Source organism: Lynx canadensis, chromosome X (genome assembly GCF_007474595.2).
Source record: "Lynx canadensis isolate LIC74 chromosome X, mLynCan4.pri.v2, whole genome shotgun sequence".
In the NCBI taxonomy this organism is placed as follows: Eukaryota; Metazoa; Chordata; class Mammalia; order Carnivora; family Felidae; genus Lynx; species Lynx canadensis.
The window spans coordinates 109148714-109292892 of record NC_044321.2 but is presented as its reverse complement, the minus strand read 5'-3'; the positions used below and the strand labels follow the sequence as shown (position 1 = coordinate 109292892).

At 44.8% G+C, this 144179-nt stretch overlaps 1 protein-coding gene across 9 annotated transcripts; it reads right to left on the bottom strand.

The window, feature by feature from the left end:
* Window positions 1–54915: 54915 nt before the first annotated feature.
* Window positions 54916–111599, bottom strand: LOC115506955 (integrator complex subunit 6-like). Of its 9 annotated transcripts, XM_030304923.1 has the most exons (19): window positions 111581–111599; window positions 111149–111234; window positions 110930–111007; window positions 87800–87949; window positions 86937–87026; window positions 86528–86711; window positions 86140–86268; window positions 83542–83705; window positions 80737–80889; window positions 76592–76724; window positions 67772–67866; window positions 66619–66729; window positions 64151–64369; window positions 63381–63504; window positions 61670–61812; window positions 59814–60048; window positions 56994–57371; window positions 55814–55907; window positions 54916–55212 (listed from the first exon to the last, which is right to left on the bottom strand). In XM_030304923.1, exons 2-19 carry the CDS (start codon window positions 111218–111220, stop codon window positions 55104–55106), a joined length of 2661 nt encoding a protein of 886 aa, XP_030160783.1. In that variant the 5' UTR covers window positions 111221–111234; window positions 111581–111599; the 3' UTR covers window positions 54916–55103. The 9 variants fall into 9 exon arrangements, with proteins under 9 accessions (XP_030160783.1, XP_030160782.1, XP_030160785.1 ...); XM_030304922.1 differs by lacking the exon at window positions 111581–111599 and having other exon boundaries at window positions 111149–111524; XM_030304925.1 differs by lacking the exon at window positions 111581–111599 and having other exon boundaries at window positions 59946–60048; window positions 111149–111524.
* Window positions 111600–144179: the final 32580 nt, after the last annotated feature.

Here is a 144179-nt window from a genome sequence, read left to right as displayed (position 1 = left end):
TTCACCAGAAGGTCTACGTGTTTTTCCTAATATGTGTATGTAAAAGCCTGGAGAGTTTGAGTGGAATGTTTTTAAGAGGCGTGTCTGAAGGTGGAAGGAAAATACTCAGGGAGGAGATCAAGTTCATGACACGGGATCCTTAAGGGAGGATATAGATTCAAAGCTTTCATTTTTGGAGCTAGGGATGCCTCTCATAGTTTGCTTGGTTAGTTCACTGAAACAAGCCCCAAAGGTGGCCTGCTATTAGGGAGAAATGCACGAAGCTCCCTGGTGCACTGCGGAGGAAGATACCCTCAAGCAGATGAGAGTGTTAACCTGAGTTCTCCAGACAGACGGGCTCACCTAGGGTGGGAGGTCCAGAGGACACGACATTCGTGACGGCTGTGGTACGTTGTTTTCTAACAGGAGCCCAGGCATCTGTCAAGAGCTCTGTGTGGCTCTGCTCTTCTCTGCTGGTCAGAAATGACTGGGCTTCCCCTTGAGGGAGGACCGTGCCGCACTGCCAATTATTTATGCTGTTAATGGTCACCCCCTCCTTCCCTGTAGCCTGTGGACCTGTAGCCGGGAACTAGCAGGACAGTGCATGGGGGAAAGGGAAGTAATCGGACTCTCGAAGACTGATCAATACTGGATCCCAATGACACTAATTCCAGGAGACCCAAAGCATCCCTGTGGCCCACCAGCCACTGCGAGGGACGATGGTCATCAGGTCTTCGATGGAGTTCTACCTCAGTCCTGTCTCTCAGTGGTGTCAGGGTTTTCCCAAATCCATCCAGTGGTTTGTGATGTGTGATATGTGGCACCATCAAGAACTTGAAAGCTGCATGGTGGTAACTCTGAGCATGTCCCTTTCATCTTACCTATTTGGTCCGTGCAGAACTTTTACATCTTGGGCAATGACAGCAAAGCGTCATAAACTTAGTTGGCTGTTTATTCAATTATAGCTGCTGTTTTCCTTGAAGCTCCATTCTTTAGCAATTAACACATTCCTGGGCATCTGGTAAGTACATTTGAATGAGCAAATGCTTTCTTCTCTTTTAGAAAACCTAGCCAGAAAGAGTTTGCCTTCAGTTGGAAAGGGCACCCTCACTTCCTACCTCAGGCTTGTATCAACTCTCTAAGCTTATGTCATAAACTACTCCTCACAGGCCTTCACCGCCTGTCCCTTACATCGGGCACTGCACTATTCCTTTACCTCCATGACGTTATTGTCATTGAGAAGGAAGGAGAAACTAATATAGACACATTGGCAACACACGTGAAAGACAGAACGTAGGAAAGAATTCTCACAAAATCAGAGGCCTTGCAATTTAGTGAAATGCTTAGCGATGTAGTAGTCTGGGGCATGTCACGATTATGCTTGTACGGTGGACAGATAATTGGGAAATCTCAGCTTTCTTCCCATTCAAAAAGAGACATGTAGCAGAGTTAGCCTATCAGGTGCTGGTGATAACACGGTTTATGGTTTTGTGGTTTTGTGGTTCTATGACCCACTGACATGTTACCTGAAAATCTGCTATCTTGGAGTGGTACCCAGAAGAAGAAAGTTCTCTGAGGTTCCACCATGGCCACATACATGGGAGGTCCCTGTGACCACTTGACTAGAAAGGAAACACATCATGCCTGATTTTCGGTTGTTATTTCCAATATGCAGGCATTTCTTAGATATTAGTTTTCTTTTTTTTTAAATATATGTTATTGTCAAATTAGCTAACATACAGTGTTTAAAATGTGCTCTTGGTCTTTTGGGTAATTCCCATGGTTCATCGCTTACATACAACAGCCGGTACTCATCTCAACAAGACCCTCCTCAATGCCCATAACCCATTTTCCCCACTCCCCCAAACCTCCATCAACCCCGAGATTGTTCTCTGTACTTAAGAGTCTCTTATGGTTTGGCAAACTATAAGAGACCCATATTACCCTTATAATTTTGCATAATAAATTTACCCATATTTAGCAGTGTGAAATGACACAAATGTATTCTCAAGCAGTTCCGTAGTTCAGAATTCCAGGCAGGTACTATGAGTTTTTCTGCTCAGGGGCTCATGGAATTGAAGTCAAGTTGTTGACCATGCTAAGTCATTAACTGGAAACACAAGAGAGAAAACCTGCTTCCAAGCCCTGTCAGGTCAATGTCAGGTCTAGTTTCTTCAGGTTATAAGGGTGAGGTCCCCATTTCCTTTCTGTTTCTCAGTTGAGTCCACTCTGAGCTCCTAGAACCACCCCCATAACTCCTCAGGTGTACCTCTCGTTCCTCCAAGTACTAATGGTGCATCATGGTCATGGAGGCAAGGATGAATGTTATGCATGGCCCATAAACATGAACATCCTCTCACCAGGACTGATGTTGTTGCAGACACTGCTGACTGCTCCTTGCGCCAGTCACACAGACCCACGCGGAGCACCCGATATGACGCCATTCCCCCACACGGTCAGTCAGCTACCAGGTGGCAGGTTGATCGTTTTGGTCTCTTTCCTCAGGGAAAGGTAGCTGCACCTCGGTTCTGCCGATGGATCTTCCTTCCCACCCATCGATTTTTGAGAAACCCAACATTCATGGACTTAGAAAATGCCTGATCTCCTGTCATGGATTTCCAGGCAGCATCACTTAGAAACAAGGATATTGCTTCTCGGGGCGCATGCTCACGGAATTCACTGGGGTTATGACCTGCCTCATCATCCCCAGGCAGAAGTTTCAAAACAAAAATCATAGAAGGATCTTTCAAAGCCTCAGTTTTGGTTCTAACTTGGAGACGGTACCTTGAGGGGCTGGGGCATTATAGTTTAGAGGCTGTCACGCTCTCCCTCATTTGCCAAGAGAGAGAGCTGTCCCTCCCGTAGGCGTGATGACGTCTTCCTCACTGAAGGGATGGCAACGTGAGGGGCTCCGCTCACTCTCACTCCCACGCATCCAGTAGCGAAATCTTGCTTCCTGTCCCCACGGCTTCAGGCTTCCCCGGACCGGAGGTCTTTTCCCAAAGGAGGACTGTTTTCCACCAGAGCCCCTACACTGACTCCACCGAGATGGAAACAGACGCTGCCCGGCGGTCAGTCCAGATGCTCGTCTCTCCCCACCGTCAGGCAAACACGGGGCGCCTGCACAGGGTGGGGAGACGGAACCCGAGTGTTAAGGACACTGGCTCGCCACGACACGAGACACTGAGGAGGACTATGTCGGCGAGGTTTGGGTGTCTCCCGGCGCTCTCACGGTGCTGACTCCAGTCAAAGGAAGTTATGACAACTCGCTTCAGTGAGGACATCCACTGGTCAGGTCCATCTGTAATTAAGGTGTGAGTCATCCCCTCAGGAGGAGCCCACTGACCCCTCGGGCTGAGACAGCTCTCAGGCAAAACGAAGAAGAAATGGCTAGTGGACAAGACAGTTATGAATGCCAGCTACAGGCCTGGGACCCGCTGAGGAGGAGGATTCAGTGCAACCTGATGACTTCACGGGGTCCCCCATTTCAGGGGGAAGGCAAACACAGACACACACACACACACACACACACACACACACACACACAGAGTGCAAGTGGGGGAGGGGCATAGAGAGGGAGACACAGGAACCGAAACAGGCTCCTGGTTCTGAACTGTCAGTACAGAGCCCGATGCGGGGCTTGAACCCATGAACTGTGAGATCATGACCGCAGCCATGAAGAAGGTCCTTTAACCAACTGAGCCACTTGGATGCCCCAAGGGGGTTCTCCCACTTTAGAGGGAAGACAAACATACACACACAACAAATTGTCCGTTCAAACAAAATACTTAGGGCAGATGCCCAGCTTTTACTAACAGAAACTTATTTCATTAAAGTTCTAATGATTTTTCTTAGCCTCAAGAAAACAATTTTCATAACTAACACATATGAAGAGGCATCAACAATACCGGGATCCACTCTGCGGCAGAGAACTGCTTCTGGTTTCTCATGGATCATTTATCAATAGGATTATAAATTTGGGTTGGGATTGTCTTCGTTGAGGTGGTCAGATTCTAGTTTTTCCAGTATGTTCTTAAGGTGGCTTATTAAGTCTTGTTTTTTGTAGCTGAAAATAAAGAGACAGGCCATTCACCAAAAGATATCCAAGAACCCATAATTTCGGGGGCTTTGGGGGAATAGAAAGAGAAGAAAGAGAAGCTTCCAATCTACATAGGAATAGAAAATGAACCAACATGGTAAGGAAAATCCAGCAAATAAGACGAGTGTCAGTTCAGGGTCCACGCCCACCTGAAACTCTGTGTGATCAGAAGTCTCCCTGAGCTTGGAAGAATGAGTGAGACTCAGACGATATCAAAATAAATAACTGCAGACACAGCAGGACCTCTGAGTGAGGACCAGGGTTTGAGAAACGCCAGGCAGACCCATCCCCACCCCTCCCCCAACGCCTCACTGGGCCCCAGTGTGAAACGTACTGGAGAGTTCCCCACACTCACCTCGCTGCTTCCTTCATGGCATATAAGACAAACTTTTTCTGCACTTTTGGAGGCCCTTGCACCTCTTGAAGCAATTTGAAGATTCTACCATATTCTGGAGATATTAAAAAAAAAAACCTGTCAGTATTGCTGAAGTATAAAGAGTACGTAGAAGTCAATCTTGGTGTATGTGCTGCCTCCGCAATCATTCAAGGCCTACAATGTGACAGGATACATTTGCTTTACATGCTTACATCCAGACACCGGAACATCTACCAATGGCACGCTGGCACACAACAACCAATGGAGAGATAGAAAAGAATCCCCCCAAAAAAGTTTTCCTGGGACATTTCAGTCCAGACAAAGAGGAACCATTCTAATTGGGAAAACCCAATTCTGGCAAAGGATGTACCTCAAGAGTTCTTTTGAATCGAGTTTAAATCATAGAATGAGTAAGACTTACCGTGGTTTCATGGTTAGAAATTCCTGTTCTACTTACTTCGTCCAAACTGCCGGATCTCTCTCTTCAACTGATCTCTTATTTCTATATTGATTTCCATTGGTATTGGTATTTTATCTGGCACTTCTCCCAGCACAGATATTGCTGTGACCTTGGGGTCATCTGTAGAGAGACAGCTGGGAATGATTCGTCCCGCCAGTGAATTGCTACCAGGTTTGTGACTCAGCCCACCTTTGCTGAGACGGGTTAAGTCATGAGACAGAGAATCCAACTGGTTGGCGTGGAATGCCATCTCCTGCCATATTCAAAGGTTCTGAGGGAACGGATTTTGACAAGGGGTCAAGAAGGGGAGGGAGACAGACATCCTCACCTTCTTCCAAGAACACGGCTGAGCCCCCAGCCTGGGATGCTCCCTCTGCTTCCGGTTTCAGTGACAGCAGCGCCATGGTCGGCCTTCTCTTAGATGGAGCAGGAGTCATGGGTTCTCCATGACGTTTCATTTGGTTCTCGGGTCCGAAAGCAGACTCCTCGGCTTTATTGGTCATCATTTCCTGACAAGTAGCAAGATACATGTTTCATTAATGACAAAAATGCAACCATTCCAAAACAGTATGGAGTTTCCTCAAAAAGTTAAAAATAGAACTTCCCTATGATCCAGCAACTGTAATACTAGGTATTTACCCACAGGCTACAAAAACACTGATCCTAAGAGGTACATACAACTGAATGACTGTAGTAAGCACTATCAACGATAGCCATGTGGTAGGGTCCCTCCCTAAGGAAAGAATTGAAAAAACTCAAGGCAACCTGGCTATAAGTGTTTGTGACAACTTCCCTCATGACCTTGTAACATGAGGCCAGTTAATCAGACTGCCTGTTTGTGTGTCACCATATATGAGAGACAAAGAGGTAAAAAATTTATAAAAAGCTACACCACGTGGCATTCGGGGCTCAGTGCTTTGGGTATGCACCCAACTGAGCAGTGCCGGCACAAAAAAAGTTCTTCCTGGGAATGAAAAGTCTCGGGTCACGACTCTCTGTGCGAGAATCCTGCTACATTATTTGGGGGCTCATGTCCGGGATTCAGAGGTGGTGCGTTTCCACCTCCTTTGCCGCCGGGGGTATGGATTGAACCTTGAGGTGTCGGGAGACAGCTCACCTGGAGCCAGTGGACCGCTTGATCTGCAGGAGACTAGCCCTCCAGGTGCACCGGGGCGAGGACCCTGTGTGGGCCAATGGGACCCTGTGTGGGCCAATGGGACCCGTGAGGCCCAGGAGCCAGCTAAGGGAGCGCCCGTCAGACTGGTAAGAACGCGGGTTCGCTTTGGCAGATCTGTCCCTACGAGGCCGAAGGGGAGCCTGATTACCTCCCAGAGTTGCCCTAGTGGTTCCACAAAGGGCAAGGAATGAAGCTGCCACTCTAAGGCCCTGAATGTAGGGCGGTGGGTTGGAGTCCTTGTGTGACTGTGGGGGGGGGACCTGTCTCTCATTCACTTCCTGGGTCCATGGCGGTGATAATTAGAGCCACGTGTCTCTGGTTAGCCCACCTCAGCACGGGGACTTTAAGGAATATTCCCAAGCAGCAGCTGAAACTCCCTTTGTTTCGGGAACATTCCCTGTATTCGCCAGACTGACATGGACTGCCTGATTCCACTAGTGGAAAACAAACCAAAAAAAAAAAAAAACAAAAGAAACCTAGGGTCGGGTCCTCTGTGTGAGTGGACAAGATTTAAAGCTGGGAATTCTCTTCCTCTGACTTCTGCTGGCACCTCTCCTCTTCTGCCTTCTCTCGCCCTCCCCCACTCCTGTTTCTGCACCCCCTGGGGGGGCAACCTGTATAACGGGCTCCTTAATGCCTCATGCACTAGCGGCTCCTCCTCCCACTCTAGATGTTGAGGAGGGAAGACCACCTACGTCAGGTTTCCCCACCAATGTTGCAGGTAAAAATTAACCAGGGGGAGCAAGTTGCCCTACGTGGACCCAAATAAAACCGATTCAGTGTTTAAGCTAATTTAAGCTTGTTGGCTTGATGTAGACAATGTTTATCAACATTGAAAACAAATCTTTTATTCTACCTAGATTTGTTGAAGGTCAAAGAAGCTCGTGTTATCTCTGTTCCAATTTGTTAACGAAAGGATGACTGAAAGCGATGGTTAACTTTGTCTGTCTCATAGTTTCCATGGGTAATTGTTAAGATGGTTTTCAAAGTCTTTGGTAACCTAAAATGTTAAAGTTTTGCTTGCATGATAAACTAAGATTGAATTCATTGGATATCTAATGAGATAAGCTAAAGCACTAATTACTAGAAGTAGGTGTGTGCTTTTGACTTGTTGCCAAAAAAACTAAGGATATTTGGAACTGTTGACAAACATGCTTTGTGCTTAATGGATTCATAAGCACATAAAAAAAATTCTGATATAACATAGAGTTCGCAATTGGTTACTACTTAGTTTTCACTGGAGACTAAGGTTTCTAAGAGTTAAAATGATGCTAAATATAGTTAAAACTGATAAAAATAAAAAAAAAAACTCTGTATGTAGAAAAGTAGTAGATATGAAAGAAAGATATATATATAAAAGATATATATAAAAGAAAATATATTTTTGTTAAAGGTCAAAGAAAGTAACGTCGTCCTAAATGAGACTGTTTAGTTGGAGAAAAATGGCTCGGGACAAAATCTAAATGCAAAGAAAAGTTGTAGAAGGTTCATGAAGGAAAATCTTTAAAAAGAAATTTTATGTGTGGTCAGGATGGACTAAGGTTAAAATAAATGGATTTTAAATGTGCGCTGGATTAAGATTAAAATTCCTCCTCCTTTGATCCAAAAGCTGGGGAAATGATGGCAGTACCCTTGGTGCCGGCCTCCAAACCCTACACATTTGTGTTGTTCCTGTTTAGCAGAGGACTGGATGCCTGTGCCATATGAGGGAGGGATGATATATGAAGCGCTTTTACTAAGATACATGGGAACCATTTTACTAAACTTAGTCCACTGTATGCCCAAAATGGATATCCACATGGCTGAAACATGTTTATATGGGCATTGTTGACAAAGGCAGGGGAATAGACCTTGACTTTGGCCCTTTAACCCCTTCCCTCAATGGCCAATGATCAATATGTAAGTTACTGTTAGGCCACAATAAAATTAGTGCATCCTACGACAACCAGGAAAGTCTTCCTTGGTCACAGTCCATATCCCCAAGGTCCTATAGGTGGGAAATGGAGGGGTAAGTTAAGAAAAACAAAACAAAACAAAACAAAACAAAACAGGAAAGACCAGGCCAGTGCTCAGAGGTAGAGTCAAGCCTGGGTAAGAATGACTACTCCCAGCACCTCACGAGACTGACAGGGCTTTTGGCTGCTAGTCACATAGCCAGCCAAAACACAGGGACAGGAGATGAGGTTTCTCCTGGCCAGCTACCGGAAATTGAGATGAGGGACATCTTTCTTCCTTTTTCCTATAGATGGGTAACTCCCCAACCAGGGCCATTACTCCTTTGGAATGCATTATGATTCATTTTCTTTTGCCCAAAGGCTTGGTCCCAATGGAAATTGGAAGAGGAACCTGGCCTCGAGAGGGAAATATCAATGACAATATTATCCTACAATTGGACTCGTTTTGCAAATGCGAAGGGAAATGGCCTTGAAGGGGAGGAGCTCTTACAGCTGCCAATTGGGTATATTACAAACAAAACAGAAAAGGAGGCTTAAAAAAAAAAAATCTGAGGCCTTAGTTGTGGCCTTAACGTACTATGTCAGACCAGACTACCCAAGGTCCTGGCACCAAGTGCCAGTTATATGGCCATTCAGAGCACTAACAATGAGAATTTCCTCAGAGGGGACAACCAAAATGAAAACCCCATGAGCCCTGCCTCTAATGTGGAGACAGTCACTGGAGATCTGAATGCCCTCGGGGACCTGTATCTGTGAGGGTTCGGATAACCAGTGTTCCTAGAAGGGACTAACTGGGGCCTGGGGCTCTTCACGGTGAATCCCCTAAACCAACTGTCTATCAGAAACCCAGAACCTCGGGTAACTAAATTCAGAAGGAAAACCGGTTGATTTCATTCTTAACACCAGAGATATCTTTTCTGCCTTCCTTTCCACTCCAGCCCAACTATACAAACAAGGCATGCCGATTAGAGGCATCTCCGGAAAACTTCTAACTGTTTCTCTCGGCCCCTGGGGTGTGTATGGGGAAACCTAATTTTTTCCCATTCTTCCCTGATAACTGCCAGAGAGCCTTACTCCCTTGCTAGAAAGGGACATTATAACTGTATTAGAGACTATGGTGCTACTCACTCCAGGACAGATAAACCATTACGTGTGATTTTGAAAATTACTGGATATTGTAGGCTATAGATACCAGGGTTCAGGAAAATAGTTTGCTGCTATATCAATTATTAAAGGAAACTCAACCCCACCTACTCTCCCCCCTCCAAAAAAAATGAATACATAAACTGGGGTCTGACTGATAGACACTTTCTCCAGCCCTTGGAATGGTTACAAACAAAGCAGGGCAATTACTATTACGAAGCTCACAGAACTAAAAGATCATTAAAACACAACATCAGCCCTTTCATTTAGAGAGGGACAAAACTTATCAAATGGCCCAAAGATGTTTACAGGAAAAAAAAATTGTCAAGGACAATTCTGCAAGTTGTATCAGCCTGTGAAGTATGTCTTAGAAACAATCCTTTTGGGGTGCCTGCATGGCTCAGTCGGTTGGGCGGCCGACTTCAGTTTGGGTCATGATTTCGAGGTCCGTGGGTTCGAGCCCCGCATCAGGCTCTGTGCTGACAGCTCAGAGCCTGGAGCCCACTTCGGATTCTGTGTCTCCCTCTCTCTCTGTTCCTTCCCTGCTCGCACTCTTGTCTCTCTCTCTCTCTCTCTCTCTCAAAAAGAAAGATTAAAAAAATTAAAAAAAAAAAAAGAAACAATCCTTTCAACCACAAACTTGCTGTCCCAGGCAATCAAGGAACTGAAGCTGTCCAGAAAAGACTAACAATTAGGTTTCACTCCTATGCCACGGTCAAAGAAATTCCAACGTCTGTTGGTATGGGTTAATACTTTTAGTAATTGGGTAAAGGCCTTCCCCTACAAGACAGAAAAGGCACAAAAAGTAATAAAAATTCTGCTTTATAAAATAATACCCAGGTTTGGCTTACCTATAAATTTAGAAAATAATGGTAAATGGCTGCCTTGATTCTTTCTCTCGTAGAACTCCTGGCTGTTGGGAAGGTTTTATCCATCAAAATAAAACAAACTGTCTGCTTATACTCAGCAAAACGGTAAATAACACCTCACAAGCATTAGGGGCTTTGAAATTTTTTTTAATTAAATTAGGGCCAAACTCTTGGAAATAGAGCCATCACTGATTATTTACTGCGCCTGCTTCTCCATCACTTGGGTCATGAGAGATCCCCTGACATGTTGTTTACAAAGTCAGGGTCTCTCCTAGATTATTTGGCAGGTTTGGAAAGTGTAGACATGATCTGAAGATGCCATCTTGTTGGTCACTATAACCAAGTTCACTTTGTGTTTTTTTCTCTTGGTGTCTGCCAATGTTAATGCCGCCTCCTGCCTGCCAGCCTTCCTGTAGAAGCACAGTGTGGGCCACTCAACCAACCCGTGGGTGACTCTCACTGCTGTAGCCCGACACCATCCCTTCTTGTCAGCTTGAAGAAGCCAGAGCGGTCATCGTCCCCGTTCCCTAACAGCAGTTACAACCCTGTTCCAGGGGAGAAATAAATAGGGAAAGGGTTACATTAGGCAGGGAGAGATGAGGGACCTTCAGGGAGGCAGGCTGCAGCTACAAGTGGGAGGCCGAAGAAGCAGATGGGGTTCTCCCCTTAGGAAATCCTTTATGGGCACCCTCCCCCCATGATCAAGGGCATGAGGGGGAGGATCTAAATGACATAGGCAGTCTAACCCGAAAACAACAGATGCGGGCCCTTGGCTTTACCCTAACCACTTTACCCCACTGGGTCAGGGAGCGATTACCTGTGAATCCGACCACAGGCACTCACCCCTTTAAACTAGGAGATGCTGCGTGGATAAAGGAGTGAAATGTCCAGCCCCTAAAACCCGTCTGGAGGGGCCCATTCACTGTCATCTTGTCCACCCCTACTGCAGTAAAGGTAGACGAAGCACGTCCCTGGATTCACTACGGCAGAGTGAAGGCAGCCTCTCGAAACTGGGAGTGCGTTCCTGATCCATCAACGCCGCGCGAGCTGACCATACGGAAGAAGCAATCTGCAACTCCAGAGGCTCTGGGAGACGGCAGCCCTGCCCTGGTCACTCTGGAAGCTGACTTATCCACGCACGGCAGAAGCTTGAGAAATCGGCGGTCCGGTAGAACAAATAGACTGTCCTTATTTTCTATATGTTTCCTTACTGTGATGCACTATCACTCCTTGTTCCTCGCTAGTATTGTGATTCTTGCTCTACTCTTTGCCGTAGGATTCGTGGAGGCCGCCCTGGCCGGCTGGAAACGTGGTAAGAAGTTTCTGTTAACCCTCACCTTCCTCTTACGGCTAGGATACTTCGTTGGTACCAACGTGGGGAAACAATGGCCCTAAGAGCCTAGAAAATTAGATCCCCACAAACCTTAGAGTAAAACAAAATACCCCCGTCCTAATACTGGGGTTTGGCTTCTCAAAAGCTCAATTATTGGGAAAGGCTGTCTTTCCTGGTGGGGAAAAAGTTCATTGTCGTCTCTGTTAAAAATGTAACATGCCTAGGCCGAAGGTTTTATAACTCAGTTGCCCAGAAAATCCAATGGTGGGGGTCCCCAGATCCCCTTGAGCCAGATCCCAACCCCTTGTCTAACTTCTCTCGTCTCCGAGAGACCTGGGACAATGTCAACACAGTCATCAAACGGCAGGTCCTGGGTGGATTATGCTAGATATGTGGAAGGACAGCCTACATAAACCTCTAAGCCAAGATGATGCTCTTTGACCCTAAGTAGAGGGGTCCGAGCACTAAAGGGGGGACGTGGTAGGGTCCCCTCCCTAAGGAAAGAACAAAAACCTCAAGGCAACCTGGCTATACGTGTATGCCACAACGTCCCTCACGACCTTGTAACACGAGACCACTTAATCAGACGGCATGTTTGTGTGTTACCATATATGGGGGACCGAGCACTTCCCCTGGCTCACACGCGTGAAGTGTAACACACACATCCTGTGAGACGTCCCATCGTAAATTCCGGAAGATAACGGCTCTCCCAGGCCCGATGGCACTTGGAGTCCTCGGCGGCACGGCACACCGATCCTCCGTGAGAGTCGGGGCAATGGCTGCCTCCCGAGCCTTCCATACCTTTATGACGCTAGGTGTCTCGTCAGGGTCTCCAGTCTGCTGTGTGGGGTAACACACAGGCCCTACTAGTTGCTCATTCAAATGTATTAAGGCCTGGGACAGTACCTGAGTCCACCAGACCAAGGTGGTTTTACCTGTCAGCAGTTTAATCTGCTGCTTTAATATCCCAGTCTTCGTCTTGACCAAACTGCTGCCCGCGGGCCACAGGGCAGCTAGAAACTCCATCCCAGGTCACGGTCCTTTGCCTAGTCTTGCATGTCATGACCCTTAAAATGTGACCCCGGTCACTGTTTGACAAGGGCATCCGTACTCTGTCCTCGGCCTCTGCGATCCCCTAATCATGGTGGCCTGGTTTGCCCTACTGGGTAAGGCTCCCATTAGGCCAGATGTTTGATCACGCAACGCACGGCCACTGTTGATCCCTCACTGGGAGGGAGGGGGCCCATGTAATCAACTTGCCAACCCCTCACCAGTTGGGAACTCGGGTGGAGGGCCCCAGATGCCTTTGGCAGTAGCCCTGGGTTTTGTTTAGAATACACAAGACATGCTGTTGCTGCCTTAATCTAGTCGCTGTATTTTCAAGCCCCCCCTTCCCATGCCCGAAATCTGCGAAGGGTCAGTTGCTAGGGCTCAGCTCGTGCTAGGGCATCAGCTTCCTGATTGCCAGCGGTGTCAGTGCCTTAAGAGCCAGAAAGTGGAAAACAGGAAAGACTGCCTCAGGCTCCTGCAGGCATCCCAGAGATGTCTGTCCACATACCCTGACCCCAGAAGGGCTTATTCATGATCGCCCACCCTAGCTTCCCATTGGCCACGCCTGGGGTTCATCCCTGGGGATTGGGCCAACTGTCAGCACAAAGGGTTCTGGGCCCTCAGTCAAGAATGCCATGACCCTGTATCCCACGGCCACACTAACCACACGTGGATGCCTGCCTGGGCTGGGTGGGCAGCTTATGTCAGTGAGCTCAGCGGGCCTATGAGCTCTCCTCAAGCGTTTACCAACTGGGATTCCGCGACCCGGGCTGTGCTGCTGAGTTTGATTTCCTTGGTATCAGGGGTCCGAGAGCACAGGGCACACATCCGTGTCCTCATGCATCACCAGCGTCTCCTCCTCCTCGCTCCCTGCACTTTCCCAGGGGGCTTCCCTCTCAGCGGTCTGTCAGCTTTGTCCCAGTCTTCGGACCAGAATCCGCAGACGGCCCGTGCCTCCTAACTTTGCAAAACTGTGCCTAAACTCTCCAACAGGCCGTCCTGCTGTCCTGCCTTGTCTGCCGCCCCCAGGCCTCGGAGCAGTGCATCCGGGCAAGTCCTTCTCTACCCTCCGCTCTTCTGTCTCCCTTGTATCCAGGCTGTATGGAGCCTGTTGCCAGGCACGGGTGACCACCGATATGCCCACAGCAGAGGCCAGCCTGCCACGCGGCTGTGGCGTATGTCCCTGTCATGGTGACCTGGTGCTGCTTCCCCCACAAGGACATCAGCCTGGCCGGTGCGGTCGGGGTGTCCCCATCCCCACGGGGGGGTCCCCAAGCACCTGATGGACGTTCACACCTCCCCACACAGAGGTCGATGGCCAACCCCGAGCTTCCCCAAGGATGCCTCCTTCTCCAGACCCATTTCTCTGGTCTCCTGGCCGGCTGGCCCCTTGTGAGCTCCTTCCAGAGCTTCTGGGTGAACTCAGACACTGGCCCCTTAAAGGGAGGACAAGGAGAGACCGGGAAGAGACAGGCCACTCCACGTGGGTCGTGGCAGGTTTAAGAAGCAAGGAATTACATACCAGGTGGCCCAAGACTGGATCTGTCCTGCCTTCCGAACCTTTACAGTTCCTATGGATGCCTTCAGGGATTTCACCCCGACAACAACGGCCAGAAGGGCGGACCCCTGCTTGCCCTCAGGCTGTGACCTTGCAAAAGCTCCCAAGGTACAGGAAACTTACATTTCAAGCACTAGGGAGGGGGTGAGGGGGTGAGGGGCCTCCAATGGCCCAGGGCCAGCTTCAGGTCAACAGGAGGTCACGTTCTCTTAGGAATGCCTTCAACAAAGGCATAATTCTGGCAAAGACTAGGGACAAGGTAAGGCAGGGAAATGTAGGGGTCAAGAGGAATCAGCAAGCCCAAGATTGCCTGGATGGGGGTGGGGGGTCGGGGGGTGGCCTGACAGGACAGGGGCCTTACCCGGGTCCCTCCCATCAGCCTACAGTATCATCCATTCATCAAAATCCCTTTACTTGAGAGAGGACCGTCTTGTGAAAGCAACCAGGTGAGGAAGGGGCTGGTCAACGTTAAAAGTGGCCAGAACGAGAACTGAGAGTCACTGGAATCCGTGGCCGGAGGCCCCAACGTGCCTGTTCCACCAGGGTCACAAGGAACCTAGGAAACAGGAGTCCCGGGAAAGCATGGCCGTCAGCTTGTTACTATTTCCCCCGCACCCCGCAATTGACAGGCTTGTTTGTCTGAGCGAATCTTGTGAAGGTGCTGAGTGTGAACCCGTCTTTCTGAGATCTCTCGTTCCGGGACACTCCCTTAGCGACATTGTAACTGCAAAATTGTTACTCCATTTCACTTTAAATGCTAAGCTGTAATGGCAATTGAACCCGAAATGTTACAGGTCACTGAAGACCGGGGCCTAGATTAATGTGACCCTGTGAGGGGTGAGCAGCGCTGGGGCCCGCTGAGTCCTCACAGCTGAGTCCCCCACCCAGGGGCCGCCCCCTCCAGGTGCTCAGGGTTCCCGCCTGGCCTCCTCCGTGGTGTCCACCCGCACAAGTGCAGAAAGGAGCCCTTCTTCCTCTCGGGGCTGCTCTGCAGTCTCTCACTTGTCACAGCAGAGTGGGGGCCCCCTGGGGGGACGCACTAAACAGAATCTTCACACGAAGCGCAAACTGTACTAAGAGCCCTGCCTTGTTCCGAGAGGACCCCAGGCTGTGGTAATGCTGAATGTGCAAACTGCTTGTGGCCAAGTGGCAATTTCGGGTGATTTCCACCTGCACCCTGTGTTTTCTCTTCGACTTGCCGCTGTGAACGCTGTTTTGCAAAGGTTGCTTTCAGGCGCAGGAGCACAGAACTCCCCCGTTTGGGCTAACGTGAGACAAGGAGCCAACAGCTAAGTGGAGACTAGCATCAAGTGAGGCCAAGTCCTATATTAATAGTATGACCAAAGTCCTGGCCTCTTCCCCACGTTCTCTTCTGCTTTCTGGAAGCCGTTTTCATCCCCGTTCCGGCTCCTCCTCATGATCGCAAAGTGGCTGTCAGGGCTCCGCAGTTACGTGCTACTTAAGTCCTGTGTCCTGGGAGAATACGGTGGCATCTTGCCTGGCGTTCCCAGGTGGGGTCCTAGGCTTTGCTTGATGGAATCCTTTCATGCACCTGTCCACCTGCACCAGTTAGTTTGCTCAATGGGGCCTCAATCAGAATGTGCCAATTTGCTCAGTTCAGGCTCCAAATAGCAAATGTATCGATTGAAAGATACCATGAGACTTGATCATGGCCTCACAACGAAACCTGTATTCAATAATCAGGATATTGTTTCTCTCAGGGCGTCTGGGTGGCTCAGTCAGTTAAGCAGCTGACAGTTGATTTCGGCTCGGGTCATGATCTCACGGTTTGTGAGATTGAGTCCCTGGATAGGGATCTGTGCTGACAGCCTGCAGCCTGCTTGAGATTCTTTCTCTCCCTCTCCCTCTTTCTCTTCTTCTCTCTCTGCACATCTACCTCTCGCACACTCTCAAAATAAATAAAAAAGATTTTTTAGATAGAGAGAAAAAGAGAAAAAAAAACCAGTTTAAACACAGGTCTGTGTCGCCCACTGTTGCCATCATAAGGAACTTTTGGTGGGAAGTGATAACTCTATTCCTCTTCTTATGCTCCCTGACCATCACTTTTAGTGATTCCATGAATTGGATAATGAGCTGGTGGAAAGTCTACTGGAAACAGAACATCAGGTATAATAAGCAGAGATCTGGGGCGCCTGGGAGGCTCCGTAGGTTGAGAGTCTGACTTCGGATCAGGTCATGATCTCACAGTTCGTGAGTTCAAGCCCTGCATCGGGCTCGCTGCCATGAGCACGGGGCCCACACCGAACCCGCTTCAGATCTTCTGTCCCTCTCTCTCGCTGCACCTCCCCTGCTCATGCTCTCTCTCATAAAAGTGAATGAACATTTATTTAAAAAATATAAGCAGAAACCTGCTGCACATCCAAGGGCACAATTACATGGGACCCTGATTTTTGTTCATCCCACATGATCTACTTGTCATGTATTCGCTCTTTCCTGAATCATCAGGGTAGTTGTCATGGAAGGAGGGCAGGGAGATTAGCACCTGGGGTTAATTTCCCCCCCCCCCCCCCCGCCCCATCAAAGCTCCTAAAACCATTATCTGGCTCCAGCGTCCCTGCTGGTTGTCTGTCCCCAATCAGTAAGAGTTGGCTTTGCCACTTACTGAGAGAGCTGCCTCAGCTGTCCCCTCACCTGCCTTGGCCTGAATTTCCTCATAACAGCAGGGGTGAATAATCTCCACCACATGGATCCTAAGGAGACGTGGAAGAAGTCAGATGTTCTCAGGGCTTTGAGTGCCTGGACCCAGTGGCACCCAGAAATTTGTGGATTCATGATGAGGGTGATGACGAGGGGCAGCTGGGCTCCTTAGTGCTGGTGACCGCTACATGGAGACACACTCTGGGGAACCCAAAACATGAGGGAGACACTCTAAACGTGCAGAGAGCTAGGCCACAGGTCAGCATGCTCTTGGGGGGCAGGAACACCGTCCCAAGTGAGATGTCCGCTTTAGCTCAGCAGACTCTCCGCTGTCAATGTGAACTGGATTTCTGAGTCAGTCCCCTTGAAGGGACGTTGTTCTAGGCGCAGGCTCTCAGAAGTTGGGCCATCCGTATCCCTTGACCCGCTCCGTGTTGCAGAAACTCCAAGTGTCTGCCTAGGGGCACTCAGCCTTCTGTGCTGCTCTCTTGAACCGGGGAGGCCTCAGGCTGTACTTGAAGATGAAAGGGGGGACTTGCCTTGGACTTCTTGAAGTTTAATAAAGGGAAACTTCACTACGTTGGAGCCAAGAGACCAGAAGGGGGAGCTCTCGCTCCCTGCCATCCGGGGCCAATAGTGAATCCAACAAGAAGACAGGTACCTGGCAAAGCAACAATTTCAGCCACTGTGTTACCATCCCAGCAGGAGGCAGAAAGATCTTCCTCCGCCCCCAGCAACAGCCCAGCCAATGAGAGACCGTCACAGCTCAGCCAATGAGAGACCGTCACAGCTGGGAACTGTGACTTTACTGCTGGGGACTCGCTGTTTACCGTTGTCCCTTCTCCTCTATAAGAGAGCCGGCCTCTGCTTTGTTCTCTGAATTCGCCTGTGGTTTTGCTGGAGCTTGCTTGGCCCGGATCGCAATTCTCGGCTATTCCCAAATACGTGCATTTTGCTGGCGAAATAACTGACGGGTTTCTTTTGAAGGTTAGCAACTTCTTCACCCCGCGAGGCAAAGTCCGCACGCTCTTTGGACTTTACCTCTCAGTTTAGTAAGGAATGGAGTTTCCCTTTTGTGAGGTCCGGGCCCAGAGCTGCACGGCTCTCAAGAGCGCACGCAGTGGAGGGAGGGACGCCCGGGTTGAACTCTGGCTTCAGCTCCCAACCAGCTAGCTGTCTGACCTTGAGCAAGGACGTGCTCCCTGGGGGCTCCGGTTCCTCGGGTGTTGAGGGGAAATCGCAGCCCCTGCCTCATGAGGTCGCTGTGGGGTTGAGGTGAGCGGGATGGGCAGAAGCCCCAGCCCATCCTGGCACGATGTAGGTGCTCTGCAAATGTGCTGCTCGGGGTTGGTGCTGCCTATGGGAGACAGTCGTGGCCCAGAACCCAGGAGAGGCTACCAGCTCCGGGGCAGAGAGCAGTGCACGGTGGGTCATTCGCTGATGGGCAGGGATCTCCTTTGGGGCACACACGGAGAGCAGACTCCCCTACGGGCCCGGCACTGGCTGAGGGACACAAGCTTAGGCCTGTGTGACAGGACAGGTGTCCCTGGGAGTCCTCAGCGCTGAAGGGCTGAGGCCGAGGCTGAGGCAGGTGAGAGCCAGGCCCTCCCTCCCCTGGGAGCTCCCATCAGGGAGGGAGAGTGAGCAGAGAAGGTTCCAGATCCAGGGTCAGATGACAAATAGGGACCAGTGGGAGGCTGTGGAGTCCAGGGGCAGCATCGGAGGCGTGGAAAGAACTTGGCTTCCAGGGAGACCCGGCTCCCAGTGGTTCCTCCAGGGACCCCCTCGTTTGCTCCTGAACGGGGGCTCCGTACCCAGAGTCTTTGATTCCGCATCCCCTTTGGTGAACTGAGGCTCCTGACACCATCCACCTCCCATACTTGTTGTGACGATTAAAAATAACTCATTCAATGTTTGCCAGAAACCATTTTAGCACCATCCGCTTCACTAGGTGTGAAAGAACCATGAACTAGACCCTCTTCTCACGGATCATCCGTTCCAGGTGGGAGATAAAGACACTAGATAAGCAGAAGAGCTGTCAGATAAGATTAGTGCAGTGCGGAAAAAAAAGGTGAAATCATAGATGTGAAATAAGTATTGTGGAGCGTGTCCGATTGTGAACAACAGTCTGTGACAACTATCCTTCCTACCATTATAAGGGACACAAAAGAGCAATGGGACTTGGTGGCTCCGGTGGTACCCTATTCCTCATTGTTGTGCTATTTTGAGCCATTTAGCAAGTAACCTGAAAGCCTGCTAGTTTTGAGTGGGGCCTGGTTCATGAGAAAGTCCTCTGCCCCTGCACCTATGGCCTCAGGGGAGTTTCTTATGAACAGGTGGCTGGAGAACAGAAGCAAACCCCCTCAGGGGCGCCTGGGTGGCTCAGTTGGTTAGGCGTCTGACTCCGGCTCAGGTCATGGGATCGTGGTTCGTGAGTTCGAGCCCCACGTCAGGCTCCGTGCTGACGGCTCAGAGCCTGGAGCCTGCTTGGGATTCTGTGTCTCCCTCTCTCTGCTTCTCTCTCTCTCTCTCTCTCTCTCTCTCTCTCTCTCAAAAATAAACATTAAAAAAAATTTAAAAAGCAACCCACCTCAGCCCTGGCTTACCGTCATTCCCTCACAGCAGGCATGCAACACAGTATTGATTTCATTTTGGCACATGACAAATCATCACAACTGGGGCAGCTGAAAACACCATGCATTGATCGCCTCACTATTCTGCACATCACAAAAACCCAGAAGGCTCATCTAGTATCTGCTGAATGACTCACAAGGCCAAGTGAAAGCATCAGCTAGGCTGGTGCTTACCTAGAAGCTGTGGGATCCTCCTCTTTGACTCATTCAGACCTGACCCTTGAAGGGTGGAGAACGAGGTCCCCATTTCCTTGCAGCTGCCAACGAGGGGCTGCCTTCCCAGCCACCCCCATGCCTTCTCAGGGGCGCCGCTTTCTCCTCATAGTGGTCACTGCGTGTTGTGTGCTTCTTGTGCTCTGAGGCTCTCTGACTTCCTCTTCCCTTCCTCGGTAGGGCAAAGCTTTGAAAGGACTCCCTGAGTGGGTCAGGCCCGCCCGCATTCTTTCTGTATCTCAGGATCAACTGACTTGGGATCTTAATGACATCAGCAAAATGCCACCAGAACGGCACTCGTGCATTGTACTCGTATGTTCGATACGAGAAACGGGAATACGGGAGGCCATGATGAGAATCTTGCTGTCTTTGTCTGCTCGGGCGACTATAATAAAGTACCATAGCCTGGGTGGCTTCAACCACAGAAATCTATTTCTCACTGTCTGGGAGGCTGGGAAGTCCAAGATGAAGGTGCTGGCGGATTCAGTGTCAGGTGAGGGCTCTCTTTCTAGTTTGCAGGTTGCTGCTGCCATTGTCTGAATGTGTGTGTCCGTGCCCCCAATGCATACGTTGAAATCCCGATTCTCAGTGTGATGGTACTTTGAGGTGTGGGCCTTTGGCAGATCTTCATGAATAGGCTGTGTGCCCTTGTAAAAGGGGCCCCGGAGAGTTCCCCCATCCCCTCAGCCACGCGAGAACATGACAAGAAGACAGCTGTCTGTGAACCAGGAAGCAGGTTCTCCCCATACACTGAATCTGCCAGTGCCTTGATGAGGGCCTTCCCAGCCTCCAGAACTCCAAGAAACTCATTTCTGTTTTTTCAAGTCACCCAGTCTATGGTGTTTTGGTAGAGCTGCCCTAATAGACTAAGACAGCTGCCTTCTCGCTGTGTCCTCACAGGGTGGAGGGCGAGAGCAAGCTTTCTATTTTCTTCTTATAAGGGCACCAATCCCATCGTGGCTGTCCCACCTTCATGACCTCTCCCAAACCTAATTACCTCCCAAGGGGCCCACGTCCAAACACCATCACACTGGGGGTTAGGGCTTCAACACATGAATGTGGAGGGGGAGACACAGACATTCAGTGCATAGCACTTGCCTACCACACAAGCCAAAAGTGGACAGCTGCCGTACTACGGTCCCACCTGGGACAGCCCTGAAGGACAGTGAAGGGTAAGCCTCCCAAAGGGAAGATTTTGAGCAGAGGTACAAGTGTATGGCCATGCACAGGCTGTGTTTGAGTCATTGGCTGAATGGGCGGGGACTTTGAGGATCCGTGGTTGAAAGTGTGGGACAAGGAGGTCTGGAGAGGATGTATGTGGATATACACCCACCCAGACAGACATCCGATGTGAAGATACGTGTGTCTCATGAGGGTGATCAGCGAAGAATAACCTTACCGGTGCAGAAGTTTAGTGATCTAATGAATAAAGTATCCATTGTGTAGATCTCAATCAGCCTCTTCGACCACACTTGCATCCTCCCCAGTGGGCTCAAATGTAAAGTCGCCAGTGTGGCAGGGGTGGAGATTATGCTAAAAGTAATAACTTCTTTTTTTAATTTTTTTTTTTAATTTTTTTTTTCAACGTTTATTTATTTTTGGGACAGAGAGAGACAGAGCATGAACGGGGGAGGGGCAGAGAGAGAGGGAGACACAGAATCGGAAACAGGCTCCAGGCTCTGAGCCATCAGCCCAGAGCCTGACGCGGGGCTTGAACTCACGGATCGCGAGATCGTGACCTGGCTGATGTCGGACGCTTAACCGACTGCGCCACCCAGGCGCCCCTTCTTTTTTTAATTTTTAAAAATTTTAATTTCTTTAAATGTTTGTTTATTTTTGAGAGAGAGAGAGAGAGAGAGAGCATGAGCAGGGGAGGGGCAGAGAGAGAGGGAGACACAGAATCCGAAGCAGGCTCCAGGCTCTGAGCCGTCAGCACAGAGCCTGATGTGGGGCTTGAACTCACGAGTGGTGAGATCATGACCTGAGCCACAGTGGGATGCTTAACTGACTAAGCCACCCAGGCGCCCCTAGAAGTAATAACTTCCAATAAGCAGTATTTGCTGTATATAAGCATCTGACATCATTTGTTTTTTCCTCCTGTAGTCAGGATTCACAGGCGTTGAAATCAAAGGGTGGAATGGAAGTACCCTCCTGTCACTTTATCCCTAAAACCTTCCCATGCCTCTTGCTTTAGGCTTTTCTGAACCAGAGGTCTTCATCCCAAAGGGAGAAAAGCTTTCACTGAGGAACACAGTCGTGATTCCATGGAGAGGGAATTGAGACTGCTAGCTGGCCATTTTGGTTCCCTCAGCCCTCTCCATCAAAAGCCAAAGAAGGGGGTCCCATACTGGCTGGGGTGATGAAAGCAGACAATCAAAGGGAATGGGTTCCTGCTACTCAAGGAGCTAAGAAAGAGTATGTCCAGTACGTCCAAAGAGCTTACTACTCTCACTTCGTGTGATTCGATTGTGGAAAATTGCAACAACCCATTTAAGGCAGGACATCTTAGTGGCCCAGATGCTTCAGCAATTAAGTTTTGAGTCATGCTACGAGGCAAAGAACCCTGACCATGACCTGAGATGCTACCTCGGGGGGAAGGGAATGAGAAATGGGTAGTGAAAGAAAGCAGGTTTAAATACCAGCTACAACCATGGGACCTGCCACAGAAACCGGTACTGTAATAATATTCAGCTTGATGAGTTAATACCTCCCTCTCCCCAGGTAAGAAAACAAAGAAACAAACAACAAACTAGGCTTTCATAAGAAATTCTTAGGGCCATAGCCCAGCTTTTATTGATGGAGAACCATAAAATTAAAAGACTCCATTCCTTTTTATCTTAGCCTCTAGAAGGGAATTTTCTTGACTACAACATTTTGGGGAGCTTCAACACTACCCTATTCCATCTTACAACATAGGAAATTCGCCTTTGCTTCTCAGTGGTCTTTGCAAGAACACAATTCTCTGCTTTTCTTGTGATTAACGTTCTTGAGATGGCAGCAGGATTCCAGGTTTTCTAGTACCTTCTCAAGCTGCTGAATCAAGACTGCTCTTTTAAACCTGAAAATAAAGACAAATTTAAGGAACCAGAAGATACCTAAAGCATCTATAATGTGCTAGTCATAGTAGTGGATACAAAATAGAGCCTACAATCTCCATGGGAATAGAAAATGCATCCTCTTGGGAAAATGTAGTCTAGCAAAATACCAAGAGTGTCATCAATTGAGGGCCCATGCCCTCCCCTGCCCAGACTATGATGGCCAGGGCTTGGTTTTGCCCCTGTTCAGCATTGGGCACAACTGCTTTAAAAAAAATGAGGAGTTCTTAAAAAAAAAAAATGGAGAGTTCTTTTTTCCACCTACCTTGCAGCTTCCTTGACGGTAAATTCAACAAATTGTTTCTTGACTACAAGAGGCCCTTGAACTTCTTCAAACAAGGTGAAAATCCTTTCATACCCTGAAAATAATTTTTAAAATTCAGTATTTTTAAAAACACAAAGATGGCTTAGAACTCATTCTTAGTGCATCCACTGCCTCAGCAATCGTCCCTCATGGGCTAGAGGGCTCCATAGTGTTTGTGTTTTGAATGCTCACTAAGGAAACTATTGTAAACACCAAGCAAGCCAAACAGACAATTTTAAGAGGTGTATCGGGAATTTCGAGACCAGTTAAAGAGAAACCATCCTAAATTCTGTAAAAACCCAATTCAGCCAAAGGATGAGTCCAAGAGGTGGGTTGGATCTATTCTAAATCATAGAATGAGACTTCCCATGGTTTTATTAAGAGCCATCCTGTCACTACTTACTTCGTCCAAACTTCCGAACTCCCTTCATTAATTGATGTTTTATATCATTATTAATTTTCTGTGCCAGAGCAGCACTCATTGGCACTTCCTTTGGCACAACTCCTGTCGAAGGCACCGCTGGGACTTTTGGGTCACCTACGGAGACACTGCTGTTTTTGGCTCCTCCTCCCGGTGAATTACTACCAGGTTTGTGAGACAGGCCGTCTTTAGCGAAGTCATCAGAGAGCGAATCCTGTTGGTTGAGTGGAATACCATTTCCTGCCACATTCGTAACCGCTGGTGCAGCAGCATTTGGCAAGAAGCCATCAGGTGGGGTTGGATTATTTTTCATCTTCTTGTCACGGACTTTGTGAGTGACGGTGGCTCCTGAAAACCAAATTAAGAGATTGAGCTGTGAGGCAGGTGCATTTCATCACCCCCAGGGGTACGTCCCCGGGCTCTGCACTTTTGAGAAAATTGTTTGTTTCTTAAAGCGGAAGTAGATACCAAGTGGAAATATCAGATCCCACGAGTAGGTCTCCATAAAGATCATACCATAAGTCACTTTTTCTCTCTTGGCACTAGGAATACATACAGAAATGCAGTTTGACAGTACAACTAACACTCACAGAGCTCTGACACTCGTGATTTAATGCCTCCTCGATGCCCTTTACAAGGTGGAAAGCAGAATATCTATCTTACTTGATGCCAAGATATCTGATATTGGCACTCCATCACGAAGAATCCCAGTCCGTATATGATCCTCCCCATTTGTCTTTTCTGTCTCAGAAAGGTGAATTTCCTTTTGTTCCAAGTCTGACACCCCTGCTTCATATACTCAGCCCCCTCCGTGCCAGACACTGCCGAGTGCTGGGCGATCGGCATCGAGACAATCCCTGCCCTTATGGAACTTAGATCCTCGTGGGGAGGTCAGGTGGTACAAGTAAAAAGGGGAAAGGAAATAATAAAGTGTGAATTCGCGTTGGGAAGGAAGACATTGGGGATGTGACAGAGAGTAGGAGAGGGAGCCTCCAGGACCCTGTGGTCAGGCAGGGCCCTCTGAGGAGGTGACCCCTGGGCAGAGTCTGGAACAGGAGACAGGGCGGCCTGTGCACGTGAGGAGGACTTCTGGCTGCCGTGCAGGGCCCTAGGAGGGGACGAGCCGGAGCCATGGAGCAAAGAACTGAGGCAGAGAGAACAAGGAGGACACCCAGAGGACGCGTGCAGGAGAGGAGGGCAGGCCCGGGTCCTGCAGAGCGTGTAGACCAGCGTCGGCAGCTCCGATTCTGTTCTGAGTGCTCGAGGGAGTTGGTGGCGGGTTTCGCGATGGACGTGGCAGGATCGGATTTCCGTGCGCACGGGGTCAGTCGGGCTGCAGGGCGGTGATGGGTCAGGAGGGTCAAGTGGGAGAGCAGGGAAATCAGATGAGAAGCTGTTGTAGCAGCTTGGGGACAGACGGTGGCAGCACAGACTAGAGGGATAGAGACCAAGGGTGATCCAGGCAAGGGTGATACAAAGGGTGATACTGGGAGTTAAGCTGCCTGTACTTGCTAAGGGGTGGAGGTGAGAGATGAAGAACAGAATAACAAGAGGAGTCATGAGTGAATCTAAGTGTTTTGTCCTGAACCCCTGGAGAAATAATAGTGCCAGGTGTGTGCAGGCTGTTAGGCAATCGCTCACAAGTGTCACAGATGTGGTCAATCTGTCCTGATTCTGGTTCAGTGACCCCAGGTTGGTAGCTTGAACTAGTCTATGGTGGGGCTATTTACACTATGGATATCTGCAAATCTAAGTATTGGAGCTTCTAGGCCTTCCATGGCTCCCATAACGCTGGACAGCAGGTTGTTACACCTTTATAAATATTACACGAATGGGGTGCCTGGGTGGCTCAGTCGGTTCACCTTCTGACTTCGGCTCAGGTCATGATCTCATGGTTTGTGAGTTCAAGCCCTGCGTCTCACTCAGAGCCTGGGGCCTGCTTTGGATTCTGTGTTTCCCTCTCTCTCTCTCTGCCCCTCCCCCCACTTACGCTCTGTGTGCGTGTCTCTCTCTCAAACATAAATAAACATTAAAATTTTTTTAAATTATTAAATAAATAAATAAATAAATGTATGTTACACCAATGGATGGTATTATTTGCTGAGATCGAGAAGGCTGAAAGTAGAGCATTTTTGGAGAGGAAGAAGGTCAGAAGTTCAGGCAGAACCAATTGTATTTTAGGTATGTAGTAGACGCTGATTGGAGGGGTCATGTAAGCTGTTGTATTTGAGTCTGAAGTTCAGGAGCAAGTTGTAGTCTAGAGGTATAAAGGTGAGAATTCTTGCAGTATGAATAGTATTTAAAGTTCTAAGACTGTGTGGAATCGCCTAAGGGGAGAGCGGGTTGAAGAGACAAGGGCCCAAGATCCAGCTTTGGGCCCCTGCAGAATTACAGGTGGGAAAGAAGAGGAAAAAATCAGAAAAGGGAGCAGGAAAAGGGGTCACTAGCCAGGGGATAAGGAATCCAGGAGAACGCGGTGTCTGGGAACCAAGTAGGTTTCCACGGAGCCCAGAGTGAACAAATACATCACATGCTTCTGAGAAATGAATGCCAAAGTGTAGCAGCCACTGGTGAAATTGACGCTAACAGCTTCACTAGACTATGGTAAGAAGCAGCCAGACTGTACTGGGTTAGAGCAGGAACACAACGTGAAGACAAGGAGAATATGAGCAGATCCATCCTGGTGGTGAGCCCATCATCTTTTTGTGTGTCCGGAACCTGCTTATTCTACAGCTTTTTAAAAAATGTTTATTTATTTGAGAGAGAGAAAGAGAGGGAGAGGATCCAAAGTGGGCTCTGCTTTCGGTTGACAGCTGAAACCCCGGTGTGGGGCTCAAACTCGCAAACCGTGAGATCGTGACCCAAGCCAAAGTCAGACGCTTAACCAAATGAGCCACCCAGGTGCCCTGGGAACCTGCTTGTTCTAACTCTTACACTGCCCAAATGGTTGGACCCAACGTACAGACCTGCCCCTCCGCTTGCAAACATGTTCGTACCTGTCCATCCCTCAAGGACATAACTATATATTTCCTTTGACCTGGCTGAGCCCTAGAGATGGGGTTCCCCTCTCTTTCCTGTTCGCTTAACCTTGGTGACGTACTTGGCCTTCTCTTAGATGATGGGCAGCTGCTGGGCTTCCTAGGACATTTCATTTGTTTTTGTTGCCCTGCTTCAACCTGATATCCTTTGTCATTCTTTATTTGCTGAAAAACATCAGTGAACACATTCCATTAAAGACAAAATCCAATCATTGCAAAATTGCACTCTTCATATGCACAGACAGCCATGCGTTTATATTATTAATATAAGTTTTAATCATGGTCCAAAGATTTATATTCACTTAGCCCGCACCATGTTTTCAGAAAATGCGATCCAATTTTAGTATAACCTAAGTGAAATAAGGAGAAGGTAAAATACAAGGTTTTTGTACAAAACCAAACATGGGACAACCACGTTTGCTAAGATTGCTGGAGAATGAGTGGCTTTCATCAATCAAGCTTATAAACCCACGGTTATCTCTTTGGAGAAGTACACACCATTTTGCTTCAGCTTTTGTTGGGGAAAAAAGAAAATACCTTTTTTGTCCTTTTGTGCTTTAACTCTATTAACAAATACTGATTAACACTTTATTAAATGATACATGGAGACGGTAAAAGGTAGAATAGATTGAACGTGTAAATCTCCCCACCTCTAACCTTATCGAGATTTAAATATGTCATCCTTGGAGCTGGGTGGGTACAGGGAGTTCTTTTCAGTGTTGGTGGATAAAACAGGAAGTCAAGGGTGTAATAGGTTAGCTAAAAGCTGTTTTCATCAAAGGATAACTGCCTTATCTGAATACAGTTGTGATAAAAAAAATATTTTCCCAGCACGTTTTGCGCTTCCCATAAAAGAGGAATCCAGAATCGTGAAAACATTTTCATTGAGCATTTAGTCTCCAATAGGTACTGTTCTAAATGCTCTACACTAACTCAATCCTCCACCAAGCCCTCTGACTTAGGTGTGATTATTATCTCTCTTGTGAAAAATGAGGAAACCAAGGCACAGGAAATTAAGAAAAACTCCAGTTAACTGAGGAGTTTGGGGTGAGGTGGCTAACTTTAAGTCTTGTGTTGTTACCGAAGAATTTGTTGCATGTTCTGTGCCTTTATGTCAATGATCTCTCCAATGAGAGCAGCTATGATCCTCTTTGCCCGCGTGCTTCAATAGTCAAGTCAGTATGTCTCTCTCATGCACACTATACACATCTCCCATTAAGATGTCCATAGGACAATCCAACTATGGCAACATCAGCTAGTACTTCAATTTCAAGAGGAACACTTATTTTCTAGATAGAGCACTAATGACTTGAAAAATGGAAACAGAGAAAGTAAACTGTGATCTCAATACGAAGGGAGTTACTGGGGGGTGGGGTGGGAACAAATATAGACTCTGGAGCCAGAAAGATGTGGATTCAAATCCTGGCTCTATCTTTTGTCAGTTGTGTCATTCAGAGCAACACGTTTGACCACTGTTAGCCTTGATTTCTTATTATGAAAGGGGGGATAGTAATACTCATCTACAAAATGGTGGTAAGTATTAAATGGGATCATTTAAAACACCAGCTTCTACTCCAATAAATGGCAACCACTCTTTCTGTTCACATGAGATTCCTTGTATCATACTTTGTCCCTTAAATAAATAGAAGTAGAGCACATGACTTACATTCATCGTTTGAAGAAGAAAATAATTATACAAAGAATACCACAATTTAGGCAGAAATAGTCATAGTTATCTTACCTTATTATCATCTTGAAGCAGATAGCTGAGAGTATAAAGTCTTTTAGGTTGTTCTGGATTAGTCTTTTGAGATGGAGAAGCTGTTGTCTTCAGATTCTTCTCATAGTTAGCTATTTGTTTGAGTAGAGCACTCCAATGGGAAAGTGGATAATCAGTGGAAAAGACTTTGATGCTATACAGCTTAAATGTACTATCCATTAGGGAGGACATGGCCACTGCTGGCGATGTGCACCATGGCAACAGAGTTTAGAATCTCATCTACGATCTCTATTATATTTTAGAATCTAGAATCATCACCCCTCAGCTAAGTCATTATTCAGTCCACCATCACTACTCCCTATAGGCTCACCACTAGGTCCAGAACAATTCCCTTTTGCTTCAAGCTAGGTTTAAGAGTGGGCTGACCTCCCTTATACCAGCATCCCAACTAAAGGACCATACTTGTTCTCCTTTTGGAAGAACCTAAGCTCCATGGAATTCTTTTACACTTAGTCCATAGAACCTTGAGTACTGGGCCTTAATAACTCTTTGGATGATTTGATTAAACCTACATTCTTCTCAGAAAGACCCCTTACAAACAAAACTCGATGTATAATTTCAAGGGTGTGCCCAGCCTAAGATCTGTTAAACTTAATGGACGGATGATCCCACTGAAAATCAACAAATGGGGCAAAGAAGCTTTACAGACTGACACAAATTATCCTGCATACTATCAGTTAAATTATTTTCATGTAAATAAGGAATTCTCTGCTGAACTCATAACTATAGGCAGTGTGACATAGTATTAGAGTGTGCAGTCTCTGGAATCTTATAGATCCACATTCCACCACTTTTCAATTGGCTAAACCTGGCAGAACCAGTTAAATTCTTATTCAAAATTTCTATTACCATAAAATAAGCGTAAAGCAGTATCTACCTCATTGGGCTGCTTTAAGGATTACAAGAGATAAAGCATGAAGAAGATAGTGTATGTGACGCTTAACACACATCTCCCCTTATGCTTGAGAAAAATAAACGTGGACTGGGTAGATGTAGGGATTCAGTGAAAAAGGGTATTCTAAATATTAAAGTATTACAAAGTAACCTACTCATGCAATAAACATGCAAGCTAAACTTGATATTTTGATAATCCACAAATGTCCTAAACAAAATCTTGTCTGTCTTTAGCGGATCAATCACCTTCTAGTTAAGTAGTCTGACTACCATATGCAACATCATAAACATTTCCAGATTTCAAAACTTGCTACAAAGCTACAATAATTAAGACCATGTTGTACCGACATAAGAATTGACATAGAGGCCAAAGGAACAAACCTGAGAGTCCAGAAATAAATCCTTAATCTATGATCCGTTGAAATTCGACAAGGGTGCCAAGACTATTCAATGGGAAATGAAGTCTTTTCAACAAATGTTGCCAGGAGAACTGGACATCCATAAATAAAGGATGAAGTCAGACCCCTTCCTCACACCATAAACAAAAATGACCCAAAGTGGACCATAGACCTAAATGTAAGCAAATAGTAAGTGCCAACCACAAAAGAGCTTTGTTAGCAGGAAAAAAAACAACAAGAGCATTCACTCATGTTTTAATTCATTGTCAAAAATCTAAATTAAAAAATTAAAAATAAAGAGAAAATAAGCCTAAAGAAATACAAAGGGGGCTCCTGGGTGGCTCAGTCGGTGAAGTGCTGATTCTCGATCTCGGCTCAGGTCATGATCTCACAGTTTGTGAGTTCGAGCCCTGCGTTGGGTTCTGTGCTGACAGCGTGGAACCTACTTGGGTTTCTCCTTCTGGTTCTCTACCCCTCCTCCACTCTCTCTCACTCTCAAAATAAATAAACTTAAAAAAAGAAATACAAAGTAAAAGCACAAATTAACTTGCTAAATACAGTCCAAATATTATCTGTAATTATAATAAATATAAATAGACTACACTTGCCAGTAAAGGTTGCCAGTAAGGATTTTTTAAATATAATTTATTGTCAAGTTGGCTAACATACAGTGTATATAGTGTGCTTTTGGTTTGGCGGGTAGATTCCCGTGATTCATCACTTACATACAACACCCAGTGTTCATCCCAACAAGTCCCCTCTTCAATGCCCATCAGCCATTTTCCCTTCTCCCTCACCCCCATCAACCCTCAGTTTGTTCTCAGTGTTTAAGAGTTTCTTACGGTTCACCTCCCTCTCTCTCTGTTTGTAACTATTTTTTCCCCTTCCCTTCCCCCATGGTCTTCTGTTAAGTTTCTCAAGGTCCATGTATGAGTGAAAACATATGATATCTGTTTTTCTCTGACTGACTTATTTCACTTAGCATAACACCCTCCAGTTCCATCCACATTGCTGCAAATGGCAGGATTTCATTCTTTCTCATTGCCAAGCAGTATTCCATTGTATATACAAACCACGTCTTCTTTATCCATTCATCAGTTGATGCACATTTGGGCTCTTTCCATAATATGGTTATTGTTGAAAGTGCTGCTATCAACATTGGGGTACAAGTGCCCCTATGCACCAGCACTCCTGTATCCCTTGGGTAAATTCCTAGCAGTGCTATTGCTGGGTTGTAGGGTAGATCTATTTTTAATTTTTTGAGGAACCTCCACACTGTTTTCCAGAGCAGCTGCACCAGTTTGCATTCCCACCAGCAGTGCAAGAGGGTTCCCATTTCTCCACATCCTCTCCAGCATCTTTTGTTGCCTGAGTTGTTAATTTTAGCCACTCTGATTGGTGTGAGGTGGTATCTCAATGTGCTTTTGATTTGTATTTCCCTGATGATAAGTGATGTTGAACATCTTTTCATGTGTCTGTTGGCCATCTGGAGGTCTTCTTTGGAAAAGACATGTCTATTCATGTCTTCTGCCCATTTCTTCACAGGATTATTTGTTTTTTGGGTGTTGAGATTGGTAAATTCTTTATAGATTTTGGATACTAGCCCTTTATCCCATGTGTAATTTGCAAACATCTTTTCCCATTCCAGTGGTTGCCTTGTAATTTTGATGATTGTTTCCTTTGCAGTGCAGAGACTTTTATCTTGATGAGGTCCCAATAGTTCATTTTTGCTTTTATTTCCCTTGCCTTTGGTGACATGTCGAGCAAGAAACTGCTTTGGCTGAAGTCAAAGAGGTTGTTGCCTGTATTCTCCCCTAGGGTTTTGATGGTTTCCTGTCTCACATTTAGGTCTTTCATCCATTTTGAGTTTATCTTTGTGTATGGTGTAAGCAAGTGATCCACTTTCATTCTTCTGCATGTTGCTGTCCAGTTCTCCCAGCACCATTTGTTGAAGAGACTGTCTTCTTTCCATTGGATACTCTTTCCTGCTTTGTCAAAGATTAGTTGGCCATATATTTGTGGGTCCATTTCTGGGTTCTCTGTTCTGTTCCATTGGTCTATGTGTGTGTTTTTGTGCCAACACCATACTGTCTTAATGATTACAGCTTTGTAGTCGAGGCTAAAGTCTGGGATTGTGATGCCTCCTACTTTTCTTTTCTTTTTCAGGATTGCTTTGGCTATTCAGGGTCTTTTGTGGTTCCATACAAATTTTAGGATTGTTTGCTCTACCTTTAAGAAGAATGCAGTGCAATTTTGACTGGGATTGCATTGAACATGTAAATTGCTTTGAGTAGTCATGACATTTTAACAATATTTGTTTTTTGAATCCATGAGCATGGAACGTTTTTCCGTTTCTTTGTGTCTTCTTAAGTTTCCTTCATAAGTTTTCTATAGGTTTCATCATACAGATCTTTTACATCTTTGGTTAGGTTTATTCCTAGGTACTTTATGGTTCTTGGTGCAATTGTAAATGGGATTGATTTATTGATTTCTCTTTCTGTTGCTTCATTATTTGTGTATAGAAATGCAAATGATTTCTGTACATTGATTTTGTATCCTGTGACTTCCTGAATTCATGTATCCTGCAACTTTGCTGAATTCATATATCAGTTCTAGCAGCCTTTTGGTGGAGTCTTTCTTGAGGGTTTTTATTAAGAAATGATGCTGTATTTTGTCAAATGCTTTTTCTGCATCTATTGACAGGATCATATGGTTCTTATCCTTTCTTCTATTAATGTGATGTATCACATAGATTGATTTGTGAATATTGAACCAGCCCTACAGCCCATGAATTAATCCCACTTGATCATGGTGAATAATTCTTTTAATATGCTGTTGAATTCAATTTGCTAGTAACTTGTTGAGAACTTTTGCATCCATGTTCATCAGGGATATTGGCCTGTAATTCTCCTTTTTGTGGGGTCTCTGTCTGGTTCAAGAATCAAGGTAATGCTGGCTTCATAGAATGAGTCTGGAAGCTTTCCTTCAGTTTCTATTTTTTGGAACAGCTTGAGGATAGGTATTAACTCTGCTTTAAATGTCTGGTAGAATTCCCCTGGAAGCCATCTGGCTCAGGACTCTTATTTGGTAGGAGATTTTTATAACTGATTCAATTTCTTCACTAGGTATGGTTCTGTTCAATTTTCTACTTCTTCGCGTTTGAGTTTTGGTAGTGTGTTGGTGTCTAGGATTTGTCCATTTCTTCCAGGTTGTCCAGTTTGTTGGCATATAATTTTTCAGAGTATTCCCTGATAATTGCTTGTATTTCTGAGAAATTGGTTGTAATAAATCTATTTTCACTCATGATTTTATCTGTTTGGGTCCTCTCTCTTTTCTTTTTGAGAAATCTGGCTAGGGGTTTATCAATTTTGTTTATTTTTTTCAAAAAACCAGCTCTTAGTTTCATTGATCTGTTCTACTGTTTTTATTTTGGATCCTATATTGTTTATTTCTGCTGTAATTATTTCTCTTCTTCTGCTGGCCTTGGGGTTTCTTTGCTGTTCTACTTCTAGTTCCTTTAGGTGTGCTATTAGATTTTTGTATTTGGGATTTTTCTTGTTTCTTGAGATAGACCTGGATTGCAATGTATTTTCCTCTTAGTACCGCCTTTGCTGCATCCCAAAGTGTTTGGACTGTCGTGTTTTCATTTTCATTTGCTTCCATATGTATTTTTTATTTCTTCTTTAATTGCATGGTTGACCCATTCATTCTTTAGCAGGATATTCTTTAGCCTCCATCATTTTGAGGTTTTCCAAACTTTTTCTTGTGGTTTCTTTGAAGTTTCATAGCATTGTGATCTGAAAATATGCATGGTATGATCTCAATTCTTTTATATTTATAGAGGGCTGTTTTGTGACCCTGTTTTGTGATCTATCTTGGAGAGAATGTTCCATGTGCACTTGAGAAGAATGTGTATTCTGCTGCTTTTGGATGAAAAGTTATGAATATATCTGTCAAATCCATCTGGTCCAGTGTATCATTCAGGGTCATTGTTTCTTTATTGGTTTTCTGCCTAGATGATCTGTCCATTGCTGTTAAGTGGAGTATTAAAGTCCCCTGCAATTACAGTATTCTTATCAATAAGATTGCTTATGTTTGTGAATAATTTATTTATATATTTGGGTGTTCTAAATTGGGGGCATAAACGTTTATAATTGTTAGCTCTTCTTGATGGATAGACCCCATAATTATGATGTAATGCCCTTCTTCATCTCTTGTTCCAGTCTTTAGTTTAAAATCTAGTTTGTCTGATATAAGTATGGCAACTCCAGCTTTCTTTTGACTTCCAGTAGCACGATAGTTCTCCAGCCTCTCACTGTCAATCTGAAGGTGTCCTCAGGTCTAAAACAGGTCTTTTTTATTTATTTATTATTTTTTTTTTTATTTATTTTTTTTTCAACGTTTATTTATTTTTGGGACAGCGAGAGACAGAGCATGAACGGGGGAGGGGCAGAGAGAGAGGGAGACACAGAATCGGAAACAGGCTCCAGGCTCTGAGCCATCAGCCCAGAGCCTGACGCGGGGCTCAAACTCACGGACCGCGAGATCATGACCTGGCTGAAGTCGGACGCTTAACCGACTGTGCCACCCAGGCGCCCCAAACAGGTCTTTTTTAGATAGCGTATAGATGGATCTTGTTTTTCATCCATTCCAATACCCTATGTCTTTTGACTGGAGCATTTAGTCCATTTGCATTAAGCATTATTATTGAAAGATATGGATTTAGAGTCATTGTGTTATCTGTAGGTTTCATGCTTGTAGTGATGTCTCTGGTTCTTTGTAGTCTTTGCAGCATTCCACTCACAGAGTCTCCCTTAAGATCTCCTACAGGCTGGTTTAGTGGTCATGAACTCCTTCAGCTTTTGTTTGTCTGGGAAAGCCTTCATCTCTCCTATTCTTAATGACAGCCTTGCTGGATAAAGGATTCTTGGTTGCCTCTTTTTCCTATTCAGCACATTGAATATTTCCTGCCACTCCCTTCTGGCCTGCCAAGTTTCAGTGGCTAGGTCTGCTACTACCCTTATGTGTCTACCCTTGTAGGTTAAGGCCCGTTTGTCCCTAGCTGCTTTCGGAATTCTCTCTTTATCTTTGAATTTTGCCAGTTTCACTATAATATATCACTGAGAAGACCTATTCCCGTTACGTCTGAAGGAAGTTCTCTGTGCCTCCTGGATTTGGATGCCTGCTTGCTTCCCCAGATTGGGGAAGTTCTCAGCTGTAATTTGTGCAAGTACACTTCTTCCCCTTTCTCTCTCTCTCTTCTTCTGGAACTCCTATGATATGGATATTATTACATTTCATTGAGTAACTTAGTTCTCTAATTGTCCCCTCGTGGTCTAGTATTTTTTCTCTCTCTCTTTTTCTCAGCTTCATCATTTTCCATAATTTTATCTTCTATTTCACTTATTCTCCCCTCTGCCTCTTCCAGCCTCGCTGTCCCTGCATCTAGTTTATTTTGCACCTCATTTATAGCATTTCTTAATTCATCATGACTATTATTTAGTTCCTTGATCTCTGCAGCAATAGATTTTCTTTCTTCTATGCATTTTTCAAGTGGAGTGATTCATCTTCTGACTATTATTCTAAATTCTTGATCAGATATGTTGTTTATATCTGTTTTGAGAAATTCTTTAGCTGTCATTTCTTCCTGGAATTTATTTTGAGGAGAATTCTTTTGTTTCATCATTTTGGCTAGTTTTCTGTCCCTTATGTGTTTTAAAAGCTTGTTAAGTGTCCTGCACTTGCAAGCACTACTATATTAAAGAGGAATCATACACTGTCCAGGCCCTGGCCCTTCAGGGAGTGTTTTGGGAGTGTGTTACATGCTCTCTGCTGTTGTGACTCTGGTTGCTTTATCTTCCTACTCATAGTGGTGGTTTGGACCCTCCACCACGTGTGGTTTGATTTGTTAGTTGAAGTAACCCTGGGAAAAAAATTTTAAATGGGGGTGGTGGTGGTGGAATAAGCCTTATCCCATACAAAGAGACAAATGACAGGGACAAGGAAAAATAAAAGAAAAGAAAACTGACCAGGTAGAGAAACTATATGGCTTAATCCAGAGAGAAAGAGGAAAATAAAGAAGAAGATGCAGAACAGATGTAAAGAGAATAGATTAAGTATGTCTGCTTAAACAAACTAATAACCAGAATAACCAGACTAGAGAAGGAGAGAAATAAGAGGAAGAAAAGGGAGAAAAAAAAAAAAAATATATATATATATATATATATATATATATATATAAATGTAATAAGAATTGCCCCCAGATTAAATCAGAAAATGCAAAACTGCTGGGTGCCTTGGAACCAGTGGCAGCACTGGTCTGGAGGAGGGGTTGTCTGGTTGGTCAGCATCAATCTTAAATTTAAAAAAAGTTCATGTTTATTTATTTTTGAGAGGGAGAGAAAGAGAGCAAGAGCAGGGAGACACAGAATCCAAAGCTGGTTCCAGGCTTTGAGCTGTCAGCACAGAGCCCGACAGGGGGCTCGAACCCAGGAGCCATGAAATCTTGCCCTGAGCTGAGGTCAGATGCTCAACCAACTGAGCCACCCAGGCGCCCCAGGTCAGCAATGATCTTGCTTGGGTAGACACGTAGTTACCAGGCATGGAAGGGCGTGGTTTGGTGTAAGCGGGCCGCCTCCACCCTGGCCCCTGGCCCGTTCCCTGAAGCCCCCCACCTTGCTGGTGATTGGGAGAAAACTGGCGACACTCCATTCTCTCCTCCCTGGACTGGGTGTCCCAAACCACCCTGTTCAGGGTGTCCTCACAGTGCTTGCTGTGTGGGCGTGAGCGGCCATTTTTTTTTTCACTCCACAGTCCCCCGCGCCTCCCAGGTGCTCGGCTGGGACCTAAACCCCGATGTCTTAAAGGGTCCCACTCTGTGCTCCCTGGTACCAGGAAAGTGCCGCTCTGCCCAGCCAATAAATGGCCTCTGGCTGGCGGGCGCAGTCAGTCTTTGTCCTTTGAGTGGTTATATACCTGCTTCCCCCAGCACTCGAGGGAGGGGACTGCTTTCGCCGACTGCCGACTGCGCCTCTGAACTAGTTACCAGTTCCGGGGCTGCCTCCCTCCTCCCCAGGGGCGCCAACTGGGCAGCCGGCCCCAGTCGGGAACGAGCCCTGCAGTTAGAGATTGGGTCTTTCTCCGTTTTTTTCCAGTCCCCGGTCCCTGGTCTTTCTCTTGTGCAAATACAATCCTACACCCCCACAGCCTCTCTTTCTCTTCCCTCTGTCTGTCTGCAGAAGGGGATCCCTCCCCTGCGTGCCTACGCCACCCATTTCTCTCTCCCAGTTCGCAATCACACACCTGTGGCCCACCAAGTTGTCCCCGTGGGCCCCTGGAGACGTCTCTGTCACTCTTCAGCCCAGACTCTTGGAATTCCAAGTCCTCTGGCCTCAACACTGCTGTGTTTGAGGGACAAGGGCACTTCGGTCCCCCTACTTCCCCGCCATGTTGATCACCTTCTCTAGTAAGGATTTTTTTTTAAATTCTAGTTATATGTTTTTTAAAAGAGAAACATTTAAAATATGAGAACACAGAGTGATTATTAAAAAAATAACATTTTTTACCAGGCAAATATTTTTTATACCAGGCAAATATTAAGCAAAATAAAGCTGAGGTAATTATATTAATATCAGATAAAAGAGACTTTAACAATGCATTATTACAGGAGCGCCTGGGTGGCTCAGTGGGCTGAACATAGGACTTCGGCTCAGGTCATGATCTCACAGTTTGTGGGCCCAACCCCCTTGTCGGGCTCTGTGCTGACAGCTCAGAGCCTGGAGTCCGCTTTGGATTCTGTGTCTCCCTCTCTCTCTGCCCCTTCCCTGCTCACTCTTTCTCTCTCTCAAAAATAAATAAACAATTGCAAACAAACACTGCATTATCACAGTGCAAAAGACACTATAAAAGAACTACATTTTATTTCACCAGAAATGTTTGACGACTGTCCACTCACATAAACCTAATAAAATAGCCTCAAAGATACATAAAGCAAGAACAATCAGAACTACTGAAGGAAGTTGAAAAATTCACCTTTATTGTGGAAGATTTTTTAACACAATTCTCTACATTATTGTGAGTTCAAATAGACAAAAGATAAGTAAATGCATAAATGTTAACAATGCAAGTAACAAGTTTGATCTGTGGCCATTTATGGAAACCTATATACAACAGTAATAGTGTAAATTCTTCTCAAGCATATATATATAAAAATGGGCCATGGTCTCAATGATGTTCAAATACATAGTTTCATGCACCCCATACTCTCTCAACAAAATGAAATTAAATTAGAAGTCAAGAACGGCAAAAGAATGTATTTTGAGATTTTAAAACACTTTTCTAAACACATAGAAATGATTAAGGAAAATATTACATAACAAAACTTTTTGGATGCAGTGAAAGTGGACCTCAAAGGAATAGCCTTCCTTATGCTCTTTTGTTAAAAAAGAAAAAAAAGCCTGACAACCGGTTATCTGTATCCAATGTTAGAAGTTGGAAGAAAAGTAGAATAAACCCAAAGAAAACAGAAAGAAGGGGCTAGTGAAGATAAAGCAGAAATTCATGAAATAGAAACTGCAATAAAGTCAACAAAATCAAAAGTTTGTCCTTTGAAAACAGCAAAAACACAGATAAAGCTTTAATGAGATTGACCAAGAGAAAGATAATCCACCAATAAATAATATTAGCAGTGAGAAAGGAAACATAACGATGGATCCAGCACGTATTTTTAAGAGGGGATGGTAGGGGCCCCTGGGTGGCTCAGTCGGTTAAGTATCTGACTCTTGATTTTGGCTTAAGTCATGATCTCATGGTTCGTGGGTTCAAGCCTTGCATCAGGCTCTGTGCTGACAGCTCAGAGCCTAGAGCCTGCTTCAGATTCTACATCTCCCTTTCTCTCTGCCCCTCCCCTGCTCATGCTCTGTCTCTCAAAAGTAAACAAACATTTAAAAAAAGAAGAGATGGTAAATACTGTGAGCTTTATATTAAATTTGAAAACTTAGGTGAAATAGACAAATTCACAGAAAAATATAACTGCATATCTGTGTGGAAATGATAATCTTTTTAGTGAGTCCACTAGATGACCATATGGTAAAAATGAACCTTGATCTTTAGATCATTCCATACATGAAAATTTATTTCAGATGCATCAGAAATCTAGAAGAAAGCTTGGGACTCCATGACTTTGGGATAGACATAGATTTTTAAACATGATACACAAAATAAATCTAAGATTGATTAATTGGACCTAATTAAGAACTTCTTTTTCATTAAAAGACACTATTAAGAGAGTGAAAAAGTAAACCAGAGACTCATAGAAGGTCTTCATAATATATACATCTGACAAAGGAGTTGATTTTAGAACTCCTACAAACTGATAAGAAAAAGACAACCCCCAAAAAATATGGACAAAAGGCCTGAAAAATACTTCATAAGAACATTCCCCAAATGGCCACTAAATATATTAATAAGTATAGCTCATTAATCATCAGAGGCACATAAATTGAGGCCACAAAGCAATGCCATTAAACACCCACCAGAATGGCTAAAATGTAAGACAGACAATGACCATATGTTTGTAAGAATTTGACATAACCAGAACTCTAATGCATTTTTGGAACCAGACTGATACACTGGTTCCCCAGTTCTCCAGTTGGCACTTTATCACAATCATCCATTGTGACAGTGTGACAAATTGTGAAGTTACGGCATGCCATGGATTACATTTATCCCATTTACCACTGGCAGGAAGCAGAGCACTGCCCCCAAGCCCAAAGGCACAATCAAATAAACTCCAAAGTCTTATCTTAAGGGTCTACCTCAAGGACCATCCTACCCACAACACCAGCTCTGTTTCAGAATGCATCACATCAGTAGAGAGAAACCACAGAGTAATTTGAACAGTGAATGATTAATATAAAGAATTATGAACTATAATGGGGGGAGAGGGGGAGTAAAGTAACAAGAGACTGGCTAGTAAGAAGGAGAACTCTAGGAACACCTGGGTGGCTCAATCAGTTAAATGTTCGAGTCCCACGTTGGGATCTGTGCTGACTGCCCAGAGCCTGCTTGGGATTCTGTCTCTCTCTCTCTGCCCCTCCCTTTCTCTCTCTCTCTCTCTCTCTCTCAAAATAAATAACAATAAACTTAAAAAAAAAGTAAGGAGAACTCTAAATATAGAAAGAGCAAATATAAGGAGCAGCTACTGTCCCCAAAACTGAAATAGAGCATCTATCTGCAATGGACTGAATGTTTGTGTCTCGCTCCCATAAATTCATATATTGAAATCCTCATCCCAATACCCAATGGTATTTGCAGGTGGGATCTTTGAGAGGTAACTACATTATAAGGGCTCCACTTTCATGATAATTACATTATGAGGTCTCCTCCTTTACGGGAGTGGGATCAGTACCGGTGTAAGAACATTCTCTCTGCTATGTGAGGATGCAAGAAATCAGCTGTCTGCAAGCCAGAAGAAAGCCCGCACCAGAACCTGCCCCTGTTGGCACCCTGATCTTGAACTTCCAGCCTTCAGAACTGTAAGAAATTAATTTCTGTTGTTTCTTAAGCCACCCAGTCTATGGTCATTTGTTATAGCACCCAAGATCGTCTATTCCCCTCCAACTTCCCCCTGCCATTGTGAAAATAGATCATTCAAGGAACTGCCCCTCCGCCCGCCTTATTCTTTGGCCAAGTTAAAGCACTCAGAGAGGAACCTCCCAAGAATTGAGTTTGATCCCACAAGGAAGACTCTCCTGCTCAGAGCTGAGGAGCACCCAGGAAGTATCCTGTCTAGGCTAAGATAGAGAATACAAGGCAAAGCCCTTCTCACCAGAAGGCTCTGATATATTATTATGGCCCCATGGAGGTGTAAGCGAAACTGCAGACTCCCAGAGTGTTGCGGGCACACTGCCCTGCAGCACCCCGCCCCGGAGAAGCTGCACGATGCAGAGCCTGGTGCTGGGGACACCCAGGGCCCCCAGGAGCCGGCTCTGCCGGCCATCCAGCTCCAGGATGCAAAGTGTCCCTTTCATTGTCTCTGGCGCCCTCTATAGACAAGCTTCTGTAACAACTGCTGCAAGAAAACATTTCAACGACGCAGAACATTTCCATAGAGCAGGACAAGAGTGAATTTGGAGCTTATAGACAATATAACCAGGCACTTTATTAACACATCGGAAGAGGCATGTCACACAGTCATCCAAGAGAATGCAAAAAAACACCACATGGAATAAAAAGCAATGACTATTCATGAAAAAAATTGTAAAGCATTTGTTTAGAAGGGTATACAAATCTACAGAAATCTACAGCAGACACTATTCCTAGGTGAAGAATTAGAAGTAGTCCTTGTAAGATCAGAAATGAAGATGCCCACTGTTGTCCCTTCTATTGAACACTCCCTACAGGGGTCCTGCCTGGCACCTTAAGATGGAGAACAGGGCTGTACACAAAAAGCAAGCTGTCAGACTGTTCAATTATGGGACAAGCCCCTGGAGTGGTGCTTTTCAAGGAGTCACCAGGCACGTCAAACAGTGACAATTGTCTAGGAATAGAGATTGCTGGGGAGCTGCAATCACTTCTGTCCCCTCCAGTGGCGGACAGCTTGCTGGCGTTCAGAGCTACCCTGGATGTGAGGTCATGGGTTTCAAGACCACCGCAGAGCTGGGGAGGGGGCGGTGGGAATAGTGCTGTTACCACAGCCCAAGGCTCGCTGTTCCTACTGGGATGTAGCCAGGTTTCGGGAGTAAACGCTCTTCTGGCCTGGCAAGCCTTGGGTTACTTTGCACAGTTGTGAGCCAGTTCATTTAGATACGATGCCTGTGTTCCTATTGCTTTCATGCTGGAGTGGATTTTCCCAGGATCTCATTCCACTAACCCCCGCGCCTCTTCGTGTATGTTACATTTTGAACAAAGTCTAAATCCAGTGTATCCGGTTGTAAATTACACTCTTTCTCTTCTTGTTTTCGAAGAAACTAGAATCGGCAGTCCTGCCTGTTAGGAAGAACTCCCCAATCCAGGCCTCATGCATTGCTTCTCTAGCCAACTGATTTTCGTGAAATCCACATGGGCATATGTGAATCCCCTTTCGGAGAGGGTATTAGTTTTTTTTATTTTGTGTCACAATTTGCCCCCAGTTTAGTGACTTCAAAAGGTATACCAAACTTGGTGGATTGAAACAGTGTTTGTTATTTCTTCTCCCACAGTTCTGTAGCTTGAAGTCTGGATAGTTTTGACTTGGTTCTCTCCTTTGGGGCTTGAAAGGCCGAAGTCAATATTTTAGCTGCGCTGGGTTCTCATCTGGAAGATCCGGGATGGAATGAGCTTCCAAATTCACTGGGATTGTTGGCCGAAGTCAAGTCCTTTGTCCCGTGAGACCGGTCCTGCATTTCTCACGGGCTGTTAGCTAGGGCTCAGGGTCACCTCTAGAGGCCACTGTCAGGCCCTTTTCAGGGGCTCTGTCCATCTCCAAGTGAGCAATGACACATCAGATTCTTCTCGAGCTTGCTAACTTCCTCGGCTGCCTGCAATGCTACCAGCTGGAGGAAACTGCAGAAAAGGCTCAGGAGGGGAGCTCTGGCACTCCCATGAATCCCACTCTAAAGGTCAGATGGGAGGACACCAGTATGACGATGGGAGAACACCAGAGGGCAAAGGTCACGGGGAACATCTTCAAATTCTTCTCTTCTTTCCAAGAGAAAGAAGTTAAGGTAGCAGGAGTCAGAGCCATGGGTTTTGGGCCCACTTCCTCGTGCAAAGCCCTTGTGGCTTCAGGACCTGCTTGAGTTGATCTTGTACAGCCACTTGCATTGGAAAAGGGGTGCTTCTCTGCACACCCACTGCTGTGACTGGTGGGTCACCCAGGTTAGGACGGGCAGCTCAGGTGGCCTGGGAACTCGGTGTCCCTTGGTCAAGCATTCGTTCCTGCTAAGTCCCAGTGGTAGGCCAAATGTTGTTCAAAAGGACCAGGATGACATTTAATGTGTCCAGAAAAGTAGTGCCACTTTGGAGCTGGGGTCCTGTGATCTTGGATAAATCTGATAATTTCTTGTCCCCAGTGCACAGTCACACTGGTAAAGGGTTGCAGTCCCCTTTGGGTATGAATGGGAGAAAGATTAACAGTAGAAACTTTTTATTGTAGAAGGGTCTTTCTTCAAGAGGCCTCCCCTTTATACATGAGTTTTTGGATCTTTAACCAATCAAGGTTGGGCTTTGATTGACTGAGGGACCCTTCGTTGTAAGGGGAGTAAGCAGGTGTATGTCTGTAATGCCAGAGATCCTGCAGGGCATCTCCTAATACTCCCATGTCCACTCACTACGGTCAATGCAAACTACACCAAGCTAATTCACTTAGGACTGCTAATGGCCATGAACCTCGGGAATGAAGGTTTAGGTCACCCCAGTACAAACAGGACCTCTCCGGGAAAGATGCTTGCCAAGGGCTAAGGGAGTGTGGAATGGGTAATTAGAAAAGTAACCACACAACCATTTGCAGAATCAAGGACTGTAATGATTCTGAGTGTTACTTCTTTATTTTAATATGAATAAGTTTACATACATATTAACCAAATATTTTGGGGTTTTATCCCCTCTCATCCCCTTAGCTGCTAACATGAAATGTGGTAATGAGAGCTAACTTTATTCTCAATAAATAAGATGCAGGATATTAAAGGCAGGGGTGGTTTAGGTAGCAAAAGAATGACAAAGATCTAAAGGCAAAAGTTGAACATTGTATCCTCTTTAGGAAAAGCGTTAACATGATATCAGTTATAAGCAGGGAGTCTTGTTGGCCCAGGAATATGGTTTTGTTGCTGCCTTTATTTAAAGATTAAGTGTGGTTTAAAGAGTTGGTCACTTGGGGCGCCTGGGTGGCTCAGTCGGGTAAGCGTCTGACTTGGCTCAGGTCATGATCTCACGGTTTGTGAGTTCGAGCCCTGTGTAGGGCTCTCTCCTGACAGCTCAGAGCCTGGAGCCTGCTTAGGTTCTGTGTCTCCCTCTCTCTCTGCCCCTCCCCTGTTCACTCTCTGTCTCTCTGTCTCTCTTTCTCAAAAACAAACATTAAAAAAAATACCATTATTATTGTATTTTTTTTGCTGGTGTCTTTGCCTCTTTCTGTTTTTTAAATTTTAATTTTTTAATTTACATCCAAATTAGCGTATCGTGCAACAATGATTTCAGGAGTAGATTCCTTAATGCCCCTTACCCAGTTAGCCCATCCCCCCTCCCACAACCCCTCCAGTAACCCTCTGTTTGTTCTCCATATTTATGAGTCTCTTCTGTTTTGTCCCCCTCCCTGTTTGTATATTATTTTTGTTTCCCTTCCCTTGTGTTCATCTGTTTTGTCTCTTCAAGTCCTCATAGGAGTGAAGTCATATGATTTGTGTCTTTCTCTGACTAATTTCACTTAGCATAATACCCTCCAGTTCCATCCACATAGTTACAAATGGCAAGATTTCATTCTTTTTGATTGCCCAGTAATACTCCATTGTATATATATATATATATATATATATATATATACCACATCTTCTTTATCCATTCATCCATTGATGAACATCTGGGCTCTTTCCATACTTTGGCTACAGTTGATAGTGCTACTATAAACATGGGTGTGTGGGTGTCCCTTCGAAACAGCACCCCTGTATCCCGTGGATAAATGCGTAGTAGTGCAATTGCTGGGTCGGAGGGTAGTTCTATTTTTAGTTTTTTGAGGAACCTCCATATTGTTTTCCAGAGTGGCTGCACCAGCTTGCACTCCCACCAACAGTGCAAAAGAGATCCTCTCTCTTCACATCCTTGCCAACATCTGTTGTTGCCTGAGTTGTTAATATTAGCCATTCTGACAGGCGTAAGGTGGTATCTCATTGTGGTTTTGATTTGTATTTCCCTGATGATGAGTGATGTGGAGCATTTTTTCATGCGTCGGTTCTCCAAAGAAGACATCCAGTTGGCCAACAGACACATGAAAAAAAATACCATTATTGATTGGAAGTGTCTTAGTTCAGGCTGCTGCAACAGAATACCATAGACACAGTGGCTTAAAAACAACAGAAACTTCTTTCTCGCAGTTCTGGAGGGTGGAAGTCTGAGATCTGGGTGCCCGCATGACTGGATTCTCATGAGGGCCCTACTCCAGGCTGCAGACGGCTCACTTCTCGTTGTGTCTTCATACGGCAGAAAGAGCACAAGAGAGGTCTCCGAGGTCTCTTTTATAAGGGCACTAATCCCATTCATGAGGGCCCCACCACCATGACTTCGTCACCTTCCAAAGGCCCCACTTCCTAATACAATCACATTGGGGGCTACGATTTCAATTTGAATTTGGGGGTCACACAAATATTCAGTCCATTTTAGTAAGTACATTTTTTAAACTTTGTATTTTTAGAGAAGTTCTAGGCTCACAGCAAAACTGAGCAGATACAGAGAGTTCTCAAGTATCCCCTGCCCCACAGATGCATAGCCTCTCACCATCAGCATCCCTCCCAGAGGGATACATGTGTTACAACTGATGAACTTACTTTGATGCATCATAATCACCCAAAGTCTGTAGTTTACATTAGGGTTCAATCTTGGTGTGGCACATTCTACAGATTTGGGTAAATGTATAATGGCATGTATCCACCATTATAGTATCATGAAAAGTATTTTCACTACCTTAAAAATAGCTTCTGTGCTTGGCCCATTCATTTCTCCTCAATCTCTCCAACTTCCAGCAACCGCTGGCCTTTTGTTGTCTCCATAGTTTTGCCTTTTCTGGAATGACAGATAGTTGGAATCAGGCAGTAAATGGCCTTTTCATATTGGCTCCTGTCACTTATTAATATGCATTTAAGGTTTCTCTATGTCTTTCCATGGCTTGATAGTTCATTTCTTTTTAGCACTGAGTGACATCCTGTTGTCTGGAGGTACCAGCTTATTTATCCATTCACCTACTGAAGGACAATGGTTGCTTCCAAGTTTTGGCAATTAAGAGTAAAGCTGCAATAAACACTCATGTGCAGGTTTTTGTGTGGCCGTAAGCTTTAAACTCCTTTGGATAAATACCAATGAGAGTGACTGCAAGGTGGGATGGCTAAAGTGTGTTTAGTTTTGTAGGAAACTGCCAAACTGTCTTCCAAAGTGGCCGTACCATTTTGTGTTCCCACCAGCAATGAATGAGAGTTCCTGTGGCCCCACATCCTTGTAAGCATTTGGTGGTGTCAGTGTTCTGGATTTTGGCCAGTCTATATGAGTGTAGTGGTATCTCATTGCTGCCTTATTTTGCAATTCCCCAATGACATATACTGCGGATCATCTTTTCATATACTTATTTCCTATCTGTATATCATCTTTGGTGAGATGTCTGTTATCTCTGGCCCATTTTTTTTGTTGGCTTGTTTGTTTTCTTATTGTAGGGTTTGAAGAGTTCTCTGAACATTTTGAAGACTAGCCCTTTATCACATATGTCTTTTGCAAATATTTTCTCCCAATCTGTGGCTTGACTTCCCATTGTCTTTCACAGGGCAGAGGCTCTTAATTTTAATGATGTCCAGCTTCTCAATTTTTCTTTTATTAGTTGTGCTTTTGGCGTTGTATCTAAAAAGTCATCATCATACCCAGAGTCCTCTAGGTTTTCTCCTGCATGATCTTCCAGTAGTTTACTACTTTTGTATTTTACATTTAAGTCTATGCTCCATTTTGTGTTAATTTCTGTCAAGGATGTAAGGTCTGTGTCTAAATTTGTGGTGTGTGTGTGTGTGTGTGTTTGCACGTGGATGTCTAGTTGTTCCAGCACCATTTGTTGAAGAGACACCTTTGCTCCATTGTATTGCTTTTGCTCCTTTGTCAAAGATCACTTGACTAGGAGGGGGAGTTAAGATGGCGGAGGAGTAGGGGGACCCCAAGCTTGCCTCATCCCTTGAGCACAGCTAGATAAATATCAAATCATTCCTAACGCCCAAGAAATCAAGCTGAGGACTGACAGAACAAAACCGCAAGTCCACAGGTAGGATCATGGAAGGTAGGAGTTGCGGAGAGTTGATTTGGGGGAGATAAGAACTGCAGGTGCCGTGGGTGTTGTGGACGGCAGGGAGCCCTGCTTACAGAGACTACCAGAAGGTATTATATGCAGCAGGACGCAAAATCTGAAGCGTTAGAAGTCCTCCACAGCCAGGGTCGTGCCTGGCGTAGTGGTGTTTCCGAGGGGAAGGGGGGAAGAGTCCCATGAGCAGACAGCATGGTCTGAGGATCCCTTGGGTCACTAGGGGAGAAACAGGTCCTCTGCTTGAAGTGCATTTGGGAGTGGCAGCAAGGCTTCTCCAGGGACAGAACAGGTGGTGCCAGGTGCCACACTGTTCCCAGGCATAGGAGCAGGGATGCCGGCTGAGGGCATTGAGACTTGGTGCCAGCTTTCCGCTCCACTTTACCATAAACTCTGAGCCACTGCGTGGTTGTGGGACCACTTGCCTGGGACCAGCCCGCAAATGGCGAAAGCGCGGGGAGATCCTCCCCCAGAGGATCCCCGCGGGGACCTGCTGCGCAAGTCCCTAAAATTGGGGGTTTAGAAACCCAGCTGTGTGCTGAGATAAAACAGCTTGGACACCAGTAGGGGGTGAAGGCAGGGATCTGATGGAAGCTGGGGACACAGGAGGGGTGACTGCTCCTCTTTGAGGACTTCCTGAAGAGTGTGGCAGGTGCGAGCTTTCTGCTCTGGGGATCACAGAGCAGGGTGAGGCCAATTTGCCCCCTGGCCATCAGCCCTGACTGACCCCAGTGAGCTAAGCAGCACCACCGAGTGGAGACTGGAGCCTCTTACACCAAGCCCAGCCCTCCTGCACTCTGCGGGGGCATCTCCATAAGGGCAAGTAGGCGTGAGAATCAGGACAACGGGTGCATCCTCCAGAAGATCACCACAGACCCCTCACATGCACCAAGCCTACTGATCACAGAGTGCTGCAAAGCTTCAGCTCTAGGGGAAAAGAGGATCTGGCTTCCTTTTTGCTTTTATTTTGCAATTTATCTTATTTTTGATTAAAACATTGTTTTCTTATATGTGCTTTTACTTTTAATTTTTAGATCTAGCTTCTTTTAGCAAGCAGACCAAAACACACCTAGGATATCCCCCCCCCCTTTTTTCCTGGACAAAATGACAAGCTGGAGGAATTCACCCCAAGAGAAAGAACAGGAAGTAGAAGTAATGGCCAGAGATTGAATGAACACAGTAATCAGTCAGATTTCTGGACTAGAATTTAAAACAACAATTATAAGGATACCAGCTGCTTGGAAAAAGTATAGAAGACCCCAGACAATCCCTTATTGCAGAGACAAAAGAGGTAAAATCTAGTCAGGCCAAAATTAAAAAGCTATAACCAAGATGCAAACCCGAATGGGTTGCCATAATGAGGATGAAAGAGGCAGAGGAATGAATCAGTGATGTATACGACAAAATTATGGGAAATAATGAAGCCAAAAATAAGAGGGAAAGAAAGGTATTGGATCACAAAGGTATATGTAGGGAACTCAGCGACTTCTTAAAACATAATAATATTTATATCATAGGAGTCCCGGAAGATGAAGAGGGAGAAAGAGGGGAAGGAAGTTTATTTGAGCAAATTATAGCTGAAAAGTTCCAACTGGGGAAGCACACAGACATTGAAATTCAAGAAGCACAGAGAACTCCATTAAATTCAAAAAAAGCCAGCCATCACCTAGACATATCATAGTCAACCTCACAAAATACACAGACAAGGAAAGAATCCTGAGAGCAGCAAGGAAAAAAAAGCTCTTAACCTCCAAGGGAAGACAGATCAGGTTTGCAGCAGATTTGTCCACAGAAACTTGGCCAGCTGGAAGGGAATGGCAGGATATATTCAACGTGCTGAATGGGAAAAATATGCACCAAGAATCCTTTATCCAGCAAGGCCATCATTCAGAATGGAAGGAGAGATAAAGAGTTTCCCAGACAAACAAAAACTAAAGGAATTTGTGACCACTACCCCAGTCCTGCGAGAAATATTAAAGGGGACTCTTTGGGGGGGGGGGGAGACAAAAAGCAACAAAGACTAGAAAGGAAGAGAGAACATCACCAGAAATACCAGATGCCATTAAACTCATATCTTTCAATAACCATTCTGAATGTAGATGAACTAAATGCTCCAATCAAAAGACATAGGGTATCAGAATGGATTAAAAAAAAACAATACCCATCTATATGCTGCCTACAAGAGACTCATTTTGACCTAAAAACACCTGCAGATTGAAAGTGAGGGGATGGAGAACCACCTATCATGCTACTGAATAATGTCTTTCAAAAGATAGACAGCATAGCCATACTTATACCAGAAAAAACTAGATTTTAAAACAAAGACTATATAACAAGGGATAAAGAAGGGCATTATATCATAATTAAGGGATCTACCCATCAAGAAGATCTAACAATTGTAAATATTTATGCCCCCAACTTGGACACATAGATCAATGGAACAGAACAGATAACCCAGAAATGGACTCACAACTATATGGTCAACTAATCTTCGACAAAGCGGGATAGAGTATCCAATGGCAAAAAGACAGTCTCTTCAACAAATGGTGCTGGGAAAACTGGACAGGAACATGCAGAAGAATGAAACTGGACCACTTTCTTATACCATACACAAAAATAAATTCAAAATGGATTAAAGACCTAACTGTGAGACAGGAAACCATCAAAACCCTAGAGGAGAATACAGGCAGCAACCTCTTTGACCTCAGCGGGAGCAACTTCTTCCTAGACATGTCGCCAGAGGCAAGGGAAAAGCAAAAATGAACTATTGGGACTTCATTAACATAAAAAGCTTCTGCACAGCGAAGGAAACAATCAACAAAACTAAAAGGCAGTCTACGGAATGGGAGAAGATATTTGCAAATGACATACCTAATAAAGGGTTAGTATCCAAAATCTATAAGGAACCTATCAAACTCAATACCCACCCCCAAAATATGCAGTTAAGGAATGGGTAGAAGACATGAATAGACATTTTCCAAAGAAGATATCCAGATGGCTAACAGACACATGAAAAGATGCTCAACATCATTCATCATCAGGGAAATGAAAATCAAAACCACAATATGATACCACCTCACAACTGTCAGAATGGCTACAATTAATAACACAAGAAACAACGAGTGTTGGTGAGGATATGGAAAAAGGAGAACCCTCTTGCACTGTTGGTGGGAATGCAAACTGGTGCAGCCACTTTGGAAAATAGTATGGAGGTTCCTCAAAAAGTTAAAAATAGAACTCCACTAAGGTCCAGCAATTGCACTATTAGGTACTTACCCAAAGGATACAAAAGTACAGATTCGAAGGGGCACATGCACCCTGATGTTTATAGCAGCATTATTACCCATAACCAAACCAAAGAGACAGCCCAAATGTCCATCGACGGATGAATGGATAAAGCAGATGTGGTATATATGTGCAGTGGAATATTACTCGGCCATCAAAAAGAATGAAATCTTGCTGTTTGCAATGACATGGATGGAGCTAGAGAGTATTCTGCTAAGTGAAATAAGTCAGTCAGAGAAAGACAAATACCATATGATTTCACTCATATGTGGAATTTAAGAAACAAAATGGATGAACATATGGAAGGGGGGAAAAAAAAGAAAAAGGCTAACAAACCATGAGAAACTCTTAAAGATAGAGAACAAACTGACGGTTGATGGAGGGAGATGGGTGGAGGATGGGCTAGATGGGTGGCAGGTATTAAGGAGGGCACCTGCTGTGATGAGCACTGGATGTTCTAAGTGAGGAATCACTGAATTCTACTCCTGATACCTCTATGGCACTGTATGTTAACTAACCATAATTTAAACAAAAATTTGAAAAGATAAAGATCATTTGACTATTTTATGTGGGTCTATTTCCAAGTTCTCTATTATGTCCCACTGATTGGTCTATTCTTGCACCAATACCACCCTGTCTTGATTATCGCACCTTTATAGTGAGTCTTGAAATTAGGTAGTGTTAGCCCTCCAACTTTTGCCTTTGTTTCTTATTGCGTGGCCTCTTCTGGATCTTTTGCTTCTCCATATAAATCTTAGAATCAGTTTATCAATATCCAGAGCATAACTTGCTGGGATTTTGATTGGGATTGCACTGAATCTGTAGATCAAGTTGGGAAGAACTGACATCTTGACGATCAAAGACTGGAGTTTTTAACTCTCAGACTTGTGCACACTAAGCATCCAGAAATTTGTCAATCATAGTTCAGGTTTTTCTACCCCATTCTCATGGTGGTTTTCTATCATTAATCTCTGCTCCAGCAAGCCATGCCTCGCTGTTATTGACGTATGTCTCGCTAATCTTGGGGGTAGCGGTTTGCCCTGTGTCCTCCCCTCACTTATAGATCCAAGAAGAGTTGTTGATTTTTCAGTCTGTTCAGCCTTGTACTTGTTGGGAGGGAGTAGCAACTTCCAAGCCATGCGGGACCAGAAACCAGAAGTCAATGATTTTTTTTTTAAAGTTATTACACTTCTCAAAAAATTTAAAATAAAATTATCATATGATCCAGTGATTCTATTACTATTCTATACTATTACTCAAAGAAAACAAAAACACTAATTTAAAAAGATATATACTCCTATGTTTACTGCAGCATTATTTACAATAGCCAAGATATGGAAGCAACCCAAATGTCCATCGGTAGATGAAGGGATAAAGAAGATGGATATGTGGGGGGCGTGTGCATGCGTGTGTGTAATGGAATATTTTTCAGCCATAAAAAAGAATGAAGTCTTGCCATTTGTAACAACATGGATGGAGCTAGAGAGTATTATGCTAAGGGAAATAAGCCAGTCAGAAAAAGACAAATATCATATAATTTCACTCATATGTGTAATTTAAGAAATAAAACAAATGAACCAAGGCAAAAATACAAACAAATAGCCACTCTTTTTTTGGTTTATTTATTTACTTTGAGAGATTAAGAGAGAGAGAGAGAGAGCAAGGAAGGGGCAGAGAGAGAGAGAGAGAGAAAACAGACTCTTAAATGTAGATAACAACCTGGTGGTTGCCAGAGGTAAGGTCAGAGGGGGATGTATAAAATAGGTAAAGGGGATTAAGAGTACACTTACCATGATGAGCACTGAGTAATGTATAGAATTGTTGAATCACAATATTGTACATCTGAAATTAATGTAACACTGTGTGTTAATTACGCTGGAATTAAAAAAAAAAGACATGACACTTCATAATTTTGCATGTCAGGAATTTGAGCAGGGCTGAGATGGCAACCATTCTGCTCCATATGGCATCACGTGGCACCAGATGGCACCTGGACTGCTCCAGAGCATTTTGTTGTTGCTGTTGGTGTTGTTGCAAATGACACGTAAAATGCACCACTTTAAAATTTCCCACTCAATGGCATAAAGTTGTGCAACCCTTAAGGAACTCTCTGGTTCTAGAACTGTTTTACTCTCGCAAAAGGAAACTACGCTGCCAGTCATTGCCCATTTCTTCCTTTCCCCACGCTCTCAAAACCAGTTATCTATTTTGTGTCTCTATGCGTATGCCAGTTCTTGATATTCTGCATAAGTGGAATCACACATATATGCCCTGTTTTGCCTGGCTTCTTTCACATTCTTTCTTCCACAACGCTTTCGATGTTCATCCATGCTGTGGCACGTGTCAGTACTTTATTCCCAGTGATGTATGAGGGCTCCAGTTACTCTATATCTTCAACACACTTATTTCCTTTTTGACGATGACCGTCTTGGTAGATGTGAAGTGTTCTCTTATTGTGGTTTGGATTTGCATGTCCCTGATTACCTGTTGACCATCTTTTCATGGGCGCGTTGGCCATTTACACTTCACGTGCTCCTTTGTGTGTGTTCTTTGGAGATGGGTTTTTTCAAAAGTTTTTTGGCCTATTTTTCCTTAGATTGTATCTTTGTTGTTGAGTGGAAAGAATGCTTTTTATATTATGGATACTGGACTCTTATTAGATGTATGTGTTACAGGGGGCGCCTGGGTGGCGCAGTCAGTTAAGCGTCCGACTTCAGCCAGGTCACGATCTCACGTTCCGTGAGTTCGAGCCCCGCGTCGGGCTCTGGGCTGATGGCTCGGAGCCTGGAGCCTGTTTCCGATTCTGTGTCTCCCTCTCTCTCTGCCCCTCCCCCGTTCATGCTCTGTCTCTCTCTGTCCCAAAAATAAATAAACGTTGAAAAAAAAATTTTAGATGTATGTGTTACAAATATAAAATACTCCCATCTTATGGATCATCTTTTCACTCTCTTGATAGTCCTTTGAGGTACAAAAGCTTTTAATTTCCTTTAATGTTTATTTATTTTGAGAGAGACAAAGACACTAAAAGAGGGGGAGGTGCAGAGAGAGAGGGGGAGAGAGAGAATCCCAAGCAGGCCCTGCGCTGACAGCCTCACAAAGCGTGAGATCATGACCTGAGCCAAAATCAAGAGTCGGACACTCAACCAACCGAGCCGTCCAGGCGCCCCTAAAAGCTTTTAATTTTGATGAAGACAAATTATCTATACTTTTCTTTTGTTGCTTGTGCTTTTGGTGCCATATTCAAGAAACCATTGTCAAATGCAAGGTCATGAAGGTTAACTCCAAAGTTTCCTTCTAAGAGTTTTAGGGATTTAGCTCCTATTGATTTATTGTTCGTTGATTTTTGTGTCTGGTATGAGATGAGTATCCAACTTCTGTTATTGATTTCTAGTTTGATTCCATTATGGCAAAGGAGCTACTTTGTATGATTTCCATCTTTTAAAATTCATTGAGACTTGTTTTATGGCTTAGTATACGGACAACCCTAGAGAGTACTTTGTGAGCACTTGAGAATATGTACCCTGCTGTTGTTGGGTGGGCGCTCTACAGGCGTCTGTTAGACCTAATTGATGTATAGCATTGCTCAAGTGCGCTCTTTCCTTACTGATCCTCTGACTAGTTTATCCACTATGGTGCTGAGCCTAACGCTTCACCAGAGGTGAAATCTTATGGTCTTCTCAGGTCTTTTCGACTCTGAGCCCTGCCCCGGGCATGCACATGGTTTTCTAGATATCCAGGTACACACACAGGAGCATTTCAAAGCCCTCATTCTCCAAGGTAACTCATTCCCCAGTTTTTCCTTCCAGGAGTTGGGTGAACCAGAAGCAATTGCCCCCCTTGCGTCAATCCTTCAGGGAGCTCCAGACAGGTTCAAACAGACAAACATAATTTCTTGGGACTGAGGTCCACTCTCCTCCCTCCAGAAGCGAGAACCCACACATAGAACGTAAGCTGTCATCCTCAAGACTGGGGGGGGGGGCAAGAATACGTTCAAATGCCACAAAACTCTCTTATCATGTTTCACTGGCTTTTCTCCTGATTCAGTGTTCGCTTGGTTGCTATAAACCTTTGCTATCTTCCAGAGTCCTTCATTCTGACAGGTGTCTTTTTCAGTGTTTTCAGTGTTTCTGGAGAGGGACTGACCCCCAGAATACCCTGCTCTGCCATTTCCCCCAACATCGCTGGGTTCTGTGAGTGATGTTTTGAAGTTTCAATCCTTCTGTTAACATCTTCACTTTATAATGTGCACTCTGTTTTCTGAAAGGAGTAACAAGTCACAGGAAAGATAAAACTAGAAATGTCTCCAGAATTAACAAACTTGTGAAAACCAATAAAATGATTTATTTTATATATGCAAACTCAAAATCTCTTTGTACACTTAAATTTCTGCAAATTAATCCAGACAAAACAATACTGCTCCATATAAACCTTTGTATAAACCTTAAAGGAAATATATACATTATTTTGTTTTCTTTTAGTGCTCCCAAAGCACAGAACGTACAAGTCTGCCTGAAGACTTTCGGTCATCACACGCAAGAACAAATGTCAGGGTTGGGGTAGCCTCAGGTGCACTTTGTAATGTCTCTAGACAAAATAGAAGAGAGTTGGAGGTAGATCATTTGTGACTCACCCTGCCCCCTCCCACAGAGAAATAAGTTACCCGAATAGCAGCTTTCTTACTCTTTGTTTCAAACTGTCCTGAATATTGCATGGTTTAAAAGGCACAACTAGGAATTGTTGAAAACTCTGTTCGGCACACACAAGATGACCACCAAGCAGTGCTCCACGTTACCGGTGGCTCTTAGTCACTCTGGAAATGCCCAGAACAGCAAAGTTCATATGAGGAAACCCTTGTCACATCTAGAAGGGGTGACAGTGGGGCGCCTGGGTGGCTCAGTTGGTTGAGCGTCCGACTTCGGCTCAGGTCATGATCTCGCGGTTCGTGAGTTCGAGCCCCGCGTCAGGCTCTGTGCTGACAGCTCGGAGCCTGGAGCCTGCTTCGGATTCTGTGTCTCCGTCTCTCTCTGCCCCTCCCTTGCTCACATTCTGTCTCTCTCTCTCTCTCTCTCTCAAAAACAAATAAAGATTAGAAGGGGTGACAGTGCTTACTGAAGTTGACCTGCTGAATTAATAATATCACCTTCCTCAACTGGGAAAAAAAAAACAACAAAACAACAAATTAATACTTTCAGAAAAACCCTTAGCCAGCTTTTACTTCCAGAGAATCATAAAAAAAAAAAAAAGCTCCATGGCTTTTTCTTAGCTTCGGGAAGGCAATTCCCTTGCCTAAAACATTCTAGGAAGCTTTGACAATATCATCTTCCATCGTACAGCATAGAAAACTTGCCCTTTTTTCTCCTTGGTCTTTGCATTAACATGATGATCTTCTGTTGATGTGATTAACGTTGTTGAGGTGGTGGTGGGAGTCTATCTTGTCTAGTACCTTCTCAAGGTACTGGATTAAGACTCGTCTTTTAAACCTAGAAATAAAGAGAAATTTTATTAACCAGAAGATACTCGAAGCCTTTCCAATGTGCAAGGCACTGTGCGGGGCACAAGGTGGAACTGGTGGTCTACATGCGGCTTAGCAGGGGCGCCTGCGTGGCTCAGTCGGTAGAGCATCTGGACTTCGGCTCAGGTCATGATCTCGCGGCTCGTGAGCTTGAGCCCCGCGTCGGCTCTGTGCTGACAGCCTGGAGCCTGCTTCGGATTCTGTGTCTCCCTCTTTCTCTACCCCTCCCCCGCTCATGCTCTGTCTCTCTCTGTCTCAATAGACATTCAAAAAAAATTTACCAAAAACAAACAAAAAAAGATGCGGCTTAGCAAATACTGACAGTGCCAGCTTGAGGGCCTGAGCCCACCTCAGGCTGTGGTGAGCTTAGAAGATTCCACAGACGTGGATGAATGAGTTGGACTCCGATAATACCAATCTCAATGCCTCTGGAGACAGCCTTAACTACGAGAGAGAGCCAGGGTTTGAGAAAACCGAGGGACAGCTCATTCCACCCCCCGCCCCCCATTCTGCATTGGGCCCTACCGCTTAACGACAAGCGGAGACGAAGGTCTCCACTTTACACCCACCTTGCAGCTTCCTTGATGGTAAACTCAACAAATTGTTTCTTGACTGCAAGAGACCCTTGCACTTCTTCAAGCAGAATGAAAATCCTTTCATACTCTGAAGATATTTAAAAAAAAAAACCCAAAACCTCAGTATTCTTAAAAAATACGAATAGGAAATAAAATTCAATCCTTACACATCCTCGGTAATCAATCCTCACAGGTGGAAAGTTATCATTTGTATTTTAAACACTCGAACCCAAACATCCGCGCATCAGCTACTAAGGAAACTCTTGTAAACACTGAACAAATGTGGCAGACTGAATAATGGCCCCCAACGTTGTCCACATCTTACCTCCTGGAACCTGTGAACATGTTGCCGTATACGGCAAAAGGGACTTGACTTTGCAGATAGAATTGAGCTGTGGATCTTGAGATGGGGAGATTATCCAGGCTTATGCATCAGTGTAATCACAAATATCCAAATAATAGGAGGTGGGGAGTAGAATTGGAGCCAGAGAGAAAAGATGTAAGGACGGGAGCGCGGCTAGACAGGAGAGAAGGCCCTGACGTTACTGGCTCGAAGCTGAAGGAAGGAGCCAAGAGCTAAGGAGCACAGACAGCCTGTAGGAGCTGGAAAGGGCAAGGAGACAGATTCCCCCTCGAGTCTCCAGAAGGAACACCTTTCTGTTAGCCCAGTGAAAATAATTTCAGAATTCCGACTTCCATGACTGTAAGGGGAGTACAGTTTTGAGCCACGTGGTTTGTGGCAACTTGTTACAGCAGCAAAAGGAAACTATTACAATCAGTAAGGTGCAAAAAGAGAAAAGGGTGTATTGGGTCCTTTTAGTTAAAGCAAGAGGAATCACTTTAAATTATGTGAAAACCCAGGGTGCTTTGGCTCAGGCCATGATCTCATGGGTTCATGAGTTTGAGCCCCACGCACGTCAGGCTTTGCGCTGATAGTGTGGAGCCTGCTTCATTCAGATTCTCTGTCTCCCTCTCTCTCTCTCTCTGCCCCTCCCCTGCTCGTGCTCTCTCTCAATCTCTCTCAAAAATAAACATTAAAAAAAATAATAATAAATTATGTGAACACCCAATACTTCCCCAATACCTCCAGAGATAGCATGAATCTATCCTGAATCACAGAATTATGAGAAGGACCTCCCATTATATTATTGATACTTGTGCTTTCATTACTTACTTCGTCCAAACTTTCGAACTTCCTTCATTAACTGATGTTTTATATCAGCATTGATTCCTTGCGCCATAGCAGGAGTTATTTGCAAGGTGTTTGGTACAGTTCCCAAAGTGGGTGTCACCGAGGCTTTTCGATCATCTACAGAGACACTGCAGTGTTTGCTTCCTCCTAGAAGTGCATGCGTACCAGGTTTGTGAATCAGGCCGTCTTTCCTTAGACTAGTGAAGTCGTCAGATAGAGAATCCAACTGGTGGTGGTGTGGAATACCATCTCCTGCCATATTCATAAGCTCTGGGGGAGCAGATTTTGACAAGAAGCCATCGGGTGGGATCTGACCATTTTCCCTCTTCTCCTCATGGACATCAGGAATGACAGTGACATCTGGAGGCCAAATCAAGAAGGTAAACTGTGAGGTGGGTGAGTTCTATCAACCACACAGGCAGATCTTCACGTTTGAGGAAATTGTTTCAAAAAGCAAGAAGGTGTACAGATGGGAGGCTGAGACCCCTCAAACCGAGCCCAGGAAAATAATACAACAAAACCACCTTCTCTTCTTCACGGCACTCCCAATACATATGGAAACCGAGTCGGGCAAGACAACTACTGAGCGTTCTCAGGTCCCTGGCACCTGTGGTTTAGTGGCTGCTTGTGCTTTACGAGCTTAAAGGCAGCGAGTCTCACTTGATGTCATGATTTCTGTAATTTACATATCAAATGCCATGCTTAAGAAAATAAAGAAAATGCCAGGCTTCACCGAGCTTGGCACCAGACTACATGGGCCCCCTTCAATTTCTCTCCTATCTCAAAAGTTCTAAGAAAACAGAGGTGGCCGTTAGGCCTCGAGATTCTACATGTAGTCCGTCACCAAAAATCTTTGTGTGTGATTCTCATCATTCCCTTCTGTGACAAGGAAATGGGTTTCCTTTTGCTCCAGTCCTGACACCTCTACTTCATATGCTCTGCCTCCTTCCTGCCAGGCACTGAGCCAAATGCTGGGAGATCGGCAGTGAACGAGACAGACGAGGACAATCCCTATCCTTACGGAACTTACATCCTCACGGGGAAGTCAGATGGTATGTGTCATTTGGGCAAGGGGAACAATACAGTTTGAAGTCTTGTCGGGAAGGAAGGTATCAGGGATGTGACAGAGAGCAGGAGGGGGAGTCTCCGTGACCCCGGGGTCGGGCAGGGCCCTCTGAGGAGGTGACCCCTGGGCAGAGTCTGGAACAGGAGACAGGGCGGCCTGTGCACGTGAGGAGGACTTCTGGCTGCCGTGCAGGGCCCTAGGAGGGGACGAGCCGGGGCCGTGGAGCAAAGGACAGAGGCAGAGAGAGCAAGGAGGACACCCAGAGGACGCGTGCAGGAGAGGAGGGCAGGCCCGGGTCCTGCAGAGCATGTAGACCAGCGTCGGCAGCTCCGATTCTGTTCTGAGCGCTCGGGGGAGTTGGTGGCGGGTTTCGGGATGGACGCGGCAGGATCGGATTTCCGTGCGCACGGGGTCAGTCGGGCTGCAGGGCGGTGATGGGTCAGGAGGGTCAAGTGGGAGAGCAGGGAAATCAGATGAGAAGCTGTTGTAGCAGCTTGGGGACAGACGGTGGCAGCACAGACTAGAGGGATAGAGACACAGGGTGATCCAGGAATCGGACTGGGTGTCAAAGTGTCTGCACTTGCTAAGGGATGGAAGTGAGAGAAGAATAAAAGAGAAATCATGGTGACTCCGAGGATCTCCACTGAACCCCTGGGGAAACAATGGTGCCAGAAGTGTGCTCTTCCTGATCTGGCCCAGTGACCTCATGTTGATGGCCTGACAGCGATCACGTTGGCATCCTTTACGCTGTGGAAACCTGCAAACGTTATAATCCAGGGCTTCACCCCCCCCCCCGGCCCCCACACACTCGGACAGCTGGCTGTCGCACCTTTCCCAGCATACTGCCGGATGGTGTCACTTAACATTAAGAGTCATGCCCGCGGCAGGCGGCAAGCAGAGCTGTTTTGGAGAGCGCGAAGGTTAGGAGTTCTGATGAAACACGTGAAACCGAATTTTATTGGTCTATGGGGCACCTCAGTGGAAATACCATGTCCATGGTTAAATTTAGGTCTGGAGTTTGAAGCAAGGTGTAAACACCCGAGTTGTTGACATGTAAATGTCCTGGAAAGCCCAAGACTGCATGGGATCACCTGGGGTGGGGCGGGGTGGTGTCTGGAATCCAGATTTGGGTCCCTACGCTATTTACAGGTGGGAGAGAAGGGGAGAAACCAGAAAAAGAGGGTGAAGAGGAGTTGCCATCAAAGGGAAAAGAAAACTAGGACGTGTGGTGTCTGGGAACCTGAGAAAGTTTCCAGGGAGGAGGGAGTGAACAACTGTGACAAGTGACGCGAAGAAGCAATGGCAACACGCAACAGACCCTGGGGGCCGTGATGACGCCTGTCTCAGTGCGGTGGGGAGGCAGAGCCAGACCGCACTGGGCTAGAGCGGGAGCAGGAGTTGAGGACACAGAGAGCCGGTGCAGACCCAGCCTCGTATTAAGCTGGTTCGCTCTTGCTGCGTCGAGAACCTGCTTCCTCGTTCTGACTCACGCAGCAACATGTTCCTATCCCCATGTCTCCCCCTTGTGCTAGTTACTACATAAGTATGGATCTTCTCGCCTCAGACAGTGACTCTGCTCCCCACGGGGCCCTTTGTACCTACCACATTGATGATTTAATAATGGTTTACTTAACGAACAAAAAGCGGATACAAAGGAAATGAACACAAAGGAAAATAAGGCTGTTTAGTGTTAGTCTTCTAGGAGCCATAAGGAAATCACAACCACTACTCTATACCTGTATGTACAAGGGTGGGTTTTATGAGGTTTGGATAAGATGGGAACCACGAGGCTGAGGGTGGTCCCTTTCCGCCCACATGGTTAGTTACAGTGGGTGGTGTTTGCGGTTTCGCCAACAGCAGGGACATACTCCGCCTTCTCTTAGATGACAGAGGACTGTTGGGTTCTCCGGGGCGCTTCACTTTGTTCTGTGGCCCTGCCACGAATTCATCTGCTTCATCAATCATCATTCCCTAGAAAACACCAATGAACACTCTCCATTAAAGAGCACAGCGCCCGCACGCGGCACGCGCACACTCAACCATACATCCTGTTACCAACACACGTCTTCATCACGGGCCAGAGATTTACCGTGCCCCACCTAGACCCTGTTCTCAGAAAGTGCTACTCCAGTCCAATCTTGACCTAGTCTCGGTGGAACAAGGAGGAGATGAAAAGATAATGTGTTGCCAAGGTCAAACACAATACAATCATGATTAACCAGAAAGCTCGAGAAATGAGCAGCTCGCATCAACCGAAGAGGTTACTTTTCGGAGGAAGTACAGACCATCTGGAAGCGACCCTTGGCAAGTGAACCAATTCCCTTTTGTGTGCTTTTGTGCTTTAAATGCATCATGAAGAAATATTGACTATCACTGTACAGAACGCTGCATGTGGACGGTAGAGAGCAGGTTGACAGAAAATGTCACAGCAACCTCACGGAGGTTCAAATATGTCCACCTTGGGGGCTTTTCATTCTTGGGGGTAGGTAAAGGATGACAGCCAGCAGTGCAGAGGGTTAGCTAAAAGCTGTTCCCATCCAAGGATAACCCGAGAATATGAAAATATTTTTCATAAAATCATGATAAAAGACTCTTCCAAGGCATTTTCCAAAGCAACACGGTACAGAAAGGGGAAACCATACACCCTGCGCATTTACTGCATGTAGGTCATGTTTGAAATGGGTACATGCACTAACTCAATACTGCACAGGACTCTGGTAAGTGTAATCATTATCCCCAGGGGTTCAAATGAGGAGCCCAAGGCACAGAAAGATTAAGAAAAAGTCCAATTAATTGAGGATTGGGGTGAAGTGGAATATCTCTCAGTCTAGTTTTGTTACCAGATTATTACATGGTCTGCAGCTTAACACCAATAGTCTTCTCCATGTGTGCAAAGAGAATCCCCATTTGTCTTCATCCTTAGATGGTCAAATCGGCATCTCTCTCTCTCTCTCTCTCTCTGTCTCTCTCTCTCTCACACACAAACACACACACACACACACACACACACACACACACCTCACATTTAGATCTCTACTAGGGCAATCCAAAGAAAGCAGCATCACGTAGTACTTCCTATTTCAAGATGAACACTTCATCACCGTCTGGCTAGAGCGCTAGAGATCCGAGTAATGGAAACAGGAAATAACTGGTGATCTCAATATTAAAGGAATTAGTGTGCAGAGGTGGGAATGAATACAGACTCTGGCGCTGGAAAGATGTGGGTTCAAATCCTGGCTCTTCTCAGCTGTGCTACTCAGAGCACACCACTTGACCACTGTGAGCCTTGATTTCTTCTTATGAGAGGACAGATGGTAACACTCATCTGCAGAACCGTTGTGGCCATTAAATGTGATCGCGTAAAACAACAACTCCTACTAGGTACTCAGTAAATGTCACTTATTCTTTTCTTCAAGCAACACACCTTTGTATCAGGAGGCTCCCGCTTTCCATTTATGGAGAGCCCTGGAGTCCTATTTTATCTTGTCAACCAACAGAGGGAGAACCTCTGATTTATATTCACCTTGCCCAGAAGAAAGGAATTATAGCAAGACTATCACAACTTGGGCAGACTTAGAAATAGGTATCTTACCTTCTTATCTTGTTTGAATGGATTGCCAAAAGTATGTAGTCTTTTTGGTTGATCTGGATCAATCTCTCGAAGCGGAGAAGCCAGTGTCTTTAGATATTCCTGATAGTTACCCATTTGTGCGACTGGAACACTATGAAGGGAATCTGTAAAACCACCGGCAAAGAAACAAATGGTACACAGCTGCAGTGTATGCATCATGAGGACAAGGGGACACGATCAGGGGCTCAGTAGGTTGAGCATCCTATTCTTGATTTCGGCTCAGGTCATGATCTCACGGTTTGTGGGATCGAGCCCCGTGTCAGGCTCTGCGCTGGCAGCATGGGGCCTGCTTGGGATTCTCTCTCCCTCTCTCTCTGCCCCGCCCCTGCTCACATGTGTGCATGTGTGCTAAATAAATAAATAAATAAAACTTTAAGAGGGCATGATCATAGTCTGGTTTGGCAACGTGTACCTTGGCATCCAATAGTCTAAAATCTCAACTTTTGGGGGCACCTGGGTGGCTCAGTGGGTTAAGCATCTGACTTCAGCTCAGGTCATGATCTCACGGTTCATGGGTTGGAGCCCTGCGTCAGGCTCTGTGCTGACAGCTTGGAGCCTGGAGCCCGCTTCTGATTCTGTGTCTCCCTCTCTCTCTGCCCCTCCCCTGCTCGTGCACGCGCTCTCTCTCTCTCTCTCAAAAATAAATATAAACATTTAAAAGCATCTCAAGTTCTAAGATCTAAAATTATCTCTCTTCATCCCACTCACTACTCAGGGTACCATCACTACTCCCTACAAGCTCAAATCACTAGGCCAAGTACAACATCCTTAGGCCTCAAACCGGGTTTGAAAATGGGCTGACATCCTGTATGCCACCACCCAGCCTGAAACACCATATTTGTGCTGCATTTCAAAGAGCCTGGCCTCCATGGTTCTCTCTTATCATCCAGAGACCTTGGTTAGTAGGCCTTCCATTCTTGGGGAATGTGACTAAATCTATAGGCTCCCTTCCTAGAGAAGCTTCCCTCCTCTCCACAGAACTCAGTATATAATTTTAGGAGGTCGACCAGGCTAAGATTTAACTCCTTTTAATGGACAAATGACCCTGTTTCAAATGAACACAATGGAGTAAAGGGGAATTGTACACCATCACCAACTGTCCTACGCACTACCAGCTTCATAATTTTCATGTAAATGAGGAATTCCGGACTGAATTCATCACGACAGGCTGGGTTGTGCCATTTCCAAAATCTGACAGACCTAGGTCCCGCCACTTTCCAGTTCACTAAACCTGGAGTGGCTATCAAAATGCTCGCCCTTGAGAGAGATATACCAAGAAACAGACTCTTAATCATAGAGGACAAACCGATAGTTACCGGAGGGGAGGTGGGTGGGGGGAATGGGTGAAACAGGTGATGGGGATGAAGGAGGGCACTTGTCACGAGGAGCACCGGGTGAGGTAGGCAAGTGTTGAATCACTGTATTATACACCTGAAACTAATATGACACCGTATGTTAACTGTACTGGAATTCAAATAAAAACTTTAAAAAATGCTCACTCTCAGTGAGCCAATTAATGCACACCTGCCCTACAACCTGAGAACAGGTGAAAATGAGCATTCTAAGCCTGAAAGTATTACAAAATAACCTACCCGTTATGCAATAAGCACTTTCATGTAAGTCAGGCTTGATATTTTCCCAATCAACAAAAAATACTTCTTTGTTCATTTACCTTCATCTTGTCCAACAATAAACTTGTGTGTTTTCAGCAGATTGGATCTCATTCTGGTTAACTGGTCTAAAAGACCTCTACGTGGAATATCATAAGCATTTCTATATGTCTGAGGTTTCAAATCCTGTTTGAAATGGAACAAATAATTTCAGTTACTCCTGAGGCTTTTAATATAGAAATGTAATTCTTAATGCTGCAGTGTATGTAAAATCGTAGTGAAGAGAGGGATATTCAATACAATAACTACCATAGAATTTTGCCAGTGGAAACCTCGCCTTTGCTGGCCTTGTTCCAAATTCTAATATAGCCACAACATGCTCAAACCACTGAGAATATCCTTTCCCAAGTATGTCAACTGGCCTGGCCACCTCTGCCCAACGTGGACCTCCTCTATGGGAAATCTTGGTGTTAGACGTCCCTGCTGGGCTGGCCAAGACTTTCTCGAAGCTGCACTCCTGCCTGAGACCCTTCACACCCAATTCTCTTCCTCGTCCCCTCCTCTCACAGGTGCTAGATCAGCTGTGTGGCCTGAAGGTTCCCCCGCCAACTCCTGTTCTCTCTCCCCTTTATCCTTCACAGACATTACCCCCAAACATATCTTGCACATTTAATTCCATATTGGCGTCTGCGGGCAGGGCAATTCCTAAACTAAACCGTTGATAAGTATGGAGTCCAAAACAGGATCGTAATTATTTCAAAACTAAAATACTATGGCATAAATGCATCAGACAAGCTCAAACAAATACAAAGTATTTATGTCCACAATTTACCTTGTTTAAGAGCCCTACTTGGAAGCCAGCAAATTCTTTGGTATTCAATTCTGTCAGTCTTGGTGCACTTTCCCCTATGATTTCTTTCAATAGTTTTCTAAAATTTTTACTGTGGGTAAAGGACACGCCACCTCCAGAATGATTTTTCACTTTGATTCCAATTTCCTGGGGAGGTTTCTTCCCCACGGATGCTAGTATCCGTTCTGACTCTAGTTTGGTCTAAAATGGAAGTACATAGTATGTTATGAAAAGATCTATATTATCACTGTTGTTTTTACTACTTAAGAAAGGGAACACTTTAAGAACCCCACAGAACACTTTTCAATTGTAAATCACAGAAAAATGGGTAATTAAACATTTCCCTGTGCTTCTCTGCACTAACACAGCAAACAGGGAGGTGGGGGTGAGAAAAATAACTTACTACATTTTTTCTCTTGTCTAATGGCAAAATTATGATTGGATCATGGAGAGAATGGAAACCATGGATAAGAATTACATTCATAGACATTTAAAATCACATTTTGTTGCCGTAAAATCTAGTCTAAGTCAGTATATTTATTTCAGACCCAGACATAAAGGTTTAAGACTCTGTATTTATAAATGTAAACTAGGGCTAAAATTCAGATTACACAGATTGGCATTACATCTGGAAATAATTCAGCTGTTTGTTTCTAATATCGGACCACCCCCCAAAAAAGTAATGCTTAAATTTAACAAACGTTACCACGCAAATGATTTGTAATATCTGCTCAGTAAGTTTCTAGCTAACTTACAAAAAAATCCTAATGGACGCTATTAAACCGCATTGATAAATAGTGCCTGACGGTGACTCGTAGCAATATATTGGGCATATCTGGTGATTCACATACATGGTTCAAGGAACACTGGCGACATAGTTGTTATTAAATTAGTAATTAAATTAGTGATTAGAGTGATTACAAATTAGTAATAATTTTTTTCTTTAGAAGAAGGGATTCCACCAGTGCCCAGTAAGCCCAAAAGGATTTTTCATTTCTTACGGTTAGGTCGGAGAGATTCATTAATTCTCACTATGATTGGAATTAAGTATGTTTCTTATCTTTGGCACAAAATTAAGTCATGAAATAAGGGATAAGAGCAAATGAAGGGTCTGTTTCCAGAAATGGTCCCGAAATCTCATTTAGAAAACTACACAAGCAACGTGTTCCAGAAGGTCCCGGAACTTGCACGACTCAACTCTGCTCACTATTCTTCCTGGTGGCCATACCCTGCTGACACAGCCTTAAAGGCCTAAGGTAGACATCAAATAAAAAAATATATGTAAATCAACAGGTCAATCAATCAATAAATAACCAAAACAAAACATTCACAACAACAACAAAAATCTATTGGCGGAGAGGAAAGGGGGTCACGGGGACGCTCGGTGGACCAGAAATCTAGGTCTGCCTGTGCTTTCTTTTGCATTCATGAGCACACTGGACCGGCAGGAGCTGGTAAACTCCAGACCATACTTCTGTTTGTGCCGGATCCTAGCAAGGTGTGTCAGCGTCCCCAACTGCGGAGTCATTTTGGTTCTTCAGTGAAATCTGACACTCTTTTGCTTACGGCTGTCTGTCTTCTAAAGGCCCAACTTCCAGACATATGTGACTTAAAGCCTGACTGCCACTGCAGACGCTACCACTGCCCCCTACCTGGGAGCACCCTTGTGCATAAGAAGAAAGTAAAAAGGCTGCATGAATTTGTCATAGAACGTAACACATTCGTATGGCAGTAACGCTCTACCTCAGTAGCTCTGAAACACTTCCATCCTGCAAGAATGGGCTAGGTAGAGGTGAGAAGTATGGTAAGTAAGGGTGAGTGGAGGATGAGGTACTAATAGAGGGGCAGGCAAGGGACAAGGTGAATAATGGTAAATGAGGCGGGGCTATAAAGGAACGGACGGAGGGCAAGAAGAGAGGAGGTTGAACTCCACTCTTCGGGTCCCCAAGGGGCCTATCACCCTCCAGCGTGAGGAACACTGGTCTCATCTCCCCCTCGCCAAGAAAGAGCGTGTGCATATGTTTATTGCCTAAGAACTAATTTCAGGCCAGACGTTGAGGCACACCATGCCTCAGTGTGCCGACCTAAAGAAGGGGGATGCGCTAGCCCAGTGTGATTGGAGGAGAAACTAGGTTGAGGATAGACAACATGTGACCCATGAGATCATTTTCTTAAGCCTCTGCCCCTCTTAGGCCACAAGATGTCAACCAGCTCGTGGGTAGCACAAACTGGCAAGCAGGAGAAACGGCACAGCATCCAATGACACTGACAGACCCTTAGCTGCAGCTTAATGGTGAAGCTAGAAGCCATAGAGAATCACATTATCACTAATCCATAAAGTGGAGAGATATATACACATTTAATTTGAAAAATGACAATTACACTAAAGAATAAGGAAATGCACTTCTGAGGGCAAAGGATTTTTGTTTGTTTGTTTTTACCAATACTACCTGTTGGCTGAGTTTTTTAAGGTAAGAGATAACACTGTAACTAAGTCCACAATCTAAATTATCTGATATCAGATTTGGAGCTCCCATCATCCTTAGTGCTTTCTTTAATGGCTATAAGGAAACAAAATACACAACAGTAAGAATAGAATAAATCTTAAAATACTCAAAGTTCAGTTATAAGGGGCAAAGGGACATGATTCATTTCTTAGAAGTCAAGGTGCTGCACATAAAACCAAACATGGAACATTAAAAAGTGGCAATGAAAATAGCAGAGGAGTAAGGAGCAGAAAGTAAAAAATAAAAAGTAAAAATAAATAAATAAATAAATAAATCAGAAGAGAGTGGGATAAGAAGATCAAGAAACAGCATATTCAAACAGGTAAATTGCTTTCAGTCTTAATTCCCAAGTCATAAAGTCATTTCATATTGCATTTTATCGTGCACCCCATTCCTGCCATGGTAAATACTAACGCACCCCAATTTCTCCTTCCAGTGACACCAACAGTACCATTTAAGATTCTGCCTTTTCACCTCTAGAAACTTGGCTTAAGGTTTGCTACATCCGCCTCTGAAACGATTTTGGTAATCTTGATTTCGATTACATGACCAGTTCAAAAGCATCACGAAGATTTTTCTCAAGTTGTAAACACCCAAATGAGGCCAAGTAACTTTTGATTCTTTTTGGATTCCCCTCCCCCAACCAGCGGCCCTGCTTCCTGCTGTGTCTAGAACACATTTGACAGGCAATTGGCACATATGCCGCCTTCCAGAATTTCTTCTTTCAGAGGGAAACCCCACATTGAAAATTTCTAGAGTTAAAAAGGGAAGTTGACATTCATACACGAATCCAGACATATTTTTCGCAAATTCCAAAATTCCAATTTCACAAGGTTGCTTTTGCTAAGAGAAACAGAGATGTGTTTTTATAAAAATAACCATGGCAGTTAAAGGAAATAAAATAAGCAATTCTCTTTTGTGCCACCATGACATCTCCAAGGTCTTACGCATAATTCGCGAAGACGGTGGCGATACAGATACTTAGAAATTAAAAAATCTGCCTCATTTCGGGGGTCAAGTTTTTGGCTCACTGACATTTCTTGCAACAAGAATCATCACTGATACAGTTAATGCACATGTACGCAGAAATACATACTAATAAGTAGTATGGAGGCAGAGTTTTTAAGTAGCTGTCAAAAGCCTGTCGCCACTTCAGATTTGGCTTAAGCTTGTGAACTTTAAACAAGTCATCTGCAAGAGAAAACCAAACAAAATATTACGTTATTCCAATCCTAAATTCCAAGATCTAAATCAAGCACATCCGTTATAGCATTTCCTAGAAATCTCAGTGTAATTAAAACATTACATTAGACGAACCTTTCTTTGGAACTTATTTGATTGTCTTTTTTTTTGGGTGCTCTTTGCCAACATTATATATAGCATTTTTCTAGCAAATAAAACAAATTCTCAAGTTACCTACGCCTCTTCCATGTGTGAAGCTACATAAAATCTAGTATTAAAACACCACCTCTGAGCCACAGGAAATATTTTTCTGACCTCCTACATGCTGGTAATACTACTGTAGTTATGTGCACTGAGGGGGAATCCACGGACATTGGTTGATAAATGGAGGCTGTTAAGGTGCGCCTGGGTGGCTCAGGTTGTTAAGGGTCTGACTCTTGGTTTCGGCTCAGGTCATAATCTCACATGAGTTCAAGTCCCGCCTGGGGCTCAGCATGGAGCCTGCCCAATTCTCTGTCTCCCTGTCTCTCGGCCACCTCCCCCCGGCTCTCTCAATAAATAAATAAATAAATAAATAAAGGCTGTTAAAGCAACAACAACAAAAAAATTAAACTCACAGAGAACAGATTGGTGGTTGCCAGAGGCTGGGTGGGGGAGAAGGGGGCAGGCGAAATGGCTGAAAGTGGTCAAATGATACAAACTTCCACTTACAAAATAAAGTCCTGGCGACTATAGTTAATAATACTGTGCATATTTGAAAGTTGCTCAGTGAGTAGATCTTCAAAGTTCTCATCACAAGAAATTTGTGACTCTGTGTGGTGATGGATGCTAACCAGTGTTCCCAGTGTGCTTTTCACAATAGGTATACAAATATTGAATCATTATGTTGTACGTGGGAAACTAATATAATGTTACATGTCAGTTATATCTCAATAATGAATAGAGAAGTAAACAGTGAGTGTTACACTTTTGGCTGAAAGGTCAAGGTAAGAAGCTTTACAAAGTATATGAGAACAAAAGCAAAGCCTCTGACTTTCAGGCAGAGACCCCAAACTCCAAATTATGCTTTGCATCCTCTTTAATAAGTCTATACTTTGTATAGTCCCTCCCCCCCCCCCGCCTTCTTCATTTCTTTCATTTCCAAACTTTGGGTCTGTCAAATGCTAGTTACCAATTGGGTCATGGCACTAGCAAAAGCTAGTAGAGATGTTAGGTTGTAGTTCAAAACTCTGTACAACTAAATATATTCTCTTGAATACCATGTGTGTTAATACCACTAAAGACACTGTCCTTAAGTAAGCAGATCTATCTTTTCACACTTAAATTTAATTGTTTTAATAATCTAAATGCATTCTATACGCTACAGGAAAATTTTCAAAATATGTCATTATTCCCTTCTGAGGGAAAGAAAAAATATATTTTATATAATAATTCAAAATCAATAGCCCCACACATCGACAGGAGCCTGCCACGCTTACTATAAATACCAGAGATATTTCAAATCCATCTTCTATTTTGTTTTTTCAGGTTTCATTGGCTCTTATCCAACAAAAATCCAAATGCTTTACTTCCAGGGACAAAAGCATCCCAAGGCCACGTGCATAATTTCTCTACGATTAGGGCTATTCTTTGAAATTCTGAATTACTACAGTTAAGAAAAACAACTACACATTTTCTTCCTTTTACTGCTATAATAAATGATTCACCCCTGCTGAAACTAATTTAAATGAATTTACAAAGTCATAAAATGTAGGTTTTTGTTCTTTTGGTGCAGGGTAGAAAGAACAAAGAAAACCAGATCTGAAGAGATTTCTGGCTCATTGTAACATGCAGGTCCTTTAAAGACCATTCATATCTTGACAGAAAGGAATGAGAGACTGTGGAAATATCCTGTTACACTTGGGTCTTTATGTGGAGTCTGTTGGGAATGAAGCAGAGTTTTGGAAACTGACACATTGAAAGACCACAAGACTGGGGAGACACCTAGATATAAACAGATTAGATAGTGAAACGAGAATCAAGAATACTCTTAACATTTCTAGCAATGCCGACTGCAATGATTCCACCAATTAGTCTAATTCAGTCTAATTATTTCTTGCCGGAGTTTTTGAAAGGGGGGAAAGAAGAGAGAGAATGTTCCACAATCTAGATTAAGGGTAGAGAGCCACTGGGGTAGCACCCCTTTAGTCACATTCCCCGCAGTTCAGTGAATGATTTCCATGGCATGAGGTCGCCATTCACACGGAGTCTCCACAACGGGACCCCGAAGACGCCATAAACAACCAAGTCGTCAACATTTGAAAGACGAGGAGACCAGAGGATAGGAAAGTGAAGTGATAACTGCTGACACCTCAAAGACTACTGACATTTTCTCTTCCATTCCTTTCTCCCCATTTCCGGCAGCAAAAAAAAAAAAAGAGGGGGGGGGAGATGTGGGTTTGAGCTCCAGGCTCAGCCACCCGCTTGGCAGAGTAAGCTTTGAGAAATCGCTTCCCTTTCTGGGCCTCCATTTCTTGTTCTCCTGATCATAACTGGTCTGAATCTGAATTTTATTTTTTGCACAAGTCCCAGTTCTTAAGTTAAAAGACAAAGCTACAACAAGTGTCTTCATTTCTGTAGTTGTCGGCCCTCGATAGAAAAAATAATTTCCTGGGGCGCCTGGGTGGCTCAGTTGGTTAACACGACTGACTTCGGCTCAAGTCGGGATCTCACGGTTCGTGAGTTCGAGCCCCGTGTCAGGCCTTGTGCTGACAGCTCAGGGCCTGGAGCCTGCTTCAGATTCTGTGTCACCTTCTGTCTCTCTGCTCCTCTCCTGCTCGTTCCCTCTCTCAAAAATAAATAAAAAGATTTTTAAAAAAAGAAAAGAAAAAATGCTCATTGACGCAATTAAGCCTCACTTACCCATTCCAGGTTAAGTTTCAGTGCTTCGATAATTAAACCTCGATTAACTACTTCTGATGGAAATCTTGAATTAATACAGAAAAAAAACAAGGGTGACCTTAATGGGCAGTTATGCAACTATGCAGTAATACAGTGATGTTCCTGGGCATTAGGAGGTATATGTGACTTAACTTGCCCTTTTCCTCAACGCTCTGTCCACCAAACTGCAAAAAAGCCCGATATCTTTACATAATGTCCTTAATATGCACTAGCAGTGCCTTTAAGAGCTATGAAGATAACATAGATATTAATTTATTTAATCCCAACTAAATGCCTTTGGGGTACCCCCCACTATCATTACCCCCCATTTTACAGATGAAATGCCTAAGGCACAGAGAAGCTATGTATCTTATCCAAGATCACAAAGCGAGCAAACAGCAGAGCCAAGGTCCACACCAGGGCAGCTATGCTCCGTAGTCCATACTCTTAACACTATGGGGCTGCACAACCCAGAAAGCGAAGTCATGGTGGAAATGCTGAGAGTGTCCATTTCAGAACTCCACATGAAACTCAAGTTTGGGGTTCGGGGGCACAAGGACCTCCAGCCTCAAATGGTGTGAAAAACCCTGTGCTCCTGGGAAGACACAGGTTACAGAAAAGCGTGGGAATGGATATTTATTTTTCAATGTTTATTTATTTATTTTGAGAGAGAGAGCAGAGAAGGGGCAGAGAGAGAGAGAGAGAGAGAGAAAGAGAGAGAGAGAGAATCTCAAGCAGGCTCCACGCTCAGCACAGAGCCCAACTCAGGGCTCAATGACCATGAGGTCATGACCTGAGCCGAAATCAAGAGTCAGATGCTTTACCAACAGAGCCACCCAGGCGTCCCTGAAAATGGATATTTAAAGCGAAAGGGCAGAATGGGAACTAAGTCAAGGATGGACTGACCTTCAGATGGATGTGTGGGGTTGGAGAAGGGGGAGGAATCAAAGGTGCCTCTGGGGATTCTGGTTTGAGATGTTTACCGAGAGATGGTGACGCTCTAGGCAGGGTGGGATGCTCCGTGTCACAGCGTAAGGAGGACCAGGGACAAATGAGGCACGTGTATCTCTTGGGACAGAAGCGTTTCATGGAGAAAGGGAACTCGACACTTGGGGAAGAGAGTAATACAGCCTAACGGGGGACCAAGAACAAAGTGCCAGGACCTCACGTAGTACTGGGGAGTGAGAGGGTGCCACATGCGGCAACTTAGGTGCGACAGGTTTTAGACAAAGGAAGAACAACTCAACCGTTATCCCACGTCCACATCTGACCTCTGCTACCTGCAAGACCACCAAAGGCCAGGCCTAGAGGGAGGGGCGTCTTGTGAAGTGCAGCACATCTCAGTTTCTAATGGGAGACCAGCTACTCTAGTTAGGGGCACTTTCATATGATACTTTGGAAGGCAGGCTGGGCTTAGGCCAAAGATGAGGTCCTAAAATTTGGCCCAGAATAGTTCTATAGAACTTTTCCACTGCCCTCCGGTGATAAGGCCACCCCCACCCCTGCGGTGTCCATGTAGACCACGTGGGGAGGAGTAACAAGGAATTCCTAATTCTTAAGGTATTGTTCTAGTGAGGATCCAGAACTCCCACCCCCCACAGCAATAACAAGGAGCCCCTCCCTTTGAATGTCAACAGAGGCCAAGTGGGGAACCTGGACTTCTACCCCCTCCTGGCACTGAGGAGAGTCAGTACCTACAATCTCTGCCAGGAGTGTGACAGGAAGCTAAACCAGAAGGCTTAAATAAGATAGAGACTCGTAACAGAATACTGAAAATGAACAGGATTCAACTGAAAATCACTCATCATACCAAGAACCAGAAAGATCTCAAATTCAAAAGACAATGAAGAGATGCCAACGCCGAAATGACAGACACATTAAAAATGTCCGATTAAGATTTAAAAGGAGCCATCATTAAAAATGTTTCAACGAGCAATTATAAGCAGGCTTGAAACAAATGAGAAAAACTGAAAGCCTCATCAAAGAAAGAGAAAGTAAAAAGCCGAAGATGTAAAGAAGAACCAAATGGAAATCTTAGAACTGAAAAATCCAATAACCAAAGTAAAAAGCTCAATGGAACAGCTCAAAAGCAGAATGGAGGGGGCAGAGGAAATGATCAGTAAACTGGGAAAGAGAACAGTAGAAAGTACCCAATCTGAATAACAGAAAACAGAAAACCTACCCCCCTCACATACACACACACCAAAAAATGACCGGATACATGATTTGAAGAATTTCCCCCATTCCATAGCTCGCCTTTTCACTCTGCTGATTATGTCCTTTGATGCACAGAAGTTTTTAAGTTTGATGTAGCCCCACGTGTTTATTTTTGCTTCTGTTGCTTGTGCTTTTGGTGTCATCTCTCTCTCAGTATTATTTTTTTATTGTAAGTTTTTATTTTAATTCCAGTTAGTTAGCATACAGTGTTATATTAGTTTCAGGTGTAGAATTCAGTGATTCAACACTTCCATATATCACCCGGTGCTCAGCACAAGTGCCCTCCTTAGTCCCCATCACCTACTTCACCCATCCCCCACCCACCTCCCCTCTGGTAACCGTCAGTTTGTTCTCTATGGCTAAGAGTCTGTTTTGGGGGGGGAGGGGCGCCTGGGTGGCTCAGTTGGTTAAACATCCGACTTCGGCTCAGGTCATGATCTTGCGATTCGTGAGTTCGAGCCCCACATGGAGCTCTGTGACGACAGCTCAGGGCCTGGAGCCTGCTTCAGAGTCTACGTCTCCCTCTCTGTCTGCCCCTCCCCTGCTCACATTCTGTCTGTCTCTCTCTCAAAAATAAATAAACATTATAAAATTTTTAAAAAGAGTCTGTTTCTTGGTTGGTCTCTCTCTTCTTATTTCCTTTTGCTCATTTCTCTTGTTTCTCAAATTCCACATGTGAGTGAAATCATTTGTCTTTCTCTGACTTACTTCGCTTAGTATTATACTCTCTAGATCCATCCATGTTGCAACAAATGGCAAGATTTCATTTTTTTATGGCTCAGTAATATTCCATTGTGTATATATACTACATCTTCTTTATCCATTCATTGACCGATGGATACTTGGGCTGTTTCCATATCTCGGGTATTAAAAATAATGCTGCTATAAACATCTAGTGGCATGTATCTCTTTGAATTAGTGTTCTTGTATTCTTTGGGTATGTATCCAGTAGTGTGATTATGGGTCATATGGTAGTTCTATTTTTAACTTTTTGAGGACCCTCCATACTGTTTTCCACAGTGACTGCACCGGTTTTCTCTTATTATTTCTTACAATTGCATGTGAATCTACAATTCTCTCAAAATAAGATATAGTCTTAAAAGTAGAAAAATAGGGGCGTCTGGGTGGCTCAGTCAGTTGAGAATCCGACTTTGGCTCAGGTCATAATCTCGAGGTTCACGGGTTTGAGCCCCACCTGGGGCTCTGTGCTGACAGCTCAGATTCTGGAGCCTGCTTCCGATTCTGTGTCTCCCTCTCTCTCTGCCCCTCCCCCACTCTCGCTTTGTCTTTCTCTCTCAAAAATAATTAAAGTTTAAAAAATAGAAAAATAATACCATAAAACAGTCTACGTGAAGATTATCTAGTCTAATCCTTCCCTTTATAGTTGTGAAAACTGAAGTCATAAGGGATGAGATTGTGACATGGATAGTTTTCTGCTAAGTGAAATAAGTCAGACTGAGAAAGACAAATACCATGTGATTTTGCTCATATGTGGAATCTAAAAACACAAAACAAATGAACAAACAAAAAGGAGCATCAGACCTATAAATACAGAGAGCAAACCGATGGTTGCCAGAGGGGAGGGGGTAGGGGGGATGGGCAAAATGGGTGACGGGGAGAGGGAGGTGCGGGCTTCCAGTTATGGAATGAATAAGTCACGGGACTAAAAGGCACGGCATAAGGAATGTAATCAATGGTATTGTAATAGCGTTGTATGGAGACAGATGGTAGCTACCCTTGTGATGAGCACAGTGTAACATACGGACTTACCCAATCACTATGTTGTACGCCTGACACTAACGTACCGTTGTGTGTCAACTACACTCGTTTTTAAAAAATATTTTTAAGGAAATAAGTCACTAATAAATAATAAACTTATTTATGAATTCATACTTGTTTGAATTTATATCTGTTATACTTATATTTATACTTGTATGAATTTATATTTGTTTATAATTTAAACAAATCCACAAAATATAGGTACTTTTTATTGGTACCCTTATTAATATCAAAGACATAACCTATATTTTATAGCAATGACAATCCCCTTTCAAACTTTTTTTAATGTTCATTTAATTTTGAGAGAGAGAGACAGAGACAGAGCAGGAGTGGGGGAGGGGCCGAGAGAGAGGGAGATACAGAATCTGGAGCCGGGTCCAGGCTCTGAGCTGTCAGCACAGAGCCCGATGCAGGGCTTGAACCCATAAACTGTGAGATCATGACCTGAGCCGAGGTCAGAAGCTTAACCGAGTCAGTCCCCCAGGCGCCCCAATGACAATCACCTTTTAGAGGATATTTTTAGATTAGACTAAGAAGCGAAGTAGACTATGTACAAAACAACCATGCTAATACATTTACGATGGCCTGTTCCTAACCTGCAACATTTAAAAGAATTGCTTTTTCAGTACATTTAGTACAAATAGAGTTCACCGCACTAAAAATCTTATGCTTTTAATGACTAGGTTAAACTTAAAGGTTGACACTTTTTGCAAAAACCCCACCAAATAAATATGTTCGCAATTCACAGCTAGGAGGACACCACGTGGTACTCTATTACTCTCAACAGATGCGGCTCTTTCAATGAGAAAAAAAAAAATCTCTACTCACATTTTCAGTGATATCTCAGTAACAGCTGCCGAAGCTGTTCCTTGTAGAATTGTACCACGGAAACTGCAGCTTCTACAACTACAGTCATTACAGAATTTACCCTTGTACCTGTTTCCTTAACTTGCCTGAAACAGATGCCTCCAGAGCATTTAAGACTCGTTTGTGGAGGAACGAGTGGGAACCAAAACCCGCACAGAAGGCCTACTTCCTGGAGAGGTTCTTGGAGCATTAACCCCAATCAATGGAATTTTGTGTCCCAAATTAGTCTACGAAAAAGCCAAGCGCACTTTAAGCCGGGGGCGCAGAGGGGGGCATGGGGAACGGCAGTTGGAGCTAAGCGTCCCTTCTGTCCGATGTGAAAAAAAAAAAAAAACAGTAAGAAAATGAACAGAACAGAAAACAGTGTGTAAATGCTATCCTTCCAAAGCAGTTTTCAAACTTTTCTGTATCCTGCTATCGCTCTTGGACCACATTTAAAATGCTTAGGCCATTATCCTATTTTTCATTTCTGTTGTATTTTAAATTTTTTTTTCAACATTTATTTATTTTCGGGACAGAGAGACAGAGCACGAACGGGGGAGGGGCAGAGAGAGAGGGAGACACAGAATCGGAAGCAGGCTCCAGGCTCTGAGCCATCAGCCCAGAGCCTGACGCGGGGCTCGAACTCACGGACCGCGAGATCGTGACCTGGCTGAAGTCAGACGCTTAACCGACTGCGCCACCCAGGCGCCCCTCTGTTGTATTTTAAAGATGATAACGTGGGAGCGCCTGGGTGGCTCAGTCAGCTGAGCATCCGACTTCGGCTCAGGTCATGATCTCACGGTTGGTGAGTTCGAGCCCCGCGTCGGGCTCTGTGCTGACAGCTCGGAGCCTGGAGCCTGCTTCGGAGTTCTGTGTCTCCTTCTCTCTGCCCCTCCCGCCTTCTCTCAAAAATAAAATAAAACACTAAAAAAGAGTTTAAAGATGATAAAGTGGCACATACTTTACTTACCTAAAAGAGGGAGTAAAACTGGGTAGTTGTACGGCATCACAAAGAGGTTTACACAAGTTAAAGTCGTACTGGCTTTTAAATAACCAAATGGATAACCAAGTTCATTGTATTTTCCACTGCTGGTAACAAATACCTAAAAACATGAAGTAATATATAGTTATGACAATAAGGATTTTATGCGAAACCAAACTCCCAGCAACATCTAAGGCACAGCTAATTTATGTAATTTAAAAATGGCAATAGTGCTTCTAGCCTATGGTTATGCCCAAATATGTCATACTAAATCACATCGCAATTCCTGTATACATTATATTAAGAAATGAGGGGCGCCTGGGTGGCTCAGTCGGTTGAGCATTCGACTCTTGGTTTCAGTTCAGGTCCTGATCCCAGGGTTGTGGGATTGAGCCCCATGTCGGGCTCCGCACTGAGCATGGAGCTTGCTTGGGATTCTCTCTCTCTCTCTCTCTCTCTCTCTCTCTCCCCCTCCCTCCCTCTTCCCCTCTTCCTCGCTTGGGCACTCTTTCTCTCTCTCTCTCTCAAATAAATAAAATGAAAAAAAATTTTTTTAAGAAAAAGAAATGACACCGTACTGTGCAATAACCGCTCGGAGACCACAACGTCCAAATATTTACTTGGTTAGCACAATGGCAAACAAGGCTGAAATAGTGCTAAGTGATAACCGGCCGTTAAAACAAACTGACTTCTCAAAAGAACAAGTGGTGACTGGAGTGGAGGCTTTAGAAAAATGGAATATGGCCCCATGCCTAAAGCATGCAATTACAAAAGCAAAGCCCGTTTAAAGTAGTATGCTAACACTCCTCACGTGTACGATTATCAGTCTTGCTCTACTTCCTTTTGGTACCCCCATTCCCCTATCCATTTATTCATTTTTCATCCAATAATTTGTTTAATGTTTATTTACTTTTGAGAGAGAGAGAGAGCGTGAGAGGGGCAGGGCAGAGAGGGAGGGAGACACAGAATCCGAAGCAGGCTCCGGGCTCCGAGCTGTCAGTGCAGAGCCCGATGTGGGGCTTGAACTCATGAACCGTGAGATTATGACCTGAGCCGACATCGGGTGCTCAACCGACTGAGCCACCCAGGTGCCTCTCATCCAATAAACATTTATCAAGTAGCCTATTATAAGCCAGGCACTGGTGCTAATTCTTTTGAGGCAGCGGGGAGATGCTTTGGTTCAGTCTGGAAGGCATTTTTGTCTTATAAATTATGCTGGTAGAGCAAACATTCACTAAAGATCAAAACATTAATCTTTATTCCGCGTGACTCCATCTTCTCCTTTATTGATATTCCTGATTTGCTATATATTATATTGTCAGTTCCCATACACTCGCTGTGCTGTGCTGAAGTCCTCTGGCTACCATGCCTTCTCAGTGTTCCGTGTTTGCTCTTTGGCCCAAATCAGGGCACCAACATATACTTTTAGGGACCTAGACTTTTGTCTTTTCCAAAGTCCTTCAGCAGGATCATTTAAGACAAAAGTCAAACCCTGGTGGTAAAGAGAATCCATCTACCTTGCTAATTGCTGGTACCAGCAATATCATCTACCAGTTGAGTAAATTCTTGCTATGTTTAGTCATAGCTAAGAATAAATCTTTCCTATGCCATTTATGACCCCACATACAATGAGTTGAGCTGTAAAACAGGACTCATCTAGACTTTGTGTCATAATCTGAACCTTAATAGAAACAGATATCTGTAATAACACATGGTACGTTTTGCCCTATTTCCTAAGTGTGTATAACAGAAGAGGAAAAATCATCATAAAGGATCAAAAGCATTACACACACTGTCAAGGGTCAGACCTATGATTCCCATGAAGGGAGAAACACTGTTTTGTTTCTCTCTCTCTCTCTCTCTCTCCCTTTTTCCCCTCCTTCCTTTCCTTCCTCCCTTCCTTCCTTCTCATAAGCCCTTCGAGTTCTTCCAAATTCCTTATCACTTGCAGATTCAAAGAACTTGGGGGTTCAAAGGGATCATTAGAGACTGTCTAGAGAAAGTAAGTATCTGGCCCAAGACCACATCAACTGGTGGCAGAGTTAAGGGTTGGAATCCAGTCTCCATGAGGAATTAGCCAAATTTCCTGGCTCCTGGTTCATCTTATTCTTGTTCATCCCCACTAATTCACTGCATTAAAACTACTCTAAATCAAAGTAACGTAAGGTACAGGAGATAGGCATGTGGCATAGTTAAGGGGTGGTGCAGGAAGCCAGGGCAGGATTTAAGTTTCTTTGGATAAGATTTACAAGAAATGTGCCATTTGGAAAAGAGGGCTTATGTTAGGGGAAAGCTATAATTTGTATTTGCTTTTATTGCGAAATTTTTGTCAACCCATGAAGTCAAACCTCCTATCTTGATTTTAACATTCTACTATCCATAGCTCTACATTTCTAGCACACTTCCAGTGCACTTAACCGAAATATAAACATACATTCAGAAAAGTGCATGAATCATAAGCATACAGCTCAATGGGGGCTCCTGGGTGGCTCAGTCGGTTGAGCGTCCGACTTCGGCTCAGTTCACGATCTGGCGGTTCGTGAGTTCGAGCCCCGCGTCGGGCTCTGTGCTGGCAGCTCGGAGCCCAGAGCCTGCTTTGGATTCTGTGTCTCCCTCTCTCTCTGCCCCTTCCCTACTCATGCTCTGTCTCTCTCTGTCTCTCAAAAATAAAAAGAAAACATTAAAAAAAAAAGTATACAGCTCAATGAATGTTCACGAGGTGACTGAACATGTGTAATTGGCACCCAGACCAAGAAATAGAACGATGACCAGAAACCCCCTCATGTCCTTTGCTGGTCACAACTCTGCACCCACAAGAAAAACCACTATTCTGGCTTCTGACAGAGTAAGCCAACTGTACCTTTTTTTGAATGTAGACAAAATAGAATCATAGGACATGGGATCTTTTATGTCTGGCTTCTTTTGCTCACTATTATATTTATGAGATTGTTCTGTTTCTTGCACTCTTACATGCTTGCTTTAAGCTTGCTCCTTTTTTTCTAACCAGTTTTAGCATCTTTGGAGAATTTAAGCGGCTTAAAGACAGCTAGTAGCAATAATCGCACATTTTAGGATGAAACAGACGGCAGTCTAAAAGTGTTTCTTGTGTAAATAGAACCTAACAATCACTGATTTGCTATATGGTGCTGTAGTCTAGAAATAGAACAAACATACTTCCAGCGTGGGGCCTCCTTATTATATCCAAATAAAAAGGCTGTGACTGCCGTGTCTGGATTTTTACAAACCAATATCCAAAGGTGAGTCTATTAACGAATCAGCAAGCCCTTCTGGCTGGAGTATAACACCTGGAAGAGCCAGCATATGTGCGTTTGCCTCGTCCAAGTAAAATCCACATTACACACGCCAATGTGCTTGGTACAGGAAGAGAAGTTTGGTTACGTTACACTAATCCAAAAAGTAGTTTCAGGGCTTAAGGTTTGTGTGTGTGTCTGTGTCAAAAATATTTTGTACACATGAAACTAACATTACCCTGTATGTTAACTAACTGGAATTTAAAGAAAAGCTTAAAAAAATAGATCTTGTGGGGCGCCCTAGTGGCTCAGTTGGTTAAATGTCCGGCTTCGGCTCAGGTCAGGAGCTCGCGGTTCATGGGTTCGAGCACCGCTCGGGCTGTGTGCTGACGGCTCAGAGCCTGGAGCCCGCTTTGGGTTCTGTGTCTTCCTCTCTCTCTGCCCCTCCCCCACTCACGCTGTCTCTCTCAAAAATGAATAAACGTTAAAATTTTTTTTTTAAAAAAATAGATCTTGTACTTCCAATCTGTCAAGTTCACGCTAAGGTTCAGCTGCAGAAGCCACAGCTAAATAGAAGGACTTCCTTTAGGTTAGGGATGCTTAACCTGGGGTCCCTGAATAGGCTTCAAGGGGTCCGCCAAATCCTCAAACACACAGGTGTCATCAGATTCCACTCCCTGAAATGGCAATGTCAGGAGGCTAATGATTCCTATCACACTGAAATGATTTGCTTGGCCCTGTTGCTTATTTGATAGGATTTGTCAGAAAAGTTATTAACAGATTCAGTCTAATTATTCCTAGATTAACCTTTGCAACTTCTCAAAACAATTCCCCGATCCCAGAGTGATTACAGACATTGGGCCAACAGGTAAGGGGAAGTACCTGCCAGCAGGTATGGGGAGACTTTCGTTCCAGGATGTACTGAGTTAAGGGTGAAGGTTCAAGTTCATATTTGTCAAAAGGAAGTTTGTCTATTACCATTGGCTCACAATCTACACAGGAGAACCTCACAACAGGATGAGATGTTCGTGGAGGCTAAAAAACAAGAGGGGAAAATACGGTCCGTTAGCAAGTGAGCTTATATTTCTGACAAATCTGCAACCCCTTTCGTGTTTTTGTTAAACCATCGCTGAGATAAAACCAGCGCTTTGAAAAAGAGGGCATCACCAACGGCTTCCATCCGGGAAGGGCCCACAGATTCTTTATTTCTTCCATGTACTTGGCATTGGGAGGAGGAAAGGTAAATTCAAACACTTGTAACTACCATTTCAGCGAAGTGAAAACTACAACTGCTTTGAATACGGTTAGGAAGTCACCGATGATCCATAGGACGAACCCTGATTTTCAAATCCACTGTTGCAACCTCCAAGCATGACCCGCCCTTCATTCCGTTGTACCCAGAAGGTTACGGATGGGCCAGACGTGGCTAGCAAAGAAGAAATCCATGAAGATTTCTGATGAGTTGATGACAGACCTGGAGCCACTAACAAGCAAAATGAAAAACTGTAAAGGCATGGAAAGGGCAAGGCAGGTGCCCCCAAATGAACCAGTCACAACACCCAGGACTAGTGGAAATTTTTTTTTTCAACTGAAATTTTTATAGCACTCCTCACACCCACACGCTTGCCTTGAACAGCTAGGGCTGGGTATGCTTTGGACTGGGCTGCAAAGGCCTCTGTGCCTGGGGTAGCAGAGCAGATTGGTGGGGCAGCCGTTCCGTTAACAGGTTTAGCTTGTGGGGATACAGAGCGCCCGGGAGAGACATGGCGGCAGCAAGAGAAATCCCAAGAGATGAGAAGACAGGACCGAGTCCCGGGGACAAGGGTGAGATGTGGCTGCACCTGTTCTTGCCGAGAGCTCTCTAAGCCGAGCATGAATGTGACAAACCATCTCTGTTTCCCCTTTAAAGGGGAAAAACATGCTCCTCTGCCTTTATGGTTTACACACCTACAAGATGTGTTGGGAGTCGAAACAAACAGCCATCAGATGTGCTTTCAGAGCTGGAGGGATGGTAGGTAACATGGGTGATGTGGGAGTGAGCCGGAATTTCTTTCATTCCAGTTTTTTCCTGATTTTCATTTCAATTAGACTTGAGAAATATTTCTGGCTTTTTACATTTAAACCGATTTAAAAAAAAAAAAAAGGGCCATAAAGACCCAAGTGAAGCCCCGTCACTGGCGACAATTAAGTAAATTCGTGACCAAAACATTCACTCTCTCGGGTTTGGAGCTGAGAGCAACTGGGCACCGGGATCTGACCAGTGTGTCACCTTGGAGCCCTGAGGGAAGGTGGAGGAGATGTACCCTCATTCCCAGCCGGGGCAGAAGTGGCCCTTCAGTCCTATAGTCTCATGGCCTCTCCCGAAAACAGGAGCCTAAAAGGAGTAAGCCAGGAGAAAATGCAGTTCACGTCAGAAATTTCTAAAACGTACACAGAACAGAGACGGGCTGAAGCAGTAAGGGGCTAAACTGAAGGCTTGGTGATTGTTTTGTGCCCACAGAAGGAGGATTGCTCTGGCCTTTTTACAGAGGCTGCGGGGAGGAAGAAGGGGGAGTGGGTTTCGTGCGCTTTCCCGTGTTAGCAGATACCTGTCTCCCACAAAAGTCCACTTCATCTGGGACTAAAAAGGAGCAACTACAATATCAAACCCTCCTCTCCTGAATGCAGTGAAGAAAAAGGAAAGTCCTCATTGAGAGATAATTTTTAAATTTTTTTTTTCAACGTTTATTTTATTTTTGGGACAGAGGGAGACAGAGCATGAACGGGGGAGGGGCAGAGAGAGAGGGAGACACAGAATCGGAAACAGGCTCCACGCTCCGAGCCATCAGCCCAGAGCCCGACGCGGGGCTCGAACTCACGGACCGCGAGATCGTGACCTGGCTGAAGTCGGACGCTTAACCGACTGCGCCACCCAGGCGCCCCGAGAGATAATTTTTAAAAGATCGCTTAGTTACGGCGCTTGGGTGGCTCAGTTGCTGAAGCATCTGACTCTAGATTTTGGCTCAGGTCATGATCTCAGGATGATGAGATCGAGCTCACCATGTGCCAGGCATGGAGCCTGCTTGAGATTCTTTCTTTCTCTCTCTCTCTCTCTCTCTCTCTCTCTCTGCCTCCTCTCGATATATATATATATATATATATATATATATATATATATATAGCTTAACTACCCATCATTGGGAGGTACATTGCCAAAGAACACAAGTCCATTGACTACAAAAAGATGAAAAGCAGGTCCACAAAGTTCCACTAGGTGTCTAGTGACTCCCTAGAAAGATGTAGAAGAGCTTCTGTTTTGAATACGTTTCTAGAACCTACACAAGGTGCAAGCTAAATTGTAATTCCCTGAGGATATACATGAAAATCAATGCTGGCACTCTTCAGACATGGCGTCTGCCATGTAAATCAAGTCAGCCACTCTGAAATAAGAGCCGAGCCACCGATCACAACGCCATCAAAAATAGCCATGCCCCAACATCCAAAGTGGGCAGCTCAAGTGGCAAAAGCCACTGAAAGGAAGAATGGCAGAATAGCACGAAGTCCTCTCTTGCTTTTTGGTACAAGCTTAGACTCCCAGAAAGAGATAGAAAGCACGGCTTAAAATCCTCAAAGTAATTTACAAGGGTCACTGTAATCAGGAAACGGAAAACCCAAATGATGTTTACCATTTGGTTTTCTGCTACTTACTAGTGAAGGTAAATTCTGATCTGGCCAAAAAGATTCTGGAATTGGCCAATGTCCAACAGGAACACCAGTTTTAGAGTTAGGCCGTACATAAATCAGCTTATGACAACTATGCCAGGGTTGAGCAGCAAATGAATTGCTTGGCCTGGATGAATCCGTAAGTCCATCTACAAGTTAAACAAAGACAGACACTAAGGCATACAGTTCTTTTTCCAGCTGCTGATCTTCTTGTACAAAATTTTCAGCTAAAAGCAAAGTACAAAACAAACCGAGACACCCCGATCCTTAACTATGCCCCAAATGCGTAGTTACATCGAAAAGCATTATAGGGGCGCCTGGGTGGCGCAGTCGGTTAAGCGTCCGACTTCAGCCAGGTCACGATCTCGCGGTCCGGGAGTTCGAGCCCCGCGTCGGGCTCTGGGCTGATGGCTCGGAGCCTGGAGCCTGTTTCCGATTCTGTGTCTCCCTCTCTCTCTGCCCCTCCCCCGTTCATGCTCTGTCTCTCTCTGTCCCAAAAAATAAATAAACGTTGAAAAAAAATTAAAAAAAAAAAAAAAAGAAAAGCATTATAAAATTAATTTTCAATTTGCTGAGATTTGGACACATAAATTAAACACTGCACGCCAGCTAGAGTTATTCTTCCAAATCAGGCAAATGAAATCGCTCATCCCCTGGTATAGTTTTTACATTTGTGGGATCTGACAAAATAGGTCATAAATTCCATTTGCCTTTTCTTTCTAGTCCCCATTAAGTGGCAAAAATATGCTTGACTAAACCCACCCAATGACTACAAAAGCAAAATGAAAACGATCCAGATTCACTCCAAGATAGAAGGAATGTAGGGGCGCCTGGGTGGCTCAGTCGGTTAAGCGTCCGACTTCGGCTCAGGTCATGATCTCACGGTTCATGGGTTCGAGCCCTGCGTCGGGCTCTGTGCTGACAGCTCGGAGCCCAGAGCCTGCTTCGGATTCTGTGTCTCCCTTTCTCTCTGTTCCTCCCCTACTTGCACTCTCTCTCTTTCTCTCTCTCAAAAATAAACAAAGATTTAAAAAATTTTAACATGGAAAAAATTAAAAAAAAAAAAAAAGAACCGTAGACAAAGGAGAAATGGAGCTAGAAAGAAAAATCTGGGCTATTTACATGACACCAAATCCAATAGGCTTCCAGTATGACCATCCCCAGTTCACATTAAGGTAACTGAACACAAAAGTATGGATGAAGCAGTGAATCGTTAGCAATACATGACATGTCCTTCCTTTACAATTACGTTAATGAATTTATTTTTTTTTTTAATTATTTTAACGTTTATTTATTTTTGGGACAGAGAGAGACAGAGCATGAACGGGGAAGAGTCAGAGAGAGAGGGAGACACAGAATCGGAAACAGGCTCCAGGCTCCGAGCCGTCAGCCCAGAGCCCGACGCGGGGCTCGAACTCACGGACCGCGAGATCGTGACCTGGCTGAAGTCGGACGCTTAACCGACTGCGCCACCCAGGCGCCCCATACGTTAATGAATTTAAAACAGACTGGGAGGCCTCAGTCTTCTGTGGTGGGTGTTCTTAAACTGGAGTCCAAGAAACTCTAGAATTAAATACAAAATTGTGTTCGTGTGGCCTATGTCCGTTCTTCTAGGGAGAGAGGTGTCTATTTTTCCAACAGCTTCTCAAAGGGTTCAAGGCACTAAACATCAGAAAGGTCAGGAGCCACAGGATTCACGGCTTCCGACAGACACGTGTGTCTTTCTGAGCAGCTATGACTGATTGTGGCCACACAATTAAAACTCATGGATCAGGAGAGCCTCGCTGAGTCAGTCGATAGAACATGCGACTCTACGTCTCAGGATTGTGAGTTCAAGCCCCACACTGGGCATGGAGCCTACTTAAAAAAAAAAAATGTATGGATCAGGTCAGACAGGCACGGTGGTAGTGATGTGTGCGAGAGCACAGGATCGAGGTGAAGCACACAGTGCTCCAGGGCTTGCGGCGCAGGGATGATTTGAAGGAGAAGACCCTTCCCCTGTACAAAAGGACCTCTGCTATCATCCACTGCCATAATCTGTCTGTTTTGAGATGTGGAACGTTCTGTGAGATGTCATGTGAAGAGAAAAGGTTCTGCAGTTAAACAGTGGCCAGGAAAATACTGGTGTAGGATCTTATAGGATATCAGCAGTTTCCGGATAAAGGTTCACAATCTCTTGCTGACATACGGTACCGAACACAGATTTCATAAAGATAGCGTGGCCCATTTGGCACTCACAAGACCAAAACCAGATTACTGGTTAAGTGGCACTCCTCCATGATTCTCCAGGTACTTCGTTCATAGAGAGGTGAATAATGCAGGGTATCCCAAGACTGGGACCAGGGAAGATGAAGTGGGTAAGAAAAAGGAAGAATTTTCTTAAGAAGGTTTGCCACTGGATTAAAGTTGTTAGCATCAGACCAACTGACACGTGAACGCATGGCCATTGTTTGGATGGATGTTTGCAACCACATGAACGTGTGTGGATAGTACAGGCTGTGTCTATTATCAGTTTACTGTCTTCCCAACCTCGGATCATTCTCTGGGGCGCAAAAAAACACACAAAAAAGTCACGTACTGTACCTTCTCCAACAGGAAGTGGATCTGGTCCCGTTTTTTCAAAGTTAATAACTACACCACTCTGAATTTTCTGAACTAGAGATTCTAAACACTGATTCAACATTCTTTGTGTTCTAACACAGTAGGAGCGACCTATACCAGAAGGAAAAGCAAATAGTGTCAGTTTGAGCAAATAAAATACTACTTAACAACGTCAGCATCTGAAATCGTAGAGTATATCTTGAACCAATCATAACTATGTTGGCTGCAAACATCACACTCAGGATGAGCTTAAGCAGGAGAGCTGAAAGATTCTGAAGGAAAACAAGACAAGACAGGATACGGCATTTAAGCAAAACCATACTCTGCTGCTCTGAATTCTTCCTCTAGAAATACGAAATATTGCCAATACCTCCTGTGACTTCACACATCTGTGTGATGGCAGACTCATCAGTTGGTACACTCCCTAGATGCTCTGGTTCCGTAGAAGCCAGTCCAGGCAAACGCAACACCAGGGCAAATAACCTTTGATCCCAACGAAAAGGTTCTTTGGTTAGTTCACTTCCAGGCAGAGGAGAATTCAAAGGAAGATGAAGCTGATAAGGCAAAAGTTGAAAAGTTTCATCATAACAACCCATACAAAACTGAAGAGAGAGTCAAAAGGGTCATTTTTCTTTCATGTACTCGGTAATCTTTCAAGGATTGTGAAGACGGAAGGTCTGATCAAACTTATTCTTAACTGGAAACGTATGCCTCCCACAGAAATAGCTGCATGTTCTCCGCCATTTAAACGAAATTTACAAAAAAACATGAAATCTCACCTCTTCCTGAACACCAGCAGTACTTGTTAACTTGTTTCCATCTGTGATGGTAATTAAAATAGATGGTTCTAAAAAAAATGGATTTCTCCCCTAAAATACATTTAAAAAGTATTAGAGCCATGTAAAGTAATAAAATGGTATTTAAACTTTTACATCTGCCTGGCCAGTGATCTCTCAAGTGTGTGATAAAATTTGCCTGGATAAACAAGAAGGAAAAGATTAGGGATTGAAACGGGTGGGAAATCCAAGTAACAATCCCTGCAGAGGTAACATTCAGAATGGACTGAAGGATTCTTATCAGTCGGGAACTCCCCCAACTCGCATATCCAAAAACTCCTCTCCCTCTGCGGTCTAAGTAATCATAAAAGAAAGAGACTGGCAAATTCCTGGCACAGGTAGGGGGACATTAGTGACTCATGCTCTGCAATCTGGACTCTACTCTGGTTACTGTGAGCAGAGTTTCTAGGGCAGGAAAGGACACCACTATTTCTTCATCCATTTATCCGTCAATGGACACTTCTAGAACTTTTTCAATTGAATTGGGAGAGGCGAGAGGGAGCTAAGGACACTGAAAATTTCTCTTCAAATACCTTGTTCCAACACTTGTCAGCAATTTATTCATCCCATTCTCAGACACCTGATGACCTGAGGGGGAGGCAATTGGCACTACACATTTTATGATCAAGCCACATACAAGACCCCCCAAAAGGGGGACATTTTTTTAAAGTATGTGTTTAAAAGATATGGACTTCCTTTGGGCAGTTGTGAAAAGTAGCAGAAAACTTGGTAACCACGCCCAGTTTTAAATTCTTACCCCAAGTCACCAAAAGAAATTAGCTGTACTCACTCAAAAGTTTTTTTACCTGTCCATAATTGTCTATTCCAGATATTAATCTATTGAGATTTAACAAATCAAATGAGGATCTTAGAGCCTGACCAAGAGTAGTCAGTCCAGAAGCCTGAAGATTTTTTAGTTCACTCATGAATGTTGCGTGATTTTCCTTCCAACCAGCCTGAAAACCAAACATTTACAAAGAAATTCCCGATTACACAATGAACAATATATAAAGTGCAAACAACCACTAAACAGCAAGTATCCAACCTCTAACAGATTCACTAGTCCCTCGATCTAATTCTAGTCTAGATCTTGGCTGATCGGAAAGATCTGTCGGCGTTAACGACCAAGAGCAAAGAGGCAAACGGTGCATTCGTCCATTATGGCTGGAAGGCTCTGGCTCAAGAAGTCCAATCTTCTATTCAGGTCCAATCAAACCTACCCAAACACCTCAGTATTTACCTTAGTTTGACACTGATGATGAGCATGAAGAAAGGAGGAGAGGAGGGGCTATTTTTAAGTGCGCTGTCCTTGATAGAGACAATTCGCTACTGAGGGGCTGAACTGCATGAACTTTTCTAACCAAGATTCTTCCCCCCAAACAATATGTTCACTTTAAATAAGAGTCAAGGGGGAAGTCTAGGAATAGAGCCACCGCTATTCGGAGACAACCTTTCTGGCATCTTCAAACGTTCAGAAAGCCCCACGTCTAGAAAAAGGGGAGAAAGAAAAGAAATTTAAAGAGTTTTGGCAAAGAAGCAGCCCCCAGGCACTCCCAGCAGCTATGAGCAGCAGCAAAGAACCAAAGACCCCAGGCCAGCAGCCAACATGCTGTGATCGAATGGTTTGGAGACCAGGAGGAAAAGATCACGTTGACTGGGGGCCAGTAAAGGCTATAAAGACAAAGCAGCACCAAATGCAAAGAAGAGAAGCCAAAAGAAGAACTGGCAGTTGACAGCAGGTCACAGAGGAGAAGGCCAGCAAAGGAGAGAGCAAACAGCACAGCTTGGCAACTGGGTGGGACAAACAGCCACCTTAGTGTTGGTGACACTGAGGGCAGCAGTGTGATAGGCTGAATGCTGAAGTCATGCCAACCAGGCCGGTACAGCTGGAGGTGGAAGGCGAGAGCAAATAATAAGAGATCAACCAAATCATTTCAATTTCATGTCTGGCCGAAGGCACGCTGGGCCATTATCCATACAACTACAGCAAACGTTCTCTCTTCTAGTTTCATAGTCTCCAGAAGCAGTTTGGGTCAGAATGACTGAGATATCTGCATGACCCTGAGCAAGCCTGTTGGCCCCAGGGACCGAGATGGTATTCTCTGGAATTGGAGAGGATTAGGCAAGCAGGGACACTGTGCGAGGCTGTGCGTAACATAAGCAGCGGAAGGAGTCATTCACATTGGAATCCGACAGAATGGCGCCCCCTTCGGCTGAACCGTCCAGAACCCGCATAACCATACAGGGTGAAGGTCCTGGTTAACACCCATTCCAGTCCAATAGTCTGAAATTCTGTGTAATTAAAGATGCGCTTAGCCGTTGGGTTTTTTTTTTTTTTTCAATATTCCTGACATATCCTACAGATCGAAGGGTCTAAAGGTAAAACCTTTCCACGTGTCCCTTTGGCCAGATTGTATATATGACTTTTAGTACCTAGGGAAAGCAGAGCATGAGAATTCCTTGCGGCCTAAGGAAAATCTTAGGCCACAAGCAATTATGGCCTTTTCACTAAAAGCGTAGTTACAAAGAAAGCTTGTGTGGAAATTGTCCTCCTCAAATACCTAGAACTATCAGCACGTGGCAAATCACACTGAATTAAAAAATGAGCTTTCTTCTTTGTGGTGGAAGAGAAAGGTATGCATTTGGGAGGGATACTAGCAATTCTTTCCTTTCTTCAACAAATTTGCACGGGCCAGCTATGCCGTACTGGACAGAACACTAACCGCTGGAGATCTAGAAAGGGATCAGCCCTTGAGGAGTTCCTGTCACAGAGGCATGAGAAATGTATTTATGGGCACTAAAAGGACAAGTGACCAGAAGGTTCGGGAAGGCTCCTCACTGATGGCAGGCGTGGAGGGGCAGGCCAAGGAAGAGAACGAGAGTCCACAGAAGGATAGGGCAGGAGGCAAGGCTGATAAGTGGGGTTCTGGCTGTATAATGCTTCGTAGTTTGTATTTTATCTGTTGGCTCTGGGAATAACTTGAGGTTTTTAATCAGGGCAGCGGCTTGATCAGATCTGTGTTTTAGCAAGATCGTTCCGCTGGGGAGTTGGAGAACAAACTGGGGGGTGGAGGGGAGGCTGAAGCTCGAGGCAGGGAAACTGGTTTGGAAACTGTTGCCATAGCTTATGGGAAGAGCAGAGGGGAGGAGAAGGGGCTGCCGATGAAACAAGAATTTCAGAGGCGGCGTCAGAAGGATTTGGGAGCTGATCAGAAGGGATGGGCGAAGGACCCAGGTCATCCATTAGGTCGAGCTTTGTGGCCTGGGCAAACCTGAGAATGGTGGGCCCTTCCCTCACAATCCACGTTATAATGTTGACTGCTTTCTCGGAGTTACTTCACGTAGCAATCTTCCTTCCACATTGTAAATCCCGCATTATACCCACAGCGAGCACTGAACTCCTGGGAGCCGCAAAGCAGTCCGCGGCATGACTAAAGAAAAATGAGCAGACAGCTTGGTTTGGTAAAGGGCTGGGGTAAGATGTGGGTACCACTTAGGCAAGCACCCTGTAACTCCTCCATATTGAAAATAACGTGTCCCGATTGTTCAGGAATTTGTTGCCTCACAGTTCTGGAAACCTCTATACATGTCTGTCTCTTACTAGCTCCCAATGGGTTATAGATGCATCTCTAATACTCTGTCACATGGCATTCTTCTTGTCAAGGAAAACTATGGATTGGAAGGAAGCATTTTACAAATCATTCCTGCACTTGAATCGCTGGCATTCTGTTATCAGGTCAATCCCAATTGTTTGCAATGAACTGAACAACGCAAGAACTAAAAGCCCCTAAACGCATTCCTCACCATGCTGAAGGGGAAAGAGCCTATGGATTAATCTCACTATCTTGAGAACTTCATTAATGTGACAAATTTCTTCCCAAAAGATAATCAGGAAGAGCTAGTGGCAGAAAGTCTGTGTTTCTATTTCTCGCTCATTGTTTGGAGTTGATTTTTTTTTTTTTATAGAAATGAATTCAGGACAGCCCGTTTCCTAATACAGTCTTCTTAACACAGTCTTTTCTTCCAAATTACTCCACAGGTACGCTACTCTCAGGTCAGTAAAATCTTGACTCACGATAATGGGTTCCATACATTCTTACGGAAGCTTTACAGCTTACCAAGTACTTTCACATTTCACATTTGGTTAGGACAACCCTATAAAATAGGCATGCTATTACCGTCCCTATTTTGTTTGCCGAAACCAGGAAGAAGTAAGACTTAAGTCGGTCTTGTTTGTGGGGGTGATAGTGGCAGGATTGGGGATCGAGCCTCGCATCGGCTCCACACTGAGAGCAGAGCCTGTTTGGGATTCTCTCTCTCTCCCTCTGCCCCTTCCCTGCCCTCTAAAAAAAAAAACAAAAACAAAACCCCCAAAACACGGCTAGTCTGACTTGAGATGTGAGGTAAGTGTAAAATCCATGCGGCGTTTGGAGGACTTAGAAGAAAAATAAGAATGACAGTATCTCAGTATTTACTTTTATATTGGTTATGTGCCGAAGTGATAGTGTTTTAAATTTTCGCAGTTAAATAAAATGTACCACTAAAAGTTCCACCTGTTTCTTTTTACTTCTTAACGTGGCTACTAGACGAGGTTACAATTTGTGTATGGCTGGCATTATATGTCTGTTGGATAGAGATGTGCTAGAAGGACCTGGAGGTCAGGCAAGGGAGCTCGGCCTGGCTTCGGCAGACAATAGACTCATTACAGATTCCAGGGGAGGGGGAAACAGGATCAAAGCAGTGTCTCAGGAAGGTCAGTCTGGCAGTGACACATAGGGCAGATTGGGGAAGGAAGGCAGGCTACAGATTTCTGTCCATAGCCAGGAAAAAGAAGCTAGGAGCCTTGACTAGTAATCCCAGCCTGAGGGAATCAGGACCTGAGTTAGCCTGGGAATGAAGAGGAAGGCAGAAACATTTTAAACCAACAAGATAGGACTTGGTGACAGACCAACCATGAGCGTGAAGGAGACAGCGCAAAGATGGATACAAAACTTCTAGCCCGGGAGACCAGAGGGACAGAGGTTTGGGATGAAGGAGCAACCTGAGACGAGTGAACTCCTGAACTAAGGGTTTACTGTCTTAGGTCAAGTTGTAAAAGTCTCCCTGGAGTAAAGTCACAACGATGATGAAGACGGTGATGGTGGTCAGTAATAATCATAGGTAATGTGCATCTGTGCTTATGTGTCAGGACCTCACTTAGGCTCAGCATACCATTCTATCTGTAGCCTCACCTGGGCACCTTCACCACCCCACGAAGTAGGTGCTGTTATTACTTCCATTTTATAGATGAGCACACTGAGGCTCAGAGAGGATAAGCAACTTGTCCAGGGCGAACAACTAGGAAGTGACACGGCTGGGATCTGAACGCAGGTAGCCTAATTCTAGAGCCCACCAATTTAAATTTTTCAACGTTTATTTATTTTTGGGACAGAGAGAGACAGAGCATGAACGGGGGAGGGGCAGAGAGAGAGAGGGAGACACAGAATCGGAAATAGGCTCCAGGCTCCGAGCCATCAGCCCAGAGCCCGACGCGGGGCTCGAACTCACGGACCGCGAGATCGTGACCTGGCTGAAGTCGGACGCTTAACCGACTGCGCCACCCAGGCGCCCCGAGCCCACCAATTTAAACCACTACAGTCGAGCATCTTCTAGGTAGTCCACATCCTCACCTTGTAGACAAGTCTTGTTATAGCTCCAAAGTCATACACTTAATGGAACTTCCAAATTTCCTTTCAGTGAAACTTCCTTTCCCTCATGTCTAAATGCAGACCAGTTGCGTGTGGGGAGCAGTGACCTAGGACTTGGAAGACCCTGGTCCATTCGTGGCTATAGCCAACTAGCAAAGCAACTGGTCCAGAGTAAGTCGTTTATCCCTTACTGGGGCTGTTGTCTCATCTAAGCAACGAAAAGGTTGAAAAACCAACTGGAAGGTCCCTTTGGGTTTTTGTATCTTGTAATGCCATACCTTTATATAAATCTGACTTACAGAAAGAAAACAACTCACATCCGAATCAGTACGTTAGTTCGGGCCTGGTTGAAATGTGTATTGGCAACTGAAAACGTCTTTGAATGCCAACAGAAGAAGTATGGGCTTTTCAGTCTACCAGTGCCTTGGGTTCTGTCCCAGCTCCAGACTAGCCACTAGCCATTTATCGTCCACTCATATCACCACAGAAAGGAGAGAATCTGCACTCCTTTCCTTGGAAGGGCAAAGCCTAAAAGAAATATGTCCTACTATCCTCTGCAACCTTATTAAGGCCCTGCTCCCATCTCTACAGGTCACTTGTAATCCAATTCCAAAATACAAATGACCTTGTTAGGCTTAGTGTCATGTGCAAATTTAAGGAACACGCTACGAATCTCCTCATCTAAGGTAACTGAGGAACATATTTAGGGCAGCTACATCTAACTTTGCACAAGAGAAGTGCCCCTTAAAAATGACATGAATGGAATAACTCGCAAATCGAGAAATAAATGAAGGGGTGCCTGGGTGGCTCAGTCAGTTAAGCATCCAACTCCTGATCTCGGCTCAGGTCTTGATCTCAGGGTCGCGAGTTCGAGCCCTGCGTTGGGCTCTGTGCTGGGTGTGAAAGGGAATTACAGTGAATCTTTTCAAAGAGCACAAATAGTCCTTCTATATTATAGGTTGTCACATGCCAGGCTCTCTCTCTGTCCCTCTGACTCGGTGCTGAGCCACTGCACTGACCCATTCTGGGCACACACGCCCGAAAGCCCATTTAGATGCTCCCCTGAAAAGCTCCGCCCAAGTCTTCCTGGGATCCAGGGAGAGAAAATACAAGTTGCTTCCCTCTCCTTCACAAGACTTGTTTAAAAAAATCTTTTATTCAAGGAAATGAAATCAGGCTGGCAACATTTGCCCTTCAGAGTCCCATACAGAGGGGGCTATCCTGGACCTTGGGCTCTTCTTCGAGGTGATTACAAACTGGATGATTAACGGATTTGAGTATTTTCCCAGATGTCGCAAGTTAAAGCCAAAGAGTTTAAATTTAGCAGGGCCACCATTTCTCTTGTTGAAAGATAAACTATTTTCCTTTTTCCATCTGTTCTCCGCAAGTTGGGGGTGGGGGCGGGGAACTGGTTCTGCAACAACTCAGACAACCTGACTAAATCGACTTCAACAGCATTTTTCAACCAACTCACTTTCTTCTGCAACCTGACATTCTATCGACTTTGTCACGGCATATCGTCCTTGCATTGGTAACCGGACCAGCGGGACAGAATGACATGGAAAGAAAGGAAGAAGCCCTGCTTTTCCAATCAAGTCCGCCTCCCAAGAAGACACATGACTTTTCCCTCGAGCCTTATACGGAATATCCGTGTGAGTTAAAGCTCGAAAAGCTTCTGGAGTTTTCTCCTCACGACTGAAACAGACTCTAATTCGGACAGAGAGGAGACACGGTTTACTTGGCCTCCTACGTAAACGGAACACTGTGACAGCTGAATCATCTTAAAATGTTCAAGCATCTTTTTCAATTGCGTTTACCTGCAGCACACCTACAAAGGAGGGTGCTAACATGATGAACGCACACATTAGGAAGACGCTGCATCGGTGAAAGAACAGAACTGTCTTGCTTCTCGAATCTCTTTTAAAACTTCCTTCCGGCATTGCATTTTCTGACCCTGACACAACTGTTTTCCCCCTTAAAACTCCAGCAATTTGGACTGGTAGCACTTTTTTGTGGTTTTTCTCCCTTGGCTCAAGGTACTGGTACGCTTCCGGGTTCGACAGGGGCTATCTAGGATTCTGTGTTTGATGTGCACTGACACAGCTTCTTATAAAATTACTTAAGACCATCCAGTTCTCTTGGATTCCTTCTTGTCTGAGTTACTTCCCCAGGGGCGCTTGGTGTCCTGAACTTGCTAAAAGCCTCAAAGTCCATTTGTTTTTTTTTTGTTTGTTTTTTTTTAAAAAATTTTTTTTCAACGTTTATTTATTTTTGGGACAGAGAGAGACAGAGCATGAATGGGGGAGGGGCAGAGAGAGAGGGAGACACAGAACCGGAAACAGGCTCCAGGCTCTGAGCCATCAGCCCAGAGCCCGACGCGGGGCTCGAACTCCCGGACCGCGAGATCGTGACCTGGCTGAAGTCGGACGCTTAACCGACTGCGCCACCCAGGCGCCCCCTCAAAGTCCATTTGATTTGATTGCATCAGTTCTCTCCCTGAGACCACTGAAATAATACCAGTCAAGACCATGCAAAAGAATTCTAGCTTACTTGAATCTCCTAGTTTTTAAAAGACATTCTTAAGAAATTGACTCCCTAGCATTATGCTAAGCAAAATTAGTCAGAGAAAGACAAATGTCATATGACTTCACTCATATGAGGCCTTTAAGACACAGAACAGATGAACATAAGGAAAGGGAAGCAAAAATAATATACAAACAGGGAGGGGGACAAAACAGAAGAGGCTCATAAACATGGAGAACAAACAGAGGGTCGCTGGAGGGGTTGTGGGAGGGGGGATGGGCTAAATGGGTAAGGGGCATTAAGGAATCTACTCCTGAAATCATTGTTGCACTATATGCCAACTAACTTGGATGACAATTTTAAAAATAAATTAAAAAAAAGAACATTAAAAAAAAAGAAATAGACCCCCATACTACACTGCAGAAATGTATGTGACAGTCTATGGCCTGCAGGATTGTTTTTCCAGCAGATGGCTAAAGGCCCACATCATGAGCACCTATTTTTAAGTAAACTGGGCAAAGAAATGATCCACAGTTTGAGTCTACTGACACAAAGCTCACGATTTTGCATCATGGGTCTCTAGAATACCTAGTATGAGGGATTTTTTAAGAGGATAAACAATCCTAGAGGTAAGTCTAAAATATCTGCAAAATGCATTTTTGAGTTTTCAAAATTTCTCTTGCCCCAGAGAATCAGGAAGAAATTATGAGATAGAAGCCACATTTTAGAAACTTTTCTCCTTTGTCCAAGAGTCAATTATACTGTTAGTGAAAGAAAATATCTTAGAGTAGCAAAGACTTTGCCAAACTCGGTCAGATACAGTGTTAAATGTTTCCTCTCTCACTCTCAGACCATTTCAACTGTGGCTATTGACCTATTATCAGGAAAAAAAAAAAAAAGCTATTGTGCAGATCACATGCTCAATTGTTGAGACTTTGGGTTCGGATAGGAGACATTTTATTTTTATTTATTAAAAAAAAATTTTTTTTAATGTTTATTTTTGAGAGAGAGAGAGTGCAAGTGGGGGAGGACAGAGAGAGAGAGGGGGACATAGAATCTGAAGCAGGCTCCAGGACCTGAGCTGTCAGCACAGAGCTTGAACTCACGGACCTCGTGATCATGACCTGAGCTGAAGTCGGACGTTTCACCGACTGAGCCACCTAGGTGCCCCCAGATAGGAGACATTTTTATGAACACATACACAAAATAAAAATGAGCAAAGATGGCCTTGGAAAAACGCAAGGACAGGAGTGAGAGCCACCCAAACACTGCAGAAAGAACTGAACAGAGGAGGCCGCAGAAGGGCCATTCATTACTTTCCAAAGTATTACATGGCATCTCTTTCTTCCAATTTTTAAAAATTATTTTCTCAAAAAAATTTATGACCATTTTAAAATTTTGTTTTATTTTTATTTTTTTAATGTTTATTTTTGAGAGAGAGAGAGAGAGAGAGAGAGAGACAGAGCGTGAGCAGGGGAGGGGGGCAGAGAGAGAGGGAGACACAGAATCCGAAGCAGGCTCCAGGCTCTGAGCTGTCAGCATAGAGCCTAACGCAGGGCTTGAACCCATGGAGGTTGAGATCATGACCTAAGCTGAAGTCAGTCGCTCAACTGACTGAGCCACCCAGGCGCCCCATGAGCATTTTTTAAATGTTTATTTTTGAAAGAGAGCATGAGTGGGGGAGGAGCAGAGAGAGGGGGGAACCAAGGATCTGAAGCAGGCTCTGCGCTTACAGCAGAGAGCCTGATGTGGGACTCGAACTCACAAACCATGAGATCATGATCTGAGCTGAAGTCGGCTGCTCAACCAACTGAGCCACCCAAGTGTCCCTATGAGCAGTTTTTTACATTATGCAAGTAACATACATTCAATGTTAAAAATTCCAACAGAAATATGAGGCCAGTCAATACCTTCCCCAAACTCCCAGGGCCACCCTCTTGAGAGGTAACCATTGCCAGGAATCTGTCTTGATCATTGAACTGTTATCGGCAAACAGAAATGACACCAATGAGATGGAGTCCCATTTACCAATGAAAATGGAGTGACATTCATCAACATAATGAGTAAGTGTCCAAGAAAGCACAGTAAGCATGGTCAGGAACCGTTTTCTAAAATTTAAAAAGCAAGTTTGAAATCACCCTGAAATCCATACCTCAATTATTCGCCTTCCTGCCTTTCAGTTATACCGTTCTCGCCTATACTTTTTTTGGAAAGAACACTGGAAATAACCTAATCTAATCCCTTCATTTTACAGATAAGAAAATGGACCACATAAAAGGTAAGTGACTTACTTGCCCAGGGTCATGTATCTATCTAGTCAGTGGCAGACTGTGGCTAAGAATTGAAGTGACACCCCTTGCCACACGTACACGACAGTGGGTGGGGTGATCTACCAGACAGGATGTACCATTTTTTAAAACCTGATTTTTGTAAAAGTACCTAGATTTAAACAGACTTCTAACACACAGCTTGAAAAGTCACTATGAAATGGAGGTTACAAGTAAGCTTTTAAGAAACATGGAGAGCTTTGCCCCGCACATCTTCAGCATTCTTCCATAAGAAATAAAACAGGAGGGCCCCCCACTTCCCAATGCCATGGCTGTATGAAAGCCTAGATTTTTTCCCCTGGAACCTGCAGTCTACTGTCTAGTTATGCGGGCTCCCTTTGGCACAGACAAATGCAAAGAGATGGGGCTCCAGATTAAACCGTGCCTCCAGGCAACTTCAGGCCAATTTAAATCACAACCTATTGGTCTAGTTCAGACTAATCAACCTCTAAAGGTCATACTCCAGCCTCTTCCCTCTTCCTTTTGCAACTTTTCTTCGTTATAATAAAGCACCTTTGGTCACATCCTCCCCCTCAAGTCACACCCTCACTGGAATGCTGCCAGTTCACTCCTCCCTCCCTGCCTCCCCCCCTTCAGCTCTCTGTATCTCCCTCCTTCTTTTGGTTCACTGATGCTCTAAGGGATACCAACTCAGGGGGTGGAAGAGACAGGTCTGGCTGATGCAGGGAACTCCCATGGGCAGATGACGGGGAATAAGTTTCTATGCACTCATGAAGCAGATTGCAGAGGGCTCAGGATGGCATCCATAGGCCTAGGGAGTCTTTAGAGGCTTGGTTGCGGGGACAGGGGTCGAAACCAGCTTTTTTAGAAACTTGGCGGTTGGTGTGGGAAGAGTAGGAATGTGGGGGGTACTTTGGAGAACCAAGTCGAAGGTTGTTAACAGTGGTCAAAGAACCAAATTTCAGGATCTGGACTCGGGTGATGGCAGCAGAAATTGTGATGAAGGAACGTATGTAAGAAGCATTTCCCAGGGATGATGGACGGATCTCAGAAGAAATGGAAGGACAGGGTCAAAGGTAAATAATGCCTTGCTTTCAACCCTGGGTGGCTAAAAGCTGGGAAATATGGAGAAGAGGATAGGTTTAGAACCACAGGGTCTTCTTGACATGGTCACTATGAGCTGATGGCAGGACAGACAGCCAAGTGGAGATGCCCTGTAGTCAGCTACAGGTGCCTGGGTAAGAAACTGAAGATGGGGAGCCATCGGTGTGGAAGGAATACTTGAAACCACGAACAAGGCAGTCAAGGGCAAAGAGAATAAACATTAGTAACTCAGCCCTTTCTTACTCATACTGTTCCTTTCTTGCACGAACATAAATGCGTTCTGCCTTTGGTTCACTCGCATTCAAGCCCAAAATGTGGCTCTTGGTACTAAGTTTACTGAACTATTTGACCTATGGGGCAGGATATAAATGACAACAACAAGAACAACAACAACAAAACAAAAAAACAACTGCCATTAACGACTCATATAATCAGGAGCACATGGTTTAAGAAACAGAACCCCCACTTTTTCTCCCAACATCTGGCACATCAGTACAAAAGCCTTCATATACCTTTTCTCTGGTTAGGACCCCAGTGGCTGAGTGGGCGGCATCGCTGTTCCTTCTCGGAAATCCACCCTTCCCAGCTTAACTAAGCAGGAAGGAGAAATAGGTATCTGGCTCCAGAAGGGGTCGGGGACTTGGGGAGACTGGGAGATGTGGAGGGAATGAGAATGGTACCATCAGGTAAAGGCACAGGCTGATACATAAAACTCCGTAAAGGTGCTTATGGTGCCTTCCAGCCTTTTCCAAGCCGCTCTGCCTCCCCACAGGTTGTGGATTGGAAGAAAGCAACGGTTACTGTGAAGTATCCCGAATGTCTTTCTTTTCCTTACCAGAAACACATTTGTCAGGAGATTGATAAAGTCAAAGTGGCAAAATCAGATCCTGGCAGCCACTAGAAGGCCAAAGACTACCCTGCTGCTTTTTCAAGCCTACTGCTTCTCCTATAGGGTCTACTCAGCCCAGACGAACCGTCCTCAAACTCCACCCCCGACATGGACACACTAACCAGTCTCAATCCCCACCAACTCCACACGCTGCCAGGGTAGGGGCAGAACTGTGGCCCATCAAAAGCCAAACTGTTTCACAAACGAATGCACTGTGATACTCGCCTAGAGATCGTCAGAAAAAAATAAAACCAGTGACTCTGGCAGTAATAATGTTCAGTCAGTGAGGGCTTGCTATCGTGCCAAGCACTGCTATACCAGAAACAACCGTAAGTAAGAGCATGACAGTTCTGTCTAAATAACACGGCTCCAGGACATATATCATGACGAGAAAATACAAGTGAGAAGTTATTAAAAGGAATGTTCTCCCATGACTGATAGGAAAAGTAAAGCGGCTCATTACCGAAGCCTCTGGAATAGAGACAGACCCGGGTCACTATTTGGCTGTGTTACTTAACCTCTCTGGGCCCCGGTTTCCTTATCCGTTAAATGGGGATAATAACAGTACCTCTGACTTAGGCTGGTTGGGAAGATAAATAAAATAAGTACCTTATATTCACTGGCACATTGCCCGGTGCATAAGCATTACTCAATAAATGTCAGCTGCTGTTATTAGAAAGCTTTTGTATTATTGTTCATTATTACAAGAAAGTAGTTATATGTCCAATCCTATCTGTAAAAGTCGGATAACACCTTCGACTACAAGGGAGGGTTTTAGAAGGACCCCAAACTATATATGAAATGTTATATGTAAAATACGTGCCATTCAGTACTTTTGTCCAGACTCAGGATTAAACATTGCTTTTTCTTCCTTAAATGGAAGTCATTACAGTAACAAAAAATAACGTGGTCACTTCTGTAACCCCCATTGGAGGACTGAGGTTAGAGAAAGTAATAATCATGGGAGTTCTCCTATCGTGTGAACCTGGACCCACCCCCACCCCCCCTTTCAATAAGAGCAGTGATACAAACCTCCCTTTGTTTCTTAGGTTTTGTACTATGCCAAGCTAGAGAATTTATCCTTTATCCTACTTTTATTGATGAATACTGTTCCTAAGAATTCTTGGGCCAAGGAGCTCTCTAAGTCAAATGAGGGCTATGTCACATATTTCTTTTTTTTTTAAAGTTTTTTTTTTTCAACGTTTTTTATTTATTTTTGGGACAGAGAGAGACAGAGCATGAACAGGGGAGGGGCAGAGAGAGAGGGAGACACAGAATCGGAAACAGGCTCCAGGCTCTGAGCCATCAGCCCAGAGCCCGACGCGGGGCTCGAACTCACGGACCGCGAGATCGTGACCTGGCTGAAGTCGGACGCTTAACCGACTGCGCCACCCAGGCGCCCCCACATATTTCTAATAACACTAAAAGCATGGAACATTTCGAGCCACTGGCAAGCACACATTACCAACAGAATTCTGAATTCCCGCATTTACGTTAGGAGTTCACACATATATTCTATTGTACTTAGCCTAGGAAAACACTTCTAACCCAACCAGTTAGATCACCAAACTGGCTTTCAATACAAACAAGAATGGGATGCTTTCATATTTTGCCCCAGGGCCAAGGGTTATCAACCCATCGACTCTGAACTGTATGATAACCTTTCATACACAAATGAGTCCATTATGGTGTTAATTTTAAACAGAACTTGAAGAGAAAGGAACTTCCTTGGCAAATAATTTCTAGGATGCGAAAGTCAGAAATATCTTAAGAAAGAATAGAAACTAACACAGCGCTGTCCAAGGGAAGTATAGCGCATGCCACATATGTCATTTTGTATTTTTAAGTAGCCACATTTTTAAAAACTGAGGTAGGTGAAATTGATAGTATATTTCATTTAACCCAATATATAAAAAGTATGGTTGCTTAAATTTGTAATTGATCTAAAAGTGGTTAATGAGATGTTTTATACATTTTTGTACCGAGTTTTCAAAATCAAGTGTTTAAATTACATTTAGAGCACATCTCTTTTTTTTTTTAATTTTTAATGTTTATTTTTGAGAGAGAGAGAGAGAGAGAGAGAGACAGAGTGCGAGCGGGGGCAGGGTAGAGAGAGAGAGGGAGACACAGAATCCGAAGCAGGCTCCAGGCTCTGCGCTGCCAGCACAGAGCCCCACGCGGGGCTCCAATTCATGTACCGTGAGATCGTGACCTGAGCCGAAGTGGACGCTTAATTGACTGAGTCACCCAGGCGTCCCACAGTTACAGCACATCTCGATTCAGACAAGTCACCTTGCAAGTGCTCAAAAACCACATGTGGCCAGTGGGTACTGTTCTTAACAGGGTAAATACAGCCAATCTAAAACATGAATGGTATATTTGAAGAGCTGTGCCTACTCTCACCAACACCTCAGCCCTTCACCCTCATCACTGGAGCCTTTATAATGTCGCCCCCCGCCCCCACCATCCCTGAGTTGTGAAAAAGAAGGGGGAAGGATGTGTTTTTAACAAATCACCTTGGAAACCCAAATCCATTTCCCCCGTGGAAACAATAACAAACACAATAGTTCTCCGGCTAACTGACATCAAGGGTTAAGAAGGCTTTCCTGGGGAGGAAGGTCTGGGAACCTAATCACCATTTAGAACATCGTATCCAGGAGATAGTGTGGTCCAGCTCACAGAAAGTACTCACACGAAGGGACTGCCTGGATCTCTCATTTACACTCTCGGTGAAAGGGAACCAGAGGCCACGTTTACAAAGAATTCTTCATTTAAGAACTTAAGCCGGTGGGGTCCCGTCTTCATACCTGTCGCTCCCCCCATACAGAGGGTCCTTCGACCCTGCCTTTCTCTGGGAAGCGCATCTCTCCCTGAGTCGTGGGAACTGTAGCCATGTTTGACCACTCCGTGCACCTAAGAACCCTGTCTCATGAGCCGTTCTGATTATCTTCTCGAAGCACAGGCAAACGGAGGACAATATCTGCCCTGGCCTGACATGCGCCCTGCCCTTCTGCCACCCGGTCCACCCTGATCCCAACCTCCAGGCCAAAAGCTCTCACACGATCAGCACTGATGCAAAACGAGGCAATTGCAACTCCATTTTGGGGGTCGCCTCCCCCTTTCCTTCTGCCCACTCCCTAGCCCACCTCAATGCAGGCCGCTGCGAATAAGCAAACAAATGTACAGACAGCAAGCTTTTGCCTCACTTCTCTTCAAATCCACTTCACAGCTCTTCATCCCAGGAAAAACATACAAACTCTAGCTCAGAGGTTTCAAAGCCCTTTTGTGGTCTCGTCTCGGCCAGTTACAATCCTGACTGGATGAACTGAATTCACACTGCTGTGTCCTGCCCACCCTCCTCCCTCACTTCCAATGTGTTGGTTAAGAGTCCACCGTTCTTCGGGCGCCTGGGTGGCACAGACAGTTAAGCGTCTGACTCCTGATCTCAGCTCAGGTCAGGATCTCACAGTTCAAGAGTTCAAGCCCCACGTCGGGCTCTGTGTTGACGGTGTGGAGCCTGCTTGGGATTCTCTCTCTCCTTCTCTCTGACCCTCCCCCGCTTGTGCTCTGTCTCTCTCTTTCAAAATAAATAAGCAAACTTAAAAAAAAAAAAGAGTCCACTGTTCTTCACACACCCCATACCTGAATCCACTTTTTCCAGTCACCTTTTCCCAATGTCCATTCTCAAGAACTTTGATGACTAGGACTGCGTCTTTTACTCTGCTGGTCTCTCCCTGGGCCAGGACTTTCTGGCCTATGTCATAGGCCCCTGTAACAGACCTGGTCCAGAGAGGGTGCTCAGTGAACATATGGCAAGTGAACAGCTAGACTGCTACGGTAGCAATCCACTGGCAGACTTCTCTTCAGGAAACACCATTTTGATCATATCACCACAGTGGTGACAAAGGTCAGACCAACAGTTACCTGCAGGAAGGAAGGGATCACAGGAAGAAGCATTTTCTGAGTTGACGGAAATGTTCTGTATCTTGGTCTGGGGTGGAGGTTACATGAACGTATAAAGGTGTAAAAATGCATTGAGTTGTTAAGATTGCTGTGTTTTAGTGTATCAGTTATACTTCAACAAAGAAAGGGGATGCATATACATCGGTCTTGTAAAAAATACAATTCTGCTACATTACTTTTTGTCTATTTACTGAGTACCTGCTGAAAATCTAGGCACTCCCTTAAGTGCTCAGGGTTCAGACAGAAGTTCAAGTATGTGCCCTTGAAAGAACTCACATTAGGGAGGCCAACATGAACACCGGGAATCACCACCTGACACGCTGATTGCTATAGTGAAGGTCTGGACAGTGTCAGGGGATCACAGTGGGAGTTGTCACACTGCTGGGAGTATGGGTGGGGCAGAGAGGCAGAATGACTTTTGAGAATGTAGGCTCAAGAGTTGAGCCACGTCAGGTCAACAAGTATGTCCCCGGCACAGGGAACAACATATGCGATGGCACAGAACCGAGAGGCATAGTAGGTCTGGGGAAGACAGCCTTCTCGCTGTGGCCGGAGGCTGAGGTCTAGGAGAAGGGAAAGGAGTGGAAAGACACAGTTGAGAAGGTGAGCTAGGCTCATGGAAGCCTTGGAGGAGTCTGGCTTTTACTCTGAAATGTACTGGGGAAGCCACTGAAGGCTTTTAGGAGGGGGGGTGACTTTATTTTACTTTTAAGAATGACCGATTTAGGGGCACCTGGATGGCTCAGTTGGCTGAGCATCTGACTCTTGATTTCAGCTCAGGTCATGAGCTCAGGGTCCGTGAGTTTGAGCCCGGAGTTCGCCTCTGCACTGACATCGTGGAGCCTGCCTGGGGTTCTCTCTCTCTCTCTCTCTCTCTCTCTCTCTCTCCCTCTCTCTCTGCCCCTCTCGCGCTCTCTCTCTCTCAAAATGAAATAAACTTAAAGAAGAAAAAGAACAACCAATCCGGTGGCAATGAGGGGGAGGAATCAGTGAGGGGCAAGACCAGACCAGAAGCAGGGAAACCAGTGGAGTGGCTGTTGCAAAAGCAGTCCAGGTGAGGAAGGACCAAGAGTGAAACAAGGGAGAAGCAGGTAAGAATGAATGGCTAGAGGAGAGATTTGGGGGTACAGAACACACAGGACTCTGCGATTCTACCAGCACTCCCCATCACCTGGCAGCGGGTGCCCAGTCTGGAGACAGCACTTGTACTCCCCTGGCCAGAGATCTAGTCTTTTATCGAAAACTTTGCTTGTTTTTTTTTTTTTTTTGGAGAAAGATTTTATTCACTGCAAAACAACCAGCAGAGGTTCAGATAGAGTGGCATATATGAGTGATGAAGGGTTATTTGTATAGGCTTTTCACTAAAGTTCTAATTCCTGGCATAAGGGAAAAAAGTGCTACCGCTCATGGTACCTCACTCTTAAAATTCTTTCTGGTACACTACATTTAAATCATAGGTTGGACAAAAGTCTGTAAGCATTTACTTCGTAGGTATGTGTTATATTAGTTTCACGTATACAACATACGGATGTGATATTTGTATATATTGCGGAACGATCACCACATTAAGCCTGGTTAACATCCACTGCCATGTGTGGCCACAAAATGGTTTTCTTTTTTTCCTATGATGAGAACTTTTAAGATTTACTCCCTTAGCAACTTTCAAATATGCAACACAGTATTTTAACTCTCATCACCATGCCATACATTACAAAAAAAAATCCCCATGACTTATTTATTTTATAACTGGAAGGTTGTACCTTTTGAGCCCTTCAGTCGTTCTGCCCACCTCCCACTTCCCGCCTCTGGCAACCGCCGATCTGTTTTCTGTACCTGTGAGCTTGTGTGTTGTTTTTGTCTTTTGTTTAGATTCCACATATAAGTGAGATCAGATAGTATTTGTCTTCCTCTGTCTGACCTACGTCACTTAGCATGATCCATGGTTTGCAAATGGCAAGATCTCCTTCTTTTGTGCAGCTGGATAATATAGGTATCACTATTTCTTCATCCATTTATCCATCAATGGACACTGATGTCGTTTCCATATCTTAGCTATTGTAAATAATGCTGCGATAAACACAGGGGCCTGGGGGTGCAGGTTTTTAATAAATCAGCATTTTCATTTTGAGATAAATACCCAGAAGCAGAATTGCTGGAGCATAGGGTAGTTCTATTTTTAATTTTTTGAGGAACCTCCACACTTTTCCAGAGTGGCTGCACCAGTTTGCATTCCCACCCATAGCACACAAGGGTGCCCTTTTTTCCACATCCTCGACAACACCTGCTATCTCTTATCTTTTTGAAGACAGTCATTCTAACTCGCATGAGGTGAGACCTCATTGTGGTCTTGATTTGCATTTCCTTGATGCTTAATGACCTTGAGCATCTTTTCATGCACCTGTTGGCCATCTCTAGGTCTTCTTTGGAAAAAATGTCTATTCAGATCCTCTGCCCATTTGTAAATCAGATTGGTATTTTGCTACTGCGTTGGAGGAGTTCTTTACAGATTTTGGATATTAACCTCTATCAGATACATACGTGATGGGCAAATATTTTCTCCCATTCAGTAGGTTGCCTTTTCATTTTGTTAATGGTTCTCCTCCCTTTTCTAATTTCAAAATAACTATCATCGCATGCTTTGAAGGGCCAGTGAGGAAGGTGAAAAGGAAGCTAGGTCAGGGGAGACACAATTCATCATAAAAGTCAATGCACCGCCTTTGTGGCATTTTGCGTGTAGAGTGCACCCTCTACTCTCATGCTGCTCTCACAGGCCGTGTGGCTACTGTTTCACCCAAAAGCACTTCCTTAGCTTCCAACCACAGTGAAAGGCTCCCCTAAAGGTCACTCTTCTGTCCAAATAAGGCCCATAAAATACACTTGTGGGCATATGAAAAAGTTATGCGTTCGTTAAAATACCAATAAATGCTGGGAACACAGGTTATTTAAAAAGCCCAAGTTTAGGGGCGCCTGGGTGGCTCAGTCGGTTAAGCGTCCGACTTCGGCTCAGGTCATGATCTCACGGTTCATGGGTTCGAGCCCCGCGTCAGGCTCTGTGATGACAGCTCAGAGCCTGGAGCCTGCTTCGGATTCTGTGTCTCCCTCTCTCTCTGCCCCTCCCCTGCTCGCACTCTGTCTCTCTCTGTCTCTCAAAAATAAATAAGTGTAAAAGAAAAATTGTTTAAAAAGCCCAAGTTTACTTCCTAAATCTGTAAGCCAAAATACTGCCTTTGCTGATACATGTTGATAAAGGCATACAGATACCAGTAAACACAACTAGCTACAGGATGTGAAAAAAAGCAACACTCAAGGGAAAGTTTCACTTTTTCAAATGCTCTATGTTTTCAAATTACAGACTTGAGCTAGTTCTTTGAAACATCTCTTCCTATTTATATATTAAAAAAAAAAACACTTCTGCCCACTATTTATACATGTGTTTCAGCTATTTCTAGAAAAGTGACTCAGGTTTATATTAAAAAAGCATTTCCTTCAATAAAAAGATATCATTTTAAGAAAGTCACTTCAAACATCAAACTATTTTGAATATTTATTATGTTCCCCAGTCTCATGGTTCACTTTCTTCTTGGTGCCCTCAATTTGCTGGGAGCTGGTAGTACCCACAGGCTTACCTCAGCTATCTTTCACTGAATAAAAGGAAATTGTGATTCATGGCAAAACAACACACACAAGGCAGCGGAACCTCAGCCAAAACTATTAGGAACTAGTATGCAAAACAAAGCCCACTTTAAAAAAATTTTTTTTACTGTTTATTTATTTTTTTTGAGAGAGAGAGACAGGGAGTGGGTGGAGGAGGGGCAGAGACAGAGGGGAAACACAGAATCCGAAGCGGGCTCCAGGCTCTGAGCTGTCAGCACAGAGCCCGACACGGGGCTCGAACCCACGAACCCAGAGATCACGACCTGAGCTGAAGTCAGACCCTTAACCAACTAAGCCACCCAGATGCCCCTAAAGCCCACTTTTTAAAATCATGTATTAGTCTTATATGGATATACTCGAAATTTTAAACTATTAAACAGGGTTTCATCCCAGCTGTGTAGATACCGTTGTATGAAAGTAGTGTTAAGCTTTGTGACACTATGTATAAAACGTGTCTACAAAGCAAAGCTTGAAACAGATGTAGCACAAAATGCTTGCATTCCACATGCTTTCTATATGGTCCCCAAATCAAACCGAATTCCATCCACGCCAGACTGCAAGTAACAGGTATGACGAATTTTAAAAGAGCACATAGCCATCCCTAAGTGCAGTAAGAATCCACTAAGCCCTACGTGAAATACTATATTCATGTACACAACAGTATACATCAGAGAAAAATTCCAGTCACTGTAACTTTTGACAAGATTTATTGTCAGAGCCTGTAAGTGGATATACTGGGAAGAGTTCCACGCCTATTAGAAAAAAAAAAAAAAAAAACCCTCCCAAATGCACAACTCATGCCTGTTTACACCACCAACAGCCCTGAATCTTCCAGTAGCGCATACACACACAAAAAATTCGTTCGGCAGTGTTTGGAGCTGGATATAACCAAGACCTGAGAAATAAGTAGTTATTTTGAGAAGAGATAAACAATGACCCTCCAACTGGAGAGCAATTGAGAAATACAGTTCACACTATTCTGCAGAAAAATAAGCTACCAGCAAAGCCCTATGTAACATCACTTGGCTGAAGGGACCCAGACTCTTAACGGAGAGTGAAGTTTTGAGTAGGGACCAAGATGCCTGCTGACAATCAAAGAAAGACCAATTTGATAATCGGTGTGACAGAAAACAGACCTTTCTGGCTTCCAGCTATTAGCTAATGAAAGACTCAACTAACTTTTAAGAAAAATTCACCAGATGTTCTAAAATTTCAGGCCTTCCCAAATGCCTAGATCCTAAAAGCCAAAGAACAAATAGTTACCACATGCTGAGGGGAGGGGTAGGGGAGGCAGAGGGCTGGCTGAGGAGACCCAGAAAAAGAAAATGCTACCAAAGATGTACATCGTTAGTGATTCAGGTACGGACAGCAACATGACGAGAACATCATTAAGATAACTAACCGGTAACCATTTTCTAGCGCATGTAAGTATCATGTGAGATTAAAATGAAAAACCTGAGCAAACCTTTGAAAAGCATCAAGACTAAATCATAAGCTAACTAACGATCGTTAATTAAAAGTATTACACAGGGTGCCTTCTCCTATCCCATCTACAGAAGAAAACAAAGATCAAATTCAACTTGGAAGGATGTTTTTTTTTCTAAAGGGGAAAAAATGTGATATATAACATGGCAGGATTAAGAGAGCTGAGAGATGAAATTTCCACTAAAAACAAAGTCCAACTTTCCCCCTCTGTTCATAGAACTATCTGGAGCCTCTAAAATACCATGGATAAGTTACACAGCCACTAAAAATTTTAAGTATGAAGACTATGCGGCAACCCAGAATAATTCATGGGACAAAACAGGCGGGAAAAGCAGGACATAAAGTAACATGTATATACCATGATAAAGATGCTAGGTAAAAAGATGTCACCATGGTTGTTGGGGGGGGGGGCTGTGGGATGGGGTGGGAAGGTGAGACTTTCTTTTTCCTTTCCAAAGATTCTGTAAATATTGCCACGAAATGTTTCTAGATCAAAAACAACAACAACAACACTTTTAAATGGCAAGTCTTGGCATTTCAGAAAAATGTTAAGTAAGTTATCCTTTAAAGAAAAAAAAGCCACACGGCTTTGTGGCTTATCCTTTTTCCTACTTCAAATTAAGGACAATTTCAAATGGCCACCCTACAAATGGTGGGTTCTTATCTGTATTAGTACTCAAAGGGTGTAGACTTTCAGACTTAGGACGTACAAACATCTGCTTTTCTATGTGGAAAAAAAATGGTCACACCCTTTTGGGAAACTGACATTTTTTAAAAGCTTGTGGCATTTTGGAAGCGGTCTACTTGCTGCAGTTTTTAACACAGATAAATCACAAACTGAAAACAAAAGCCCCCAAACCAGAACAGTTTGAAGGGGAACCTAATAATCAAACTGTGAACCCAAGCTACGAGTTACAAAATTAAAGCCTCCCTTTGGCCTTATTTCTGAAGGCACGCTCTCTCTGGCCAACTCTTCAGTTTGGTAGGTTCCATTCTTTTAAACACTTCCCTCGGCTGAAACGGATTACAACATGTCCCGACTGCAGCTCCCCAGCACAATTAAGATAATTCTGAGAAAAAGAAGGCGTCTAGCAAAAGACGTCAAGGATTATGGTAATATATTTTTGAAATTTCAACATGCAAGCAGGACTCTCATGCAGGTTGACTTAATAGTCTGAGTTCTAGTTTATCGGGCCACTGCAGGCAAGGCAGTTCTTTATCTCCTCACCATTAGGGACATGAATTAACTACCCCACGGAGGTTAAATCCTCCCTACTTTTCGCCTGTAGGTCAGAATCCCGTGGATCGAATCATCGAATTGGACTACCGCAGCCTCGCGCAGTCGAGTCCTCCCCCTTCCTTCCTTTCTTCTCCCGGGACAAATCCCTGCGTGGCTAACAGCAACCTAATTTAGGATGTAAATAGGTAGGCCAGGTCCTTAAAAAGCTCGGGCCCCCAGTGAGTTCCGATCCGCACGTCCCCGCCCCAGCCCGTCGCGGCTTCGGCGGAGTCTGCAAGGAAACACTAAGAGTCGCTAAGGTGCCCGAGAGCGGGCTGGAGCGGACCGATCCAGGGGGAGAAATGAGAAGTTTCTCCGGGTCTAGGGTGGGGGAGGCTAGCTCCGCGGGCAGATCTGCCATCGGGTGGGGCGGGGTAGAGACCACAGACGTGCACGGGCTCCGGCTCCACTCCGAAGGCCGGCGGCTGGCTCTGCCACGCTCTCAGCAGGAAGGGGAGGGGAGCGGGAGGAAGAAGGGGGAGGCGCGGAGGGGGGGGGAGGGGAGGGGCGGGCAGAGGAGGGGGGAGGGGGAGGAGGCTGGGCCGGGAGGAGGAGGAGCCGGCGCCGGGAGAGCCCGCGCGCCGGGCCCGCAGCACCTCGGGGCGGAGTCGCCCAGCCCGCCCGGCCCCGGGGCCGCCGCCGCCGCTCCCGGTGCGCCCCGAGGGGGCGGGCCCATCCCGCAACCTCCCTCCCGGTGTCGGGTCTTCCTTCCCCTCCCCTCCCTCCCCTCCCTCCTTTCCATCTCAGCAGCGCCCTCAGTCTCCCTCTCTGGCTCATACAAAAGCAAAATGTCCGCCATGTTCCGAGGCCGCTGCGGTCGGCGCCGCCGCCGGCTCGGCCTCCGCGCCGTTCGTCCCGCGGCCGCCCCTCCGGCGTCCCCCGGCCCCGGCCCCGGGCGCCGCCGCCGCTCCGCCCGCCTTCCGCGCGCACCCCCCCTCCCCGCCCGCCGGGCCCGCGCGCCCCGCCGGGCGCCGCAGCACCGCCTCGGGCGGGGGCAGGGGCGGCAGCCCCGGGGAGCCTGGCTCCCACTTCCCGCCCGCCCACTCCCTCGGTGGCCGCTTTACCTTGATGCAGTACGGGGGCTCGTCGTAGGTGACCAGCATGTACCTGTCTCCGCGGCTGGCCGGGTCCCGGGCGCGCAGCTGCGGGACGAGGGATGACGGAGGGGGCCGCGAAGGGAAGGAGGGAGGAGGGGGCGATACAGACGTTACAGAAGCACCTAGATCCACCACCACCCCCATCCCTCGGGAGCTCTCCCCAGCTCTCCCCTCCCCTCCCTTTACCTTCAAGAATAACTCCACAGCGCCTTTGGCAATGTCCAAATAGGAGGTGCCCAGGTCAGTGCGCTGGTTCATAGAGGCGGACGTGTCTATGAGGAACAGCAGGATGGGCATCTTCCCCCGCACCCCTGGCTCCGCTGCCCACTCTCCTGGCCCTCTTGCCCTCACTGCCGCGGACTGCCACCCGAACCCTCAACTCTCGCAGAGGCAGGGTGCAAGGAGCAAGAGGAAAAGGGGGAGACGGGACGGGACGGATGGAACTGCTCCTGGCCTCCTCTTTCTGCAGCCCCACCTCCTCTCCCTCCAAGGGAACTTGAAAGTGGGAGCGTGTGTAGCCCTCGGGGCCCTCCCCCTTTCCCCTCCCCTGCCACCACTACTGCCGCCGCCGCCGCCGCCGCCGCAGGGACTACTGCCCAAGCATCCGTCCACGCTCACTCAAGCGCTCGCCCCAGACTGAGAGCTGTCTCTGTTCACCGACACACAACTTCTGTCCGCTCACCTACCATGGGCACCATGTGACCAGAAACCACGCCATTGGCTGCCAATTATGTGGTATTTGCATATTCATTAGATGACAGGGCAAGGGGCGGGACTTGGGCGAACCCTGGGAGTTGAAGTTTGAACCCAAGCAGGGGGTAAGTGAGGGGAGATGTTAAGGACCCTCCTTTAAACGACTTGGAAGCCGTTAGGATACTTAGGGTGGTTTGGATGGTTATTCTCTTGCTCTTCAAACACGATGGCTCGAAAGGAAGAGTGAATTTGAGCAACAGTTGCGCAGCACTACAGAAGCAGATGCTTGGGCAGGCTGCACAGAAAACGCTCTGCTAACTGCGATCGATCAATCCTGCCAGTGGCTAAGACCAAAACATTTCAGAAGCAGCAAACTTCTTTCCTGGCAAGACCTACTCGCATTCCTTTCGATGCCTCCCCACTCTTGATCACTATTTGTAAGGCGGTTGCTGGCCTTGCATTCCACATATATCTACTTAGAAAGAAAACTAAAGCTTGGAACAAACACGGTTACCTAAACTGGCCTTTTGTATCTACAAGCTCCTTCAGTTTCATTGAGCTTTTCAAGTATCGGCCTGCCTGTGATAATTCCACCCATGGTTGTGCCTTGTACAGCCTTTACATATGGGAGGTTTCCCACCCTAGGTTCTGATTCAACTCTCATTTATTGAGCACCTATGATGTGCCGGGCACCCACGTTGGCTTTATTTAATCTTTGAAATAATTGGGCTAGATGGCATTATATTTGATTTCCAGTAAAGGAAAGTGCAGCTTGCTAGAATTAGGGTAACACTGAGGGATATTCTCAAGTCTGGTTCCATGGAGAGGCTCAGTAGAGGGCCAACCGTGCTCGGCTGACTACTTGGTGTAACACAACTTTTAAATATGGAGATGTGATCCCAGCAGTATGCTATGCATAACATGGAATCCTGAGCTTCAATGAGCTTACAATTCATATGTGCTTTGTAATGTAATACATATATATGCACACACGCACATGTATACATATATAGTACATGCATACACATTCAATAACATTTTCAGAAAAAAATAAGATTTCAGAAGAGGCGCCATGGCAGCAGAGACAAACAAGCAATGCAAATAAAGAGTGCAATGAAAGCAATGGTCTAGTGGTCTGGAAGTTCGGAAGGTTTCATGGAAGGGGCACAGAGGCAGAAGGGAGGGATTCTGGGTTGGAAGGAATAGGGCGAACAAAAATTCAAACCAGTAACAGTTATATGCATGGGGCGTTCCAGGCCAGTCTGGTGGGATACACCTGGTGGGAATTAATGAGGAAATCAGGATGAAAAAGGCACGAGAAGCTTCCATTTCCATTCTGATACAAATATGGTTAGAGAAGGTCAAGGTTCACATGGGCCAACGAGCTGAAAGTGCAGGCCTGGTTGGGGCACTGGTGTGTTAGTTTTCTACTGCTGTGTAACAAATTACCACAGAGTCAGCAGCTCAAAACGACATGCATATTTATTACCTCGCTGTTGCCATGAATCAGGGGTCTGGGCATGGAGCGGCTAGATTCTCTGCTCACTCTCAAAGGCTGCAATCAGGACGTCGGCCAGGCTGTGTTTTCATCTGGAGACTCGACTGGGAAGGAATCAGCTTCCAAGGTCAGTCAGCGTGTTGGCAGAATTCATTTCCTTGTGGCTGTCTTTTTGCCCATGGCCACCTTCAGGTCTCCCTGCACTTGCAGTTCCCTGCCATGTGACCCTCTCCGGAGGCTGTCCACAGCATGGCTATCTGCTTGCTCAGGGCCATCAGGGAAACTGCTTGCTCCCATCTGCTGAGATGGAGCCTTATATGACGTAACTTAATCTTGAGTGACACCCATTACCTTTGCCGTATTCGATTGACTAGAAGGAAGTCACAGGTCTCATCCACACTTAAGGACAGAAGATTATACAGGAAGTAACATCGGGGGGTCGACATCATGGGAGTCATCTAAGAATTCTGCCTAACATTAGGTGGGGGTGGGATTATTACCTAGAAACAAACTTTCCCTGGCTCACAGCTTTTGCTAAAGTCAACTCCAAGTAATAATATGCCACTTTCACTCCATGAGATCAATGCATGGGGATGATTGGTTGATTTGGTTGAAGATGTACAAGATTTCCTATCAGGAGTTTATATCATATATATATATATATATATATATGATCATAATATATATAGAAAATATATATATGATATATATATTATACCAAGATTTCCTATTAGGAGTGTATATAATATTATATATATTATATAATAATATATAATATATATAATTTAATAATATGTAATAATTTAATATATGTCATATAATATACATAAAAATACCATTTGTGAATTGAGGCAGATCACACTCCCTATTTATGCATTTATATCTATATAAAATACTTATTTATAGTAATAAATATAATAAATATTTAATTATAAACATTTATATTATATTATATTATATTATATTATATTATACTATATTATATTATATTATAGATGGTAGGTAGGTAGATAGAGGTATGCCCCAGTTCACAAATGGCATTTTGAGATGACATAAAAAAAATCTTTATACTTTCCTCCCAACTTTTCTACAATGAGTGCCCTACTTTTATAATCAGAAAAGAGATTATGTTACAAAATTGCATACAAAGTATTCAAAACAGTCCCTCCAAGGTGAACACTATTGAAACAGTTTTCAAAACGGCTTCAGCAGTATTCCAGAAGCGCACATGGTTTCAGTCAGGCAGTGCTCCCTGTGTTGAGGGCAGGCAGGCCCCTCAGGACCATCCTTAGGATGTGCTCCCCATGCAGGTAAATGCCTTTTCATGGTTTTTTCCCCCCTAACAGGGCATGTTATTGATCTTTCTCGGCATAAGGACAAATGGAATTGAAATGATATAAATATAGAATCTGAAATATATCTGTGTCTCATTATAAAACTATAAAAGTGACGATATATAAAAAAAATAGCCATCTAGTGGATTTATTGTCTGCTTCAGATCGCACCAAACCCCAAGCCCACAGCATACAACCTCTCTTCTTCACTTCCTGGAGGAAAGTAAACCTTGTATTGTGCTTGAGTGTGCATATATACCTCTTTATTGCATTTCTCTGGCACACATCAACACTGAACCCCTCAGAGCACTTCCTTTTTACATCTTTTTCCACTCTGGACCACCAGTCCCCTCTGTTATAGGTTAAGTTGTGCTTTGGCTTTGCCTCCTACTGGAAGGTACTCTCCTGGAGAGCAGGTAGAGCCTATAACCAGTGCCTGGTGCAAAGAGCCTGCTCAGCAAATGGTTGCTGAAAGAAATTGCTCGCGGCACTATTTTCCATTGTCTTCCTGGCTGCTGCTTTCCCTGGGTTCCCAGCCTGCCTTGTTGGCCCCTGCCTGCCACCCCCCCACCCCCGCTTAAGCAGGATGGCTCCCTGTCTCTTTGGGGTCTGAGCACCACTGGGCTTCTTCAGGCCGAGCCCCTGAGCTGATGATCCCCACCACGCCCCACAAAAACAAAATAAAACAAAACAAAAACAAAACCCTGCTGCTTCCCTGTGGTTCTACTCATGCTTCCTTCCAAAATGACTCTTCTTTGGGCCACTGCTGTTTACCGCCCCCCCCCCCCCAGCCAAACCCTGTGCCTGACTGCTTTCCCATTTCAGGCCCATTTTCACTGCCAGGCCTCTGGCCAGGTAACAGGATTCTTTGTTCTTTGCAGCTCTATGCCCTGCACTGACCGTCCTGTCTTCTTTCTGGTTTCCTCATGCTTTTTGAACTCGTGAGCTCTTGAAAATAGTTTCCTCTTTCCTCTTCATGTCTCTGCCCTTTATCTGCTTTTCTTTCACCGGTAGCTTCTAAATCAATTTGCTTTAATACTTCACCATACTCCCCGATTCCAGATCTGTCTACCTTATGGCTGGGGTTAGCAGACATCTCTCAGGAAAAAGTTCCTACCAAGCACTGCCCTCCTGGCCTTCATTCCCTTCACAACAAATGTTAGCATGCTTTGTCCCACGTTTACACTCCCTGGCATTGGCCGTGGTGGGGTATTTTGGTGACAGCCGGTTTGACTTCTCACTTCCCAAAAATGTGTGACCCCCCTGCCTTTAAGTGGACCCCGATCACTGCATGTTAACAAAAAGACCCGACTTAACCTGATTGTTCCCCCTTCCAGAGTCGCCTGTCATGGCTCGGAGGGGAGTAAAATTTGTCTGGCTTCTGTAGCACCTATTGCCTCCTCAGCCTTGCAGTCTGGCTTCTCTTCCCAGCACTCTTTGGAAACTGCTCCGATGTCCCCCGGGGCCAGCTCCTGGCCAGATCCCATGGTCTGGTCTAGATTTCCTTTGTTGAAGGCAGAGCTATCTGTCACTGGCCATTCTGAGCTCTCCCTCCCCGGCCACCTTTTCTTTCATCACCTGCCACTTCTCTGGGCGTCTTCCTTACCGTTTGGACTATTTGCTTTCGACTCCTCTGACTCCTAAACTTACATTCTGTCTCAGTGTGTGGCTACCTCTTTTCCCTCTCCCACTGTTCCACAAGAGACTTTGCCATTCCCACGGTCAGTGTCCATTTAGTCATTCTTTTTTTTTTTTTCTCCAAATATTTCTTGGGTGCACCTGCTATGTGACAGGCAATATCTTGGTGAGGGGCGCCTGGGTGGCTCAGTGGGTTAAGCATCCGACTCTTGATTTTGGCTCAGGTCATGATCTCACCGTTTGTGAGTTCAAGCCCCGCGTTGGGCTCTGTGCTGTCGGGGCGGAGCCTGCTTTGGATTCTCTCTCTCCCTCTGTTTCTCTCTGCCCCTGCCCCACTCACAAGCGCATGTGCTGTCTCTCAAAATAAATAAACTTAAAAAATAAAGGGAGAGAGAATACTTTAGTGAACAAGGGAACTGGTGTATTATAATGGTTGAGAGCTTGGATTTGGGGGTTCAAATCCCAGCTCTGCCCATTACTAGCTCTATGACCTTGGGCAAGTTCCTTGACCTCTCTCTGCCTCAGCTACCCTGTCTGTATAATGGTAATAACAGTATTGCCTCATAGGACTGTTATGAGGATCAAAGGAATTAATATTTGTAAAGAGTTTCTAGAGGTGCTCAGCACAGAGTCAGCTCTATGTCAGTGTTAAACCAAAGCAAGAACAGATATCGTCCGTGGCCATGGAGATTATATTCTATTGGGGAAAATAATTAAAAGAGTAGATGCAGGGAGAGAAGTGCTGTGAGAGAGGCAATGCATTGTGTTATGGGGACACTGGGAAGGAGCATATGCTCTGCAGGGTGTGGAGAGGTCAAGGGGACACACAGGGTCTCCTGAGGAGATGACTTTGAAGCTGTCACTCAAGAGGAACGAAGGGAGTAGCCTGGTGAAGGAGGGCTGGTGCAGGTGAGGCATGGCTCAAGGAGACGAGGGACAGTGTTCTAGACAGGGAATGGTGAGGTGGGCAAGATTCTGAGAGACATTAAAAGAGACCTAGTAGATGAGCACTGGGTGTTGTATGGAAACCAATTTGACAATAAATTATATTTAAAAAGAGAGAGAGAGAGACAAAGAGAGAGAGAGAGAGAGAGAGAGAGACACCTAGTAGAGGGGCACCTGGGTGGCTCAGTCAGTTAAGCGTCTGACTCTTGACTTCAGCTCAGCTCATGGTCTTGTGGTTCGTGGGTTCGAGCCCCATATCAGGTTCTGTGCTGAAAGCGTGGAGCCTGCTTGGGATTCTCTCTCTCTCTCTCTCTCTCTCTCTCTCTCTCTGGCCCTCCTCCACCAGATAAATAAATAAATAAACTTAAAAAGAAAAAGGAGACCCAGTAGAAAAAGGAAAGTTCTGTATTAAAGGGGAGGGAGGGCAGAGGAGCAGGATGGGCACAGAGGTGAGCAGGGGCCACACCAAGAGCGCCTAGTAGGCCCTGCTAGGGAGGGACTTTTATTCTGGGGGCAGTAAAGGACCACTGAAGAATTATTTGGGTAAAATCAGTCCATCTTCAGCATAGACGGTGGGTTAGGTGTGGGCAAACATGGAATCCAGAAGACAAATTAGGAGTCTCTTTGTTTATTCTGAGTGAGCCAGGTTGTCATGTTAACAAGGGGATGAAGGGAAGTGCATGGGTGCCAGGGACCCTTAGGTGGTAGGACAGTCAGGTGTTAACCCTTGATCGAATGTGGGTGTGAGGCAAGGGAAGGACCTGAGGAGGACCAGTACCCTGGCTTGGGCAACAGGGCAACTGCGGGGCCACACGCGTATTGGGGGGTGGCTCATGCAACAAATGTTTATTAAGCATCTACTACGCATTGGACATTGTTCCAGGAGCTGGAGAAACACCTGTGAACAAGACAGGCTGAGCTCTCTGCCCTCAGGAATGGAGGATAAGTAAACAAGCAAATATCTAGCGCGGGAGATGGTGACAAGTGCTACGGAGAAAATAAAGGAAGGAGACCCAAGTATAAAAGAAGTCGGAGGTAAGCTGGCCGGGTAAAGTATAAGAATAAGCCTCCAAGGGACGAGAAACCACCCCGTTCTTGCAGAGTTGGGGGGAACACATCAGACTTATGGGTGCGTCGTTACTTAAGCGCGAACTATGTGCAAAGCCAGGTGCTTGGCGCTTTGCACACCTAATTTCAGGGCGAGAGTCCTGTGAGGTGAGGCCTGTTCATCCCATTGTGCCGGGGCCGGAAACTGCAGGCCCTCAGGTGCTCAGCTGCCTGAGCCCGGAGCCCCAGCTCTCCTTCCCCACTTGGCAGGAACATTAGCGGGATGAGAGGGTACGTGCAGGTGCCTGAGAGCCCACCCCCGGATTCGAGGCAGCCCAGCAGGAATCAGCTCACCAGCAGGATGCGGAGGGGCCTGAGAGAGGAGGGCGTGAGTGGTCCACCAGCCCCAGGCGGCACCACGGGCCCGTAGACTGCCATCTCATCCCCCAGGGGTAGGCCTCGGAGAACCCATCCTGCGAGGTGGTGTGGGACCTGGGTTTGCTGTGATCTGCCTGCTGGCGGCTGTTGATTTACCTGTGCCCAGGGAACCTTCTTGGTGAAACCTGACAGGAGGAGGACTGGTGAGGTAACCCGAGGGGTGTGAGATCCAGGCCGGTGCCGACCGTGGGCGGCAAATTGCCCAGCACAGGGGCCGAGCAGTATCCTTTTTAGCTGCTCCTTTCTGCCCTGAGCTCAGACACAGCGAGTTGTATGGACATTTATAGACCTGGTTACCCTGAGAGGTGGTGCAGGCTAAAAATAAAAATAGCTGGTGATGAAATTTGGCCCAGAGCAGCCCCTGGACAAGGTCCCCAGAGGTTTTTGCCACTTGGGCAACTTCCTGTCACCAGTCGGGGTGCAGGAGGCTCTGGGCTGAGGTCCTGGGATCCCAGTGTTTCCCCTTCATATCTTCTGCTGTGCTCACCTCCTTCCTCCTCACTGCCCTGAGGCCACTGCCCCATTCCCCATCGTGTGGAGCCTCAGTCAGACACCCACAAGGCAGGAACACCGGCACTCTGTGGTGCTCCAGGGGTGTACGTCAAACGCAGAATGATTCCAAGCACAGCAGCAGGGAAACCGGCCTTGGCCTTGGCCTTGGCGTGTCTGGCCTCTGGCAACCTGGAGCCCTTTTCCTCTGCCTTCCCCCACATCCGCCAGGTCACTGAGTACCCAGGAGCCTTTATCTTGTAGGTATTACTCAAATTCATCTCCCTCCTTATCCCTGGATTCAGGCCCTTTGCGTCTGAGTTGCCAATGGCACGGACATGACTTCAGTTTCTCTTTGTACGTCCTAGCAGGATTAGTGCTGTGACAAACTCTCCCACAGCTTACACCGAGCCACAGCTGCTAAAAAAAAAAAATCACTTCTCTTCCTATGAAAACATAGATTTCATCATCTTTCCCTCTTCACCTTAGCACTGTTGTTTTTTTGAGTTTTTTTTAAATGTTTATTTATTTTTGAGAGAGAAAGGGACACAGAGCATGAGTGGAGGAGGGGCAGAGAGAGAGGGAGACACAGAAGCAGGCTCCAGGCCCCGAGCTGTCAGCACAGAGCCCGACGCGGGGCTCAAACTCACGGACAGCGAGATCATGACCTGAGCTGAATGCTTAACTGACTGAGCCGCCCAGGCGCCCCTTCAACTGAAAACGTAAAGCCGAACATTTATAGACAGAATTCCCATGAGGCCACCCAGGCACCTCAACACTGTTGTTTTTTAAAGTGACAACATTTAAACCACGTTAGAACATATTCTTTAAAATGTGACAATAGGGGGGCCTGGGTGGCTCAGTTGGTTGAGCATCCAACTCGGGTCATGATCTCACGGGTTTGTGGGATTGAGCCCCATGTCAGGCTCTGTGCTGACAGTGTGGAACCCACTTGGGATTCTCTCTCTCTCTCTCTCTCTCTCTGCCCCTCCTCTGGGCACGAGCGCACGCTTTCTCTCAAAATAAATAAACTTAAAGAATTTTTAACGAGTAAAAAAAAATTAAAAATTAAATGTGACAATACTAGGACAGTATTTGTACTTAGGGGTGGGGAGAAACCCTTCAGCTAGTTTATTTGTCATAATCACTTAATTTGTCACAAACATATTAACTAGATTTCCCACTCTCCCTCCTACTACATGGGGACGGAAAAGCTCTTGACAGCAGGGCTGGCTGGCTGAGCACCATCACCTTAAGAAGCCACTTACCTGGTGTTCAATTCACCAGCTATTTATTTAGGCCTGCTTCACCTGGAACTCTGCCAAGCGCCTGGGGCAAAAAGATGAATTGATGTGGTTCCTGCCTTGGTGTCTATCCGTAGGGGAAGTCTAGTTATGTAAGCAGATACTTTCAGTACCTGGTAAATGCTGAGCTCTGGGGAGAGTCTCACAGGGTTCTGTGTGAGCACAGAAGGGTAGGGTGTAGTCAGCTAGTTATCAGGGAAAGCCTCCTGGAGGAGGTGATACCAGTGAAGAAAACAAGAGGCAGTCGTATCCCAGGATAAAGGACTAGTACGAGCCAGAGTCTGAGGGCTTGAAACAGATTAACGTGCACGATGGCCTTTGCTGGTGCCCTGCCCCAAGTCCCCACAGCTGCTGTGAACGTGGGCTGCTAAAAGCTCACAAGTTCTCCCCCTTCTCTGGAAAATTGCCCTGAGGTGTGAGAGCTGCCTTGGTCCAGAGGTCAGGCACCATGCCACGTGGGCAGCCTGCCTGCCTCCCCTCCTCCAACCTGCAGCCAATGACTGATGGACACAGTTCCCTTGCCTTAGAATGGGATCACTTTGTGGTATCAAACATCCTTCATAGGGATCTGGGATCTGGCCAAAGCTAGACTCCAAATGGGACCACATCCTTCCCCAGCTCCGTTCCCTGCTCCAGGGGACATCCCTTATTCCCTTCTTCCTGGGAGCTCTCCCTCAGTAGATTACAAGCACCCAGATCCTTGTCTCAGGCTCTGCTTCTAGGGAACCCGACCTGAGATGGTATGTTTGATGAACTTCTAGAAATTTGGCCTATCTTGTATTTAAGGTATGAATCTAGGAATAATTGGAAGATTAAACCAGATTAAACCCAAGAATTAGGCAAGAGCCAGATCATAGAGAACCTTGTATGCTGTGTTCAAGACCTTTGAGTCTTTTTTATTCTTACATTAAGCCTTTTATATTAGACTACAGCACTCTTCCTCAAATTATGCCTCCCACTTTGATGACATAGCCTCCCCACATTCACTGACTTATTCATTTAGGCCAAGGCATAGGGGACTACCGGAGTCCTTAGCTAAATACAGATCTCTCTGAAAGTGATAATCCATTGAGACGTTAATAGTGTAATTCACCTTAAGGTATGATGTAGGTGTGAGAGATTGTATTTTCCAAAGATAGTCACACCTATGGATCTTGCTCATGTGCTCTTACCATGTGGCTAACTTTCTTCCCAAAGTGAGGTCTGTTCTTCCTGCCCTTGAGTCTGGGGATAAGGGCTTGAGACTGCACTGGCCAATGGCATGCAGTGGAGGCAGTGCCGGGGGACGTCCAAAGCAAGGTCACAAAGGCAATATGGCTTCCACCTGGGCCCTTCTTTCTCTCTTGCTCTCTTTCTGTCAGGATGTTCATTCTTGGAACTCAGCCACCATGCTGTGGGGAAGCCAGGCCACCTGAACAGGCCATAAGTTGGCATTCTGGTTGATACCAGCATCAATCTTCAGACACTCGAGTGAGAGAAACATCAGATGATTCCAGCTCCCATATTCTGGATCTTCCAGCAGAGGGCACAGATGTCATGGGGCAGAAACGAGTTTTCCTCATTGTGCCTAGTCTGAATTCCTGACCCACAGAAACCATACAGATGCCACATGATTATTGTTATCTTAAGTCACTAAGTTTTGGAGGAACTTGCTTTGCTGCAATAGAGAACTGGTACACTTGTCTAGACTCTGCAGTTACGATAGCACCTTTAAAATTCTTCCTTTAGCTTCCCTATCCAGGGAACTGGTATCCCCAGGTTCTTTCAGTGACTGAGCTCTCAGTTTGCATATAATTAGTCATTAAGTCCTGTAGATTTTCCTCTATAGAGTATGTCTGCCGTCGGTCCTTTCTCTTGGTGCTTGTCTCTCTCCAGATTAAAGCCCTGCCTGAATCATGTTCAAATGTCTCCAGAACTGCCAACTTTCACAAAAGCACAACTTCCAGATGGAATTGTACAGTTCCAGCTGCAATTTATATATGCCATATATATATATGTACATATATATATATACACATACACACACATAAATTACACTTTGCTTGTTCATTGTAATAAATTTAGATTTGTTACAATACAGATGTATTTTTTAAAAAATGAACATCGCACTCACCAAAGGGAATTACCGTTAACATTTGCTATGTTCTATTGCAGACATTTTTCTAGGGGTGTGTGTGTGTATAAAAATGTATATGTTATATACACATACACAATAGATATGTTTCAGAAACTTTTTTTGCAAAACTAAGATCACAGCACACACGATGTTCTGCAATTTTGCTTTTTTTTTTTTTTGCAATTTTGCTTTTTTACCTAACATTACTTCCTGCTTCTCTTTTCATGACAGCACATGTGGATCTGCTTCATTCATTTTAAGAGTTACACAGTATATTGCACCATCATGTATTTAACCATTTCCTTGTTGAAAAACATTTGGTTGTTTCTACATTTTGCTACCAACTAGTGCTGCAATGGGTACCGTTGTGCAAATGTCCTGATGCCCTTGTGCCATTTCTGTAGAAGTGGTTGGAGTCCTGGAAATGTGACCACTGGATCGTAAGGTGTTGAAAATTTAAATATTTTTTACAGTTTTTTTAAGAGAGAGAGAGAGAGAGAGAGAGAGTGCAAGGGTGGGGGAGAGGGGCAGAGGGAGAAAGAGAGAGAATCCTGAGTGGGCTCCATGCTCACACATGCAGGACTCAATCCCACAACTCTGGGATCATGACCTGAGCTGAAATCAAGAGTCAGATGCTCAACCCGCTGAGCTACCCAAGCGCCTCGACAATTTAAATATTGATAGGAAATGCAAGATTGTCCTAATGGGGTTGGACCAATTGTCATCCACATAACACTTTAGCCAAAACAGGGTACTATTAAGGTTTGCTAATCTTTGCCCTATACAGTCATTAATATGGACAAGGTAGCTCTTGAAAGCACTGTCAGGAGAAGGTGTTCACCAAAGTAAGGGGAAAAGACAGAAGGCACAGTGTAATTCCATTTTTGTGTGCATGCAGAAAGTGTCTGAAGTATATGTAACACAGCATTAACAGAAGTTCCTTCTGGGAAGTAGGCGAGTCTGTGGAGAGCTTTAACTTTTTTCCCCTTATAGTTAAAAACAATTCTGTTTAATACTGTCAGGAAAGATCTTTTCCATTTTGAGAAACACTGCATAAATAATGTAAATGTTAGAAACGTGCTACGCATGGCTAAAAGAAAAAAGGAACAAGACGGGGAAACAATGAGCAAGCAGTTAGAAATCTACAGTTGACATCAATTCCCTTCTGCGAACTGTGGGAACCGACTACAGAGACATAATTAGACTCAACATCAAATGGGCTTTATAAATACACAGCCCGTATCCCATTGTTTAACATAGCTCACGTGTAAGGGCGCTGAATGGCTCTTTGGCAAACGTGTGGTAAATCAAAATTCTCATTAAATTAACTCTATTCTAATAAGCTGCTGAAACAATGAAACATTTGGAAAATAACAATCCTCAATTAAAAGAGAATAAACCTTCAGTGGCTTCCCTTCACTTAAGATGCTGGTTTTTTTCATTGTGGTGAGCACAGCATAATGTATAGATTTGTCCAATCAGTACGTTGTGCACCTGAAACTAATGTAACATTCTGTGTTAACTGTACTTCAGTTTAAAAAAGAAAACAAAAACTTTTAATCAAAAAGAAATCTTTATTCGGAAAAAAAAAAACCCAAAAGATGGTGTTTCCCAACCTTACTTGCATGTCAAAATCATTCTCCAGGTATTTTAAAAGAACAGATATTTAGAGGCACCTGGGTGGCTCAGTCTGTTGAGCATCCGACTTTGACTCGGGTCATGATCTCACGGTTCGTGGGTTCGAGCCCCACATCAGGCTCTGTGCTGACAGCTCAGAGCCTGGAGCCTGCTTCGGATTCTGTGTCTCTCTCTCTCTCTGCCCCTCTGTCATTTCTCCATTTCTCTCTGCCCCTCCCCTGCTCTCTCTCTCAAAAATAAATAAACATTGAAAATTTTTTTTGGAAAAAAAAAAAAGAAAGTACAAATGTTGCACCTGGACGTTTACAAATTTCCATGACTTCTGGCAGCATTTGTAACTCAGTGTGAGGCATGATGCTGCGTTGTTCCAGTTGTTGGACCATTCAGGATATCACCTAGGAGGAATTTGTTTTAATCAAGGGAGAATTCACATACCATAAACTGCATCGTTTTGAAGAGTGCCATTCATGGGTGATGGGCATTGAGGAGGGCACTTGGGATGAACACTGGGTGTTGTCTGTAAGCCAATTTGATGATAAATTATACTTAAAAAATAAAAAAAATCAAGAGTGCCCTTCAGTGGCATTTAGCATTTTCACAAAATCATGCAACCATCATCACTGTCTTATTCCAGAACATTTTATCATGCCCAAAAGGAAACCCCATGGCCATTAGCAGGCACTTCCCATTTCCTCCCAATCCTACCAGCCCTGGCCACCACTAATCTAAGTTCTGCCTCTATGGATTTGCCTGTTTTGGACATGTCACATAAATGGAATCATAATATGTGGGTGGCCCTTTGCATCTGACTTCTTTCACTTTACATAATGTACTTCATTCGTTTCCATGGCTGAATACTGTTCCATTATGTGGGTATGACACATTTTGATTCTCCATTCTTCAGTTGATGCATGTAGGGGTTATTTGCACTTTTTGGCAATTATGAACAAGGTCTGGGGAGCTTTTAAAGCTACAAAATGTCCGGGGCTCACCTCAGACCAATGGAAAGAAAGTACCGGAGGGGTGGGGGATAGGTGGTGGCTGAACATTTTTGTTTTAAAAAGATCGAACTCACTGGACTAGCCTAAGGAAAAGCCAGAGTTGAGAATCACTACAGAGATATCCCTAAGGGAGTGATCTTAAAATGTAGTCCCTGAAGCTGCAGTATTGGCACGGGCTTGTCAGGCGCGTTTCCAACCCCCATCCCACATTTAGCCAATCTTAATATCTGGGGAATGTGCGCAGCAAATCGTGCTTTTAGCAAGCCCTCCAGGCAATTCTTTTTTTTTTTTTTAATTTTTTTAATGTTTACTTATTTTTGATAGAGAGAGGGAGAGCATGAAAGCGAGCACAAACAGAAAAGGGGAAGAGAGTGACGGAGCCACAGAACCCGAAGCAGGCTCCAGGCTCTGAACTGTCAGCAGAGAGCCCGACGCGGGTCTCGAACTCACGAGCTGCGAGGTCATGACCTGAGCCGAAGTCCGCTGCTTAACCGACTGAGCCACCCAGGAGCACCCAGGCAATTCTGATGCAGGCTCAAGTCTGAGAATCACCGTGCCTCACACTGTCACCTTCAAATCCCCCCAAATTCAGAATTTCAAAACATATCTGTAGACTTCCATTTCCAGAAGGATGGAGTAGATGTGCTTCCCCCTCGTGCTCCCACTAAGTACAGCTAAAACCCCTGGACATTACTTATGAAACAAACCCAAGAAGACACTTAAAGGTGGGAAGAAAAAGGCAGGTGGAGGAGAAAACACGGGATGCAAAGAACTAAACAGTGAAGTCTCTCCAGACTGGGTTCTGGAGAGGCTGGCGACCCCGAATGCCAAAAGGCACAGACAAAAAAGCTCCAAGCTCTCTCTAGCCAAAGACCAAGGAGAGAGGCAGCCTAGCAAGACGGAAATCTTTTAGACAATAACCACTCTAGCCAAACCCCACGGAAAATCCTGAAGCCTCAACCCAGCCATTCTCATGGGGTCCTGGTGCAGAGCCTATACTCCGCCCCCAAGAGGCTGTCCCAGAGCTGTCTCCTCCCCCTGCCAGGGTGGAGTTGAAAAGGCCTAATGAGGGGTCAGGACCTCTAGCGGAATATAGGTCACCCCACACCACCCACAGTTCCCGAATATCAGCGAAGGCCCTGTGAGAAGTAAGCAACAAAGCCTTCCAACCTTTTCCACCCGAGCGGGTGTCAGTGGAGACCATACGAAGAGCGAGAATTACCATCCCCGCACAGCAGTAATGGGGAGCCACCCCAGGCAGAGACTTTGCTTCCCTTTACCTTCCCCCATTTATAATGTAATTGTCTTCATAAATGACGACCGGGTCAAGGTCGTGTTTTCGTCTTTGCTTCAATTGTCAAACACCATTTAGAAAACGTGTCTCCTTTTCAGTTCTCTCAATTATGTTTTCTACACTCACCCAAACTGGGAAAATGATGGTACCAGTAGACTGTGATGAGTTCTATAGGCATCAGGCCCAGAGCAGCCACTAAAAGGCTGTAAAAGAAGATACACTAAAAAACACTATGTTTACCTCAAAATGGGATTCTAAAAAAAAAAACACAAACATTCAAATAACCTACAGGAAGATAAGAACTGTAAAACAGAGAAAAGTATCAGGGACAGAGGAGGAGCATTACATAATGATAAAAGAGCCAATCTGCTAAGAATCCCGAATGTGTATGCACCAAATGGCAGAGCTGAGGAGTTTGTGAGGCAAAACTTGATAGAACTGAAAGGAAAAATAGATCCACAATTTTAGTTGAAAATCAACACTTCGCTCTCAACAACTGATAGAACAACCAGGCAGAAAATCAGCAAAGATACAGAGGAACCAAACCATCTACCAAAAGGATCTAATCAACATTTATAGAATATCCCATCCAACAACAGAGGAATGCACATTCTTTCCAGGCCCCCGTGACACATAATACCAAGAGAGACCATACACCGGGCCATACAACAAACCTCAACAGATTTAAAAGAATTGAAAGCACACAGTTTGTTCTCTGACCACAATGGGATCAAATTAGAAATTAGGAAGGGAAAGCTAACAGAAACATTTTAAAACACTTGGAAACTATAGAACACACTTCTAAATAATCCAGAGATCAAAAGAAGAAGTTTCAAGGGAAATTAAAAAAATACATTGAACTGAATGAAAATTAAAACCTGACATATAATTTCTGAGACCCGGATAAAGCAGTGTTAGAGGGGAAATTTATGGCACCAAATGTTTACAATAGAAAAGAAAAGAATCAGGGACGCCTTGGTGACTCAGTCGATTAAGTGTCCGACTCTTGATTTCAGCTCAGGTCATGATCTCACAATTTCTGAGTTCCAGCCCCACGTTGGGTTCTGTGCTGACAGCGAGGAGCCTGCTTGGGATTCTCTCTCCCTCCTTCTCTCTCTCTCTCTCTCTCTGCCCCTTCCCCACTCTAAATAAACAAACAAGCAAGCAAGCAAGCAAACAAAGAAACATTTTTTAAAAAAGAAAAGGATCAAATCAGTAATTTAAGCCCCAACTTTAAGAACTCAGAAAAAGAAGAGCAAAATAGATCCAAAGCCAGGAAAAGGATGAAAATAATAAAAAAGCAGAAATCAATAAAATTGAAAGTAGAAAAAAATTGTATAAGATCAATGAAACGAGAAGCTAGTTCTGTGAAAAAGTATATAAAATTTACAAAGCTCTAGCAAGACTGAAAAAGGAAAGAAAGAGAGAAGACACAAACAACTAACATCAGGAGCAAAACAGGGGACGTCACTACAGACTCTGCAGCCCTTGAAAGAATAATAAGAAAATACTACAAATAACTCTACACATGGAAATCTGAGAACTTAGATAAAATGGACCAATTCTTGAAAAGCGCAAACTACCAAAACTCACCCAATATGACATAAATAATTTGAATAGTACTACAACAATGAAAGAAATTGAATTCATAACTTTAAATCTCCGTAAAAAGACATCTCCTGGCCCAGTTGGTTTCATTAAAGGATCTTACCAAACATTTAACAGACAATTAACATCAATAATCCACCATATCTTCCAGAAGAGGGGAACACTTTTTCAACTCATTTCATGAGGTCAGTTTTACTTTAATATCAAAACCAAGCAGAACACACACACAAAAAAAACAAAAACAAAACAAAACAAAAAACCCGACCAAAAAGTATAGACTAATATTCCTCATGAACCGAGATGCAAAAATCCTCAAGAAACTATTAGCAAATAGAATCCATCAATATAACAATTCTACTACATAACCAATTGAGTTTTACTCCAGAGATGCAAGGCTGGTTCTGTAGTTTTAAAAACTGAATCAATATAATCCACGATAATAACTAAATCACATGATTTTTTTAAGTTTTTATTTATTTACTTTGAGAGAGAGAGAACCAGAGGGGCAGGGGTAGAGAGAGGGGGAAAGAGGATCCAAAGTGGGTTCTGCACTGACAGCAGCGAGCCCGTTGCAGCACTCAACTCACGAACCCTGTGATCATGACCTGAGCCGAAGTTGGACACTTAACTGACTGAGCCACCCAAATACACCCAACCACATGATTTAAATTTTTTTTTATTTTAGAGGGAGAGAGAGGGAGAGCTCGAGCAAGGGAGAGAGGCAGAGGAGACAACAGAGAGAGAGAGAGAGAGAGAGAAAATCCTAAGCAGGCTCCACGCTCAGCGGGCCTTAATCCAATGACCCCAGGATCACGACCTGAGCCAAAATCAGGAGTCAGACACTCAACTGACTGAGCTACCCAGGTGCCCCGAAAATCACATGATTATGTCAATCCATGCAGAAAAAATATTTGACAAAATTCAACATCTAATTATAATTTTTAAAACACTATTAAAAATAAGAATAGAGGGTAACTTCCTTAACTTGATTAAAAAAAATCTGCAAAAATCCTTCATCTAACATCATGCTTCATGGGGAAAGAATGGATGTTTCACCCCTAAGACCGGGAACAAGGCAAGGATATCTGCGCTTACCACTGCCATTCAACATAGCGCTGGAAGTTCTGTACGGTGCAGTAAGACAGGTTCATGGGTCTCATCTCCAACTCTGGGTGTAGAATCTAGGAGTTCGCATTCAACAAACTCCCCAGCAGATTCAGGCAATGAGAGGACCACACATGAGAACCTCTAGTTAGGGTTAACGTGCTCGGCCAAGGGCCGAGAAGATCCCAGATGTCCAACCTTGTTGCGTCTTGCACTATTCTTTCTAGTTCAGCATCTCAACCTTGGCTACACATTAGAGTCATCTTGGGAACTTTAAAAAATCTGCCTGTCGGGACCACGTACCAGAACAATTAAGAACGAATATCTAGGGGAGGGGAGCCCAGAGTATCAGTATTTTTAAAGGCTCCCTAAACAATCCCACTGTGTAGCCATGGCTGGGAAACACAGTGAAAACAGGAAGGGCAATGACCTGGTCAGGATGTAGTCTAACATAGGGAGACAGCAGAGAGAAGCAAAGTGATCAGGCTAGGGTGGTACTTCTTGGTCCGTGGACTCCATGGGGGCAGGGACTATCTATCCTGTTCTCGGCGGTATCCCCAGCACCCAGTGCTAATGAAGTATCTGTAGCATCAACTAAAGCATGAGTCTCATTTTAGGACCATCTGCCTCAGAATCACCTAGGGCAGTCATTGAAACAACAGATGTCCTTCATTGTTGCACGACTGCTCTTTCTATTTTGCGTGGAATACTTCTAATGCTCCCTTGTCGTTTTCATTAGGCCAGTCTTCCTAGAAGCTTCCAAAGTATTCCATTAGAAGACTTTCAAGGTCATTAGCAGAATGAGAGCATTCGTTCATTCACCCAATATTTATTGGCCAATGAGCACTGCACTCTGGAGGCAGCAGCCTTCTAGTAGGGAATATGACACAATCAACATATGAGTACACTAGGAAACATGTAACTATAAATCACCAGAGGCTCCATGAAAGAAAAGAACATGATGTGCTCTGTGAATGAATAACAGGGGAATCGAACAGACTGGAGAATCAGAAAAGGCCTTTCTGAGGAAGCAACATTCTAGCAGATTTGTAGGATGTGTGAATTAGTCAGAAGAAGGACAGAGATGAGCTCTCTGGGCAGAAGACATGGCCTGGGTGATTGTCCAGAGTCAGGAAAGAACTTGGTGCTTTTGAAGTGAAAGAAAGCCAGGGTGGGCAGAGCACAGTAGCAAGTGGCAGAGTGGCTAGTGAGAAAGGCAGGAAGAGCTCATTCAGGGATTTGTTGGAGAGAGGGAAGAGCTTGGATTTCTTCCTGGATATGGCAGGAAGCCACTGGAAGGCTTGATCAGGGGAGTGGTACGTATGAGCCGGTTGACCCAGCTGCTGTGTAGACAAAGGACTGTAGCGGGGCACCACTGGAAGGAGGGAGTCCACATGGGAGGATCCCAGGGTACTCTGGGTGGAGTAGTGGAGGCAGGAAGGAGTAGATGCGTGGGATGTTTTTGCTGGAGAAATGAGCCTTTTCCCCCATTCTGGTCCTTTCTGTATCTGCAAGCGAGGAATCACATAGAGCTCCGTGTTAGGACACAGGGGCACACACGTGTAAGGCTAGAAATACTCTGGGAGGGAGAATTGTCTCAGTTGCACAAGAACAGACCACGGGTGGTGACAGCCTTGCTTCAACCACTCCAGTTGGAAAGGAGGGCATCTCAGGAGAGATCAGTGACCCACAACAGATTCTTTTGAAATGCGATTGAGCCATTGGTTCTTGAATTTATTTGTTTCACTGAGGCACAATTTAATTCCATTGAAGGCACAGATCTTGCCTGCCCGGTCTTATGATCTTTGCAAGACGTACACAGCCATGTTACGATTACCCAAGTAATCCCAGAGCCCCCCCCCCAACCCATGCCTATTTCCAGTCGATGCGTACCCTCTCATAGGTACCCGCTATTCCAAATTATATCACCATCAGTTATTTTGGCCTGTTCTTTAGCTTTCTATAAATGGAATCATACTGCATATATTCCTTCATGCCTGGCTTTTTCTCCCCACTCATCATAATATTGTTGAAATTGTGTTGTGTGTATCAGCAGAACATGCCTTGTCACTGCTGAGTAGCATTCCGTCGTATGAATACATCCCAAATGGTTTCTCCATCCTTCCGCTGATGGGCATTTGAATAGTTTCCCAGTGGCTGTCAGTCTGAATTTCATTAAAGTTTTGTTACGGGGTAAGACGCAGCTTCAATTCACTTTTCACTTGTTTACCTCACCACGTTCTACCTCAAAGTATCTACTCATCCATCCATCAGCTCCCTCCCTTACCATCGTCTAACCTTGTCAGTGAGAATAGTCTTCTGTTCTTACTTTAGTTCCAGTTACACTTTTTCCAGGAATCCATGGATTCTCACTCCAGTTGTGTCTATCCCTAGAAACCAGACGAGAAATGTCAGCTAGATTCTTACTTAGAATACCTTTCCTCGCAGGGAGAAGATTCACAGTTGTGATAGGAATCCAAGTAGGTGATGAAGGCTGTGTCCCATTTGCTATTTTAATCTCGTATTGAGGATAAGCGTTTCTCAGAACTGGCAACATGAATTTTTTTCCCAAAAAGCCTTACACTTTCCAAAACAGAAAGAACTAGTGAGAAAAGCGGTGTTGTCTTGCATTTTTGAAACTCTCTTTAATGTCTGGCATAATAAAAGATGGCTAGATCCTCAAATTGGCTTCTGTGGTCAGTCGGTTGCCATATCCTGTTTTGGTTACAGGATGTAAAGAGAATCAGGCCTCATATAGATATGTAGTTGGAAAAAAAGATTAGTGTTTTAATAACTTTTTCAGATAACCAGGGATATTTTCCTTTGCTACTCCACCATGTATTCTGCTAGATCTGGAGACTGGAAGATAAGAGGTTGGAGTAATCCAGTGTTTGAGGTGTTGAAGGAGCTATACACTTTCCTTTAGATGCTGTAGATGGTCCAGGCTTCAACCAGGGCAAGATTTCTCAACCTTGGCTCTACTGACATCTTGCATAGGGTCATTCTTTGTTGTATGTTGGAGTGGGGGAGCATTCTGTGCATAGTAGGGTGTTTACCAGCACCCACTAAACGTCAGTAACACCTCCCCCACAGTAGTGACAACCAAAGATGTCTCCAGACATTGACATTGCCAAATATCGCCTGGTGGGGCAATGTCACCCCCCATTTAGAACCACAGAACAGGCACCCCAGAAAGACCCTTTAGGCTGGACTGAACAATTCCAGATAAAAGCTATGTAAGGAGCTTTACTTTGATCATTTTACTTAAATTTCTGTGTTGGAAAGACAATTGAAAACAGCTATCATTTACTAAGTGTCATCAGGCACTTTGCAAACATTAACTAATTTACTCCTCACATCGACACTATGAGGTAAGTATTAATATCCCCGTTTTACAGATGAGGTCATCAAAACTCAGAAAGATCATCATGTGCCCAAGAGAGGGGGAAGAACTGGGATTAGTATCTGTGTCTAATTGATTCCTCTGCTTATGCTCTGAGCCACCACAGTGTTTGTTTTGTTAGAAATGTAGTTTCCTCTGTGGATGTTAATATCTGGCACACATTGTATAATTATGTCCAATGACCTTATTGAGATAATGCAGTCGTGTATGATTTTAGATGGGAAGTAGAATCGGGGGTGACTTCTTGACCTAGTACCTGGAATGGCTTTGGGATAAACTTAACTGAAGCATTACTTTGACGGATTGCAGAGATTTCTGGGGTAAGATCAAAGAGACATAACTATAAGGCCTTGAGGGAGCAAATTACCCATCTCATTGGTTCTAGAAGCCATGGCAATAATTAATCAAGCAGTCTTGTGAAGGTGCTGGCAGGACTTTTCTGATACCTCTGTTTATCTCCCCCAAGGGAGGACATTACCGCTTCTGATTGACCCCAGGCCTGGCTGTTAAGCTTTTTGCTTTAGCGGAGGAGAAAAATGTTTGGGGAAATGGTAACCATGCACTCTAACCTGTAGGGCGGTGTTCTTCCAACTGTCCATCACAATGCTTTCGGGGTCATAAAATCAATTTAGTGGCTCATGAACAGCGTTTAAGAACAAATAGAGAAGACCAGAGCAGAAAGCATCCCAGCCCCCCCCCCACATTAGAGGCAGGACTGGCTACAGAATATGGAAAATGTGGGGTTCCTCATCAAAAGGCGGGACAAAGGTGGTATGAAAGGCATGTAAATATAAAGCTTTTCCCCTTCTTCTGCAGTCTTTGTTTTGACTTATCACAGAATTTTTACATGCTCTTTATCTATTTGTTATCATCCTAAGGAAACAAAAACTTTGGTCATTAACATGAATTTTACCATACGTTTTTATGTTTTGCAATGCCAGGTTAAAATGCAAATGTAAATAAATAAATATATAGATAGATGCATAGATAGATAGATAGATAGATAGATAGATAGATAGATAAAATGCAAATGTAACGGGGCACCTGGGCAGCTTGGTTGGTTAAGCGTCCAACTCTTCATTTGGGTTCAGGTCATAATCCCAGGGTGTGGGATAGAGCCCCACGCTGGGTTCCGCACTAAGCATGGAGCCTGCTTAAGATTCTCTCTCTCTCTCTCTCTCTCTCTCTCAGGGCACCTGGATGGCTCAGGCGGTTCAACGTCTGACTTCAAATGAGGTCACGATCTTGTGGTTCGTGAGTTCGAGCCCCACATCAGGCTCTCTGCTGTCAGTACAGAGCCCGCTTTGGATTGCAATCCCCCTCTCTCTCTTCCCCTCTCCCCCCCTCTCAAAAATAAGTAAACATTAAAAAAATTCTCTCTCTCCCTCTGCCCCTTCCCTCCCACTTGCTCACACACTCTCTCTCTCTCAAATTAAAAAATAAAATGTAAATGTAAGAACATCTAACCAACAGGCCGAATCACCATGCATGCACGTATACTAAGTATTCAGTTCTTACCAGAATAGTGACCACACTTCACAAAACTCATTCAGCTGTTTTGATTTCATTTCATTTTCTAAATTTTTATTTCGCGTTCTTTAAATGTTTGTTGGGATATAATTGACATATATCATGATACTCGTTTTGGTTGTACAACACCATGATGTGCTATTCTCATCCCAAGGGAAAAAATGTTATTTCCTTTCTTGATACATGTCCATTTCACCAATAGTCTCTACCTTCAGCTTCCCGATGAGTAAGGATGGATGAAAGGGAAAGGGTGGGTTTCTCTTTGCCTCCTGTGTCATTATTTCCAGCATCAATGGTTAGCTAATACAGGAAAGTAACTCACTGGGGTATGCTGGGGTTCCTGGGTCTCCATGCTTCTCAGAATGCCACTGACTTCTTTCTGTGCTGGAAACAAGCTCTGGTTCAAAAGGAAAAGTGTGGCCTCTGGTTTGTCACCACCACCTTACTCAGTTGGAGATGCGACGCGCTCACTTCATCCTGGCCCAGAGTCTTGCTGAACCCCGCTGCACCACGGGCCTGCCGGAGTGCGGCGCCCCAGAGCAGGGGGGGGGGGGTGGCGGCATCCGCAAAGCCGGGGGCAAACGAGCAGCGAGAAATGACAGCAGACACGCATGTTGCCCGAGTTTCATCTGCGCATGGGCAGGCGCCACTGTTCCACCCGACTTCACCTGCAAAACACAAGTTCAAAAATAAAATTACAAAGAATTTCAAGACAGCAACAGCAGAACATTAAACCAAGTGTGGGGACCCTTCTGAGCACGGACCTCTGTGCTACTGTACTAGCCACATGCCTGGGAAGCCGGCCTTGATTATAAGGTATTGTTTACGAATGTTTTATTTTAGGTGTGTGTGTGTGTGTGTGTCTGTGTGAGACAGTGTGTGGTATGTGTATACTGGGATTGTCACCAAAGTCTTCGAGCCCCTGCTTTTGCCTTTCCCCTCCCCTACTGGGAGTTGGAGTTTTTCTGAAAATAGTAAAGGGATTTTAGAACAGGATTGAAGCCAGCTTTTCAGTGTGATGCAGGTTCTCTCTGTATCCTTTTAACCCCTGCGTCTCATGTGGCTGTTATGACAAGACAGACCAGGGTCACCTCCTGTGATGGGCAGGCACCCTTGACCTCACCCAAAGAGGAAATCATAGTGGGCCAAGGAGAAAAAGGCAGGCCTACCTCTAGCCTAAATTCCTTTAAGCTCAAGGACAAGAGGTGTCCTTTCATGTCACTTACACTTCGGGCCAGTTTACCAGGAAATTTAACTACTTAGAGACTCAGTACTACGTTGGCTCTTTCCTGGGGCATCTTTGGGATTAGGGAATCTGCAGGGTTTGGCCAGCAAGACGGCCTTCAAGGATCCGGAGAACTTTAGCCATACTTGTCTTTTTCATTGTTCACATAATAGGCCTTGACATTAGGGGCGCCTGGGTGGCTCAGTCGGTTAAGCTTCCGACTTCGGCTCAGGTCACGATCTCCTGGTTCGTGGGTTCAAGCCCCGCGTAGGACTCTGCGCTGACAGCTTGGAGCCTGGAGCCTGCTTTGGATTCTGCGTCTCCCTCTCTCTCTCTGCCCACCCCTCCCCCGCTCTCGCTCTCTCTCTTTCAAAAATAATAAACATTAAAAAAATTAATAGGCCTTTACATTAACTTTATGTTTTACGTTGTAAAAGTTTTACAAGTTCTGTAGAGAACTGAGAAGACACAGAAAATTATACAGAAGAAAATAAAAATTGCTTACTGTCATAACCACTATGAATATATTTTGTGTGTTTTCTACCATTCGTTTTTTCTTTTTTTTTCAAGTTTATTTATTTAAGTATCCTCTACACCCAACTTGGGGCTTGAACTCACGACCCCGAGATCAAGAGCCACATGCTTTTCCAACTGAGCCAGCCAAGTACCCCTGCCGTTCATTTTTCTATGTGTGTACACTACAATTAAAGACAATGGTATACTGAAACTAATAAAATGTTATGTCAATCATACCTCCAAAAAGGCAATGGATGCTCTTGTGTAGACAGGTTGAAATCCGGTATTCCACTTAATATTATATGAGATTCAGTTTGTCTCTCCCTTAGACAATGCTGCACATGCACAGATAGAATCTCTTTCTCTCTCATACTGTTGTCTACATATTATTTCTTTAGATGCATTAATATCATTGGTTCAGCAAAAGTTAATTTTTAGTTGTTCCTCGTAAACTAGGAAACATTCTTTCCACCTGTTAATTTCCCTGTCCAAATTTCATCTCTGCTCTTGTAATTTGCACCCTCTGCCACGAGATAATGGGGAAAGGGAGAAGATTTTCCCTTGGAGCTAGAACCAGACTTCTATACCAAGTTCAACTTTTCATCAAAAAGTATATCCTTGTATTACAGTTTTATGAGTACCAAAACTTTGAATGCAATACCCATTAAATCTGTTGGTCAAAAATAAAATATTAATTAGGTATGTCTTTTTTTTTTTTTTTTTTTCTGAGTACCTCGGCAGCTCTTTGTCCTTTCTCACATTTAAAATCTGACTTAGGGGGCGCCTGGGTGGCGCAGTCGGTTACGCGTCCGACTTCAGCCAGGTCACGATCTCGCGGTCCGGGAGTTCGAGCCCCGCGTCGGGCTCTGGGCGGACGGCTCGGAGCCTGGAGCCTGTTTCCGATTCTGTGTCTCCCTCTCTCTCTGCCCCTCCCCCGTTCATGCTCTGTCTCTCTCTGTCCCAAAAATAAATAAACGTTGAAAAAAAAAAATTTAAAATCTGACTTAGGGGCGCCTGGGTGGATCAGTCGGTTGGGCGTCCGACTCTTGATTTCGGCTCAGGTCATGATCTCACGGTTCATGAGTTCAAGCCCCACATAGGGCTCTGCACTGTGTCACGCCGGAGCCGGCTTGGAAGTCTCTCTCCCTCTCTCTCTGCCTCTACCCCATGCTCTCCCTCTCCCTCTCTCTCTCTTTCTCTCTCTCTCAGTCTTTCAAATTAAACCAAAAAAAATTTTTTTAAATAAATAAATAAATAAATAACCTAACCTAAGTGGTAAGAATTTCTCTTGTCCTCATGCCTGCCTGCACTCGCCTTGGCCTCTAGACTCTAACCTTCGGCTGCACCATTTGGGTCCCTGGCTTCAGGTGTACTCCCCAATTGGGAAGGCAAAGACAGTGTTTTACTGATAAATCCAGAACTGTGGTTTTAAAATTTTTTAAATAGCTGGAGCACCCGGGTGGCTCAGTCAGTTAGGCATCCTGCTCTTGGTTTTGCCTCAGATCACGATCTCATGGTTCGTGAGTTCAAGCCCCGTCTCAGGCTTTGTGCTGCCGGCACTGGGCCTGCTTGGGATCCTCTCTCTCCCTCTCTCTCTCCAAAGAAATAATTTTTTAAAAATTTTAGTAGCTGAATTATAATAGTAATTATAAAAGGTCAATACGTCTTTCCCCAGAACATAACTTTTTAAACACGTTTATGCACAAGAAAAACCGAGGTTTCAAAATAAATACAGCAAGAGTTCCTTCCGCTGTTAGAGGCCTTGGCTGATCTCACGGTTCTTGAACCAAATTTCCTTCCCCTCATCCTCCTCTTCCTCCCACTTCTGAGGAGTGTTACCCAGAGTCCTCATTCAAGTCAACACTAGTCAGAGAAGGTGGGATGGTCAGGCCCCAGTGTATCCCGTTATGTCTAAACAAGGAAAGAGCATTTGAAAAGAATGTCTAAGGAAATGCCTCTGTCCCTATTGTGATCATAAGTCTGTTCTAGAATAGATGAGAAATGATGGTGGCCACTATCCAAGGATCTCATAGCTCTAGTTATCTGGAGTTTGTGGACTATGAACATCATAGAGTGTCCAACTCTGGAAAGCATCCCATTCTGTGGTTCGTTTCAAAGACACAGAAAAGATTCAGAAAGCGAAGGAAATTGCAAGCCACCTATCCAGTTAGTGGCAGATCTGAGGCCACGAGGCCATGTTGCCTGATTCTGAGTTCAGCACTTACAACTCTGCCAAATTGTCTTACCCCTGCATAAGGACTTTTAAATTTTATTTTATTTTAGGATTTTAGGCTCTGATGAGCAGCAAAGTGCTGAATGGCAGAGGAGCTGGCGACATATGCAAATTGGTGGGGCCCTTGTTAAAAGGGAAATAGATTTATTTGTTCGTTCAATTCCACAAATATTTACTGTCAGCCTGGCACGTGTAAGCAAAGTGCTGCACTCTATGGGGGAGTTCAGACCTTCATGCAGCTCATAGCTTCTTAGGGAGGTCATAAAAGAAAAACCACATTGTAAGAAAGTGTCAGTGCCACGGAGGCAGAAGTGACACAACCCCGCCGGAGTTTCGGGGAAAGACAGTTTGATGCTTTCCAATAGGGATCTGGAAGGAGGGGGTGATGGAGAAAGGGCAGGTGAACTTGGCTTTGCAAGACAAATGGTTTAGGGTTTCTTGAAATGGAGACGAAGCAGAAAATTCAATATTAGATCTGGCTAACGATCTAAAGCCTGAACTCTTAAACATTTGCTGTCTAAGCCCTTTGACAAGGTTGGGACTGAGGGCTGGCAAATCGCATAGGGCCTTTACTGCCATGCTAAATGATTTGGACGTATTCTGCAGGCAACTGGTAGCCATGAAAAGTTTTAAAGAGTGTGGTCTGATGAGCACTGTGGTCTCATCCCCAAAGTGCTAAGCACTTAGAACTGTGGGTCCTGAGAGCAGATCAAAGACGACAGCGCAAAGGCCAGGGTTCCATCAGAAGCTCTGGTAGCTGGGAATTATTCTGCAACTTTAATTGCTCAGAGCCTTTTGCTAAGCTCCACTCTGTTACACTTGGCTGGTCAAGTTAAGAGCTGTCACATCTATTCCCTGAGCTATGGAGTGAACCAGGATTTTCTCAGAAGTCGGGTTTTATTCAAAGAATTTTATTATAGGTTTTCTTGGAGAAAGGTTTTATATCCTTTTTTAGATGAGAAAAAAAAGTAATGTCGTTTCCTGATTCCAAAATTTTCTAACATTATGGAACTCTGCAAATATTATAGAAAGTGAAAGTGTCCCATCATTCCAGCCCTCGAGAGATAACAACTGTTAAGTTACTATCTAGTCCTCCAAACATTTTTTCTTGTATGTATACTAGCATTTATTAAGAAAAAAAAACATTTCTAAACAAACTATTCATGCAATTTGTAAACTTTCTTCACTGATCTATATGGCATGGACATTTTCCCATATCATGTAAACCTATCTAATTTTTAAAAAATAATGCACCATTGTATATTTTCTCAGTTCTTGTATGAATAGACATTTGGATTCAACATCTTGTATATAAATCTTTGCAAATTTGTGGTAAATTTCTTATCACATTTGTGGTACATTTTTAGCACTGGAAATGTGGATTCACTGGGTCTGAAAAGTTATCTTTTTTTTTGAGAGAGAGAGGGAGAGAGAGACAGAGAGAGAGAGAAAAGTTATCTTTTTTTGAGAGAGAGAGTGGGGGAGGGGCAGAGAGAGAGAGGGGACACAGAATCTGAAACAGGTTCGAGGCCCCGAGCTGTCAGCACAGAGTCCGATGAGGGGCCTGAACCCACAAACCGTGAGCTCATGACCTGAGCCAAAGTTGGACGTTCAACCCACTGAGCCACCCAGGTGCCTCTGAAAACTTATCTTTCAATAAATGCTATCCAATTACCCTTTGAAAATGTTATACCAATTTTCACTTTCAGCCAGAGGCTGCCGGTTTGTTCACATCCTCTTCAATATTATCAAAGTTTTAAACCTTTCCTAGTATGATGGACAAAAAAAAAAAAAAAAAAAAAAAAAAAAGGTATCTTATTGTTCCAATACTCCATACATGCTAAAAATCCCTATTTAGGGTGAATTAGGAAACATCACTATTTAGGGGGTTAACTGGCCTCTGTCATTCTTCCATATAACTTGCAAACATCTTCAGAAAGTTATTAGGGCCATTTCTCAGGGCCTGGCATGTCAGATGTCCACTCTGCGAACACGCTCTAAGACAAATGTTTGGTAAATATTACTTCATAGAGTTTCTAGATAGGAAATATAGACGGAAATGGATAGTAGGTGTAACTCAGGGTGTACACTAACCTAATCCAAGGAGATAGCCGAATCACCCATCAAAAGGCCCAGACAAAGAAAATCTTTATCGGGGAACAGCGACCTAGAGAGCATAGGGGGTGTGCCCCCCGGGTCCGCCACTTAGCGGTTTGTCTCGTTTCATTTACACCATGTACAAATCACACTTTCCAAGTGGTGACAACAGCATCGCTAACACTGCGGCTCAAGGAGCGGGAATCACTTTGCCAGATGATTTAGCGTTGTTGGCTCAAACCCAAGAACAGATGATGGCATAATCTCCAGTCGGGAAAAACGACTGTAACAAAACCATTCAAGCTCAAACATTTGAGTGTTTGGCTCTCTAGATGCAATAACCGACAAACGAACTTGGTGTACAATAAACATAAGTGGTATCTGCTTAGGAGAAGTCTAGTGCTCACCCAGCTGGTGTCAGTCTAACTGGTCTTCTTCTGAGGGAGGGCCCTGGAGGATTCCAGCTCCCCACGCCCCTTGGTTATTGGGAGGAGCCAGGGGCCTCAGTGTGGCCAATGAATCGTGAGATGAAGGGATGTAGTTCATGACCAGGGCCCTGAATTGCCTGTGTGAGACCCTATGCTTTCTGTCTACCTGCCTGTAGTGATTGTGGAGGCACATGTGGAGATGTGGGTACCACAAAATGAGAGCAACCGGTATGACTGAGTCACCACATGGCGGAAAGCTGCCCCCACGTGTCACCTGGGCTAAATTAGTCAGCCACTGAGATTTTGGCATTGGTACTACAGCATGATTAATACATCATCCGTTGGTCACAATGAATCCGCTAAATGGCCTAGCAGGTGGAGAGGCAGAAGGGTCAAGTAAGGATCATTCACGAGTGTTTCTTATGCGCCCAGGAGGCTGTGTGGTGCACATGCACGACGCAAAATGTCTGAAACATATTCAGACCCCGCTGTCTCTGTTTGTCTTTGATTCCCTGCTTCCCAGGTGGGTTCCTATAACACTTTCACCTTCCTACTCTCAACCCTTCGGCCGGAACTGAGGTACCGGCAGTTCTGTGAACAGGTCCATATCTCTCTCCAGGCCTTTGTCCATGCCGCTCGTTCGACCAGGGAATGTCACTTGTACTCTCTAGCCCCTTGCCCAGCTAGCTCTGACTCATTCCTCATGCCTCAGGATTATTACACCACTTCTTGAATCCCTCCTTGCTGCCCTGGGTCTGGGTCAGGTGCCTCTCTTCCGGCATCTCGCTGCTCACTTAGCATGCTGCCGAACGGTTGCCTTTTTGTTCACCTCTACCAGATGGCGAAGGACCACCCTGTTCACCTTTGGGATCTAGCACCTCATCAAGATCCTGGCACAGAGTAGGTCTGTAAGACATTTGAGTGAAGCAAATACGGTATTTCATCATATAATACGACCATCTGTGAATGAATGAGCTTGCTAGGTTCACGGGGGCACCGATGGACAGGCCTGACCAGAGTAGAAGAGGCATGTTAGGCGTTGCAGGGAAATAAGGGCACGGTGGCCTGATGGGGGGTGAGGGTGGCGGAATCTTGGTGGCTAACATAGAAGTTTCGACTTTCTGCTACTGGAAATCTGAAACGTTTCGCCCAGGGGAGTGAGTGTCACATGTGACGCTGAGGGATCATTACTCCGGCATCCCGTACTTGGGATGGACCGAAGGTGGGAGTCATTGTGATTATCCAGGTCAGCTGGTGACCATTCAGGTAGGAGAAAATGAGAGCCTGAGCTAGGTTGGCAGGGGTGGGGCTGGGGAAGAATAGATGGTGCTAGAACATTTTAAGTCATCAGGCATAGGAGCCGGGAAAATCACCTCACAGTGCCTTCCCTGATCATTGCAATCTATGTTTCAAATCCAGAGGCAAGCAAGTTAAAATGCACATCGGGATAGCTTTAGTGGGAAAAGGAGTCGAAGAACAGGGTGACTGAGTGGCCGCCAGGGAAGCTAGTCTCTCACCACTTTCTAGACTCAGTTTATAAGCCTCAGGTAATTTTATTTTTCTACGTCAGGGACTTATTATCTCTCCCAGCATGCCCCTTACATAAGCTCCAGCACGTTGGGCCCCCAAAGCCATCTCCCCAGTTGGCCTTAAGGTAGGGATGATTTTGTTGACTTGACCCAACCAAAGTCGTGTGTGTGTGTGTGTGTGTGTGTGTGTGTGTGTGAGATAGGTCTCTCACAGCAAAAGTATCTAGAAACACAAGGGTTTTGGGTCCTTAATTTAATAGATCTTCTTTTTTAATGTTTAATTTTTATTTATTTATTTTTTTATTTAAAAAAAATTTTTTTTTAACGTTTATTTATTTTTTGGGACAGAGAGAGACAGAGCATGAACGGGGGAGGGGCAGAGAGAGAGGGAGACACAGAATCGGAAACAGGCTCCAGGCTCCGAGCCGTCAGCCCAGAGCCCGACGCGGGGCTCGAACTCACGGACCGCGAGATCGTGACCTGAGCGGAAGTCAGACGCCCAACCGACTGAGCCACCCAGGCACCCCTAATGTTTAATTTTTAGAGAAAGAGAGAGAGAGAGAGAGAGAGAGAGCAGGTGGGGGAGGGGCAGAGAGAGAAAGGGACAGAGGATCAGAAGCAGGCTCTGCACTGACAGCAGCGAGCCCGACGTGGGGCTCAAACTCACGAACTATGAGATCATGACCTGAGCCGCAGTCAGATGCTTAATTGACTGAGCCACCCAGGTGCCCCCGTTTATAGATCTTCTGAGCTGAATTGTTGCTCAATACACACTCATACGTGTGCACATGTGCATGCATACACATGCATGCACATATACATGCGCAGTCCTAAATAAGAAGAGTGGATGAATTAATGAGTTAGCTCAAATTAGAGAAGTTTGCCATACAACATAGAAATAGAGGAATTCTGGTTTCTCTGCATAAATTAATGACAGGGGGTCCTAAAGCCATTTAAAATAAGCTAAGAAGAGGTATCCAGAATGAACGTACAAATACTAATAGGAATATACAACAGCATAGCCAACTGACATGCAGACATAATTTTCTCAGTCAATATTGCATGGAACTCATTAGGGTGCAGAATTTAAGAGACTAGACCCCAGCTGGTCAGATCTGGTCCCCGCCACCACTCACTAGCTGTGTGTACTTTAACCAATATGCACCTGTTTTCTCAGATGCCAAATGGCATAATAATAACACTATTTCCATAGATTTTTGGTGAAGATTGATATCATAGATACAAACAGGCTGATATACAGTAATACTACACATGAGCTATTGGGGTGCCTGGGTGGCTCAGTCAGTTGAGCGTCCAACTCCTGATCTCAGGTCGGGTCATGATCTCAGTGTCGTGAGTTCAGGCCCGTGTTGGGCTCTGTGCTGGGCATGAAGCCTCCTTAAAAAAAATACAAGGATACTTGCGTGGCCTAGTCAGTTAAAGGTCCGACTTCAGCTCAGGTCATGATCTGATGGTTTGTGAGTTCAAGCCCTTCATCGGCCTCTGCACTGACAGCTCAGAGCCTGGAGCCTACTTCTGATTCTCTGCCTTCCTCTCTCTCTCTCTTCCCCTCCCCCATGTGTGCACTTTCTCTCTCTCTCTCTCTCTCTCTCTCTCTCTCTCTCCCTCAAAAATAAATAAACAAACATTTAAAAAATACATAAGAGCTTTTCTTCTTTAAATACAAATGTAAGGTTGTATGTCCTTTATAAGTCATTATATTTTGTCAGCTGGCCATATGGCAGACCACCACAGTGGAGTCAGAGGAAGTAATGAAGGCAAGAAACCAGAGAAGAGAAGAGTCTCCGCTGAGGTATGAATGACCGAGAACCTTCCCCACACTCACCTGTGTCTGGAGAATTTTTATAATAATTGATTCATACTGGCTGTAATAACCTAGTGTACTTTGAAAAAGCCATCCACATTATTAACGAGGGTCTGGAACGTGAAATTATGTTCAAAGGCTTTTCTCTCTCTCAATTGTCCTAGCTCAAGACTTGGAATACCTGAAGGGCTGCCATTCAAAGAGTGTTTCCTTTTTACTCGAGTGTAGTCTGAAGAGTATGGACTCTGAAACCAAACTACCTGGACTCCAATACCCCAGAGGTG

Coding starts and splice junctions, on each gene's coding strand:
- LOC115506955 (XM_030304922.1), bottom strand. CDS start 111,259: ATGCCCATCCTGCTGTTCCTCATAGACACGTCCGCCTCTATGAACCAG. Junction 111,008..111,148: donor CTGTGGAGTTATTCTTGAAG/GTAAAGGGAGGG, acceptor CTCGTCCCGCAG/CTGCGCGCCCGGGACCCGGC. Junction 66,730..67,771: donor TGCCTCCATACTACTTATTA/GTATGTATTTCT, acceptor GTTTCCTTATAG/CCATTAAAGAAAGCACTAAG.